The 126,587-nt window shown below is 43.8% G+C and overlaps 1 long non-coding RNA gene across 1 annotated transcript; it reads right to left on the reverse strand.

Annotated features, from left to right (window-relative positions):
- Positions 1-32,719: 32,719 nt before the first annotated feature.
- LOC137626443 (uncharacterized) lies at positions 32,720-121,581 on the reverse strand. The gene is made up of 5 exons (XR_011041037.1): positions 121,444-121,581; positions 107,249-107,466; positions 71,464-71,614; positions 59,714-59,955; positions 32,720-40,309 (listed from the first exon to the last, which is right to left on the reverse strand). It is a non-coding gene; the product is annotated as an uncharacterized lncRNA (long non-coding RNA).
- Positions 121,582-126,587: the final 5,006 nt, after the last annotated feature.

Here is a 126,587-nt window from a genome sequence, read left to right on the forward strand (position 1 = left end):
ATTCTCCAGCGCGCGAGCCTCAATATTCTCCCTCGCGCGCGCCTCAATATTCTCCCTCGCGCGCGCCTCAATATTCTCCCTCGCGCGCGCCTCAATATTCTCCCTCGTACGCGCCTCAATATTCTCCCTCGCGCGCGCCTCAATAATCTCCCTCGCGCGCGCCTCAATATTCTCCCTCGCGCGCGCCTCAATATTCTCCCGCGCGTGAGCTTACGCATCACATGGAACAACATCCGGCAAAGGTCGCCATTGCCTCGTTTCCCTCCCCGCAAAGCATAACACTGCGCATTGTGGGAAAAGGGAAACTCCCAAAGGGGGTTCAGGATCCCAAAGCTACCACAGGCAAACCCACCTATTCCAGTGACTCCTCCCAGGGATCCTTCAGTCCCTTCCCCTTCAAAGGTTATGTCTGACAGTGCGTCTGTCAGCCAACAGCCCTGGTTAGGTGCCCTGATCAGAGCCGTAACTCAGGCTTTCAAGCCTGTGCTCTCTGAATTGGGACATGGAACCATGGCTGCCCTTACCCCACTGAAGAGGAAAAGAGGAGTTCTAGACGCGGTCACTTCCCCGAGGACGAAGCTGACTCCACGCAGACCTTCGAGGCAAATTCCTCCTATTCCTCGGACTGCCTCTCCATCCCTTTCAGACGAAGATGTCCCATCTCCAAGAGAATCACGCGAAGAGAGACTTCCCCCATCGCACCAATGGAGGAAACCTCTCTTCGCGCCGAGAGTTCCACACAGTCAGGGATTGGAAGGAACATGCCACCCTCTACAATGTTGGAGTCTTACATCCTTCCCAGGAAGGAATCCAAAGACTCCAAAACATTGCCTAAGTCCTCCACTAGGGCTAGGATGGAGCAGCTAGCCACTCAGGGAATGTCCGCGATTCTCCCCAAGAAGAGCCTTCGGGGACAGAAGGAGACTTCGCTGCAAGTCCTACAACAGGAGGAGACCCGCAAGAGTCAGAACACGCGTTTTGGCAAGTTCTGACTCTAATGAGGGCTCTCAACGGGTTTTCCGACCCAGAGATCCCTCCTTGAGAGGGCAAAGATACGGTCTTAGACTGCGTCTTTGTTACTCAAAACCCCTCTAAGACCAGTGCAGCCCCGCCCTTTTCTCAAGGGGTAAAGATTACCAGGGACAAGATCTCCCAACAGCTCTCCGAGATGTCTTCCTCCAACCGTTTCGGTACCACCAACAAGCTCCTCCCACCTCCTCGCGTACAGCAGAGGAGGTACTTCGAGATCCTAGAGGAGCCTTGTCTAGCTCTTCCACTTCACCACTCGCTGGAAGAGCTAACCAGGGGAGTCCCTCTTGAGAGACTTTCCAACCGGCAGGTCTCGTTCTCAGCAGCAGAGATCCTCAATCAGGAGAAGGTCGTGAAGTGCGCTACGCAAGCTACTTTGTGGCTCGATATCTGGTTGGGGACCTTAGGTATCCTGATATGTTCTGAGGATTTCTCTAAGGAACGTACCAGGAAATCTATGGAAACCTTCCTTCTCTCAGGTACTCGCACGATCAAGTTTCTGGCCCTCCTAGTCTCAAACTTGTGGGCAAATACCATCCTGAAATGTCGGGATGCAGTAGCTGAGAGATTCCATCAGAAGATCCCTAGCGCCGAGATCAATAGGCTCAGACATTCCTCCATGGAGGGGTCTGATCTTTTCGAACCTAAGGATGTGGAACATGCCGCTGAGAGGTGGAGGAAGTCTCATCAAGACTCCCTCCTTCATAGGGCTTTAACATCCAAGCCCTATAAGCCTCCAGCACCACAGCAGTCCCGTCCAGCCAAGACCACTATGACGACAACAGCAGTGAAGACAATGGTGTCTAAGCCCTTTCCTGTCAAAGAAAGGAAAGGCAAAAAGTCCTCCAGGGGAGGCAAAAATCTTAGAGGGAGCAGCCGAGGCCGCAAACGCTAGGATAGGCAGTCTCCCTGCATTTCTACCAGTGGGGCGATGCCTACAAAGTTGCTCAAACAGGTGGAAACAACTCGGGGCCGATTCCTGGACAACCTCCGTGATAAGTCTAGGATATCGCGTCCCGTTCATAACATCTCTACCTCCCCTGACGACGAATCCAGTGTCATTGAACTCGCTTGCCATGGGATCGGCAAGGGGGCAAGCCCTTCGGGCAGAAGTCCAGACCCTATTGAAGAAGTCCTCGACGGATCCCCAGGCTTCTTCAGTCGACTTTCTTGTATAGAAGGCGTCTTGAGGCTGGAGACCAGTCATCGACCTCTCAGCTCTGAACAAGTTTGTCAAACAAACTCCGTTCAGCATGGAAACGGCAGACACGGTCAGACTAGAAGTAAGACTGCAAGACTTCATGTGCACACTGGACCTAAAGGATGTGTACTTCCAGATCCCAGTCCATCCGTCTTCAAGGAAGTACTTAAGATTCAGCCTGGACAACAGAAAATACCAGTTCAAGGTGCTGTGCTTCAGTCTTTCAGCAGCACCACAAGTCTTCACCAGTGTTCACCCTAGTATCGTCTTGGGCACACAGGATTAGCATCCGTCTCCTCCATTATCTGGACGACTGGTTAATCCTAGCAGACTTGGTGTCAACCCTTCTTCAACACCGAGACAAACTTCTGAGACTTTGCCAAGATCTGGGGATCATGGTAAATCTCGAGAAGGTTTCTCTGCTTCCCACTCAAAGACTGGTATACTTAGGCATGATTATAGACACTACTCTCCACAAAGCCTTCCCATGAGACGACAGGATAGCAAGGCTGAGTAAGGTCGCAAGACCTTTTCTCAGACGAGAAGAACTTTCAACCCAATCATGGTTACGTCTCCTCGGTCACCTTTCTTCGCTGGCCCGTCTAGTTCCCAATGGTCGCCTCAGGATGAGATCCCTTCAGTGGCGACTCAAGTGCCAGTGGAATCAAGCTTACGACTCCCCGGACATCCAGATCCCCATGGGACCTGCGGAACTGATGGACCTCCAGTGGTGGGTGGCAGACGAGAACCTACGAAAGTAGTGGATCTTCTCGTCCTCCCCCCTGATTTGATGCTGTTTTCAGACGCTTCAAAAAAGGGTGGGGGCCCATGTGCTGCACCACACGACCTCAGGCCTCTGGTCAGAGTCAGAAAAGTACCTCCACATAAGTCTAGAGATGAAGGCCGTCTTTCTAGCCCTTCAACAGATCCAACAGTACCTGGCAAGTCACTCTGGGGTGGTGATGAGCGACAACACCACAGTAGTGGCCTACATCAACAAACAAGGAGGTACTTTTTTGCAGCAACTATCCTATCTAGCAGTAGAGATACTGAGATGGGCCGAAATCTACTCGATACCACTATCGGCACTCTTCATTCCTGGCAAAAGGAATGTGCTCGCTGACAACCTGAGCAGAGCATCTCAGGTAGTGAGTACCGAGTGGTCTTGGGATCATCTAGTAGCCAACAAAGTCCTGACTGTGGGGTTCTCTGACTGGACCTCTTCGCAATGGCCCTGAACTTCAGGCTCCCGCTGTACTGTTCCCCAGTCCCAGACCCCAAGGCTCTCTGGCAAGATGCTTTCCAACAACGGTGGGACAACATTGACGTTTATGCCTTTCCCCCGTTCTGTCTCATGAGGAGGGTACTCAACAAGACCAGAACATCGGTCAATCTTTCAATGGCCCTCATAGCTCCACTGTGGCATCACGCAGAATGGTTCCCGGACCTTCAGCAACTCCTAACAGAGCCGCCAAGACAACACTCTCCATGACACAATCTACTCAAACAACCACACGCCAACATCTTCCACAAAGCCATAGCTTCACTACGACTTCACGCCTGGAGACTATCCAGCATCCCCTCTCTGAGAGAGGATTTTCACAACAAGTTGTGATCCCGATGTCTAGACACCTGCGGAAGTCATCAGCAGCAGTCTACCAGGCAAAGTGGAAAGTCTTCTGTGGTTGGTGTCATGGAAGGGATATCTCTCCACTCGATGCCACTATTCCAGCAATAGCGGAGTTGCTCGTGTATTTGCGTGAAGAAATGCACCTCTTAGTCTCGGCAGTAAAAGGCTATCGCTCAGCCTTAAGCCTTGCCTTCAGGCTGAAAGGAATGGACATTTCTTCATTGCTAGAACTTTCTCTACTCATACGGAGTTATGAACTTACCTGCCCTCAGTCGGAAGTGAGACCTCCCCCATGGAACGTGGTTCGAGTTCTCAGGTCTCTTAAGAGACCTCCCTGTGAACTATTACGCCAGGCATCAGATCGCCACGTAATTTGGAAAACGTTGTTCCTGCTAGCTTTGGCCTCGGCCAAGCGAGTCAGCAAAGTTCATGGTCTCTCATATGACATCGCCCATTCAAGGGGATGGGGGAAAGTAATGTTCAGCTTCGTCCCTGAGTTTATTGCTAAGACCCAGAACCCAGGAGTATAGGATCCTCGATTCGACTCCTTCCGGATTTCTAGTCTTCGTACTGTAACAGATGACCCAGACCATCTCTTACTATGCCCAGTAAGGAGCTTGAGGCTGTACCTCAAGAGAACAGCCGCAGCCTGTCCTTGTGTGCCAGCACTATTCGTCAGCACAGGAAGGAGTAAGAGGAGGGTCACCAAGAACACCATCTCTGCATGGATTCGCAGGGTCATTGACTTGGCACTGAATCCAGACCCTCCTCCGTCACGTCGCCCCAAAGCACATGATGTCAGGGGCATAGCTACGTCCCTGGCCTTTAAAAGAAATTTTTCAGTGACGCAGGTTCTTGAAGCTGGGGTGTGGAAACGGCAAACAACGTTCACATCCCACTACCTGCGAGACGAGACCCACAGGAGACTCAATACTTTCTCTATCGGTCCTATAGTGGCTGCACAACAGCTGGTTTAAAACCTCAAACTCCTTATTTGACAAGTAGCAGAAGGTTGAGGGCATTGTTTCCTGGTTTTAGTCTGTAAGAATGAAAAGGTTTGACTGGCCCTTATTCTTTTCTTCATCATCCCCTCCCTTGGGGAAAGCAGCATCCTGGGTTCTCTGCATAGCTGACCTCAAACCACTGCAGGTAAACCATGCTCCCTTGTGTTCCTAGTATTAATATTAATACTGTTACATCTCCATACCCTGACAAGGTGGTATTGGGAAATTCCTAGTCTACAAGTTTCCATCTAAAAAACTTCAGAACAACTTTCTAGGATGGGTCACACTTTTTCATACCGTCACATACAGCTTGGGTAGTTCGCAGACCTTGCGTAGCAAGGTTTTAGCAAGGTGCAGGGGTTCCTTATTTCTTGAGTGCTAACACACTCAGATAAGAAGCCCCCAGCCCCCGGGCAAAGCCAAAAAGCCAGATTGGCTGGGACGTCCACCCATCCTAATGGGTGAGTCACCCCTATTAAATAGCGTGGTTTGTATTCCAGTTACGGAACAAATGACAAATTCGTAGATGATTTTTATTTTTCCCAACTATACAAACCTTAGCTATTTAACCAAACTTGCCCGCTAGCACTATCCCCCTTGAAGTCCTACCTCCAAGCAAAGTGAGCTCAAGCACAGGTGTGTGAGAGGGGGGGGGGGCAGTAGCAAGCTACCCTCCCCTACCCCCGCTAACTAGCGGTGTGGGTAGTAAACCCTTGTTAAAAATTAATGGCTCGTCATTTCAGCTACACCGAAAGTAATACCCCTATTAAATATCTAAGGTTTGTATAGTTAGGAAGAATACAAATTATCTATGAATTTGTCATTTTACTTATATCTTATTCAATACTTCTCTGGTTCCTTTTCTCACAGGGCTTCTTTCCCTTTTGGTGCCCTTGGGCTTGTAGTAATCTGCTTTTTATAATAGGGTTGTAGCTGGACTAGTAATGATAATGATAATAATATAAGTGCTGTAATGATATTAAATACTGAAGCTACTGAACATTAATTAAAAGAATTGGAGCAATAGTTCTCCAATTTATAACATCTCAACTCCTTATTTAGAGGGACAGAGAGATACGTCCCGAGCACTTTACAGTTTTTGCTGTGGACCTTTTGAAAAGCGGGTTAATACTTATATCCTTAAGCCATTTTTATATAATTTTTGTCTAATTATTGTAATAAACATCAAAAGAGTTTTGTATTTATGTATGATTTTTTCCTTACAGGGAATTAATTGTTGTCACGTCAGCATTACATTGGCTTCTTCCTTGATGCTGCATGAGAAGGCTGTGATATCCTGTTGCTCTCAGACCTGGATTGCAGGACATCCTAGTCGATCCATCTCCACCTTATCCTATGCTGCATGGGAAGGCTGTGATATCCTGTGGCTCTCAGACCTGGATTGCAGGACATCCTAGTCGATCCATCTCCACCTTATCCTATGCTGCATGGGAAGGCTGTGATATCCTGTGGCTCTCAGACCTGGATTGCAGGACATCTTAGTCGATCCATCTCCACCTTATCCTATGCTGCATGGGAAGGCTGTGATATCCTGTGGCTCTCAGACCTGGATTGCAGGACATCCTAGTCGATCCATCTCCACCTTATCCTATGCTGCATGGGAAGGCTGTGATATCCTGTGGCTCTCAGACCTGGATTGCAGGACATCCTAGTCGATCCATCTCCACCTTATCCTATGCTGCATGGGAAGGCTGTGATATCCTGTGGCTCTCAGACCTGGATTGCAGGACATCCTAGTCGATCCATCTCCACCTTATCCTATGCTGCATGGGAAGGCTGTGATATCCTGTGACTCTCAGACCTGGATTGCAGGACATTCTAGTCGATCCATCTCCACCTTATCCAATCAGTTCTTAGTTTTCTTTAAGTCATTGTACATCTGGATATTTGAAAACCTATTTGACTAAAGTCTTAACTTTTGTCCATCAACAATGTCAGACCAGTCAAGATTATTGATATTCTCCAAATTTAGATTTTCTTTAAGGGTTATTTCATATAGGAAAATCTTATTTACATAGATAATGAAATTTTAATACATTTACTTAACTACTGACTTTGGATATAATAGTCTGTGAGGATCATTTTTCCATGAGTTACACAGCTGCTGAATTCCAGTGGGTCTTTAACCGAAGCTGTCATATTGGCTTCTCCTAGGAAGGCTTCAGTTCTTTGCAGGTGAAGCAAGAGTCATAATTTTCTGAAGAGAAGTCTGATGAAGAAAAAACTATAGTTTTGCGTTAATGATATGAAAGATGTGATATTCATTAACCCTATAATGAAGTTACCAGATCAAGTTTGGAGAGCTCTTAAAGAATTTATAAAGAATCTATTGGTAAATGCTAAGACCCGTACAAGTTGAGGCATTGATGTATCAAGTCAATTTCTCCCGATTGAATATACCTCTAAGCAGCACAAAATGGAATCTATTGAATGATAAAGTTTATTTTTTTTTGCGAACAATTCTTCAGTTTCCAAAGTAGAACTTTGATAGGTTAAATCTGTTAAGATGATTTCCCTTTTGATGTTTTAAGTAATTCTGAGAGTGACATAGGAGTCTCTTTAAAAAGTTCTGTCTTAAAAACTCTCTTGCCCAATTAAATCAGTTCAATCTCTTAAATGTATACAGTATTAATGTTAAAGTAGAGAATCTCAGCTTTTGTAAACATTGAGGGAATTGAAATTGAGATATCATTAGAGCTTATACTCTAGCGAATGTTTGTTAGTAATTGTTTGGTTGACATCACTAAGACCCATTATCTTATATAAATGGCTAACCTGAAGGAATAGTGAATCAGAAGTTATAGCAGAACAAACCCTGTGTGGAATTGAGTTGTTCTTATGTTCCGACCTAATATTTGAATTTGTAACGCTTGTTAAACCAATTAATTTTTTTTTGAATTAGCCTAAATGACCTGGTCCAATTGACAGAGATTGCTGGTCAGCACATAGAAACTCTTGCGAATGTCCCAATTCCAATCAGCTGTTGATATCAGTGTTTTGTAAGGATTTGTTGTAAGGAGTTTTGCCAGAATATTCATCATTATTACCGTTAATTCTTATGCATTTAAATTTTGATTGTTAGAATTATTTTGTAATTTCCTTTTGGTATAGAATCCCCTGGTGAAACCTTATGAAACTTGCGATCTGCTGTAATCTAAACGTCAAAGAATTTACCCTATTTGGGCTCCAATTTTATTATTATTATTATTATTATTATTATTATTATTATTATTATTATTATTATTATTATTTTTGTCATTACTAAGCTGTCGACTGGCTCCCCTATTTCTTGACTGGTCTGTCACTGTTGGAAGTCAGCTGTTAAGACCTTTTGTAAAAGCATCAAGGTTTTTTATCATTGTACATTTACTCTTGAGACAATATCTTTAAGTTAGGGACCTCCTCCTCTCACAAATCTCTTAGTTTGTGTTCCCTTAATTGGTCATGTCATTCTGTCCATAAAATAGAAGGATATTTAATCAATGCTGAGCCTTTTTGAGAGGAGACATGATCACCAAAGCTGTACTACTCAGGGCCACCCATACTAGGTTGGTTTGCTTTGAACAATCAGACAAAAGTCTCCCTGCATCACCAATCTGCAGTTGGCCTGCATGGTGATGAAAATTGGCAGAACCCCAGATATGAATAAGGACGGATCTGAGGCCTTTGTCATGCATTGGACTAGAAATAGCTGCATTTGTTGTTAAGCCTAGAGGAATATTGCTGTGTATTGCCTCAAGAGTAAATACATAAAATTTTATCAGTGGTATATTAGAGTTAGTCTAGTTTAGTGATGTAGCCTTTGATCTCATAAAACAACTTTGTTTTATATTTAAATGTACAGTAAAAGCAAACCACAGTTTTGAATATAGTGTGTGAGAGAGAGAGAGAGAGAGAGAGAGTGTGTGTGTGTGTGTGTCTGTCTATCTGTCTTCCTCCTTCAAATAAGGGATGCTTACAGTATGCCTTGAGCATTGCTTCATAGGTATTACCGAGAGTCTTCTTCTGTTTGCCTTATTTTCTGTTCTTGACTCTTCCTGCTTTCCTTGATCTCTCACTGCCTTGTCTGACTTTAGTCCCCTTTTCAGTTCTCATTGAAGAGAAAATCCACTTTGGGCGATAAATAGCATAACATCGAAGATGAATGAGAGAGGCTCTCGTTCGTCTCCCGGAATTAAAAACTGTGTGAGGCTTTGCCGGAGAACAAACCCACAAACCGAAACCATTGAGAATTGTTCTAAATCTTTCACTCTGTTGTTTTATAGACTCTTGTTCTGTCGCATTGCTATCCTGAAAGACTGCCAAGGTCTGACGACAGTGTGCCTCCTCCTTTGGTTGTCTGGCTTTTTAGTATTCCATCTGTTGGAGACCATTGGGGTCCAACTTGCCCAATCTGTCTCCCTTAATGATTTTAAACTTCCGTAAAAATACAGTGACAGGAATTTCTTGCGACCAAGTTGTGTCATACTCTAAATACATTCAAGTCCTCCACTTGAATTTAGTAATTAGCCTCCTTTCATAATTAATCAATTAGTTTTATTTTGTAATTGTTAGTTAATGACTACCTGCTTAGATTGGTTTAATCTTTAACCAATTCTGTCGAAAAGGTCTTGTTTAAAACTGTGGTTTCTTTTCTGTTAAATTCTGAGATAAGAAACTTTTATAACTTTTTAAAGAAACTTCGTATTATCTTCACTTCATTTGAACTGATTTAGGAATAGTAGAATGTGAAAGATTGAAGTACTTTTGGTATTATGTGTTAGGTAACGTAGTCCTTTTCCTATATTTATTAGTGAATATTTAAGATTCCCCTCTCCGTAATCTGTGTGAGATCCAAAGAGTGTGATTGAAAAACTAATATTTCTAGAGAATTCAAATATTTAGATAGTGGTAAAAGGCTAATGATATGCATTATAGAATGTTCCTTAATGAAAAACAAGAAGTAGAATAAGTTTCATGTTTTAGATCCAGATTTGACAACCAAAACTACAAGTAAAGAAAAGCAGTAGAGTCATATGTGAATGAGTGTCTAGGTTCTCACTCTTCTTCTTCAGTCTTCTGGGCAAGAAATTGGTTTCAACCATCTGTTTCTACATTCTTAAATACTGTTTCAGTTTGTTTAATGATAACTTGACTTCATACTCTAGATAGTCGTGTAAGCATGAGAGCAAGATTCGTATCGTCACTTTATGAAGAGTTTGTTATTAAGAAAAAGTCTGTCTTTTTCCTGAACAGCATTTGCTTATTGTAATGTTAGCATTGCTGTCTGTTTTCAATATATTATTTGGCAGGTTATTTCTCCTAAATGTTTTAAGGAAATAGTTATGTGTCAAGTCCTTCACTTTTATTTCAAACTAGATTGAAGTAGGTTTTTCAGTGGGGCTTGTGGCTTTTGCCATTGAATATTCTATATAAGTTGGGTCATTGCATTTGTTGGGTTATGTCAGGCTGTGTTTTCTTGTTTGGTTTAAGTAGAGAACAGGTAGAAGACAGTACTGTCCCTTATCATTTTCATGGCAAAGGAAATTGTTTAAGAATTTATCATACTTTAAACTGTATTAGTTTCCGTGTAGGTAAAGGTGTTGCCCAGACCCTATTCATAAAAAAATGCTGCTGTTGTGGTTACCCATGAAAGAATTAATAACATGCAGGTGTTCTCAGTTACAGTTTATGATTTCCAAAAAGATTTTTATGGTCAAAGAAATTACATTAATCATAAGTCCTTTTATTACTGCTACAGTCAGGGAGTACTAATTAATAGGATTAAGGATAAAACAGAGAATGCAATCTTGGAAGTACAAGGTGGTTTTAGAAGAGGTAGAGGTTGTATGAATCAGATTTTTACAGTTAGGCAGATATGCGAGAAATATTTAGCAAAAGGTAAGGAGGTGTATGTTGCGTTTATGGATCTGGAGAAAGCATATGATAGAGTTGATAGGGAAGCAATGTGGAATGTGATGAGGTTATATGGAGTTGGTGGAAGGTTGTTGCAAGCAGTGAAAAGTTTCTACAAAGGTAGTAAAGCATGTGTTAGAATAGGAAATGAAGTGAGCGATTGGTTTCCGGTGAGAGTGGGGCTGAGACAGGGATGTGTGATGTCACCGTGGTTGTTTAACTTGTATGTTGATGGAGTGGTGAGAGAGGTGAATGCTCGAGTGCTTGGACGAGGATTAAAACTGGTAGGCGAGAATGATCATGAATGGGAGGTAAATCAGTTGTTGTTTGCAGATGATACTGTACTGGTAGCAGACACAGAAGAGAAGCTTGACCGACTAGTGACAGAATTTGGAAGGGTGTGTGAGAGAAGGAAGTTGAGAGTTAATGTGGGTAAGAGTAAGGTTATGAGATTTACTAGAAGGGAAGGTGGTGCAAGGTTGAATGTCATGTTGAATGGAGAGTTACTTGAGGAGGTGGATCAGTTTAAGTACTTGGGGTCTGTTGTTGCAGCAAATGGTGGAGTGGAAGCAGATGTACGTCAGAGAGTCAATGAAGGTTGCAAAGTGTTGGGGGCAGTTAAGGGAGTAGTAAAAAATAGAGGGTTGGGCATGAATGTAAAAAGAGTTCTATAAGAAAAAGTGATTGTACCAACTGTGATGTATGGATCGGAGTTGTGGGGAATGAAAGTGATGGAGAGACAGAAATTGAATGTGTTTGAGATGAAGTGTCTGAGGAGTATGGCTGGTGTATCTCGAGTAGATAGGGTTAGGAACGAAGTGGTGAGGGTGAGAACGGGTGTAAGAAATGAGTTAGCGGCTAGAGTGGATATGAATGTGTTGAGGTGGTTTGGCCATGTTGAGAGAATGGAAAGTGGCTGTCTGCTAAAGAAGGTGATGAATGCAAGAGTTGATGGGAGAAGTACAAGAGGAAGGCCAAGGTTTGGGTGGATGGATGGAGTGAAGAAAGCTCTGGGTGATAGGAGGATAGATGTGAGAGAGGCAAGAGAGCGTGCTAGAAATAGGAATGAATAGCAAGCGATTGTGACGCAGTTCCGGTAGGCCCTGCTGCTTCCTCCGGTGCCTTAGATGACCGCGGAGGTAGCAGCAATAGGGGACTCAGCAGTATGAAGCTTCATCTGTGGTAGAAAATGTGGGAGGTTGGGCTGTGGCACCCTAGCAGTACCAGCTGAACTCGGCTGAGTCCCTGGTTAGGCTGGAGGAACGTAGAGAGTAGAGGTCCCCTTTTTTTTTTGTTTCTTGTTGATGTCGGCTACCCCCCAAAATTGGGGGAAGTGCCTTGGTATATGGATGGATGGACAGTCAGGGAGATAGAATCACTTAAAGACCAGTGTCAATCACAAATAGTTTTGAATACCAAAATTGATTATTGTAACATAATCTTAATGATAATATGATATATTTGCAATTACCTGAAGCCAGTTAATATTTAGTGTTGTTTTGATAGTCGTTGTTGAGATTCTAACTTCTTAAGTATCGGAACCTCTGGGTTGGTGAGTTGTAACTGAGCGAGTGATAGACGTGAGTGGTAATTAACTGTCCAAGGTTTATAACGCTCACCGTCTTTATTTCATCTGCAAGTGCATTTGTTTCATAATTCCAACTCATCAAATATTTCTTTGAATCATTTCTAATTTTATTGACTCATTGTTTTCTGTGCTTCTGCATTCTGCTAGAAGTTTAGGTACATTTTGATGTTGCTATCAGTGTATTCCTACACGGATACAAACTTCCGAGTCATTTATATGGGTTTACTTCTGGTTTCGTTTTCTATGGCCAGACAATAAAAAAAAATCAGTAGATTACGTCATGTTGCATTACTAGGCAACTGCTGCACACGACGTGTCCTGCTTATGTCAAGTGCTTACTCATAACACTACTGACTTTGAAGGTAGTCGGACGTGCTTGCTTTCAATCCTACGATCAGACAACCAAATCGCTTACTCTCGCCCTTATAGTGCCTGTGTCTTTGACATTCCTTGTCACTTACTTTAGTCATTATTTATGAGTTAAGAGTGTGTGCCTTTTGACCATGTCGAATTCGATGTATTCCTGCCCGGGCCGTAATGGCCGCCTTTGCGGTACCTTCGTGAGCCAGGTAGAAGTGAATCCTCACCCGGTATGTCTGTCGTGCCGAGGGAAAAGATGTTTGGTGGAATTCCCTTGTTAGTATTGTAGTGAGTAGTCATCCTCCCAGTAGGATAGATATCATTCTCTATGTAAGAAGCGAGCCAAGAGAGAGCGTTCTCCTCTTTCGCCTTCTGTGAGCAATGAGAAGAAGCGTAGGGTAGGTTAGGCGATGGACGTTATCTCCCCACTTAGTTCTTTGCGTCAGGAGACCTCTTGAGGTTTCTGTCACGGAAGACGATGGTTGTAATTTCATAACCTTTATCACCAAGTGTTAATAAAATGCATTATGAGATTCTCAAGTGGACACAGCCCCAGGCGATCTCTCTCTTGGCCAAATTTATCCCTGGGAACAGAAAAGTCGTTACAGACCATCTGAGCTATCAGGGGATGACAGACAATTGGTCAGAATGGTCTTTGATCCGTCTAGTGGCAAAGAGACTTGTGAATTTGTGGGGTTCCCCGTCTCTGGACATGTTCGCCACCCACCTGAATCACTGACTCGAGGTGTTTTGCTCTCCAGTCCCAGACCAGGCCGATGGAAGGCGCATTTCAACACCTTTGGGACGGTTTAGACTTCTGCGCCTTCCCACCGTTCTGTCTGATTCGTCAGACACTGAACTTAATCAGAATAACCAAGGGAGTCAGAGTAACACTAGTGGCCCCAAGGTGGACAGCAGTGGAATGGTATTCAGACCTACTGGAACATCTCATAGAAATACCAAGAGAACTTATAGAATGGCCAAACCTGTTACGCCAACTTCACATAAGAAAATTCCACAATACAATACATTGCCAATCCCTTCATGGCTGGAGACTATACAACATTTCCTCCGAAAGTAAAGTTTTTCAAAACCAACTGCGAAGCAGCTCTCCGGATACAGTAGGCCTACCTCCGAAAGTCTTATGGTGCAGTTTACTAGGAAAAGTGGAAAATCTTCTGTGATTGGTGTCGTTAGGGGAATATTGCCCTACTCAGAGCCCTGATTGTAGACTTTTTAGTGTGCCTAAGAAACAAGAAGGCCCTTTCAGTCACTGGGGTAAAAGACTACCGCTTGACAGCATTGAGCCAAGTATTCAAACTGAAAGGACTGAATCTCTCAAACTCTTGGGGACTCTCAGCCTTGATTAGAAGTTTTGAGCAGTCTTGCCCTCAAGGACTTGTGTGACTAAGGTCCTATGGGCCTTGAAAATAGCCCTGTGTGAATCCGTGCATGAAGCCTTAGACAGAGATCTTACCTAAAAGAAAAGACAGTCTTCCTCCTTGCCTTAGCTTCAGCCATGAGAGTGAGTGAACTGCATGGTATATCTCATCTTATGTCTCATTCCAGAGGCTGGAGAAGACTATCTTTGTCTTTTGTTCCTGACTTTGTGGCTAAAACCCAAAATCTGGTTGATAATGATCTTGATAGTGATCTTGTTTTTTCAAAGAGGTAACTGATGACCCGGATGACATGTTTACCATGTTCTATAAGAGCTGAACTTAGATATCTAAAGAGGACGCAGTATCTTAGTCCTAAAATCTCCAATCTGTTTGTGAGTACTGGCTTCTCCAAAAAGAAAGTTTTCAGAAACACCAATTCTTTAAGGCTGAGAGAAACTATCATGAGAGCCTATAAATCCTCAGGGGCTCTCCATGAGCACATGATATATTTGGGCTTGCTGTAGCCTTATTGTTCTGCAAAAACAACTCAGTAGCTCAAGTTCTAAAAGCAGGAGTCTAGAAGAGATGAACCACGTTACTCACAGGTCCTGAGACACCTTTTCCATAGGACCTATTGTTGCTGCACAACAAATAGTCTAACTTAAGCCCTCATGGGACAAGTAACAGCACCTATTCCAGGCATCAGTTATTCTCTGCATTACAAGGGTGTTTATGATCAGACTTGTAGCCCTGACTTAAAAATCTCCCTAATGCAAGTTTTCGTTTTTGTTTGTTTGATGATATATTGAATGGTATATTAATATTATAAGCTATGAGATCTTATCACTTCACCCTGGCAAAGCTCTCTAGAATGGAACAGAAAGCCTTGCCTTGAACGAGCTGGCTTCACTGTTCACAAATAATTCACTTCGATCTCTTGCTATTACTATAGTCATTGTATCTTGAGAGAGAAGGGCAGACCTCCCTACTTCATGGAGACTTCCTCCCACCTAAGGAAGATTGGAAGTTTGTATCCGCATAGGAATAAACTACAAATCTTATGTAATTTGTATTTTTCCTAGCCATACAAACCCGTGTCATTTACCAAAGGTCCCGCTTCAACCACCCGTCAAATCTTTGACCAGAAGAGTGGTGTGAGTAAGCTCTTGACACAAGCGGAGCCCATCATGCACAGCAGTTGCCGAACAACGCAATATGACATAATCTACCGATTTCCTTTTGATTTTCTGGCTGTAGAAAACAAAACCAGAATTAGCCCCATATAAAGGACTTGAGTTTGTATAGCTAGGAAAAATACTGTTAAAATTATATAAATTTTGTAGTATTTACTGGTCGTGCACATTTTCAATATTACTCTTGAATAGATTTGCTTTTATTAAGGAAAAGTATTTTTCATTTTATTCAATAGAAAAAATCTATATTTTTGAAACAAAGGCTCTATAACTATGACAGGATTTTGTTTTTTTTGTATATAGAAGAACTTAGAAATACTATACATTTCTTTTTTTTTGCTTTATGCTGAATTTTATAGATTTTTCAAGAATGAATTTTACTATTTATAGGTAGTATAGAATCCATTTGCAAAGCTTTGACCATGAAAATATTGTAATATAATTATTAATGAAAAAATTAGTTGAACATTTATTAAAGTTACAATGTTATTTTGATTTTTAGATATTAAACTTAGCCGCTGAATATATAAAAGCTGACGTCTCCGACAGCCTGACAGATGCAAAAACTCGCGAGCGATCGCCGTGAAGGTTGCGGGTGTGCCCACCAGCGCCGACTATCGGCCAGATACCGCATATACTTGTCAATCACTCCAGTACTTCTCTGTCGGTCTTGCCGACAAGTTGGTTCCGCTCGCTGTTGACCTCGAGTTTTTCTACCGAATTGGTGAAGTACTTTGTTTTGGTTGTTTTATTGGCGTTCGCTGTGTTGGTGTGTTTCTTCAATAAAACTCTTGAAATCCTTTTTTTTTGGCTTGTGTTTCTTGTTGATGAATTTGGCTTTGACTTGGACTTTCTTTGGTTGTTCAAAATGGCTGACCCTTCTGTTTATCGCAAGTGTGCGAGAGAATGTAACAAACGTCTTCCCAAGGCCTCTATCGACCCTCATACTGTTTGTTCTAATTGCCGGGGTAAATCCTGCCAATTAGGAGATCGGTGTGAGGAGTGCGTGGTCTTGTCGGAATTCGAATGGCTTGAGTATGAAAAATATACTCGTAAGCTCGAAAGAGATAGGGTGAGGAGAAGCTCCTCTAGATCTTTGGAATTTTCCTCCTCCCATGCCCCTGAACCTAATCCTTCCCCTGTAGTGGTTGTTCCTGAACCCCCTGCTAGCACTCATGAACCGTCTATGCGGGATATGTTTTTAGCGATTCAAGCTTTAGGCGAGAAAGTTGAGTCCTTAGCCTCGGACCGTAATTAGTTAATGTCCGATGTAAAGTTGTTGAAAAGTGGTAAAGCAGAAAATCTAAGTGATAAAGTGATAAGTGCGCAAAATGTGTTTAGTGTTGCGACCGAGGGTTCGTCTGTTCGTGCTTGTCGCTCCCCTAGTCCGAGACCTCTTTCAAGCTCCCATGCACCAGGGAGAAGTAATGTCGTAGGACTTAAGGGGGCGAGAGGTGTAAACCAGCGTACAGACGTTCCCTCTTTGGTATCAGACGTTTCTCGTCAAGAACGTCCTTACCATAAGATGGGTGAGACTAAGTTCTCCTCGTCCTCTGACGACTTATCGCATAAGAAACCTTGGCGCAAGGTATATAGGCCCTTAAAGCGAAAGTCAGTCCCTTCAGGACAGGTCCAGCGTCCTGGCTGTAGCCATTGGGACAGCTCTGACCACTTGCAGTCATCGGATGGCTGTTCGCCCGTTAAGCGAAAGCGTAACACAGAGTCCGAGGGTCTCGGTAGAGGCAATGTTTTGCCAGCGCAGACGTTACCGACGTCACGGCCCGTTCCGACTCCCGTTGACCCGAAGTGGGTTGTCCTGCGGGACATGCAGTCTAAGCTTTCTTCTCTTATGGAAGATTATGAGCATGGACAGGTTCACGATGATCCTTTGCTTGCGGTTCGCCAGTGCGATGAACGTGACTCTGGCCTTCAGCCGCCTAAACAAGTGTTTTCTCGTCCGTTTGATGTTAGTACTAAAGTTTCTAGTGCTTTGAAACGCGATGCTAGTCATGTTCCTCGTCTTTCACGTCAGTCACGTGACGTGGAACCCCCCTTGCTACAGTCTCGGACTGACGTTCAGCAGCTGCCACCGCAGCCCCGCACTGACGTTCGCCGACCGACTCCGTTGCCTCGCCGTGACGTTGAGCGTCTGTCACCGCAGTCGGAAGTTGTTTTGCCTGCTCAGACCCTGCAGTCAATGCAGTCTCGACGTGATGTCGGGCGACATTCAACTCGAGCTGTTGTTGCTTGTCAGTCTCAAGACTTTCAGTCTTTTCAGCCGCGGCGTGACGTTGTTTCCTCAGCTGTTGCTGCTGCTCCGTTTCTTGTTGACATTGCCTGTCAAGCGTTGCCTCCTAGATATGTCTCTCCGTTTCACGAGACTCGGCAGTTGTCGGACGAAGTTCCGTCGGATGAGGAAGTCGCTGATCCCCCTCCAACTGATATGCCTTTGGGGACTTTTTCAGATGGAGAGGAGCCTAAAGTTGCTCAGCCCTCTCTTGATTTTAAAAAGATCATGCTGATTTTTAAGGATCTTTTTCCTGACCATTTTGTGACTGCTGCTCCTCGTTCGCCTCTGTCAGAGTTCACGCTAGGCCTAGCTGCTTCGACGCCGTCATTTACTAAGCTAGTAATCTCTCGCTCTTCTAAGTGAGCTTTGCGTTTACTAGGCGACTGGTTGATGACCAGGAGGAGTTTGGGGAAGACAGCCTTTGCTTTTCCCCCTTTTAAACTGGCTTCTCGAGCGAGCGTCTGGTATGACACGGGAGAAGTTCTCGGCTTGGGAGTTCCTGCCTCTGCCCAGGGAGACTTCTCAAGCCTCGTAGACTCTCCCCGTCGTCTGGCCATGAGACGCTCAAAAGTTAGCTGGTCCTCTTCGGACCTTGATCATCTCCTCAAAGGGGTCTTTAGGGCCTTTGAAGTTTGTAACTTTTTGGATTGGTCGCTGGGAGCCTTGAGCAGGAAGATCTCTTCAGCCGTCCGTGATGTATCTGTACAAATTATGTCCTGCATGGACAAAGCTATCCGTGATGGCTCTAATGTACTCGCTGCTACGTTTACGGCAGGAGTCCTTAAGAAGAGGGAGATTCTTTGTTCGTTCCTGTCTGCAGGAGTAACTCCCTGTCAAAGGTCGGAGCTCCTCTTTGCGCCGTTATCATCTGCCTTATTCCCCCAGCAGTTGATTAAGGATATCGCGGCGTCGCTAGTTCAAAAGGATACCCATGACTTGATGGCTACGTCAGCGCGTAAGGCTGCTCCTTCTTCATCCTCTTATGTCGTTAGACCTAAGTTCGATACTCCAGCGACGAGGTTTATCCCGCCCTTTCGTGGCAGAGCTCCCAGTAAGGGAGGCGCTCGTGCCGATAGTAAGAGAGGTAAGAGGAGAGGATCTAAGTCCTCCCGTGGCAGAGTCTGACTGCCCACGTCCTCAGACAGCAGTAGGGGCCAGATTAACCAACTTCTGGCAGGCCTGGGAGAAGAGGGGTGCAGACCGGGAGTCTGTTTTGTTGCTAAAGGAGGGGTACAAAATTCCTTTTGTACGGAGACCTCCTCTGGTAAAAGTCCCTATAGACCTCTCTCCCAGGTATCGAGAGGAGTCAAAGAGACAGGCACTACAGCTGCAGGTGTCTCAGTTGCTAGAGAAGGGAGCGGTGGTGAAGGTCTCGGACCTTCAATCACCGGGGTTTTACAACCGTCTCTTCCTAGTTCCAAAGCATACAGGAGGTTGGAGGCCGGTGCTGGATGTCAGTGCTCTCAACGTTTTTGTTGTCAAAACAAAATTTACGAGACCACCAAGTTCGTCCTAGCAGCAGTCAGAGAGGGAGACTGGATGGTCTCTCTCAACCTGCAGGATGCGTACTTCCACATTCCTATACACCCGGATTCTCAACCGTATCTGAGGTTTGTATACAGGAATGTGGCGTACCAATTCCGAGCACTGTGCTTCGGCCTCAGCCCTGCTCCTCTTGTTTTTACGAGGCTCATGAGAAATGTAGCAAAATTTCTACATTTGTCGGGGATTCGAGCCTCCCTGTACCTGGACGACTGGCTGCTCAGAGCGTCGTCCCGTCATCGCTGTCTGCAGGACCTTCAATGGACGTTGGATCTTGCAAAGGAGTTGGGCCTGTTGGTGAACATAGAGAAGTCTCAACTGACTCCCTCCCAAACGATTCTCTATTTGGGGATGGAGATACAGAGTCTAGCTTTTCGGGCTTTTCCGTCTGCCACTAGGATAGAGCAAGCCTTGCTCAAAGTCCGTCTCATGCTAGAGAAAGACCATTGCTCTGTGAGAAGTTAGATGATCCTCCTAGGGACGCTATCATCCCTGGAACAGTTTATCTCTCTAGGGAGACTTCACCTTCGCCCTCTCCAGTTCCATTTAGACTCCCATTGGAACAAGAACAAAACTTTGGAGGCGGTCTCGATCCCGATCTCCGACCCAGTCAAGACTTGCCTGAGCTGGTGGGACAGCAATATACGTCTTCGAGAAGGTCTGTCCCTGGCAGTCAAGAACCCAAACCACGTGTTATTTTCAGACGTGTCGGATTTGGGTTGGGGAGCGACTCTGGACAGTCTGGAATGTTCAGGTCTTTGGACGACAGAGCAGAGGAGCCTTCACATCAACTGCAAGGAGCTGTTGGCTGTTCACTTGGCTCTGACAAGTTTCGAGAGTCTTCTTCGAAACAAGGTGGTGGAAGTGAATGCGGACAACACCACGTCCTTGGCATATATCTCCAAGCAAGGAGGCACTCACTCCCACGCTCTGTTCGTCATCGCAAGGGACCTCCTCATCTGGTCAAAAGATCGAGGCATCTCACTGTTGACGAGGTTCGTCCAAGGGAAATTGAACGTCTTGGCGGACTGTCTCAGTCGGAAGGGTCAGGTGATCACTACAGAATGGACCCTCCACAAGGATGTATGCAAGAGTCTTTGGATGACTTGGGGTCAGCCCACCATAGACCTCTTTGCAACCTCACTGACCAAAGTGCTCCCAACCTATTGCTCTCCAGTCCCAGATCCAGAGGCGGCCCACATAGATGCCTTTCTGTTGGACTGGTCTCACCTGGACGCTTACACATTTCCGCCGTTCAAGATCGTCAACAAGGTGTTGCAGAAGTTCGCCTCTCACGAAGGGACAAGGTTGACGTTGGTTGCTCCCCTCTGGCCCGCGAGAGAGTGGTTCACAGAGGTACTTCAATGGCTGGTAGACGTCCCAAGGAGTCTACCCTTACGGATGGATCTCTTACGGCAACCGCACGTAAGGAGACTTCATCAAAGCCTCCCCGCGCTTCGTCTGACTGCCTTCAGACTATCGAAAGACTCTCAAGAGCTCGAGGCTTTTCGAAGGAGGCAGCCAGAGCGATCGCGAGGGCTAGGAGATCATCTACTATTAAGGTCTACCAGTCGAAGTGGGAGGTATTTAGAGAGTGGTGCAAGTCCTCCTCTATTTCCTCTTCCAGTACCTCTGTAGCGCAGATTGCGGACTCTCTCCTGCATCTGAGAAATGTTCGCTCCCTCTCTGCTCCCACCATTAAAGGCTACAGGAGCATGTTGGCCTCTGTTTTCAGACATAGAGGCTTGGATCTGTCAAATAACAAAGATCTCCAAGACCTCCTTAAGTCTTTCGAGACCTCTAAGGAGCGTCGTATGTCAACTCCTGCTTGGAATTTGGACGTGGTCCTGCAGTTCCTGATGTCAGACAGATTTGAGCCATTACATTCAGCCTCCCTGAAGGATCTCACCCTGAAGACACTTTTTTTTAGTGAGCTTGGCTACAGCTAAAAGGGTCAGTGAGATCCATGCCTTTAGTAAGAACATCGGCTTCTCTACGAATAAAGCTATATGTTCTCTTCAGCTTGGTTTTTTGGCCAAGAACGAACTGCCTTCTCGTCCTTGGCCTAAATCCTTTGAAATACCTAGTCTGTCAGAAATCGTAGGTAATGAAGTTGAAAGAGTGCTGTGCCCCGTGAGAGCTCTTAAATTTTACTTAGCTCGAACTAAACCTATACGAGGTGGTTCTGAGGCCTTATGGTGCTCCGTTAAGAAGCCCTCATTGCCCATGTCTAAAAATGCATTATCGTACTTTTTTAGATTTTTAATCCGGGAAGCACATTCTCATTTAAATGAGAAAGATCGTTGTTTGCTTAAGGTCAAGTCTCACGAAGTGAGAGCAATAGCGACTTTGGTGGCTTTTAAGCAAAACAGATCTCTTCGAAGTATTATGGACGCGACCTTTTGGAGGAGCAAGTCAGTGTTCGCTTCATTTTACTTAAAAGACATCCAGACTCTTTATGAGGACTGCTACACCCTGGGTCCATTCGTTACAGCGAGTGCAGTAGTGGGTGAGGGTTCTACCACTACATTCCCTTAATCCCAATATCCTTTTAATCTTCTCTTGAAATGTTTTTTAATCTTGTCTTGGGTTGTTCGGAAGACTATGAAGTCTTTCGCATCCTTTTTGATTTGGCGAGTGGTCAAATGTTGTTTCTTGAGAGCGCCCAGATTAAGGGTATTGATGAGGTCCTGTTATAGGGGTGTTTGCCCTGGATATAACAGCTCCTGGAAGTCTTTAAGCATCCTGGAAGGATGGCTGGGCTTCGTGAGGAAAGCGGACTAATGAGGCAGAGTAATCATCAGAGTCAGCTTCCTTACCAGGTACCTATACTTAATTTGGTTTTTTATGAAATATTTGTCAAAATACTCTTGAGCATATACGCCTTTATTGTATTAATACTGGTCTGTACCCACCACCATGGGTGTGAATCAGCTATTATATATTCACCGGCTAAGTTTAATATTTAAAAATTATATTTTCCTTATAAAATAAATTTTTTAATATACTTACCCGGTGAATATATAAATTAAAGGCCCTCCCTTCCTCCCCGATAGAGACCCAGCGGACTGAGAAGAACTGGAGTGATTGACAAGTATATGCGGTATCTGGCCGATAGTCGGCGCTGGTGGGCACACCCGCAACCTTCACGGCGATCGCTCGCGAGTTTTTGGATCTGTCGGGCCGTCGGAGACGTCAGCTTTTATATATTCACCGGGTAAGTATATTCAAAAATTTATTTTATAAGGAAAATATCATATTGTTATCAAGTTTGAAGGAGTCAAAGTCCATCAAATTCTTTTGCTATTGCTAAGCTCCTTTATAAACATCTTTGAGAGCCTGCATATTTTAATCTTGGATCATGGCCACCCATTAGGAATGCTTTAGCTATTTTGTTATGCCCGAAGTACGTCATCTCTTGTGATAGATTTTGGAATCCTAACTGTAACCATTTTTTCCCAACAGAATTTGGAAAGATTTAACTTATTACTCTGCCTTCTGTCACCTCTTGGGTTGCATGGGGCAGGGAGTGCAGTGTGGCCACCCACCTGAAGAGGAGGAAAAAGGAAAGAAGATGAAGAAGAGTTGGTGGGGAGGAGGTATGGGATCCCAGACACTTCTTTTTCATTCCCCCCCCCCCCCCTACTCTCTCTCTCTCCCTCATTCTCCCTCCCCCTTTCCTTGGTGACTTTGTGAGTTACTCTGATTCTTTTCCTCAGTGTCTCTTTCTCTCTTTCTCTCACCCAAGTCTCTGTTTCAACCATTTTCATCCAGATGTTCAGTTCTGTAACTATGGTCTGAAATATGAAGACTTCTTAGTATTTGCCTTATCAGTCAAATTGACCTGAAGGAATATTTCATTTATGAGTGACCGTTAAATAGTTCTCGCCAGTAATTTTGTTCATTTGTAAAGGGACTTTTAATGTTCTTTATGAAAAATAAGTTGGTTCACTGAAGTTAGTATTGCATTTGTCAAAATCATTTGTCTGTTACTCATTGTATGCTGCTATTTTGATTCAATTATTTTAGTGCCCAACCTTGCTAATGAATACATAACTGTTTTTTCCCGGTGTGATATTTCTGTTTTTTTAAGCAAATTTAGAATTGATTATGTACATTATTTAATGTGTATTGTATGAGAAAATATGACTTAACATGTAGTGCTTAACTCAAGGTTATGTTTCAAATACTTCTTGTTTTCATTAAGGAATATGGAAACCAATTACTGTCTCATATAACTGGGTAGCAAGATTGTAATTACTACTTACATTCTGACATAAGATATCTTGTTGACAATATTTACAATTTTTGGAAAATTATTAAATTCAAAAGATTAAATGGTATCGTAAAATTCTTAATTTCTTTAGCTGTTATAAATGTCACTTATTTTCAGTTGAACTGAGATGCAGAATGAAATGTAAAGTATCATTTAAGTAAGAGTCACATGAAATGTAAAAGTCACTTTTATATAATGGTCTTAAAAGACTGTGTATAGCATTCTTATGATGCAGTAATTGAATTGAAGTTCTGTTAAATTGTCATTAGGATTACACGTCAACTGTATTCACCATTTGTGCAGACAGACGCATTGATATTGCGGGTGCGTTTAGATCTCTTGGTCCAAAGGGGATCGTACAGAGAGGGCCACAGTCAGAGTAGTGCCGTTTAGACCTTTTGCGACCCTGTAGGAAATTCTGGATAGGGGTGTCATGTTGTCGTCTTGTTCTTGTCTTTGCTATGTCACTGAAAAGGTGGGTTTCCAGATGTCTAGAAATCTAGGAAACATTGTTGGATGAATATGGACCTTGGGAGGAGTCATAGGGATCGCTGGTTTTGTTCTGTGTATCCCAAAAAAAAGGATTTTGTCCTTCTTTTCCTGTTTCTGTTCCAGGAACATTTAAAGTTCTGAATGTTTTACTCATTCTTGCTTGTTGCATTTGAAGAATGTTTGGTGCTTTGTTACTAGATTTTTAGGCGATAATTGATAATATTACTCACAGAGAAGCTAATCCTTCATCCTTCCACCCCATATGTCTTAAGACAAATAAAGACTCAAGGTTAGGAATAAACTAAGAATGGAAATGTTATATAAACATACATAAATTTATTTTTTATGTGGCTCAAGTTGTGAGGTAAACTTGGTCCATTGTAAAAGTTCCTTCAATTTACTTTTCCATGTTTTGAACAAGTCTGAAGAGAGATAATGGACCAAATGAAAAGCAGTTTTCACTGCTTTGAAAATTGTACCCCTTATTAACACTGACCCGCTGTTTGAGTTTGGCCTTAGAAACGTTTATTTATCTCCTGATATTGTGTAAAAGAGATTTCCACAAGAACCTCTTTTACTAAGGTAGTGATGGTGCTGGATGACTTTACTGGTCCTAGTGCTTGGCCTATATTATTATTATTACTTGCTCAGCTACAACCCTATTTAGAAAAGCAGGATGTTATAAGCCTGAAGGCTCCAACAGGGAAAATAGCCCAGTGAGGAAAGGAAATGAGGAAATTGATAAATATATACGTTATAAGAAGTAATGAATGACAAGATAAAATATCGTAAGATTAGTAATAACGTTAAAAGAGATCTGTCATGAAGAAAGAATAGTGTGCCTGAGTGCACCCTCAAGCAAGCGAACTCTAATCCAAGACAGTGAAAGCCCATGGTACAGAGGCTAAGTACTACCCAAGACTAGAGAACAATAGTTTGATTTTGAAGAGTCCTCTTAGAAGATCTGCCTACCATAGCTAAAGAGTCTCTTCTACCCTTACCAAGTTCAAAATAGCCATTTAACATTTAAAGGGCAGTAGTTAACCCCTTGAGCAAGGAAGAACTGTTTGGTAATCTCATGTTGTCAGGTTTATGAAGACAGGAGAATGTGGAAAGAATAGGCCAGACTATTTGGTGTATGTGTAGGCAAAAGAAAAAATAGCCGTAACCAGAGAGGGATTCAATGTAGTACAAGTACTGTCTGGCCATTCAAAGTACCCAATAACTCTCAAGTGGTAGTTGCCTAAACTTTGTTACAGTCAGAAGCCTATGATTTATGCTCCTTCCACGGTTGGTATTAATTTGAGATTGTTTAATACTGTGCAGTATTCTATTGTAGTTGAATGAAATACTCGATTGGATCCATCGAATTCAGTAGGCTTTGTCCTTAGAAATAAAATGTGAGCACTGGAACAATGCAGATTTGGAGAAGGTCCACAGCTATGTGGAAATGCAACCAGACAGGATGAAGAGAGTGGAAGATCATTCAAAACTGAGGGTTCAAATTTTTTCTTGAAAGAGCCTAATGTACGGAGGGCTGTGTAAAAAATAAAAACAAGCATCGTGTACTACTAACCCATTTGAGGGTCATCTCTCACTTTTCTAGAGGAGCAAATTTTGTTTGGCTTCAATTCTCAGTCAGCTGATCCCCTTCAAGGAATGACCCATTGGACTAAAGAAACATGTAGTTTTGAAATCTCACAATAAAGGGATAAACAAAAATCGATGAAGCAACTCTAATATTAACAAAAGACTTTTGGAAAGTTCATGGAAATATGGAAATGAAAATATTTTGAGATTGTGGTAAGACATTTTCAGGAAACATTTTGGTCAGTCCCCATTTCATGATGATGACTTGAAGATGTCTTTATTAAACTGAAATTTAAAGACTTGGTGTTTCAGGATAGAAAATAAGTGAGAGCCTCGAGTTTTATAATTCATCTTCCAAAATGTTTACATATACTTTGGAGCTTTCTTCTTTACCCTTCACATCCAGACTGTGTAATGTGTTTTGAGTTGTCTCAAAGAATATGCTCAGTGGGATGTCTTCTTTTTTAAAATGCATAAGTAGTAGTTCATTTTGAACTAAAGAAGATCATATTCTTATTTTGAATATGGGACAAGAATTCAGAATATCCACACAGTTCCACTGAATAAGGCCTTTCTTTGGGATGGAATCTTCGTCAATATAGTATGTCCTCGTTTAAAAAGGAGAAAGGAATATTTTCATACCCAGTTGATGAAATTAGGGAAAACTTCAAGCCAAATGGAACATCAATTTTAAATTACTGTACTGCACTGTGCAATATATTATAGCATCCTGCAAATCTTAAGAGGTTCAACTTTAGAAATTGTCACAAACTAATTAAAGGACAATGATATCCTTAGAAATTTATGTTCAGTATGACAATGGAGGCTTTGAAATTTATCTGAAAGATCTAGTTGCTCAGATGATCTCTCTCCTGTCTCCTGTGTCTGGTCATATTTCAAGACAAATACAAGTGTGGCATTTTCTCCTGTGTTTTTCATGATTTATTGCTATTACTAGTCAGGATGCTATAAACTCAAGTGTTCCAACAGTGATCAGTAACAATGTTAAAATAGATCTGTTCTATAATCTATGAAAAGAGATTTAAGTTAACCTGTTGAACAGAAAAACATTTGCAACAAGTTTGAGCTTCTGAAGTTCCATCAATTCAACTGTCTGATTAGGAAGATTATTCCATAGTCTGTCTCAGCTAGAATAAAAGTCCTAGAATACAGAGTAGCATTAAGCCTTATGATGAAGAAGGCAAAAATGCAAGAATTAATTGCATACATAGTGCAACGTTCGTTATGGTACAGTCTGGGAAGATCTGAATGGAAATGATGGTCAGAATTATGACAAATTTTATGCATAGCAGACTATAGAATGATGGTAACAGAGATTAAAGATTAGGAATTTAATAGACCAAGTTTTTGTCTGACAAATTAAGATGAGAGTCAGCAGCTGAAGACCAGACAGGAGAGCAATGCTCAAAATAATGAAGAATGAAAGAAAAAATTTCTCCATGATTGGCTGATCACTGAAAATCTTGAAAGACTTTCTCAATAAGAAAATTTTTTGTGTAATTGAAGAGGAAACAGACTGAATGTGTTTCTCAAAAGTAGATTTGCAATATAAAAATCACATGTAGAATTTTAAATGATTTCTATATTGTTAAAGAGACATCAATTCAAAGATCCGGAAGTTGAGGAGCCACTGTCCTCAACTAACTTACAATCATGCTTTGAGATTTTGGGGTTCAACTTCATGCCCCATAAATCGCATCATGCGCTAATTTTAGCGAGATCTCTATCAAGGGATTCAGTAACCTCAGATGTACATTCAGGAGATGGAATTGATTGAAGGAGAGGATAGCTCTCCTTCCTTCAAGAGGCACAGAGTTCTGTCTTTTCCATAATGGTTAAAGTTCCCTTGACCATTCATTCTTTCTTTTAATTTTTCTTGCTTTCTTTTGGATCCGAGCTCTGAAAGGTTACAATTTCCATCAACCTTTGAAATTGAGGGAAAAAGGGGTTTGCAATAAAGCGCCTGTTTTTTTCCTTCTTGCTTCTGAAGACCCAAGGTTAGGTAAAGGTCTTCAGTTGCCTCTTGCAGTACCATGAGTTAAATCTTGAAAAACAGTTGGCACAAGAATCTCGTTCAAATTCTCAAACTAAAAAGAAGCATCAATCCTCAAAGAGGAATCAAACAGCTGTTTGAGGAAACTTTATTAAAAAATTCGTCTCATGATTCTGAAATCTTTTCGAAGAAGCTCATCTGTTATCACTGAGAATGAGACTAATTTAAACACTCATCTTGGTATGACTGAATATAAAGAGAGCATCTCTCTCTCTCTCTCTCTCTCTCTCTCTCTCTCTCTCTCTCTCTCTCTCTCTCTCTCCAGAGGAAGAAGCCACAAGAGTGTACAGTATTCAAATTTCCAGCAGAACACTGTTATGTTTCGAGTGTTGATGCAGGCTTTGGTGTCCGAACAGGTCAGCATCTGAATGAAGTTAAGCCAGAATCAAATAATGAAATGCATGATTTGTTACCTGAACATTGTCCTCAAGATTCTTAGAATCAAAAGAAGTGGCCACATACCTATTTCTTGTCACAATTTGGACTTCTTTATGTACACTTGAAGGTGAAGAAAACTGTTGACCAAACTAAAAAGTCTCTTTGAGTTAATAAAAAAACCTTTCTGCCTGTGATAAGATTGCAGGAATAGCAAAAGGTTAATGAAAATCAGTGAACAATGATTAACTGAAATGAACTGCCGACTTTGAAAGGTGTCTACTGTATACAATAAACACAAAGGCAAATGATTGTAGCTCTCTAGAAAAAGATCATAAATGAATAATTTATTTTGTATATGATGGTACCTTTTTGTCACACCTCTAGTATGCAATCTGTAGTGCAAAAAGATTTTTTGAAGTACCTTTTCAAGTGTACAGTACTCGGTACTCATGTTCATGGACTGTCCATTACCTTGCTTTGACAATTGCATTGTATGCTGGCTTTTCAAACCTTCTAGGGTCTCCCTTAAAAGCTTTTGAGTATTGATTTATGAGACGAGGGTGCTCCACCTATGCCTCATGTACTCAAAAAATCCTCTAGGTGTCATACGTCATCCTTTTCTCGTCCCTAAGACAGATTTCGGGTTTCAGAAATGTTACACAGTCTTTTGAGACAGGCTTGTGCGAGTCAGTTTCACGAGAGCTTTATTGGTTGAAGCCGAGTCTTGGATGATAGAAAAGGATTTCCTTCCTCTGTTTGGGAGTTTCCTCTAAAAAAACTTTACTCATCTGATGAGTTCTATTACCATGACCAATTTGTTGAGCTTCAGAGAAAAACCATTGTTATTTTTATCCAGTAAATGAGGAAGGTCAAAATATGCCTTCCGTGATTTTTATTTTGAAATGGAATCAGACAATGGTTATGAGTCTTGTTTAGTGACTATTTTAATCTGAGGATTGGTGGCGATCTTCTTCCTTCTGCCGTTTGATTGAAGTTGATTAGAAATACCATCTATTTAGATATTATATTGGAGTTTTTCCTCCTGTCTATCATATGTCAGATTCCTTCTTTCTCCAAGCTGTAGTGGAGCAGCATGTGTTCCTTATTTAGAGATGAAATCTATATCAAGAAAAGACTGGTCATTGGATAGCCTTGTGTACAAAGGGCGTAAGGAAATGATGAAATTCTATTCATATCAGGATGTTAAGAACATTATCTTTGAAGTCTGTTCGTTTCAGTATTCTTTGATTTAATTGTCTTTCTTGTTGGCACTTTTCATAAATGGATTCTATTGACAGACAGCCTTTTGTGTTGAGCTTCTGACAATAACTTTAATCTCATCTGCATTTTTTCCTTGTGGTGTTCGAGTTCCGCTCAAGCTCCATAGTTTCTTATAGTGTCTGCGAGCTTACCATCCCTGTGAGCTAAGGATGGGAGTTTTTGGGGAGCCTATAGGCATACATGCTGAGTCATCATCAGCCATTGCTTGGCCCTCCCTTGTCTTAGCTTGATTGGCGAGGGCCTTGGGCACTGATCATATGTATACAGGTATAAAGTCAGTCTTTAGTGCATTGCCTTGCTAGCTAATGCATTTTAATTGCCATTCATGAGCGGCCTGTAAACCTTTAAGTTAGTTCTGTGTCTGGTTTCCTGCTGTCTTGAATTGTTCCCAAACAGTGATCCCTGGAAAGGAAGAAGTGTCTTTGCAGATCTTTATGATCAAGAAGATAATCTGTAATGAATTGTTTTTCATGTTGAAAAGGACGCTGAGAAACCAGGTGTTGTTGGTTGACATCTGTGTTCAAATCCCCAATAATGATGACGTGATTCTTATCCTCTGGAAATTGTTTTATGGTCATCTGTTCCTTTGTTTTTGCATCTTGAATCTTAAGGATACCAAATGCTCCATAGTTAAAGTTTTGGATTATGAAAATACAGAGAGAGGAGACAATAGACATTTACACTTTTATTTTGGTGGAGTCATTTTAGTTTGTGGATAGTTGAAGATACCAGAAGACCTTCAGGTCATTTCAGGTGTCGTAGGAACTTGTTAAATTTATCCGAGTTCAGTGATGGGAGGTTGGTAGTCTTCTAGTTTAGCTCACTGTTGGCAATGTACATTAGTTTGTAATTTGTTTTGTGGTGTTTGAGAAGTCTTTTTTGTTTTTCCTAATAGAGGTTTGGGAGGAGAATATTAATAGAGAAGAACATAGTGATAGATTGACTCTGAGAAAGTGTTGTTCCTATATATCCAGGTACAAGTTTTGTCTTCAGTCATCCTCATATTCTTGTGGGATTACCTCACAAACCTCTGGTATTATATCTACATTTTTCTTTCCTTTAATTTGGATATAACATTCTCTCTTCTTTATGATCTAACTCCAGCTTTTGCTGAAATGAAACGTCAACCATTTTTTCGATCTTTGTCTCAAGTGCGACTAAGTTGACTTTCCCTCTTTGTGAAGATTATTTCTAATCTGGAAGGAAGATCACATCTTAGACAAGTTTGACATGAAGCCCTTTCTCTGCTGGGCAGATACTCTTAAGATAACACTTGTTTTAATAGATGTTATCTGTATGTCATTTATAAGGACTTTTGGTGATTCTATGACTGTGTTTTGTAGTCAAGTCTCTTTGGTACAGTTTCACTACTAGATTTTGGACTTGTCCACCATAGAGTAATAAATTTTTTGCTCAATTTACGGTAGAGGCAACTGAATGCCATTGAAATATGGTACTTGATAATGAAATTACTTCTAGTGAATTGTTTGAAGCAGATCCTCTGTTTTGCAATCAAATATTTGAGATGTTACAGGAGCTGTCTTGGACAAAGATGAAATTACTGTACATTCCCAGTAATGTAAAGTACTGTATTTTTCTTCTTTTGAACATACATTTTGTTGTTAACATTCCCAAAAGCATTGTATTTCAATGATGATCCAAAGTCAAATTTGATTGATTTATCATGAATTCATTTGGTGCATTGATACTTAGAAGTGTGTTTCTGAGGTTAGTTCAGAAACACGTCACTGGTTGAAGAGAGGCGACTCAAATACTCTGGACATTAGCATTCCAGTTTAAAAGACGAAGACATTTAAGATGCCGATTAACTGTACCAAACCTACGCAAGTGTTCCATATTCAGCCGATAATGTTTTCCTCATATAGCCCTGACAAGCGCTTGGGGATACCATGGTTCCTCTATTCAGGATTTGTTACAAGTCTAGTGTAAGAGGTTCGCATAGGATTCGGTCGACTACAGGCTGTGGTTTTCTTTGGAAAGTTGTCTTTGGCTCAAGAGATGGAAGCGTGTGACCCATGAAGTATTCTGTGTCTTTTTATGCACAATTTGGTGTTTATGGTTCCCGTGCAATTTTTTAATGGAATTTGAACAGAAATATTTCCGCAATTATTGCCGATGCGAGACTTGCCTTGTCTTTTGATACCATTTTATCGAAGTGACTTTTACTTGCATTTGACCGGAGATGATATTTTAAATAAAGATTTGTGTATCTCATCTCGTCTGAACGTATTGCGGCGTTTTAGCTAGCAAAGAAATTTTTAGACTTTAAATAAATTTGAGAAATATTTGTTGTGTTAAAGAGTTTCTCATAAGATTGTTCAACAAGGGAAATTGAAGGTCAGAATGTAAGCAGTAAATTAAGCAGTTTAATCTTATACATTGTGAAACCGTATATGACAATAAATTGCAAAAAAAAAAAATAAATAAATAAAAAATAAAAAAAAGATGATAAGAGAAAATGAAAACATTCAAGGACTTAGTAACACCTTTCCTTAAAGAATAGAAACTGCTTTAATCATTTGTTACTAGGTGGGACTTGGGGAGGGCCTTGGTTGGGTTTTCATTTTCTCTCTTTATTTAAAAGAAAATCTTACAAAGTTTTTGAGACAGTGATTTCCTGTTCCTTTGGGAAAGGAGAAGCATTTTAAATAATTCCTTATCCATGTAAAGTCTTGAGTTATTTTCTCATATAAATATACATCAAATCATGTACTTGTGTTTCAGTCACTCACCATTTCTAGATTTGCATTCAAACTTCTGCGCCAAAAATAAGTGATATTTTCTCATACAATACACATCAAATAATGTGCATAATCATTTCTAAATTTGCTTAAAAAACAGAAATATCCAAGAAAAACTAAAATGTATTCATTAGAAAAGTTAGGTACTAAAATAATTGGATCAAAATAGCACCAAACACAATGAGTAACAGACAAATTATTTTGGTAAATGCAATACTAACTTCAGTGAACCACTTATTTTTCATCAAGAACATTAAAAGTCCCTTTACAAATGAACAAACTTACTGGCAAGAACTATTTTAAGGGTCACTCATAAATGAAATATTCCTTCAGGTCAATTTGACTGATGAGGAGAAATACTAAGAAGTCGTCATATTTCAGACCAAAGTTACAGAACTGAACATCTGGAGGAAAATGGTTGAAACAGACTTGGGTGAGAGAGAAAGGGAGAGTGAGACACTGAGGAAAAGACTCAGAGAAACTCACAAAGTCAACAAGGAAAGGGGGAGGGGGAGTGAGGGAGAGAAGGGGGAATGAAAAAGAAGTGTCTGGGATCCCATACCTCCTCCCCACCAACTCTTCTTTCCTTTTTTCCTCCTCTTCAGGTGGGTGGCCACACTGCACTCCCTGCAACCCAAGAGGTGCTTTTAGGCATTTTGACTGATGTAAAGGTATTTAGGGTTAATAAAATTACTATGTCTCTTTATATGAATTTTTATTGTATCCTCCTCTATACATTTTCAATATTTTCTTCTTGCTCATAATTCATTTATTACTCTACCCTTTTGAAAAATTAATACATCATTTTGTTGCAAAGTTTGCCTCAATCTATAATTTTTCCTACACTCTTGCAAATAAACTTTGAAAAGCCTTAATTATTAATTTATTTTGCAATAAACTGCTTACACTAAATGCTTTATCATAGCTGGCTGCAATAATCATCAGAGGGTATTCAGTAAACCATACCATTATTACTGGTAAAGTCTTGACCTCTTTGAAAGTGGCCAACATCTGTGGCTTTTATACTTTCAACTCTACACATCCAGAGTATATTGGATGACAGAACATTACCTCATTGTATCTGGGCAGTTAGTCTGAGAGGTGAGGAAGCACTACTTACAATTATATAGCTTTGTTCATTTGTTTAAGAATTCCTCGCCTTTTGCAAGATATAGGCTCCTGCGTTGCCAGCCCGTAAAAAAATAGCTCCAAGATTATTGGGGAAAAATTAACTGTTACGTGAATGGACAAAGATGTACGAAGAGAGAATCACCATGACAAAAATCTCTCCAACATTGCTCATTTGATCAATGGGGTAGTGTTAGGACATTCGCCATAGTAACAACAAAGGAAGCAACACTATAGTTGCACTACAGAGTAAAGGTCAAGAGGTTGGACACTCCAATGGAAGAAAAGTGGCAAAAACATAAGTGTAGCAACAGGCTACATATTCCAGCGATCGTTTTTAACATCTCTGAAATAATTTACAGATAGTGAGCCACAGGAGAAAAATCAGGCAATTAAAAGTGATACTTGGAAAAGCAGATTGCTAGAAGACCGAGGGCCGCAGAAAAATAGTTTGAGTTATAAAGAATAAACTTAGAAAGATTTAGAAATCAATACAATTTCAAACTATCTCTTATACCAATTCATCAACCAAATTGTGGCCATCAGAATTAATTTTTTCCTTGACAAGGGCCAATATTGTATTGGGACAAAGAGAAAAACAAATTGCAATGGAAATAATGCAAAAGATCAAGTTGTGCAAATCAGGTCCGAAGGATAAAGGACAATATTTCTTGGTTATCAAATGCAATGCAGAAAACACAACAATGCAGACATCTAGGACCAATATTGTCGGGTTGTAACAAAACAGAAAAACAGATCACAATGGAATTAATGTAAAGGAATATGTTGTGCTGATCAGGTCAAAAGGGTAAAGAACAACATTTCTTGCTTATCAAATGTAATACAGACAGCAAGATACCAAGTCTCATCCAACTGGATACAGCAAAGGTTTTCAAGTCCAGAAACTGGAACTAATTTCCAGCTGAAAAAGAAAGTATTTTCCCCAAAAGTGTTTGTTTCCCAACTTTAACTCGTGGAACATCATGTTGGTATCCTACCAGCTGCTTTATACTGCTTCTTTGAAATGAGTAGGAATTTCTGTGGAAAAACCAGGACAGAAATTTCCCAACTAAGAGTTAAAAGAACAGCATCTTATGAATACAAATATTGATGTCATCGGCCTTCCTCAAAAGAGATGGATTGGCATAACGACAATTAAATTCTGTTGGAACCAACAAATGGCAACAAGAAACATCAACAGGTAAAGTATGTGACCAGATGTTTCCTATGTTTGTGGAACGGCCATTTTACATCAGGAGAATCTCATGGAAAAGTCCAGAATATCATGAAACAACAAAGCAGTTGCACTTAAAAGAGAAGCAATGAATACAATCTCTCCCAAAAAACAGGAAGTAGAGAGAAATGTTAGTGAACAGGGAAAAGTTATTATATTAAATTTTAAATGGAATCTAAACTTTATATACAAATTATAACCCAGGCCTTGAAGATAATCTTGAAAAGACCACCTAGAACTACAGTACTTTAAATATTCAATAGATTACACAGGAATTCCCCCTGGGGACAGTTGACATTTTAAGTCCCGTAAAAAATAATTGAAATTATGGGGAAATCCAAAAGAAAGGAAACTTTTGGAAAGCATTCCAAGTATTGTACAGGATCCTCTTCAGAACAACAGGACATAAACATGTTGAATAAGTTTGAACAAAGAACCCAAACCTTTGACTGTAATAATGTCAGTTGTTGACAAAAGAAAGTTTCAACATTCAAAAATTTGGCTCAATATAAAAGACTGTCACTACTGAGAAAAAAAAGCAAGACAAACACAGGCAGGATCAAACCAGTTCAAGTGTACACATTAGACATCCAGGTCACTCGCAGGGTTTGGAGAATGATCTTAAAAGGATGGATGACATCATGAAATTATCAGTTGACTGAAAATGGCCAAGAAAAACAAGACCAGGAAAACCATTGTAAAAAATCTGAAGGAAAAGATTACATAATTTTTACAAGGCTAAACAATACTGCGTAAACATTATCAAACTGGTTTTGAGAATCAAATGAACTGGACAACAATTAATATCAACTTGAACCAGCGACCAATATAAAGGACATGGATGCAAGTAACATTTAGTCCCTCAAATCTGGGATAGTTTGGGGGACACAGATAAACAGTAGTGCTTTCAATACAACCCAGAGGAACAGTCAATAACAGTTGGGTTAGATCAAGTCTCTATCACCTTACAAAATCAATATTCTGGCTGTACACAAAAGTCAACCAAACAATTATTTCTTGGTATAATTTGGTATCACCTCATGACTAACTGCTTCCAGATACAATCATCCATTAAATCTTTCCTTCCCAAATGACACAAAAATAATATTCATCTTGAAATCTTTCTTCTGCCATTTGATTTGACCAACCATGAAACTCTTCCATGAGACAAATAACGAAAGTAATACTTGGAGCCATAAGTATAAAGAAATAACTGACACTATGAGCATAAGTAAACATCTGAACAGTATAATAAACTAATTTACACTAAGGAAATGCTAATTGCTTTAAAACTATCAATGGATTTATCTATGCTGTTAATATTACACAACTTATCACGTCGATTAAAAATTTGACCTCCCTAACTACAAATACTACCGCATTTTGACCAATGTTCTGTCGAGCTAAAAATAAACCAAGTCAGCAACGAAAAAAAGATTTTACAACATCCAGTTCAGTAAGCGATGAAAAAATGACTTTACATTTCAAAAATTACTAAGAATTTGATATAAAACCTGTAGATGATGAATGGAGAAGTATTGAATTAAAAGCTCAAGATAGAGACGACTGGCAAATTCTAATCGAGTCCCATTGCGTATGAAGAGATGATGAAGAGATATGGAAATAACAGGATGAGGACCTGTAAAAAGGACCAAGAAATCATGGAAAAGAGAACCTGCAAGGAATTCCAGTATAAATTACAAGAGAGAATGAAGGCAGTGGACAGTTATTATATCAAGTCTAACCCCATATGAAGTTATAGAAACATTTAGCACTACGGACAAGCAAAATTTGAAAGTGTGACTTTTAAGTTTTCTTATAGAATGTGACTTGAAGACCAGGTTACAGAAATTACCAATGAATATGTTGACCAAAGACTAAAACAAATTCATAAACAAAGATGATTTAAAAATGTGATAAGCACAGGAGGAACAAAAAGTCCCACATTGATTAGTAGGAAAAAGTCCTGTACAATCACAGGAAAGTAAAAGAATGTAACGAAGGCCAATAGTGATCCAAAGAGTTTTAAAATACACTGGATGGAGACGAAGCTCTTAAAGTGAAAAAAAAAAAAATAGGTGAGATCTTGTCCGTCTATGAGAAAGTCGATGATGATAATGGTATAATTTTGTAGTAGTATTCAGGTGAAAGAATTTTAGGAAAACAAAGAAGAGAAGAGAGTTCTGTGACTTAGCGGAGAGTTAGACAGTTATGAAAAACGAAGTATTTCCTTTTTAGCTTGACAGAACATTAGATAAAAGTCCCCTCCAAGTTGTCAACACTAATTCTAAAGATTTTAACTTTGTTACACCTGTTTATCGTAATAGAGAAGTTTTACAATTTAGTCTTTTTAACAATGCTCATACATTTTAACAAAATGAAAATCTAAAATTGGATTTAAACAAATACTCTATACAAAATCCTAAAACAATTTATTCCACTAGAAGCAATCCCATTAAACTATGTTACTACCACACAGAGGCAATTCTATGAACAGTCTATACAATTTCATCTGATATTCCTGAACATACCTAAAATGGCTTTTGCATCAAATCACTAACTCAATAAAGATTCTTCCCAAAAACTCAATATTTAAAATACCAATGTCTCCATATCTAACCTCATCGTGAAAATTAAAACCTCTTCAGTTCAAACCAAACCTAAACCACAGAACATCTCATTTCGATATAAACCACAATTCTCTCTCTCAATCAAACATAAGAGTTTCACGATTTTGTCATGGCAGAGTAAAAATAAATTTCTTCACGGTAAAGGCTAATAAACATTAAAGCAATCTTTTATTTACATCACAACTTCAAAATCAATACTCTTATTTTTCATTCCAATACACCGTTTGCAAAACGGGATTCAGCCGAGCAGAAGTTTCAGAAAAATAATGTACAAAAACTTTGACATAATTTTAAGAAGCTGTTGAAAGTCTTACAAACAAATCTCTGATGTTGCCATTGAAAACATTTGGTTGTTAAGACTATTGAGAAACCTTAAATATATGACTGACATCTATATTTCAAAGTTCATCTGAAGTGAATGTTGGACAATAGAGCAAGCAAAGTTCAAACGTGGTTATCAGCAAACAAACACAATTAAAAGACCATAAGAAAGATTTAAAAGTCTTAAAGAAAATGGCCTTATGCATACAATCAAATTAAAAGAAAGGGTGATACAGGAATAGTTTGTGAAGTGTTCAAACTGCAGGATAATAAGGGTCTTATGTAGTCGAGTTCAATTACTGTACTTGGACAAGGGAAATTTCCGTTGGAGTTTGCAGTGCGTGCTTGTGTTGGTCGTCAGGAGTATGCTATCTCACACAATCCTTTCTTTGGATAATGTGTAGGTCATGAATAAAATTATGTAAATAATATACTGCAAGTGGAATCTTGTAGAATCTGTTGAAAGTTTATTTATGCTTTAAACTTTACAAGTTAATAGTTTGCAATCTAACCTTCAAGAGGTTTTGTATAGTATACTTAAGTGCATCAGTCTGAAGGTTTAGGTTCCATGGATAAGTAATTTACAGACACCAACAGGGATAAAGACGGCCAGTGAGAAGACCAAGACGTAAATTTGTGGATGGAACGTCAGAAGGACCAAGGGCTACCAGTAAGGGCGTAATACCAAGCAAAAGAGAAGATCTCTATTGATAAAATCTGTCATTCAATTACTATCAAGTAAAACTTTTGTAGTATCGAAAGGAAGCTTAAAATTTCTGTACCAATATACAATACTTCAAACTACTCTAATAAAGAAGATTTTATCAAAATTAGAAACTATTAAATTCTCCTAGTGTAAAGAGATTAATGAAATATAAGTAAAATAACGCAAAGCCCTAATATTATCCAGAGGAACATTAGTCTGAACATGAATGTGGAGAGAGAGATCGGTTTTGAACAATTAAAAGTGAACAAGATATTTTAATAAATCATTAACATAATGTAAAGGTAATTTGGTAGCCTCCTTGCAGTTAGGGAAAACGGTCTAGCATTTCAAATGCCCTATTTAAGAAATGTTCTTGAGAAAGAGAAAGATATTAATTCCCAAAACTGGAGTTTTCTGTTCATGACTTTTGAAAGAGCGAGTGTCAGTATGTATGTTATTGTGCTGTAGCCAGTCTGAGAATATCTTAATATATTCATTAGCAAGTAACAAATAATTACAGAAAATTTTAAGAATTGATTTAAGAGGAACGAAGTGACATGACAGAATGTAAGTCAATGAAATGGAAAATACCAAAGAGGGAAGTTTAATAAATTATAAAAGTTGTGTAAAATAATGTCTATCCTTCATTATACACAATGAATGAAATGTTTACTGATTCACTGCTTTTGTAAATAATAAGACAATATGTGACACAATGTTGATATTATGGGAGACAAAAAGTCTGTTCTTATGGCAAACTGGTTTGAAGTTTGGAGCCGACAAAATCTGTCAAAATGGTTTATGTATCTTATCCTTTGTGCTTTTTTAAGTACACAATTTACACACAAGTGACCTGTCTATACTATATACATCATAAACCTCCCCACAAAGTACTAACTACAGTTGGCCTTGCAAAGGGAACTGTATGCAACTTAAAAGATTCTATCTAGTATCTAGTAACCCTTTGATGACTTGCCTTCTCTTATCTACATCCTTCAGTCAATGCTCAGTTAGCTGTCCAACTCCTTTGACATAGACTTCGTTTCACATTATAATCAATGATCAACGTTAGCTAAGTAACCAGCCTCAACACTGAGAGCCAACTGGCTGAGCGATTCACCTTTGTTGGGAAATGGAACAACGGTCAAGACGACTCTGTTCAACTAAAAGTTTACAATACGTAGTAACCTACAAGAAAATTTCAATGAAATATTTAGTGTTTATGATGATGTTTACCATCTATAATATACTGTATCAAGTATTATCAATACTTTGAATCTACAAAATCCAAATCACACTAGAATGATTGCTTGAGTAGTGATATGAGTAAAAAGGCAGACCAATAACTCAAGAATTATAGCTTATGTCTTGATCAACATTATGCTTATAAAAGTACTGTAGAGTTATTGCGGAGTAATCCAAGGAAATAAATCTGCTTAATGAACTCTTATATAAAATATATTACTCTGCTTAAATAGTCTTTTTTTCTAAGGAATCTAAGATCTTTATCAACACAGTTTGTATTAGCACAGGGAATTTGAAGGTACAAAGTAGGCTTACCCAATTACACCCTTTTTGGAGAGGAGTTCCTCCAATGTCCTCTACTAGCCAATACCTTCAAGGGTTTCATCTTAAGCAGACAGAGGGCTAACTATAGGTAAATTTCAGTCATTTTCTAAGAGAGCCTGACTATACTATCAACTCTCATCTCTGTGATATCCTATGTCTGAGCTGAAGGATCTGTTCTCAAATGTGGGAAGACAACTTGAACAAGACAGAGTAAGAGAAGTCGGAAAGTTGAGGAAAGTGTTGCAACTGTTAGGGGTAAACGAACTGATGCTATGACCAATGTTTAGTTGAAGATTCACGATTTTCTTAGAAAAATATTTGAAAACTTTTCAATGAGGCAAAGTACGAGGTAAACTAGTGGAGGGTCTAAATCTGAAGACCAGTTGCATACAACAGTGCTAAACCAAATACTGTACAGTAAAGTATCTAACAGTGATTAAACAAAGATAGGCTTTATAAATGAGATTTGGAGTAACCAGCTGAAAATTACCTTACAACTAAACAAAACATCTAATTCTTAGACTTCCTCAGCAATTCTAGGGTATTTGAAGAATGTATTTTCCATCCTTGACTGATATATCTTTCTTCCAAGAAGTGTAGATTTAGTCTAAAAGGGATGAAGGCTGGCTGGCTCCAACGCATATTTTCTTCCTGCATAGTTCTTAAGAATACTCCACTTGTGACTGGAAAATGATATAGCTCCTTCCATCGAGTAAAAGAGCAGCAAGCATACCTGAAAGATAAGTGAAAATAATTATACCAATGGCATCAAAAAGTTGATGAACACATTGATGACGATAGAACATTTATGATGTTAAAGACATTGAGATATTGAAGAGTTTACTCAATATGAACTCTTAAAGATTTTACTAGATATTGTTTTAGACAGACTGAACAATTATACTTTTATGCTATTAATATTTTCCTGGAATGGAAGGTGGTCATCAAGGCAACACCAAATTAAAGAAACCAAACGGCTTGGCAAGAACACAGCAAATGATAAGGCTCAAAGGAACGGGAGAGGACTGTACCGCCAACTGCATTCATTAGGCTCAACAAATCACTAGAATATCAATATTAAGAATTGCCCCTTTCTAGTGTATACATTTCTACAATTCTGACATCAATAAAAATACTTCATAAATATAACAGATGCTGAAAATTCCTTTAATATAGGTTAATAAAATACACAGGTTAGATTTAGGTAAATCTTTGATTAATCTTTTTCAGCAAGAAAAATGTTATTTTCATTAGTAAAATAAATTTTTGAATATACTTACCCGATGATCATATAGCTGTCAGCTCTGCTGCCCGACAGAAAAACCTACGGGCGGAATACGCCAGCGATCGCTATACAGGTGGGGGTGTACATCAACAGCGCCATCTGTCAAGTAGGTACTCAAGTACTCGATGTCAACATAGAACCAATTTTCTCCTCTGTCCACCGGGTCTCTATTGGGGAGGAAGGGTGGGTCCTTTAATTTATGATCATCGGGTAAGTATATTCAAAAATTTATTTTACTAATGAAAATAAAATTTTTCAATATTAAACTTACCCGATGATCATATAGCTGATTCACACCCAGGGGGGTGGGTAGAGACCAGCATTACATGTTGACATTATTATGAGCTAAGTATTCCGTATTTCATTTTAGCTGGTAAGGAAGTCGACTTGAACAATTACTCAGCCTTTTTAAGTACGTCTTCCTTACTGAGCCTCGCGATCCTCATAGGATGCTGAGCGACTCCTAGGAGCTGAAGTATGAAGGGTTGCAACCCATACTAAAGGTCCTCATCAAAACCTCTAATCTAGGCGCTTCTCAAGAAATGACTTTGACCACCCGCCAAATCAAGTAGGATGCGAAAGGCTTCTTAGCCTTCCGGACAACCCAAAAATATTAATAAAACATTTCAAGAGAAAGATTAAAAAGGTTATGGAATTAGGGAATTGTAGTGGTGGAGCCCTCACCACTACTGCACTCGTTGCTACGAATGGTCCCAGAGTGTAGCAGTTCTCGTAAAGAGACTGGACATTCTTAAGATAAAAGACGCGAACACTGATTTGCTTTTCCAATAGGTTGCGTCGAATATACTTTGCAGAGATCTATTTTGTTTAAAGGTCACGGAAGTTGCGACAGCTCTAACTTCGTGTGTCCTTACCTTCAGCCAAGCTTGGTCTTCCTCATTCAGATGGGAATGAGCTTCTCGTATTAACAGTCTGATAAAATAGGATAAAGAATTCTCTGACATAGGCAAAGATGGATTCTTATCTGAACACCATAAAGCTTCAGACGGGCCTCGTAAAGGTTTTTTAAAATGGAACTTAAGAGCTCTTACAGGACATAATACTCTTTCTAGTTCATTTCCAACCATACGATAAGTTTGGAATATCGAACGATATTGGTCAAGGCCGAGAAGGCAGCTCATGTTTGGCTAGAAAACCAAGTTGTAGAACATGTAGCCGTTTCGGATGAGAATCCGATGTTCTTGCTGAAGGCATGAATCTCACTGACTCTTTTAGCTGTGGTTAAGCATATCAGGAAAAGAGTCTTAAAGGTGAGATCTTTCAGGGAGGCTGATTGAAGCGGTTCGAACCTGTCTGACATAAGGAATCTTAGAACCACGTCTAAATTCCAACCAGGTGTAACCAAACGACGCTCCTTCATGGTCTCAAAAGACTTAAGGAGGTCTTGTAGATCTTTATTGTTGGAAAGATCTAAGCCTCTGTGACGGAAGACTGATGCCAACATGCTTCTGTAACCCTTGATAGTGGGAGCTGAAAGAGATCGTTCTTTCCTCAGATATAAGAGAAAGTCAGCTATTGAGTTACAGAGGTACTGGTCGAGGAAACGGATACTGACTTGCACCAGTTTCGGAAGATTTCCCACTTCGATTGGTAGATTCTAAGGGTGGATGTTCTCCTTGCTCTAGCAAACGCTCTGGTTGCCTCCTTCGAAAAACCTCTAGCTCTCTCGAGTCTTTCGATAGTCTGAAGGCAGTCAGACGAAGAGCGTGGAGGCCTTGGAGTACCTTCTTTACGCGTGGCTGACGTAGCAGGTCCACCCTTAGGGGAAGTGTTCTGGGAACGTCTACTAGCCATCGAAGTACCTCGGTGAGTTATTCTCTCGCGGGCCAGAGGGAAGCAACTAGCGTCAACTTTGTCCCTTCGTGAGAGGCGAACTTCTGCAGTACCTTGTTGACAATCTAGAACGGAGGGAATGCATATAGATCTAGATGTGACCAATCTAGTAGAAAGGCATCTATATGAACTACTGCTGGGTCCGGGATAGGTGAGCAAAGTATTGGGAGCCTCTTGGTCATCGAGGTTGCGAAGAGATCTATGGTTGGCTGGCCCCAGGTGGCCCAAAGTCTCTTGCATACATCCTTGTGGAGGGTCCAATCTGTTGGAATTATTTGTCCCTTCCTACTGACACAATCTGCTATGACATTCAAGTTGCCTTGGATGAACCTCGTTACAAGTGAAAAGTCTAGACCTGTTGACCAGGTGAGGAGGTCTCTTGCGAACTCGTACCATGTCAGAGAGTAGGTCCCTCCTTGCTTGGAGATGTACGTCAAAGCAGGGTGTTGTCCGTGTTCACCTCCACCACTTTGCCTTGAAGGAGAGACCTGAAGCTTGTCCTTTGACTCGAGTTCCATAATCCCGAGCATTCCCTACCGCCTAATGTCGCACCCCAGCCTACGTCCGATGCGTCCGAGAAGAGAACGTGGTTGGGAGTCTGAACAGTCAGGGGAAGACCCTTTCAAAGGTTGATAAAGTCCTTTCACCAAGTCAGACCAGACTTTATCTTTCTGGAAACCGGGATCGAGACCGCTTCTAGCGTCTTGTCCTTTTCCAATGAAAAGCTAGATGATACAGAAGAGGACGGAGGTGTAGTCTTCCAAGTGACACAAAATGAACCACGGATGACAGTGTCCTAACCAGACTCATCCACAGCCTGACAGGGCAGCGTTCCTTCTTCAGCATCTTCTGGATGGATAGCAGGGCTGGGGGTTGATCGTCTTGTTCAGCAATGTCCTCATCAGAGGGTTCCTCATCCGAAACTGATGAGGAAACGGCAACGGAGTGGGCAACGTCTGACTCGCTGAATCCGGTCGCACTGGTGGATGCGTGACGGAGCCGGACACAATATCATGGTACTGCTGCACAGTCTGTGAACTGTCAACCATGGGGACGCGAGGAAGTACAGCGTCAACCCGAAACTGTCTAGACTGTCTGGGTTGTGCAGTCAACCCCCTACCGGGTTGCTGAGGTTGCCGCACTGCGTCACAACAAGTCACCTCTGCTGGTTGTTGAACGTCTTCCTAGTGACACACAGAACGTCCACAACCACCTCCGAGAGTCGCTTAACGTCAACGTGCGACTGGCAACCCACACTGGGTCGCATCGGTGGAGGAACCACCTCAACTGGCGGACGCGAGTAGGATACCTCAGCATCAACAGGGCGCACAACCAATCGGTAGGAAGGTTGTTGGCCAGAAGGTTCTTCTCCGTAAAAAATCCTCTATCAAGGACACAAGCTTGGACTGCATGTCTTGCAGCAAAGCCCATTAGGGTCTACGGGAGCAGGTGTGGCAACAGACGGGGTTAGCGACTGAAGCGGAACCATTTGCCATCCCTGGAAGCCTTGTTATGCTTTAATTAAAGTCCATAGGAGGCTAAGCAGCTTAAGGCTCCTCTCCAAATGACAGAGTCCTCAAAGGAATATCAGTAGGAGGGAGAACAGCACTTTCTCATCTACAGGAACCATGTCCGAGAAAAGCTAGGTTATCTCAGTGAGGGTCTCACTGGTGCATAAGCAGCAGACCAGAAGGCAACGTTATGTAACTGCTTGACAGTCTGTGAACTGTCAAAAACTGAACTGTCAACCACAACAGGTGCGTGAGGACATACAGCACTGGTGCATTAGCAGCAGACCAGAAGGCAACGTTATGTAACTGCCTGACAGTCTGTGAACTGTCAAAAAACTGAACTGTCAACCACAACAGGTGCGTGAGGACATACAGCACTGGTGCATTAGTAGCAGACCAGAAGGCAACGTCATGTAACTACTAGACAGTCTGTGAGCTGGCAACAACCAAAGCTGTGTGGGGAAGCCTCAACTCCTGACTGACTAGTCTGCTGCGGGCGAGTGGCGGTAACCACAGTGGGTTGCGGAGGCTGACACACCGTGTCAAAACACGGCAGCTTGTGGTAGCTCACGCACGGCAACGGAGTGCTCCGTGTGTCTGTGGGAGTCAGCATGCGTCTGGCAGGGTCGACTGCGCATGGGTGGAGGAGCTCTCACAACAAGAGTGTGGGAGCAGGCAGCCGCAGCGTCTGCTGGGCGCACAACCGTGGCAGGTTGTAGGCAAACGGGTGCATCGTCAACCTTCTCCGCAGTCGGAGTGTGGGAGCAGGCAACAACCAAAGCGGAGTGGTGGTGCGTGGTGGGGACTGCCGTGGGTTGCGGAAACTAACGCATCGCGTCAAAACACGGCAGCTTGACTCCACCTTCCCACTGCTGATGCGGTAGCTCACGCATGTCAACGGAGGGTGCCGCACGTCGGCTAACGTCAACATGCGTCTGGCAGGGTCGACTGCGCATCGGTGGTGGAGCTCTCCGCAGCCGGAGTGTGGGAGCAGGCAGCCTCAGCGTGAGCTGGGCGCACAACCGTGGCAGGTTGTAGGCTAACGGGAGCAGTGTCAACCTTCTCCGTACGAAACTCCTGCATAACCGCAGCTAACTGAGTCTGCATAGGCTGCAGTAAAGACCACTTAGGGTCTACAAAAGCGGCAACAGACGGAGCTACTGTCCGTTGTGACAGGGTCTAAAACAGCTGGTGCGGCAACAGACGGAGTTACTGCCTGTTTCGGTACCACCTTGCCTCTCTTGGGAGGTGTGCAGTCGTCGGATGACTGCAGCGAGTCCGAACTGACCCAGTGGCTACACCTGGGCCGTTGGACTTGCGCGGAAGGGACCGACTTGCACTTAAAAAGCTGCGAGATGTGGTCCATGGTTTCTTACGAGAAACCTCTTCCGCAGACGAGGAATAAATGGGCTCTCTCGTCTTTGTGTGGGTGGGGCGATCTTGGGTAGATACGCCCGAAACCACGGAGGGAAAAAAACGTCTGTTCGTTGATCAAGGCCTGTGGAACCCATAAGTCATTCGACATTACTTCTCCCCTGGGCTTGGGAGCTTGTAAGAGGTCCCGGACTAGGTGAACGACTGGCACGAACAGACGAACCCTCGGACGCAACACTGTAACACTTTGCGCATATCACTTTATCACTTTGATTTTCTGTTTTGCACTTATTTCACTGAAATCGAAACTTTAACTGATTTCTACCTGAAACACGCAATCCTATCCTTCATTAAAAGGTAGTAATTGCGAAAACAGTCGTACAATGCAACAGAAAACATAAATAAAGATAAAGAATTCAGTGGCTGTGAAAGAGACTAAACACTAGATCAAATAAACTACGTTTACAATCTCTCACCGCACATAGCCTGGGAACAAGAATAAAACCCTAGAAACGTTTTACCTTCTTCCCCTACAGCGACTAGGGAGGAGAGTAAAAAACGAGAACAACGTTACCAGCTTGAACGAAACGTTTATTCTCCTCTCTCTCCCTCCGTCTCTATCTCTCTCTCTCTTTCTCTCTTGATTTCGCACCTGAGAGAAGAGCCCAATTATATATCGTTAAAACATGTTATTTGCTACAGGAAAAAACTGAAAGGTTTTCCAAATAAAAAGTTCCTTTAATTTAGAATTTAAACCATTTAAGCTAAGAAAGAATGAACGAAACGCCAGAATCGGTTTACTCTTACTGCAAAGTGAAACCGTGATACACTCTCTCTCTATCGTAACGATAGAGCGCATGTTGAACGTCCTGAACGTCAACAACAGCGTAGACTAAAAACTAAACGTTAGTTCATCTTTGAAAACAGTACGAGACTATCAAAGAAATTCTTTCATAAAACATTAAAATTTAAAAAGTATTAAATTCTTTAAAGGTTAAATACGATATAACGGGCTCAATGTTAATTAACTTCGGTTCCAAGTTAGGACCGCCTACTATCAGGAAAGGTCGCATATTAACAAACATAAAAATATATAGTTATATGTTTATAATAAATGGAAAGTTAATCGAAGAGGCCTATAAAGGCGGAGAGATATAAAATATATAGATCTATAACGTGTTAAGCAAAATTACCAAAAACCTAAACACACTTCCGTCTAAGGGAAGGGTCGGCCATTTAAAAGTGAAAGAGAGTCCATACTCTCTTCGTCACCATAATTAAATCTATCCAAAACGAGTTCAAGTTTTGAAATGAAGATAAAACCCCTGCATAGCGAAAGCTCAAAACTGGAATAGTGTACTTCACCAAATCGTTGCGAAAACAAATCCAGTTAGTAACAGCGTATTTAGTAGGTCTTGCCAGTGGCACGACAGAGAGAAAATTGGTTCTATGTTGACATCGAGTACTTGAGTACCTACTTGACAGATGGCGCTGTTGATGTACACCCCCACCTGTATAGCGATCGCTGGCGTATTCCGCCCGTAGGTTTTTCTGTCGGGCAGCAGAGCTGACAGCTATATGATCATCGGGTAAGTTTAATATTGAAAAAACTAACTTGTCAGGCACTAAATGCTAGATAGCCATTTTTAAATCAAAAGAATTTACATACTGAGAGAGAGAGAGAGAGAGAGAGAGAGAGAGAGAGAGAGAGAGAGAGAGAGAGAGAGAGAGAGAGAGAGAGAGAGATTTTATGCTAAAGTAACCTTGTACTTTACAGAACTCTTATAATAAATACTAAATGAAAAGCAGTTAAGAATGCATATACAAAGGTTGCTACCATAACAGTCCCATTGATCATACATTGAGTATAAACAGACAATACAACAGACAAGGGCAATAAGTTGAGATCTTAAGAGTTAACAAAATCACCCTATACAGTAACTGCTTTTCTATTTGCAAATCTTATTATTCTGAGGAAGGGCCAAGTATTCCACTAAGCAATATTAATGGTTATCTATTCAATCATATAACAGCAAATATAGAAGACAACCAATCACAATATTACTAAAGTGGTTGATAATAACCTAATATAAAAGAAAAAATCTCAACTTGCTCTATTTGAGTTTGCAGAAGTGCCACACCCTACGTCATTAATTGGTTCCTATAAAGTGACTCGGATGGTTCCTTATATAGGTCCTCAACTTACAAACTTGATTGGTTCCACGAAGCTTTTTGTAAGTAATTTTGATTTATTTTGGCTTAGGGTAGACCGAGCTTGAATCCCATACCTATGATTTTCAGCTGCAAAAGTTAGCAAATAGGTCGGGTTTCATCTGAAACAGATATCAGGTTATGACAAATGTCGTCAGGCTTACTGTATTAAATGATACAGTATTATTTCATTACGGTATTTCTTTTTCTTATCTTTGTGTTTGTATCTCTGAATGTTTCTAAGTCGAAGGTTTGTAAGTTAAGGACCGTCTGTACATGTTCTGAACACGAACAAGTACTTAGAACCTGCTGTCATTTTATAAAAACAAGACATCAAAATTATCAAGCTTCCATCTGAACTACACTACTTAACTATCTTGACTTGGAGATTGATGTAACATGAGACAAAACAAAGTAAGTTGGATGTCAGAAATGACATACAGTATTTTAAACAGACATAAGAGGGACATTACACTATGTAACTCTGTGCTACTACGTCTTTCCAGTCAAGGTACTTTCACCTTTGTATAATTGTAAATGGACAATAAGTGAAATGAGTACTATCAAGTTATACAATAGCATAAACTGTTCAGTAAATTCAGTTATATACCTGTGGAAAATGAAATGACACTTAATTTCTTATACAAGTAAATTTTCAAGTCCTCTTACAATACTATAACAGCATTTAATAATTTCTATTTGGTTTTATGTAACCATAAATAATATTAACATTTTCTCTCAAACTGAAACATCACAAAAGTCTTAAGTAATTTGTTTTTTTTCCTAACTATAGAAACCTTTGTCCTTTACATAAAGTATGATTCAGCAACGCGAGGGTTATTCTTTAATATCTAACGAGGTAGTTAGAACTACTGACAGGTGGCAAGGGAAGACCTCTCAGTCGGTCAGCTAGACACACACTTTGGACCTTAGACCTGGAACTTGTAGTCTTTGAGAGAGGACACAGACCCACACCAAGACACACACTTTGGACCTTAGACCTGGAACTTGTAGTCTTTGAGAGAGGACACAGACCCACACCAAGAGTAAACCGGCAAGACAGAGAGACTAACTCTGATGAGCCCTGAAGAGATGGAGGAGGAGTTGGACTTAGTATCGTGGGCAGCTGGGTCTTGGCCACAAACCCAGGAACCAGCGAAGGCAAACTCCTTTCATCTTTCGGAATGACTGGGACTATGCAAGATGTCAAAAGTTCACCAATTCACTTTGACAAAGCTACGGTGGCTGAAAGACAATGTATAGAGTCAGATCTTTTGTCTGACACTTATCTCAAAGGTTCATAAGAAACTTGAGAGTATTAATCACATTCCACATTCCAGGGGTGGCCACAACTAGGCTACTTGAAGCTCTTCATGAACATAGACAACTTCCAAGAGGAGAATAGATCTAGCTTCTCAGTTGGAGGACTTTGCTTAAAGCTGAGATATAGCCTTCCCCAGAACGACTGAGAGGCGCTTCTCTTAGCAAAAACAGGGACAAGGATGACCATAGCATGCGCTAGAGCAATGACGATTGGAGGAGTGTCCCTTCCACGATAACAATAGCAGAAAAAGGTTCTCTTCTTTAGATAACTGAAGAGGCCCATAATAGATCTCAACACATCTCCTGCGCAAAGTCTTTTGCTCGGAGGAGATACTGTACAGTCTCTAACCATAAACGACTTCACATATTAACGGAGGAGATACTGTACAGTCTCTAACCATAAACGACTTCACATATTAACGGAGGAGATACTGTACAGTCTCTAACCATAAACGACTTCACATATTAACGGAGGAAATACTGTACAGTCTCTAACCATAAACGACTTCACATATTAGAGGAAGTATTCACAGTTTTCTGGGGATACTTGCCTCAATGTGCTAACAGATCAGAATCACGCTCATCTCGTGGTAATATGGGAGCCACCATGGTACTCCTGACACCTGGGCATAATCAGAACTCTGTTGATCCACCAGGATATCAGGTTGAAAAGAGGGAAAAGTGTAGAGTGCAAGTGATCCCATTGGTGTAGGACACCTTGCTGATAGATCTAAAGGATTGACCACTCCCCAGATGTGAAACAGACTGGTCAACTCACAAGACTGTGCGAGACAGTTGCTCCTCATAACATATGTTATTACCGTAGCATTGACGCTCATCAACACTACTGAGTACCCTATTAAATTGTGTTGGAAAATTTATTGTGTTAGGAATGCTGCATTCATTTACACACTTTAATTTTGAGGTGCTTTTCTTCTGAGACCCATTTCCCTGAAGCACTCTTGGTGGAGTTTGTATTGTCCAGCTACCAGTTAAGATTAACAAACACATCTTACTCCACTGGACATTGCTGGACAACAACCAGTGATACCTCAGACACTAATGAAGAGATTGCTTGTGGCGCCACCTATGTTGAACAAGCTTTTCAAAAGAGGTAGATGTCCCAGATGACATTATCGTCAAGCTGGGATTCTCGCTAGAATGGGAATGGGAGCACCACCTCTGATTATGCTAATGAGATATTCTGGGTGAAAGACCATCGTATCTATCTGCATGCCAAGGCACTTGATCCTCGTTGAAGCGGGAGAGACTACTTATTCAAATTCGATCACGAACCCCAGATTGCAACAAAAGAGGGTAGTCGGTCTCTATCCTCAAGCAACTGCCTTTTGGAAGAGGCCAGGATCAGAGTTGACAAAACTTCTCAAAAGCCATATCCCGTCCAAGCGCCACAAAATGAGACCAGAGTGACAACTTACGTAAGCAGTGCACAGTCCGAAGCACAGAGCTTTGAACTGGTCTACTAATCTCCTGAGGATGAAGCAGAGGTACTTTCCGTAAGACTGACAAACGGGTCTTTGAGAATAAGCGTCCTTTAGGTCCACCAAACGCACAGTCTTTCTATCTTCTTTCTTTCTGCTTTGCTGCAGGTTGCCCGATGTGAAGACGAGCATCCGCACTCTCTGCAGTTGGAAAATTGGACTGTCGACGCGTCCTCTTACCTTACTTCTTACCTCTACCAGCCCTCCTGAACTGCCAGATCAGGCACGGAAGCAGCAGCCGGAGGTCCTGATCCTATTTTGGAGGCAGACAGAGCTTCTTCAAAGACGATACTGAAGGTGTGGCAGATACCAAAAGTCTCGAAGCCGTCTTCGAAGGGCCTGGGCCCATGACGATAACTGCACAGTGGATGAGAGCCATAGGGAGCCTTCCACCACTATTGCCTATACAGTACATCCCTCCAAAGAAAAGGGACTTCTTCTTGGCCTCCCCGTAGAGATTTCATTAATAATTCTATGAGTAATTCTTACACCATAGCCACTACCTGAATTCATCGCTTTGTCAGCCTCATCTGCTTTCAGGTCTAAATATTCTCTCCAGTTACTCCTGGCTTTTCTTTTGACATCCCTATCAATACTGGAATACTTAGCATGCTCTCCCTTGTAATTTTAATTACTTCCTCAAAAACATTCAACATCAATTTCTGTCTTTGTCTCCTTTTCATAGTATCCCAAGTATCATTTGATATCCATGGCTTTCTCCTTGTAACTGCAACTCCCAAGACTTCACTACCAACTGACTGATATATGTTCTTAACATCACACCATTCTTCATTACTTGTCAGCTATTCGTCTTTTAAAGGCTCTAAGACTGCAAATCGATTCCTACATTAAACTGTAAATGTTTCTGTGTGGTCCTCTTCTAAAACCTCAGTTGTATCAAATCTAGATATTCTATCTACCTTCCTGTTGGGTGCTTTCAGTTTTAATTTACAAGTGGCAATGACGAGTTGGTGATCACTACAAATATCTGCTCCTCTATAGCTTCCTACATTTCTCAAGAGTCCTCCTTTTCTTTTTATTAATGGCTATGTGATCTATTTGATTTTTGTAATTGACATATGGCTGGTGAAGTCCATGTATATTTGTGGATGTCCTTGTGCTGGTTAAGAATACCTCCAATGACAAGATCTACATGCTATTATTATTATTACTAGCTATGCTACAACCTTAGTTGGAAAAGCAGGATGCTGTAAGTCCAAGGGCTCCAACAGGAAAAATAGCCCAGTGAGGAAAAGAAATAAGGAAATAAATAAAACTAAAAGAAAAGTAACAAACAATTAAAAATGTTATTTTCCTTAGTAAAATAAATTTTTGAATATACTTACCCGATGATCATGTAGCTGTCAACTCTGTTGCCCGACAGAAATCTAAGGTCGGGATACGCCAGCGATCGCTATACAGGTGGGGGCGTACACAACAGCGCCATCTGTCGAGTAGGTACTCAGGTACTTCTTGTCAACAAGAACTCAATTTTCTCCTCGGTCCACTGGTTCTCTATGGGGAGGAAGGGAGGGTCCTTAAATTCATGATCATCGGGTAAGTATATTCAAAAATTTATTTTACTAAGGAAAATAACATTTTTCAATATTAATCTTACCCGATGATCATGTAGCTGATTCACACCCAGGGGGGTGGGTGGAGACCAGCATACATGTTAACATTAGAAGCTAAGTATCCCGTATTTCATTTTAGCAGTTATTCAAAATAACAAACATAAAATAAATAAGTACCTGGTAAGGAAGTCGACTTGAACCATTACTCTGCCTTTTAAAGTACGTCTTCCTTACTGAGCCTAGCGATCCTCTTAGGATGCTGAGCGACTCCTAGGTGCTGAAGTATGAAGGGCTGCAACCCATACTAAAGGACCTCATCACAACCTCTAATCTAGGCGCTTCTCAAGAAAGAATTTGACCACCCGCCAAATCAACCAGGATGCGGAAGGCTTCTTAGCCTTCCGTACAACCCAAAAAACAACAATAAAAAGCATTTTAAGAGAAAGATTAAAAAAGGTTATGGGATTATGGGAATGTAGTGGTTGAGCCCTCACCTACTACTGCACTCGCTGCTACGAATGGTCCCAGGGTGTAGCAGTTCTCGTAAAGAGACTGGACATCTTTGAGGTAAAATGATGCGAACACTGACTTGCTTCTCCAATAGGTTGCATCCATAACACTCTGCAGAGAACGGTTCTGTTTGAAGGCCACTGAAGTAGCGACAGCCCTAACTTCATGTGTCCTTACCTTCAGCAAAGCAAGGTCTTCTTCCTTCAGATGAGAATGGGCCTCTCTAATCAAAAGCCTGATGTAATAAGAAACTGCGTTCTTAGACATCGGTAAAGCAGGTTTCTTGATAGAACACCATAAAGCTTCTGATTGTCCTCGTAATGGCTTTGTACGTCTTAAATAGTACTTAAGAGCTCTTACTGGGCAAAGTACTCTCTCTGGTTCGTTCCCCACCAAGTTGGACAGGCTTGGGATCTCGAACGACTTGGGCCAAGGACGAGAAGGAAGCTCGTTTTTAGCTAAAAAACCAAGCTGCAAGGAACATGTAGCCGTTTCAGATGTAAAACCTATGTTCCTGCTGAAGGCGTGAATCTCACTGACTCTTTTAGCTGTTGCTAAGCAAACGAGGAAAAGAGTCTTTAATGTGAGATCCTTAAAAGAGGCTGATTGAAGCGGTTCGAACCTTGCTGACATCAGGAACCTTAAAACCACGTCTAGGTTCCAGCCCGGTGTGGTCAACCGACGCTCCTTTGAGGTCTCAAAAGACTTAAGGAGGTCCTGTAGATCTTTGTTGGTGGAAAGATCTAAGCCTCTGTGGCGGAAGACCGCTGCCAACATGCTTCTGTAACCTTTGATCGTAGGAGCTGATAGGGATCTTACATTCCTTAGATGTAAAAGGAAGTCAGCTATCTGCGTTACAGAGGTACTGGTTGAGGAAACTGCATTCGCCTTGCACCCGCTTCGGAAGACTTCCCATTTTGACTGATAGACTTTGAGAGTGGATGTCCTCCTTGCTCTGGCAATCGCTCTGGCTGCCTCCTTCGAAAAGCCTCTAGCTCTTGAGAGTCTTTCGATAGTCTGAAGGCAGTCAGACGAAGAGCGTGGAGGCTTGGGTGTACCTTCTTTACGTGCGGCTGACGCAGAAGGTCCACTCTTAGAGGAAGAGTCCTGGGAACGTCCACTAGCCATTGCAGTACCTCGGTGAACCATTCTCTCGCGGGCCAGAGGGGAGCAACCAACGTCAACCGTGTCCCTTCGTGAGAGGCGAACTTCTGGAGTACCCTGTTGACAATCTTGAACGGAGGGAACGCATACAGGTCTAGATGGGACCAATCCAGAAGAAAGGCATCCACGTGAACTGCTGCTGGGTCTGGAATCGGAGAACAATACATCGGGAGCCCCTTGGTCATCGAGGTAGCGAATAGATCTATGGTGGGCTGACCCCACAGGGCCCATAGTCTGCTGCAAACATTCTTGTGAAGGGTCCACTCTGTGGGGATGACCTGACCCTTCCGGCTGAGGCGATCTGCCATGACATTCATGTCGCCCTGAATGAACCTCGTTACCAGCGAAATCTTTCGATCTTTTGACCAAATGAGGAGGTCCCTTGCGATCTCGAACAACTTCCTCGAATGAGTCCCTCCTTGCTTGGAGATGTACGCCAAGGCTGTGGTGTTGTCGGAGTTCACCTCCACCACCTTGCTTAGATGGAGGGACTTGAAGTTTATCAAGGCCAGATGAACTGCCAAAAGCTCCTTGCAGTTGATGTGAAGTGTTCTTTGCTCCTGATTCCACGTGCCCGAGCATTCCTGTCCGTCCAGTATCGCACCCCAGCCCGTGTCCGATGCGTCCGAGAAGAGACGGTGGTCGGGGGTCTGAACAGCCAATGGTAGACCTTCCTTGAGAAGAATGCTGTTCTTCCACCACGTCAGTGTAGACCTCATCTCTTCGGAAATAGGCACTGAGACCGCCTCTAGCGTCATGTCCTTTCTCCAGTGAGCAGCTAGATGATACTGAAGGGGGCGGAGGTGGAGTCTCCCTAACTCGATGAACTGGGCCAGCGATGAAAGTGTCCCTGTTAGACTCATCCACTGCCTGACTGAACATCGGTTCCTTCTCAGCATGCTCTGGATGCATTCTAGGGCTTGACTGATCCTTGGGGCCGACGGAAAAGCCTGAAAAGCTCGACTCTGAATCTCCATACCTAGATAGACAATGGTTTGGGATGGGACGAGTTGGGACTTCTCTATATTGACCAGGAGGCTCAATTCCTTGGTCAGATCCATAGTCCATCTGAGATTCTCCAGACAGCGACGACTTGACGGAGCTCTTAAAAGCCAGTCGTCCAAATAGAGGTAGGCTCTGATGTCTGCCAAGTGAAGGAATTTGGCAATATTCCTCATCAGTTTGGTAAACACAAGAGGTGCCATGCTTAGGCCAAAGCACAGGGCTTGGAACTGGTACACTACCTTTCCAAAGACGAACCTTAGGAAAGGTTGGGAATCTGGATGGACGGGGACATGAAAGTACGCGTCTTTCAGGTCTAACGAGACCATCCAGTCTTCCTTCCTGACCGCTGCTAGGACCGACTTCGTCGTCTCCATTGTGAACGTCTGCTTGGTGACAAAAGCATTGAGAGCACTGACGTCCAGCACCGGTCTCCAACCTCCTGTCTTCTTCGCTACCAGGAAGAGACGGTTGTAGAAGCCCGGGGATTGATGGTCCCGGACTATGACTACCGCTCCCTTTTGTAGCAAGAGCGACACCTCTTGTTGCAATGCAAGCCTCTTGTCCTTCTCCTTGTAGTTGGGAGAGAGATTGATGGGAGAAGTTGCTAGAGGGGGACTGCGGCAGAACGGAATCCTGTACCCCTCCCTTAGCAACCTTACAGACTGAGCGTCTGCACCTCTGTTCTCCCAAGCTTGCCAGAAGTTCTTGAGCCTGGCTCCCACTGCTGTCTGGAGAGGAAGGCAGTCAGATTCTGCCTTTTGAGGACTTGGAACCCTTCTTCGATTTGCCACGGTGACTGTCGGCACGGGTACCTCCTCTGCTGGAGGTTCTGCCACGAAAGGGCGGGATGAACCTAGACGCTGGTGTCCATCCTAGGTCTAGGCACGGAAGGTAAAGCTTTAGCCTTACGTGCGGAGGACGCCACCAGGTCATGTGTATCCTTCTGGATCAACGAGGCAGCCATCCCCTTGATCAGCTCTTCCGGAAAGAGACACTTGGAGAGCGGAGCAAACAACAACTCCGACTTCTGGCAAGGAGTGATCCCAGCCGACAAGAAGGAGCAAAGATGTTCTCTCTTCTTAAGCACTCCCGACACGTACGAAGCCGCAAGCTCACCAGACCCATCCCGAATGGCTTTGTCCATGCTAGACATGATAAGCATGGCAGAGTCCTTATCCGAAGGGGAAGTCTTTCTGCTTAACGCTCCCAAACACCAATCGAGGAAGTTGAAGATCTCAAAAGCACGAAAGACTTCCTTCAACAGATGATCCATGTCAGAAAAGGACCAGCAAATCTTAGATCGTCTCATAGCCAGCCTGCGGGGAGAGTCAACCAGACTTGAGAAGTCGCCCTGGGCAGAGGCAGGAACTCCCAAGCCGGGTTCCTCTCCCGTGGCATACCAGACGCTAGATTTGGAAGCAAGCTTGGTAGGCGGAAAGATGAAAGCAGTCTTTCCCAGCTGCTTCTTGGACTGCAACCACTCTCCCATAACCCTCAAAGCTCTCTTGGATGAGCGTGCGAGTACAAGTTTGGTGAAGGCAGGAGCTGCTGACTGCATGCCCAGAGCAAACTCGGAGGGAGGAGAGCGAGGGGTTGCAGACACAAACTGTTCCGGATACAAGTCCCTGAACAAGGCAAGGACTTTCCGAAAGTCTAAGGAGGGAGGCGTAGACTTGGGTTCTTCAAAGTCGGAGTGCGGATCGTCCAAATGCGCAGCTTTGTCATCAGAAACTCAATCATCCGAAAGCTGAGGAGGAAGTGGCAAAGGTGGAGCAGAAAGCTGAACGGCTGAATCCGGCAGCACGGGTGCATGCGTAGCTGCTGCGGATCCAACATCATGCCGCTGCTGGTCAGTGTGCGAGCTGGCAACAACAAAAGCAGAGTGCTGGTGCGTGGGAGGGACTGCCGTGGGTTGCGGAGCATGCCGCATGGGATGCGGAGCATGCCGCATGGGTTGCGGAGCATGCCGCATTGCGTCAAAACACGGCAGCTCGACAGCACCTTCCCACTGCTGATGCGGTAGCTCACGCATGTCAACGGAGGGTGCAGCATGAACATGCGTCTGGCAGGGTGGACTGCGCATCGGTGGTGGAGCTCTCACAGGTGGAGTGTGGGAGCAGGCAGCCGCAGTATCTGCTGAGCGCACAACCGTGGCAGGTTGTAGGTTAACTGGTGCAGTGTCAACCTTCTCAGCACGATACTCCTGCATAAAGGAAGCAAGCTGAGACTGCATAGTCTGCAGCATGGACCACTTAGGGTCTACCGTGGTTGGTGCGGCAACAGACGGAGTAGTTGCCTGCTGCGGAACCACTCTACCTCTCTTGGGAGGTGTGCAGTCTTCGGAAGACTGCGGCGAGTCCGAACTGACCCAGTGGCTACACCTGGGCCGTTGGACTCGCTCGGAAGGGACCTTACGCTTGAGAGGTCGTGAGACCTTGGTCCAACATTTCTTCCTCGAAACTTCTTCCACAGACGAGGAATGATAGGGCTCATTCGTCTGTTTGTGGATGGGACAATCTCTGACAGATACGTCCGCAACCACTGAGGGTACATCCGTACGCTGATCAAGGCCTGCCGAACCCTTTGGTCCTTCGACATTGCTTCTCCCCTGGGCTTGGGAGCTTGCAAGAGGTCCCGGACTGGGAGGACGACTGGCACGAACAGATGTACCCTCATGCGCAACACTGACACTGACACTTTTCACTTCACTTGCACTCACTACACTTCCCACTGCACTTTGCGCTTTCAACTCTTTGACATCTGCCAAAAGTTGATTCCGGTCATTAGCTAATGACTCCACTCTGTCACCAAGAGCCTGAATGCCACGCATCATGTCCGCCATGGAGGGTTGAGCACTAGTAGCAGGGTCGGGAGTCACCACTACAGGGGAAGGAATAGGTTGAGGGGCATGGGGAGAGGAAAAATCAAAAGAGCGAGAAGAACTCTTCCTGATCCTATCCTTCTCTAGCCTACGTGCATTTTTTAGGAATTCGTTAAAATCGAATTCCGAAAGCCCAGCGCATTCCTCACATCGATCTTCCAATTGACAGGATTTACCCCTACAATTGGAACAAACGGTGTGAGGATCTATGGAGGCCTTCGGAAGACGCCTAGAACAAGCCCTAACGCTACACTGCCTGTACTTAGGGACTTGAGACTGGTCAGACATCTTGAATTGTAGAAGTAGTCAAGGGGGAATTCCAAAATCTAGCAAAGTTCATTAACAATTAATCCAAAATTAATCAAAAAGCTTGATAAGCTAATGATAAGGGTTCCTGAATAGCGAAGGCTAAAATCTAGAGCGAATACATCACCAAAATCGTGAAAAACAACTCCAGAAACAACAGCGTATCCAAGTAGGTCTTGCCGGTGGCACGACAGAGGAAAAATTGAGTTCTTGTTGACAAGAAGTACCTGAGTACCTACTCGACAGATGGCGCTGTTGTGTACACCCCCACCTGTATAGCGATCGCTGGCGTATCCCGACCTTAGATTTCTGTCGGGCAACAGAGTTGACAGCTACATGATCATCGGGTAAGATTAATATTGAAAATAAAATCTTTTAAGAGGAGTAACGAGACGAAGTGCTGATAACAGGTGAAAACAACTTTATATCCTGTACTGCTTAGAGCTGGCTATGTTCTTGGTACGTACCATCCTTGCGTACTTTGAGAGAGATCACCATTGACTAACTGCTACTTTGATCAGATGTCTTATTCTTTGGGGGAAGTTGCAGTGTTCGGTTGAGGTACAGTACTTCATTAGGTATTTGACTGAATGCAACAGAGGCACACATGGCTTCCTTCTCTCTCCCAGGAAGCGAGAAATGAGATCGTCCAGGAAGAGGAGAGAAAGCTTTCTGTACCAAACTGTCTCTTCCATGGGGATGGAAACATCAGGAGTCACAAGCACGCAACTCCTATAGACCAGTCATCCTGGATGTTCTCATAGAAGTCTTCCTTGGTACGATCTAGAGGAAGAATATCCTATATGACTGGTGATCTGGTACACATGTAGGGTTCTTTCGCTTGGGCACCGGCACGTGGGATCTAGCTAGTGGTACATCGTGAAACGTACCTTACTCTAGGGATGCTACGCAATGAGATCAATAGCACTCTGGAGTCTCTGTCCTTACTAGAAGGCGAAGGTGCGCTTGTGGATGCATGCATAGGAGTCCCCTGCAATGAGTTGCCATCTTTGTCTTCAGCAAAGGGAGTCGAGGGAACTCCTATGGCTCCACAGCCTCTCCCACAGGGAGAGAAACAGTATGAGTCGTCTTGTGTACGTACACATCAACGTCTAAGGATTGCTAACCTTCCAAGGAACACATTGTCGTCACTGTTATCGGCCACACAAAGGGGGGGATAAAAAGCAAAGAGGAATGCTGTCTAACAGAAACAAGAATGTGGATATTGGCAGATTTGAATAGACAACTGTCACACAGTTATCAGGAAACCACTACAAATCCATTGTTCCTTCCAAACATTCATCTCGCATGATGATCTGCCAACGAAATTATCTAAGGGAAAGAGAAACAGAAGCTCACCTGTACTCTAACAGCAGCTGAAAAAAAAGCATGGGCTCAGTGGCCCATCAGACGGGAAAGTGTTCCCCACCGCCCAGCAGTAACTACCTCCACCTCATTGAAGTTCAAACAGTCGTACCCAACTTCCCTGAAAGTATACTTCTTTTGAAGTATGAGGTTTGTATTTGTGTAGGAACAAACAAACAAACACAACCTTCATGATTAACATGAGATGGAAACATGAGCTCTAGAAAGTGTAAGGTTTGAATACAGTCATAAGGAGACCTGGTGATACTCACACACTGACACTGGCCAGAGTAAGGACAGGACATGGCATGACTTGAGAAGCATCTTTTAAGTACTCAGACTTGTTAAGGTTCACAATGGCAAGATGTCTGGACTTGGGGTCGTCCTCCACGTGACATGTCGAGGTTCAGGTAAGGCAGACTGGGCTGCTATGTTATCCGAAGTCATTGGCAGCTGCCTCCTTGGTCTGTCATGGCTGGATTCATCTGTGATCTCCATGAACATTTCCACGTCTCTGTGGTGAATTCAAAATACCAATAATTAAAATTTAACAATAAAAAGGGAATACTGGTTCAATGGGATTTATAAATTTGGACCAGATGGCCCAACACAGGGCCCAGGGAGGCTATTGAGCACCTGCAGCATGAAGGGAACGTTATGAGGATGGACAGCAAGAAAGAAGGAAGGAGGAGGGAACACGGAAGTAGAGTAGAAGGAAGAAAAATGACCTTCAAGTAATGCATACAGCAGACATATTGTTAAATACAGTATACTATAGTGTGCTGAAAAACATTTTTTATTAAGGAGAAAATACCAAAGAAAATACGGCACCATAATATAGAAATAATGAAAAGCAAAACATAGGCTTTATTATATAGAAAACACAACAGAAAATATCACAAATTCTAAAAGAAATTTGTATTTTTCCTGACTACACAAACCTCAATCCTTTGGGTAAGAGTCTGCTTTCAGCTCAGCTAGAACTTGGGCTGTTAATTAACCCTTCTACCCCCAAGGGTATTTGGAACCTTCCAACCTTAAACCCCCCCCACGCTTTTCTTTTTCAAGCACCTTTTGCAATATCTTTTTTTTTAGATTACGCTGACAGCCTTAATTTTCGCCATAGAGAGGTCAGGTTGGTCTTATTATTTTGGAAAATGCCTGAAGTTTCTCAAAGTTATCATAAAGATGCAAAACAAACGCAAATAGCAGTTTTTGGTAAGGACGTACCGGTATGTCCATGGGGGTTAAGGGATGAGTTTTGTGAAACGTACCAGTACGTCCATTGGGGGTAGAAGGGTTAACATTCATAACGAGGTGGTTACTGAAGGGTAAGCGAGGAAGCTACCCCCACTCCAAGTAATATTATTATTACTTGCTAAGCTACAACCCTAGTTGGGAAAGCAGGATGCTATAAGCCCGAGGGCTCCAACAGAATAAAATAGCCTGCTTTTCAATCTTAGATAGTAACAATAATGATAATAATTCAATTAACTATATTGTATCCTGGGTTTGAACACAGGGCAAAGAATAAACATTGTCTTGATGACAAATAATCAATCAAGATGTTAAGTAATTTTTATGGTAATTAAGATTTAATTAAAAGTAGATTTGGACCAAAGGAAATAAACTAGGACCGTTTCCATTCTATCAATTCCATCATTCAAAATGAGCAAAAATTCACAGGAAACAAGTCTGTACAGCAAGCCTTGTGAGACTCAAATACCCAGATGATATACATACATACATATACCAAGGCACTTCCCCCGATTTTGGGGGGTCGCCGACATCAAACAAATGAAACAAAAGGGGACCTCTCCTCTCTACGTTCCTCCCATCCTGACAAGGGACTCAACCGATAAACAAAGAAATAAGAAATAAAGTAAATATACCAAACTAATCAACTTCTGCTATAATGTACATTCAGGGGATGTGTAGGATAAAGAATGGGCTATTTTTAAGTAGTATCAAGGCTTTTCTTCATCAAGATGTGGGCATCGAGATAGAGTACTGTAATGCCACTGAGATCATTATACAACTTCAAGGGGAATCACGAATTTTCGTTATCCATACACCCAAAAGTTTTAAGGCATCAAGGAGATATTCCCTACGTAATTAGATCCTACCACGGAAAAATGGCAGGCCTAGTAAAGATTAGAGGTGATAAGAGTGTAACAACTGAGATGGTATCGACATGTGGTGAGGATGGATGGTGGGGAGGGAGTGAGGAGGGCTTGGGAGGAGCCTGTTAAGGGAAGATAATCGAGAGGGAGGCAGAGAATTAGATGATGATATAAGGTGAAGGATGATATGGAGAGAAGAGGTTTGGTGGGAGAAGATGCCTTTAAAAGCAGGTATTGGAGAGGGTGCATCAGGCAACCAACCGACCCCTTGTTCTTATCATTATTATTGTGTTAGGATAGGAAATGAAGTGAGTGATTGGTTTCTGGTGAGAGTGAGGCTGAGACAGGGATGTGTGATGTCACCGTGGTTGTTTAACTTTTATGTTGATGGAGTGGTGAGAGAGGTGAATGCTCGAGTGCTTGGACGAGGATTGAAACTGGTAGACGAGAATGACCATGAATGGGAGGTAAATCAGCTGTTGCTTGCGGATGATACTGTACTGGTTGCAGACGCGGAAGAGAAGCTTGGCCGACTAGTGACAGAATTTGGAAGGGTGAGTGAGAGAAGGAAGTTGAGAGTTAATGTGGGTAAGAGTAAGGTTATGAGATGTACTAGAAGGGAAGGTGGTGCAAGGTTGAATGTCATGTTGAATAGAGAGTTACTTGAGGAGGTGGATCAGTTTAAGTACTTGGGGTCTGTTGTTGCAGCAAATGGTGGAGTGGAAGCAGATGTACGTCAGAGAGTGAATGAAGGAAGCAAAGTGTTGGGGGCAGTTAAGGGAGTAGTAAAAAATAGAGGGTTGGGCATGAATATAAAGAGAGTTCTGTATGAGAAAGTGATTGTACCAACTGTGATGTATGGATCGGAGTTGTGGGGAATGAAAGTGACAGAGAGACAGAAATTGAAAGTGTTTGAGATGAAATGTCTAAGGAGTATGGCTGGTGTATCTCGAGTAGATAGGGTTAGGAATGAAGTAGTGAGGGTGAGAATGGGTGTAAGAAATGAGTTAGCAGCTAGAGAGGATATGAACGTGTTGAGGTGGTTTGGCCATGTTGAGAGAATGGAAAATGGCTGTCTGCTAAAGAAGGTGATAGATGTAAGAGTTGAAGGGAGAAGTACAAGAGGAAGGCCAAGGTTTGGGTGGATGGATGGAGTGAAGGAAGCTCTGGGTGATAGGAGGATAGATGTGAGAGAGGCAAGAGAGCATGCTAGAAATAGGAATGAATGACAAGCGATTGTGACGCAGTTCCGGTAGGCCCTGCTGCTTCCTCCTGTGCCTTGGATGACCACAGAGGTAGCAGCAGTAGGGGATTCAGCAGTATGAAGCTTCATCTGTGGTGGATAATGTGGGAGGGTGGGCTGTGCCACCCTAGCAGTACCAGCCGAACTCGGTTGAGTCCCCTATTTTGATTCATTTGTTTGATGTCGGCTACCCCCCAAAATTGGGGGAAGCGCCTTGGTATATGTATGTTTGTATTATTATTATTAATTGCTAAGCTACAACCCTAGTTGGAAAAGCAGGATGCTATAAGCCCAGGGGCCCCAACAGGAAAATAGCCCAGTGAGGAAAGGAAAAAAGGAAAAATAAAATATCTTAAGGACAGTAACATTAAAATAAATATTTCCTATGTAAACAATAAATACTTTAACAAAACAAGAGGAAGAGAAATTAGATAGAATAGTGTTCTAGAGTGTACCCTCAAGCTAGAGAACTCTAACCCAAGACAGTGGAAGACCATGGTACAGAGGCTATGGCACTATCCAAGACTAGAGAACAATGTAGGGATAACAGTGAGAAAGAAAGAGACAGCTATTCCCAGATCATAACTACCATTATTGCTTGCTTGGTTTACATAGGGTTAGTACATGGCCTTGCCTGCAGTTGGGTGTTGAAGAAGAAGAAAGTGATCTCAACAGATGTCTGGACTCTTCCAAGCAAACAGACACTATTTCACAACAAGAAAATCATAACCTCAAGCAAGTTTGCCTTAAAAGAAAAAGATTCAACGTAGCTTCTGACAGGCAGACAGACGGTCAATGTTCCAATAAAGGTGGAATAAAACATTTGAAGCAACATCTTCTGACTGCTTAAGCATAATGAACCTGGATAGGGCCTATCAATTGTCCTGGTTCAGCTCAAGTTCAGTTTTCTACATGAAATGACAAATTCGGAGATAATTTGTATTTTTCCTAACCATACAAACCGTAGCTATTTAAATAGGGTATTACTTTCGGCGTAGCTGAAATGGCAAGCCATTAGAATTTTAACGAGGGTTTACTACCCCCTCGCTAGTTAGCATGGGGTAGGGGAGGGGTAGCTAGTTAGCAAGGGGTAGGGGAGGGGTAGCTAGTTAGCATGGGGTAGGGGAGGGGTAGCTCACACACCGGTGAACTAGTTCACTTTGCTTAGAGGTAGGACTTCCCAGGGGACAGGGCTGGCGGGCAAGTTTGATTAAATAGCTAAGGTTTGTATGGTTAGAAAAAATACAAATTATCTACGATTTTATCATTTGTTCCGTAACCGAAATACAAACCATGCTATTTAAATAGGGTGACTTAACCCTTAGGAAGAGTGCTAAGTCCCAGCCGTTACTGGCTTTTTGGCTTTTGCCCGGGGACTCAGTATCTGAGTGTGTAGAACGCGAGATAAGGAGTCCCTGCACCTTGCAAGTACCTTGCTCTGCAAGGACCACGGCCTACGTAAGCGTGTGTGTGAAGGAATGAAGTGTGACTCGTCCTTGGAAGTTGACCTGGAGTCCATTAGATGGAATTCTAGGTTAAGACGTTCCCAATACCACCTCGTAAGGGCATGGGGGACGCGACAGTATTACCTTAATACTAGGAACACAAGGAAGTATGGTTTACCTGCAGTGGTTTGAGGTCAGCTGTGCAGAGAACCCAGGATGCTGCTTTCCCCAAGAGAGGGGAGGATGAAGAAAAGAATAAGGGCCAGGCATATCTTTTCATTCATACAGACTAACACCGGGTAACAATGCCCTCAACCTTCTGCTGCTTGTCCATTAAGGAGCCTGAGGTTTAAACCAGCTGTTGTGCATCCACCACAGGGCCGATAGAGAATGTATCGAGCCTCCTGTGGGTCACGTCCTGCAGGTAGTGGGCTGTGAAGGTCGTTTGACCCTTCCAAACCCCTGCTTGTAGAACCTGCGTCACTGAGTAGTTTCTCTTGAATGCCAGGGATGTAGCGATGCCTCTGACATCATGAGCTCTAGGGCGACGTGACGGAGGAGGGTCTGGATTCGGGGAATGGTGGATGACCCTGCGAATCCATGCTGAGATAGTGTTCTTAGTGACCCTCCTCTTCGTTCTTCCAGTGCTCACAGACAATGCTGCACTCGAGGACGAATTGCAGCTGTTCTCTCAAGATAGAGCCTCAGACTCCTTACTGGGCACAGTAGGAGATGGTCTGGGTCATCTGTTACAGAACGGAGATTCGAAATCCGGCAAGAGTCGAACCGGGGGTCCGGCACTCCTGGATTTCGAGTCTTAGCCACAAACTCAGGGACGAACCTGAACGTTACCTTTACCCATCCCCTTGAATGAGCGATGTCATACAGGAGACCATGAAGTTCGCCGACTCGCTTGGCCGAGGCCAAAGCAAGTAGGAACACCGTCTTCCAAGTCAGGTGGCAATCAGAAGTCTGGCGTAATGGTTCGACGGAGGTCTGTTAAGAGACCTGAGGACTCGAACCACGCGCCCTGGAGGAGGTCTCACATCCGACTGAGGGCAGATAAGTTCATAACTTCGTATGAGTGGTTCCAGCGAGGGGGAAATGTCCATTCCTTTTAACCTGAAGGCAAGACTTTAGGCTGAGTGATAGCCTTTCACTGCCGAGACTGAAAGGCGCATCTCTTCCCGCAAATACACCAGAAACTCCGCTATTGCTGGAATAATGGCGTCGAGTGGAGAGATACCCCTTCCATTACACCAACCACAGAAGACTTTTCACTTCCCCAGGGTAGACTCCTGCGGATGACTTTCGCAGGTGTCGAGACATCCTTTCCGCAACTTGTTGCGAAAAGCCTCTCTCTGTGAGGAGATGTTGGATAGTCTCCAGGCGTGAAGCCGCAGCAATGCTACGGCTTTGTGGGAGATGTTGGAGTGTGGTTGTTTGAGTAGCTCGTGTCGAGGAGGGAGTTCACTCGGGAGTTCCGTCAGGAGCTGCAGAAGGTCCGGGAACCACTCTGCGTGATGCCATAGCGGAGCTAAAGGTCATTGACAGGTCGACCGATATTCTGGTCTTGTTGAGCACCCTTCTCATCAGACAGAAAGGGGGAAAATCGTAAACGCCGATGATGACCCACCGTTGTTGGAAGGCATCGTGCCAGAGTGCCTTGGGGTCCGGGACTGGGGAGCAGTACAGCGGAAGCTTGAAATTCAAGGCTGTCGCGAATGGATCCACCGTCGGGAAGCCCCACAAAGTCAGGACTTTGTTGACTACTAGAGGATCCAAAGACCACTCGGTACTCACTATCTGGGATGCCCTGCTCAGATTGTCGGCAAGCACATTCCTTTTGCCTGAAATGAAGCGAGCCGATAGTGGAAACGAGTGGACTTCGGTCCATCTCAGTATCTCTACTGCCAGATGGGATAGCTACTCTGAAAAGGTACCTCCCTGCTTGTTGATGTAAGCCACTACCGTGGTGTTGTCGCTCATCACCACCACGGAGTGACCCGCCAGGTACTGTTGGAACTGTTGAAGTGCCAGGAATACTGCCTTCATTTCTAGCAGATTTATGTCGAGGCACTTTCTGATTCTGACCAGAGGCCTGAGGTCGTGTGGTTCAGAACATGGGCCCCCCCTCCTTTCTTTGAGGCGTCCGAGAACAGCATCAAATCCGGGAGGACGAGAAGAGCCACTCCCTTTCGTAGGTTCTCGTCTGTCACCCACCACTGAAGGTCCGTCCGTTCCGCAGGACCCATAGGGACCAAGACGTCCGGGGAATCGTGTCCCTGATTCCACCGGGACTTAAGTCACCATTGCAGGGATCTCATCCTGAGGCGACCGTTTGGAACTAGACGGGCCAGGGAAGAAAGGTGACAGAGGAGACGTAACCACGATTGGGATGGGAGTTCTTCTTGTCTGAGGAAAGGATCTCCAATCCTCCTCAGCCTTGCTATCCTGACGTCTGATGGGAAGGCTTTGTGGAGATTGGTGTCCAATATCATGCCTAGATATACCAGTCGCTGAGTTGGTAGCAGAGAAGACTTCTCGAGATTTACCATGATCCCTAGATCTTGGCAAAGTCCCAGAAGCTTGTCTCGGTGTCGAAGAAGGGTTCACTCCAAGTCTGCCAGGATCAGCCAGTCGTCCAGATAACAGAGGAGACGGATGCCGATCCTATGTGTCCACGAAGAAATCAGGGTGAACACTTTGGTAAATACCTAAGGTGCTGTGGAGAGACCGAAACACAGCACCTTGAACTGGTAGATCTTGTTGTCTAGGCTGAATCTTAAGTACTTCCTTGAAGACGGATGGACTGGGATCTGGAAGTACGCGTCCTTCAGGTCCAGTGTACACATCAAGTCTTGTGGTCTCACTGCAAGTCTGACCATGTCTGCCGTCTCCATGCTGAACGGGGTTTGTTTGACAAACCTGTTCAGAGCTGAGAGGTCGATGACTGGTCTCCAGCCTCCAGACGCCTTCCTTACAAGAAAGTCGACTGAAGAAGCCTGGGGAACCATCGACGACCTCCTGGAGAGCGCCCTTCTTTAACATGGTCTCGACTTCTGCCCGTAGGGCTTGCCCCTTGCCAATCCCATGGCAAAGGAGCTCAACGACACTGGATCCGCTGTCAGGGGAGATAGAGATGTTGTGAACGGGACGCGATATCCCTGAATGATTCGTCCAGGAATTGGCAACGAGTTGCTGCCACCTGATTGCGCAACTTTGTAGGCATCCCCAACTGGTGGACATGCAGGGGGATTGCCAATCCTAGCGTTTGAGGCCTCGGCCACTCCCTCTAGGATTTTTCCCTCCCCAGGAGGACTTTTTGCCTTTCTTGTCTTTGACAGGAAAGGGATTCGACACCGTTGCCTTTGCTGCCACTGCCGGTTTCGTCGTCTTGGACGGGCGAGGTTGTTGAGGTGCTGGAGGTTTATAAGGCTTTGATGAAAGAGCCCTATGTAGGAGAGAGTCCTGGTTGGACTTCCTCCACCTCTCAGCTGCCTGTTCCACGTCTTTAGACTCAAACAGATTCTTTCCAAATGGAAGAATGCCTGAGCCTGCTGACCTCAATGGCTGGGACCTTTGTGTGGAACCTCTCTGCCATCGCATCACGTCGTTTCAGAATGGAATTGGCCCACAAGTTCAAGACTTGGTAAGCCAGAAACTCAATGGTGCGGGTGCCCGAAAGGAGGAAGGTCTCCAGGGCCTTCCTGGTGCTCTCCTTAGACAGGTCCTTGGATCGCAACAGGATGCCAAGAGACCCCAGCCAGACATCCAGCCACGAAGTAGCCTACATGGCACACTTCGCAACCTTCTCCTGACTTAGGATCTCTGTCGCCGAGAAAGACACTTTACGGCTAGAGAGCCTCTCTAGAGGGACTCCCTTGGTGAGCTCTTCCACAGAATGGTGCAAGGGGAGAGCTAGGCAAGACTCCTCCATGATCTCAAAGTACCTCCTCTGGTGGATACGAGGAGGAGGGAGGAGCTTGTTGCCAGCAGTGGAACGGCTGGAGGAGGCAAGCTTGGAGAGCTAGCCCTCAACCTTATCCCTGGCACTCTTCACCCCTTGGGACCAGGGTAAAGCCACACTGGCCTTAGCGGGCTTCTGAGTGCTAAAGACTCGGTCCAGGACAGTGTCCTTGCCCTTTCGAGGAGGAATCTCAGGATCCAGGAACCTGTTGAGATGCCTCATCAGGGTCAGAACCTGCCAGAAGGCATGCTCTGACTCCTGGGGCTCCCCTCCTGGAGAACTGGCAGCAAAGTCTCCCGTCCCCAAAGGCTCTTCTTGGGGAGACACGTGAACGTTCTCTACGGGTCTTGTTGGCTCTGGTCGAATCCTTGGGGATGACTTGAGGATGGTCTTAAGAGACCTTAAGCTCCCTCCTAGGAGGAATACAGGACTCCAATAACGACGTCTGTGGGCTCTTCTCCGCCTCAACCCGGGACGATTCTCCTGCACAAGGTGGGGTTCCTCCCATTGGTGCGATGGGAGAACGTCTCACCTTGGTAGACTCCCGAGGATGGAAAATCCTCGTCCACAGGAGAGGGAGAGAAAGTCTGGGGGGGGGGGAAAGAGCCTTCTTCAAGGATTTCCGGGGAGCCAGCTTGGCCCTGGGAGAAGTTACCACAACTTCTACTCCTCTCTTCCTCTTCAGTGGGGTCGGAGCTGCCATTGATTTGAGGCCCATCTCAGAGAAGGCAGGTTTGAAAGCCTGCATGACGGCTCTGACAAGGGACCCGAACCATGGCTGCATAGAGACTCCCTCCGGAGGGAAGGGGATCGGGCGATCCTTCGGAGTAGAAACTACAACTGGACCTGCCTGAAAAGAAAGGGAAGAAGAAGGTTGGTTCCTGGACCTATCCGGAGTTCTCCCCTCCTCCTGCGGGAGCGCTGATCTGCACTTGCAGGGGGGGGGACGTGAAGACAACGACCTGGAGGCTCTCATTACTGTAGCTTAGCGCGGGGATTCGCGCTAGGATTTTCCCTGGTTCACGTGCGGGCGAACGTTCGCGCGCGCGGAGATGATGGTGAGGGTGCGCGGGCGAGCGCTGGCGTGCAGGAGAGCGATGGCGCACTGCCGAGAAATGGCGCGCGGGTGAGCGACTGCGCACAGGCGAGGGGGCGGGTGGGTGCGCTGGCGATCTATGACGCATGGGCGAGTTGGCGCGCAGGTGATGGAGCCCGCGGGCCCGCGATCTGGCAGAAGCAGGAGGAGCGCTGAAGGGTGTGCAAGCGCTTGCTCTCGCAGGACCTCGATGAGCTCTAGATGGCGTGCGCGCAGGCGCAGGGGAAATACCCCTAGTGCGTGGGCGCGCAGGAGCTGAAACAGGTGCGCGCGAAGGATACTGCGCAGGCGAGTTCCCAAGGTGTGTAGGAGATCGCTGATGGGAAAGAGAAGAAAGATTCTTCCCTCCTGCGCCCAGATCTGGAGATCGTGGGCGCGCAAGCGAACGCTGGCGAGCAGGAGATCGTGGGCGCGCGTGGCGCGCAGTTGTGCGCAGGCGAGGAGGAGATCGCTGGCGCGCAGGTTAGCGCTGGCGCGCAGGTGAGCACTGGCGAGCAGGAGAGCACTGGCGCGTAGTCTCAGCAACAGGAGGTCTCTGAAGTGATGTCTCAGGAACAGCAGGCGAGCGCTTGCGCGCAATTGCGCACAGGCACGCAGGGGAAACCTGGCGCTTAAGGGCCTTACTCACAATGTGAGAAAACCCCTTTTGCCCCGAAGGGACCGATGCCCGTTGGATAACGGGGTGCGTGGGCACCCACAGCGTGTCAGCTGCCAGGAACGGAGACGGGAGGTCAGCAGGTCTGGCAGGCGAAGGAGATCGTGAACGATCTGCAGAGAGGTCCAGGGATGCAGCTGCAACGGTCGGTGCACGGCGAGGAGGATCCTCTGCGGGGGATTGCGAAGGCGAAGAACCGAAGAGGCGCATCCTAACTCCCTTGTGGGGAGAAGGAAGGCCTCTACAGCAAAGAGAAGGGCGAGCTTTCTGTCTGATACGTCCTCTGGGGGCAGGAGGCAGACCATCGTCAGTCCTCCGAAGAGGAGTCTCTGTTAGTGAACTCCCCCAAGGGGGAGAATCACCTGCAGGAGAGACCGTTAGACTTAGCTCCTCCCTCAAAGGATGTTCGGAGGGGGGAACTAAGCCTTCAGCTACATCAGGAACCATAGCAAGGGTTTGACCTAACTCGTCGGAAGCCCCTGCCACAACAAAGTCGACAATAGACAGAGGATCAACCTCTGCTACCGTCGGCGACTGTTTGACAGCAGCCCCCAAGCCTCATGATGTCAAACAGGGCTTCCTTGGAGTGCGAACCCTGAAGCCCAAAGGAAGCCCAAAGCTGTAACAAATCATTGTTAGACACATTGTTATCAGAAATATCCTCCCCCGGGGGAGGAGCAGGAGCTGCCTCGTTATGGGAGGCAACTCCCTCTCCCGAACCCCGAGGTTGGTGAACGTTAAGTACGGCCTACGCTACCACTCGACGGCCTCTCGGGAGAGACCGATCGAGTGGGAGCTTCGGAGGAGGTTCAGGCTATGGAAGAAGAGTCCTTGGGATTTTCTCTCTTCAAGGAAACCCCTGCAGGAGAAATATCCCGTTTGGACTTCTTCCGGCGCCGGGAAAACCTCTCCCACTGGGAGGTAGACCACTCCCTACACTCACCGCATACTCTATTCCTATCACACCGTTGACCCCTACAAAAAGGACATAAGGTGTGAGGGTCCGTGTCGACCGCCGACATATAAGTACCACAAGGGCGGTCAGGTAAGCCGGGACACTTCCGCATGGTAGAGGCCAACTTCCAAACACACTGCATAAAAGAAATAGCAAAAACAAAATCAAAGGCTGTCAAAGTAAGCGAGGGTGGGAGCAGACACGTCTGATCGTCACCCGAGCCAAAAGCAAAGTGAGCTAATCACAGCCACTCCTCCCTACCCCCTCTCTAACTAGCGAGGGGGTAGTAAACCCTCGTTTAAATTCTAATGGCTCGTCATTTCAGCTACACCAAAAGTAATATCCATATTAAATAGCGTGGTTTGTATTTCAGTTATGGAACAAACTAATGATGTTTTATAGAGCTTCAACAACATACCTGTTTGAAAAGAATACAGTTTACAAATAGAAACAGGACTGCTATATCAAATTGCAAACTGAACCTGTACCGGCTAATAAAATGAGCAAGATTAAGAAAAAAATTAATAATACTTACAATCAAATCATCACACCAACTGTTATCTTGGGAGAGGTACCCACAGCAGGTGTCAATGTGGAAGCCAAACTCTGAAATGCATTGCTGGCACTCCTCGATTTGGACGACACATTCTGCCTATTTTCCTTCTTCAATTTTGTATAGATGGAGCCTGCAGAAAGGATGGCTATTACCCAACAGAAATAGGATTCAAGAATGCCACATTAGGTAAAAATAGATGAAAAATCTGTAAATATTGTATATAGAAAATATTTACATTCCAAACATATAAACATATTTCAATCACGTAATACTGCAGTACTTTTTCAAGAATGCATTCCTCGATGTACGATAGAAGTACTGAGCTATCCTATCAGGTATCTTTCACTAGAGGGAGCCACTAACTCTCCACATTGCACATCGCATTGTTGCCTTATTGTACCAGAACACCTAGAAAAAAAGTCGCAAACTGTAGGTCTTAAGAGAAGTGTCCTTCCTGTTAAATATGAGGCTTGTCTTATAAAGGTTAATTTCTAAATTCTATGCACTTCCCTTCAGCATACATGACTCCTACTTTACTTGTAATAAGTAAATACTTTAAATACTTATAAAGACACAATTCTTATTTTACTTATACAGTACCAAGTAAACACTTATGAAAATGCAATTCTTACTTTACTTTTATTAAAAACAAATACTTTCATAGATGTGATTCTTAATTCACTTTAACCAAGTAAATATTCAAGTAGATGTAATTCTTACTTAATTTATAATGAGTCAATACTTAACTGGTGGTTACATGGTGGTCACCAGCACTTTTAGTTCAACTAGAGGCTAGTGAACTTGATAAGAATAACAAACAATAATATTCATTAAAAATATGAATAAAAATAAGCCTTTTGTCATTTTACTACTCCAAAAACGTCGCAACAATAACCGAACAAAATTTGGTTAGAGTTGAGTGGCATTTTCTACATAAAAAAGATAATGTCACAATACTATTGGCACTGACGTGAAGTCCCCAGTGCTAGAGATGTTTCTAAACATGATAAAAATCCTCCAACGAGGTGCTATTATCTCAAGAGTCCTCCGACAGTACCCCTCAAGGTGTGAAAAGTATCCGATCGTCCAAGGCACGGACTTGATTTACTCCCCAGGCTTTTCCTTACAAACCTCATTGAAATCCCGAGGGGAAATTTTCCCTTCCATTTTGAAGACAGATTGGGATAAAAGAATGGATAAAAGAAAGAGGCCGTGTGGTTGGGAGGCACAGGATGTCACCAGGATATCACTTAAACAACTTATACAATCCAATCAAATGTTTCAAATGGTTTTGCAGGTCAAATGACTTACTGATATCACACTTCAATCTTAATGATTCTCAAATACCGTAGAGTAAAATCAACTACGCTTGGACCATCTTCAGCAATTGTTTGTTATGCGACTTGTTTACACCAAAGCGATATTCTTAGCAAGACTAAGAAAATGTATTTTAAATGCATTTCTAAAAACAACTTCAGCAGAAGTTAAAAGAATCATACAGCTAAAGGAGATAATAAATAATTATGTGCAAAGTCATTGACACGACTTGTGAGAGTACAACCCTTTTACAATGATGATACAGAGTCTAAGCATTGCACAGGAACTTTGTCTGGTTTACTTAATTCAGAATCTTAAAGTGAATTCCAAAGTTATGTTGTTGTTTTCTTCGACAAAATGATTGCTTTAAAGTTTTTGAAGTATTGAGAATGATTTCAATATAAGAAATCTTTGCATGTCATGAAAAAGCGCGAACATCCAGAAGTCCCATTCATATGAACTAGCTGTGTTCCCCAAGAAGTCACCTGCTTGAAATAGTGAATGTACTCCTCGATATCGAAAACAATAGTTTACTAATGTCGTATTGATGCTTCTATTACAAATAGCATATGAAGACTATTGAATTGCCTTTTCAGACTTAAATCTTAAAAGTGAGTATTAAGTAAAAATAAATCTATCAAAACCAACATAAAAAAGTCATAGCTCTTATTATAACAGGTGAATTACAGTACTGTATAGAAACAAAAGTGCAATGGTTATTTAGACGAGGGATCATCAGCAGCATGAGTAATTCTGATAGCTATGTCAACAGTTCTTTTACTGGAAAGAAAATAAGTTGTTTTTATATATATGCTCTTTGATCAGAGCTTTTACCACAAGGAACCAATACCGGTTTCACAGTTATTTACACTATTTCAAGTGCCCTCCTTGAAGAAGTGGCACTTGTTATTATCCAGGGCATTACGATGTTTCACCAAACATGTGAAGTAGTTCTAAATGTAATAACTTTTTTTATCTTCACTCAAGAACTCACCAATTTTCATCGCCTACAATTTAATTTGACTCTTACTTTACATAAACTCTCAGATTTTAACATTTTTTAATAGTCAACAATAACAAAGTGTTCTCAATCTTAGGAATTATGTACTGGACTGCAACCACAACTTGTTTCATTGCCTTTTATATGCTTATCAAGGCTACGCAACCTCTGTCATGTTTCAGCATGGATTTTAAATGACTCGCTATTGCAAACGCATGATAAGTAATAGTTTGTTGCAGTAAAGTTTTCACTTGCAACGCCATGCAAAGATACCTCGTCAAAGGTCATCAATCGATGTTTAGAAAACATCTTTGATGTTTGTAAATTACTTAATCTTTGTTCAGTGGATCTAACTTCACTGACTGACAGAAGATGTAGTCTAGATGTTTTATAAAAGTTAATAATACTACTTCTTCCTGGCAGAGCCTCTTGCAAGATGACCCTGTACTATACAAAGGGAGAAGCTTAGGGTGAATTATATCGCAAGATCCTTTGCAGGACATAAATGAAATCTATAGAGATGGAAACACCAGAAGGAGGAAGAAAATATTACGAATTGCTAAGGCAAGAGATGCTGCATCCAAAGACCTGACACATTATAAGGCAAATAAAAGATAGCAATGGCATAGTTCTAGCAGAAGAGAGTGAAATTAAAAGAAGGTGGGGAACTTATTTTGAAGGACTATTGAATGAGGAGAACCCAAGAACAGTATTTGAAGATGGACTCCCAAACGAGACAGTTACCATAGGAGTGACTAGAAGAGAAGTAGAACAAGCAGTAAAGAAGATGAAAAATAATAAAACTACAGGACCAGATATTATACTAGTAGAGGTATTTAAGAGTCTTGGAGAGGAAGGCATAGACATCTTGTGGGACCTGACATAGATCTTCAATCAGGAAAAGATGCAAGAGGAATGGAGAAGAAGCCTAATCATTCCCATCTATAAGGGGGAGATATTCAGGAATGTGGCAACTACAGAGGCATAAAGCTGATAAGACATGCTATGAAAATATGAGAGAAGATCATTGAGAAGAGATTCGGAGATGAAACAACAATTGGTGAGGAACAATTTGGAAGCAATATTTGCTTTGAGACAGATGATAGAAAAACATCGGGAGAAACAAAAGGGATTACATATGGTCTTTCTGGGCTCCACCTGGGCCGCTCCGTGAAATGCTCCTTTTGCATCATTTCTAAGGTATATAACTGCTATGAATTTACCAGAGAAAAAAAGTTGCATAGGAATGCCAGGTTGAACCCAGCTCGCTCACCTATTTAAGGTGTCAGTATAATACTGGGGCGTGATAAATCTCAACCAGAGGTCTAGCACCATATAGATATCTCCTCTTCAATATCCCCGTTACAGCGGGGTGCCGTTCAACACCCACCACCGAACGCTACTACCACCAACTCAACCCACGCCAATGACGTCACTCCTTTCATAGCATCATAGCTGTTCGCTGTTGTGTTTTTTGTCGCTGTGTTTTCGGTGTTTTTTCTCCGCTTTTGTGCTTTTGGAGGTAGCATTGCCATTATTTTTACTTTTATTAAAGTTTTTGTTTTTTCTTCATTCGTTGGCCCCGCTTCGCGGCAGCCATGCGGGCTTGCTACCTCCTTTGCTCGTTCTTAACGTCTTACAATTAGTCTTCTATACTGATTGTTTTTCGTTTCGAACCTTTTACACTGGAGTTTCTCACCGATTAACACCTTGTTATTATGATATTACACTACATATCATAGATTTTGAACTTTAGATTGGCTTCCTTGCTTGCCTTCGGGCGCGTTCCTAGATGGTTTTTTGTTACAGCGTTATGGTGTTTTTTATCTAGTGTTTATTGCTTTTACCACCTAGTTATGTTTATCGCTTTAGTTCGAGTGGGAATCTCGCTGGGCAGTTTTTATTTTAGTTTTGTTATCCTACCGATCGGCATCTACCTGATGTAGAAGTTATGTTGGGCCCCCTGTCCAGCTCGGTACCTACCCGCGCTGGAGGACTCGGCTTGTTATTCTCTCCCTGCCATTCCCTTGCGTCCCTCTCTTACTATTTTATTTTTAAGCTTACGCATGCCTAGAACCTAGTTCGATGTCATATTTTGTTACATTATTTCACATTATTTTACATTTTATTATTTGTTTATGATCATTCTGTTTTGTTATTTCGTGGTTCCTTCGGTCAGGTTGGTACTCCTGGCCTCCCCCGGTCCCACCATTGGCTAGTTCTCGCAAGCTCCTCCCCTTATCGGTGTATGGCAACCCATACCCTCATCCCCCTCCAGGGATACCTCACGTCTCTCAGAGACTTTGGAGTCGGCTGTTTTGCCTTACGGGTCGAGTCCTCTTGTTCCCCAGCCTCCCCCCCCCCTCCATCCCTCTCCCGGGATACCTTCTGACTCCTTCCCCTAATTGGAGCCGAGAACACTGTCGAGGTTTTAGTCTAGTACGCTCATTTTCATGCCCTTTCGGTTGAGTATTGGGTTATTCAGCGTGATTCCCTCGGTTACGTTCCGTACCCTACGGGGTCTCGTCGTTTGTAGTCCTTTTATTGAGCTTATCGGAGAATCACGCTAGAGATTTATTTTATTGAGCTTTATTACATTTATTGTCTACTATGGTATACTCTCTGTTCGTTAAGGTCCTTGGGGCTGGCGGGGTGTCATTGGCTCCCCTCCTCCCTCCCTTTTTGACTCGCCTACCCCGGTAGGCCGGTTGTGACCCCCGGGTCCACCTCAGTTGTCTCCCCAGAGCCAACGGTATAAATGTCATTATTATTAAAATAATTTATTCTATACTTCCCCGGTATCGACGGGATAGTACATATCCCCACTTTATTGACAATACTCTTATTGAATGATCATAACTACATACGGATTTGTGTTATTTTTTCATTATGCTTATGCTAAGTTTTTTCCACCGATTATTATACCGGTTCGGAATGTTATTCTTAAGTCTTTATCCCTGTTTTATACAGGTTTAATTTTAGTACCCGGACCACCCGGATTCCCTTTGGGATACTAACCTACTATGGGATACTCATGGATCGTTATTATTACAGGTGGTCCGCTGTCAGATGACAGCCTGCGCGGCCGTGCTCCAGCAAGCGTGCGGCCACGAGGTTTGCAGGTCGCATGCTCACTGCGCTGTCCAGGTGGACGACCTAATCGTCTGGCATCCTGACAACTGCGTAGTCTACTACGGGCTGGTCTCCACGCTCACCTCGGACTCGGTAGGTGTTCCTGTCGTTGCTATCTAGATTTACTTCGGATTTAATCTCCGGATTTTCCTGTTATTTCCATTGTAATCTCTGATCGAATTAACCTTGTATCACGGCCTCCATGTTTTTTACACTTCCTTCGTCGAAGTCACTTTGCCATTAGTAACGGTCTATTTTCTTTCAGAGCTCTCAGTGTTCTAAGACCTCGGCCCTGGCGACCCTTAAGGTCTGGGTCGGCGGGTTCGCCCGCAACGTCAAGGTAAAGAAACCATACGTCTTGTCCGAGGAGATGTGTACCTTGATTTACCCCAATGCCAAGACCTCGGCTGCGGTCCCCATCATAACCAAGATTAATGAAGCTTTGCTCCTATCTGAGGACCAGGAAGTGATGGGTGAAGCAATCGTGGAGGACGTCGCGGCCATCAACCTCGACATCGAGCCTATGGCTCTCGACGAGCCGGAGCTAGGTAAGGAGGTAGGTGAGGCAGGTGGGTCCCGGGCTAAGATTCCTCTCCTTAGTCCGTCTTTTTCTACATCTTCAGCTAATTCTTCTTTTCAGGGGTTCTCGGAGAAACACGTGACGGATATCAGGCCACGTCCGATTACCCCTAAGGTTAAGTCTCAACGTAGACCTTTACTGAAGGCTAGCATGTCTTCCAAATCCCTGAAGTCAGTCAAGGCTTCCTCTTCTAGAGTCCCCAAAGACTCAGCCGTCGCCTCTTCTTCCTCTCATGAATCGAGAACGAAGACAGCCCCCAAAACTACCCCGGTGGCTTCCTTTGATCCGGACGCCTTTTCCAGCAAATTACTGGATCAGATCGGTTCTATGATGAAGTCCCTCACTGAGAGAATGCAGAACCAAGAGTCTCGTGGAGAGCCTCATGCGTTCGGGGTTGCCGCAACAACAGCAGTACGCCATCCCGGACGTCTCTAAGCTCCCGGAGTTCACCAAGAACAGCCCGTGGAGAATGACTGCACTCCCCCTTTCAAAGATGGCATGCTGACCATCGAGGGATGTGGCATCCGGCCTATCGAGGACTTCGAATTCTACCCGCCGGGTCTCCAATTCCCCTTCCCCGGTTTTGCTCGTCTGACCAAGGAGGCTCTTGTTAGACTGGATAAAGTTCCCAAGGAAACGGTGATCTATCCCAAGGACTGATTGATTGATTTAAAGTTTTCAGGCATCCTGACATCTAAGGTCATTGACACCGGTAACATTTAATTTATGTATACAAAAATAAAAAATAAAATAAAATAAAAAAATAAAAGAGTATTCAATTAAAATCATAAAAGTTGAATAGTTTTCAGAAGACCTGCTTCTGAAATAAATCTAAAAATGCCACTTGCATAGTAGGACACATCATTTCCAAGAATCTTGGCAAGGATGAACCTGCCGCCTTCACCTCGAGCCTCAAACAAATATCTATTCCTTAAGTTGTTATAATTGGGGCATTCGGTCAACAAATGCCTCACTGTTAAAGGTACTAAACAGTCCTCACAATACGGTTGGTGTTGGCCCTTCAGCAGAAACTCGTGTGTCAACCGAGTGTGACCAATACGGAGACGACAAAGAGACTTCTCCCATTTTCGGGGCTTCATATTATACCTCCATGGAGATATGACATTTGTTACCTCTCGCATTTTATTTCCATCTAGGCTATCCCATTGCTGTTGTCATTTATTGCAAACCAATTTCTTGATGTCAGGTAAGAAATCATTACAAGGAATAGGATACCTTCTTAGCAGCAACTCGGATGCAGCCTTCTTAGCTAGTGAATCTGCCTTCTCATTCCCAGACACACCTACATGTGCTGGAACCCAACAAAATTGAACTGTTATACCTCTCTGTCCAATAATAAAAAGCAATTCTAAATTCTTTAAAACTAGAGGGTTATTAGAATTAAAAAATTCTATAGCTTGAAGGACACTCCTTGCATCACTAAAAATTGTAAAATTACCCTCATCTCCAACGCTATTTTCTCAATAGCGATTAATATGCCATACAGTTCGGCAGTAAATATGGAAGCGGTCAGAGGAAGTGCACCTCTACAATTAAAACCATTACTATGTACTCCAAATCCAACACCAGCATCAGATTTGGAGCCATCAGTATAGATAAAAGTTGATCCTCTATGTTCTTTAACATGTTCATTAAAAAGAGACCTGGCTTCTATGTCTGACATATTCTTCTTATCGCCAATAAAATATTTACAAAAAGATATCTCCGGTAACTTCCATGGAGGTGTTGATGATACCTTGAATGGAAGTACCTTACTTCTAATTATATCCAGTCTGTTAAATAATCGTTTCACCCGAAAGCCATAAGGTTGAGGAGATTTTGGGTGCAACTCAAAGTATGATGCGTGTCTTACAAGGCTTGAAGTCTCAAAGGCTAAAGAGTTGGGGAGTCTTTGCAATCTAAACCAATACCGAACAATGGAAGACATTCGGTAAAGGTCTAGAGGTAACTCTCCAGCATCAACAAGGAGACTTGGGATAGGCGAGGTTCTAAATGCTCCCGTGGACAATCTAATACCTGCATGATGTATTGAATCTAATATTTTTAACCGGCTTGGGGTGGCTGAAGAGTATATTCCACATCCATAACTAATTTTGGAAAAAATCAAAGCCTTGTATAATTTTAGAATAGTATTGCGGTCTGCCCCCATGATGTATGGGACAATACTCTTAAAATATTCAGAGCTTCAACACATTTACCTTTTAGCGCTTTTAGGTGAGAAACCCATGTAAGTCTACAATCAAATATCAAACCTAAAAATTTGGTTTCCGATACACATGGGATCCATTGACCTTTAATGTATATATCCGGGTCTGGATGTGCTCCCCGGATACGACAGAAATGTACATTAGTAGTTTTACTTGTCGAGAACTTAAATCCATTCATATCAGCCCACTGGATAATTTTGTCAATTGAGAGCTGTAGTTTTCTCTCAACCATTGCCATTCTGGCTCCAGCAAATGAAATGGAGAGATCATCCACAAATAATGTTGAGAGAACATCCTGGGGAATTGCTGAGGATATCTCATTAATCGCTAGTGCAAAATGGGTTACACTCAGCACACTACCCTGAGGAACTCCTTCTTCCTGGCACTTACTCTCTGATAGAGCTTCCCCCACTCTCACTTGAAAAACTCTATGTGAAAGAAATGCCTGAATAAATAGTGGCAGCTCTCCTCTCAATCCGATTTCATGAATGGTTTTAAGTATACCATATCTCCATGTGGTATCATATGCCTTTTCAAGGTCAAAAAATACTGTAACATGGTGCTGTTTGGAAGCAAAGGCTTCACAAATAGAAGACTCAAGTCGTATCAACACATCAGTAGTTGGGTGCATTTTTCTGAATCCACATTGAATCGGTGATAAAATACCTTTCTTTTCAAGGTACCATATCAAACTTGCATTGACCATCTTCTCCATGATTTTACATAAACAAGATGTCAATGCAATAGGACGATAGTTTGCTGCTAAAAACTTGTCTTTACCGGGTTTTAAAAAGGCTAAAATAATGGCTACTTCCCAAACACTTGGGTAACTATGATGCCATATTCTATCAATAATGCTTAAAATAAATAGCTTTGTATTAAAATGTACATGTTTAATCATTGCATATGGAATTCCATCAGGTCCAGGGGCTGTATCATTGCAATGAGCAAGTGCGGAATCAAATTCTCTTTCAGTGAAAGGAGAATTATAAGACTCTTCCCTTCTTGTTGCAAAATTTAAAATTTTCTTTTCTTCAACACTCCTATACTGGTGACCAGGGGCTCCTACACACTTGCTGGATACATTTGAAACATGATTAGCCAGGGCATTGCTAACATCATTTGCTTCAGTAACATACTGACCATTCATCTTCAACACTGGTGGTGGGTTGGGGGTGAATTTGCCAGCTATCTTTTTTACTTTCCTCCACACAGCAGATGGTGGTGTTCTACTGTTAATGGAGGAAACAAAAGACATCCATGACTGGCGCCTTGCTTCTTTTATGGAACGACGGAACTGTGCTCTACATTTCTTGTACATAATTAAATTCTCATCAGTTCGGAGTCTACGCAATCGTGTTAGAGATCTTCTTGTGGCTCTGTGGAGGGCAGTTAGTTCTGAAGACCACCACGGGACTGGTCGTCATTTGAATAACCCTGTTGTTTTGGGAATTGAATTGACTCCTGCTGTATGGAGAGTTCCATTCAGCAAGTCTATGGCATCATCGATATTTTCAACCTGCTCAGCATCCCCCTCAATTTCGCTTAGCTCACGAAATTTTTTCCAGTCTGCCTTGTCAAGATTCCATCGTGGCGATCTCTGTAAAGGTGGGCCATTGTTGGTGTTTATAATGATTGCTGCATGATCACTAGTATGCCAATCATCTAATGTCCTCCAATCGAAGTCGAGAAGGTAATTAGAGCTTACGATTGATAGGTCAATACATGACAAGGTACCTGTCTGGACATGAAAGTGTGTGGGCTCTCCTGTATTAAGGAGTCCCACATCTTCATTTTCCACAATAGATGATATGATATTTCCCCTCGTGTTTGCTGAAACATCACCCCACATAGGATGTCTACCATTCAAATCTCCAAGTAAAAGAAAAGGTTGAGGGAGTTGTTGAATCACCTCCATTAAGTTATCATACAAAATGTTATCATTTTGAGGCAAGTACACAGAACAAATTGTATATTTTCTCCCTATGTCAATCTGTACAACCACTGCCTGCAGAGGTGTACGAATAGACAGAGAAACTTGGGGAACATCTCGACGAACGTATATGAGACTTCCACCATGGCTCCCCACTTGGTGATCATAAGGTGTCCTATAACTAATATATTTGCGAGGACAAGGGGTATTAGCATCAAGCTTGCTCTCCTGTAGACTTACAATTATGGGGGAATGCTCGTAAAATAAGAGCTTAAGTTCTTCATATTTGGCCCTTAAACCCTGACAATTCCATTGCAAAATGGAGGAAAAACTATGGCAATTTTTTATCTAATGCTATTTCCCGGTGGTTTTATTAGAGAGGGTCTTGATAAATATGGTTTTTTGTTTGTGCTTTTCTTGTTGTCCTTCTGATCCAATTGTTGAGGGGGATGGTGGACCTCAACTTGAATTTCTGATTTATTTAAATTGTCTTCTGGGTGATCAGAAACATCAACCGACAAAACATCATATTTATTTGATGTCATAACTCTAATATTTCTTATGGAAGGGGGTGAGAGAGATGGAGGTCTCTCTCTTTTCCTATTTATAGAGGGTGAGGATCTACCAGGTTTTTGAACCTTCCCTACCACAGGTGCACCTGGTAACTTTGTTTCGGGTGGAACCTCCGTCAAATCAGGCAAGGACATGGCCTGAGAGAGGTTAGTACTATTGCTGGTAATGGGGGATGAAGTTTGTATAGAAGTGGGCAGTGTCGCAGTTTTAATACACAGTGGCAAAGCCTTGGAAGGCAATATGCTTACCTTGTCATGTAAAACTTTACTATCATTAGATGATGTATTTCTTTTTTTGGAATTACTGGCAGCACTATGTGGATTCGATGTCTCCGGTGATATATTTTCTCTTGATTTCAGTGCCTTTGCATAGCTGTTTGGTTTTTTCAGTAGTCTTTTGGCATGTCCTACACTTATGTGTTCTACACTGGATTTGATGAGGGCTGCTTCTTCAAACTTATAAATCTCGGAGCTCCTGTCAGTGGATTTATGGTTTGAATTGCAATTCAAGCAGCTGGGCTCAAGTGTACACTCTCCATGATAAGGACTGGCACAGATGCTACACATTTTTTCATTTTCACAAACTTTAGAAGGATGCCCAAATTTGAAACATTTGAAGCATTGTAGGGGCTTTTGTTTAAAAGGTCGAACTTTTATTCTTTCATTTTCAATATCGATGTGGAAAGGCACATCAGCATCCTGGAAAGTAAGGATAATCATTGACGTCCCAGGAATCTTATGCACTTTCCACACTGTTAATGGGCACATGGCTAGTATTACCTCTTCTGTAAATTCATACAGATCTTTATTGAAGACAACTCCCCTTCCGTAACTAAAGTTTAGGTGGGGTTTGACATCTAACATATCCTCATCACTGCTTGTCGTAAGGTTAGACAGTATTACTGATTGCGTGTATGATTTTGCATGGATTAGAAAGCTATTTTTCCCAAAGCAAGATATATCACCTGGTGCAATGGTTCCTACCTTTTTCTGAATTAGTTTGCTAATCTTAAAATAATTCCCATTACTCCCTTTAGGCTTGCCAACAAGCCACATTGGTGGTTTTGGCTTTCTTTGGGGGAGCATAGTTAAATCGATATCTTTCTCAAACCAGTCAGCAGGTCTATATTCATCCAAACTGTTTGGTATCTTATCACATAGGGCACCCATGACATTTAAGTTATTAATTTTGATATCATTGATGTTACATATTGCATTGAATGCTTCTTCATGATTATTATAAGTTATCCATGAATGCCATTTTTCATTTTCAAGTTTCATTCTAATTTCTTTTATCACTCCATAGCATCTAAATGCTTTATATATCATCACATAATCAGTATTTATTGGAATTTGGGTAACATGAAGGATTCTTAGTTTCCATTTGTTACCCGATTTAATTGGTTTTAAAACATTAGTAGAGGGGTCCTTTTTTGTTCCTAGATCGTCAACAGAATTTTCCTTAATTGAATTAGCAGAGGTCGTCAACAGTGCCGGGGGAGAGTCAGCGTATCCAGGGGATGGGGGTTCGTTACTTAAAGAATCCATTAGACGAGAGAAAAGGGTTAGTTTGATGTACCTGCTCAAGAATGTTAGGCCATCACACGTCAGAAAGGAAATTTGCACTCTCCACTATCGGCACAATGAGAGTATACTTCCAAGATGGTTCACTCCATACCCTACCCGATGGATAGCCTCAAAACAGATATAGAGGCACAGGTGTAAGCTGAACCCACCTGTTAGGACTGAGACCAAGAAATTATGGAATCATCCTCCCCATATCTGTAATGACGGGCTTCCGGCCTAAAGCCGAGAGTCCTACCCCAAGGATTGGATCCCCCTGGATTCCGAAGACCCAAAACTTGAGAATAGTTCCGCTAAAAAGGTCCAAACCATCTTCGGGATGGCTGAAATCATCCAATACTCTCACATACAGCTTTGAATGCAAACACCTCCCAACCGTGATACCTCCTCCCACTCATCAAAGCAGGCAGCAATAAAGGATGTATGAACATCCCCGCCGGGGGCTACAATGGATGTAGAAACATCCAAGCCATAGGAAAAATAAAATAATAAATATATATGTACATAATATATACACATATATGAGGGAAATTTTTCTCAGAGTTTGAAAAGCAAGACGAAAGAAAGTTTATAAAATTAGGATAAGGTTGAAGTAATATTGAGAAAAAGAAAAAGGTGAAAGAGAGAAATGGAGTTTTTATGATGAAACAAAGTTTTATGAATACTTACCTGGCAGTTATATATATATATATATAGCTGATATCTCTAAATCGGCAGAATTTTTCAAAACGAGGCAACCGCCTTGCAGTGGTTGGGAAGTAGGTGGTAACACCCTTTCACAGGGTGGTCCAAGGAATCATTCCCGTGTCCAAGACTTCAGTTCATCTATGCCCGACCTGTCTCCTGAGGGGAGGTGGGTGGGCTTTCGAATATATATATAACTGCCAGGTAAGTATTCATAAAACTTTGTTTTATCATAAAAACTCCATTTTTATGAATAGTACTTACCTGGCAATTATATATATATAGCTGATTCACACATTTGGAGGAGGGAAACAGACAGTAAACATCGTTGGGGAAACAACAAAAGAGTTGTAGGAGATAAAAACACCTAGATTCCTTGCTAAGGTAGCTGATTCAAAGGTACAGCCTTTAGAGTGGCTTTCCCTTAGGAGAGTTTATCCAGGAGTAAGCCTGCAAAGCTGCAAAAAACTCAATCGAGTCTGTCAAAGGGATAAGACCAACAACTTAACTAGACTTCAGAAACTACCTTCGCCCCATATAATAAAACCTGCAACCTTACTAAAACTAACCACCTAACCCTGCAACATAGACATAAAAACTATCTATCTAGACTGAGGGAACCGCACCACAAGACGAAGTCCTCAGGCCATCATAAAAACACAAACCCTCCTACATGCATATAAACCAAGGTTGAGTGGGGTTACAAACTCCTTTGCCTAATACAGAAACCGCAGCTATGTATGGGCCCAAGGTATAGCACTTGCCAAAGTCTACTCTCACCTCTCTAAGTTAATGAGAAGCGAAGACATGAATAGCCTAACTAACATATATTCCTGATATGCTAGAGAGGTAGCAATGGCTCTCACTTCGTGAGCCCGTAATTTCAACAGGGCGAAGTGTTTCTCCTCACATAAGAGGTGGGCTTCCCTAATTTTCTCCCTCAGGAAAAAGGACAAAGCATACTTAGACAGGAGTTTTGGCGGATCTTTCACTGAACACCATAACAAGTTGGATGCACAGCTCACGTTCATAGTGTGAGCCAAAAAAACTTTGAGGGACCTAACTGGGCAGAGGAGTCATTCCTTCTCTCGACCCACTAGGTTCGTGAGGTTAATGACATCAAACGTCGTAGGACAGGGTTACGAAGGGTTCTCGCTCTTACGAGAAAGATGAACCTTAAGGCACAAACTGCCCTATCCTAATTGAAGCTCACCCTCTTCCCAATCGCCAGGACTTCGCTGACCTCTTGGCATTCGCTAGAGTCATAAGGGAGAGGGTTTTCTTTGCTACAACCCGAAGAGAGGCTAGCGAGATAGGTTCAAATTTCTTGGAGCACAGAAACTTAAACACCACATCCAGGTTTAAGAGTACCTATTACGTCGTCTGAAAAGACCCAATGAGGTCCTGCAAACCTTGATTTTGGGACAACTCTAGGCCTTTATGCCTAAAGACGGTGGAGAGCATACTGCTGTATCCATTGATGGTAGATACAGCCAGCTTAGCATCCTGTCTGAGGTACAAGAAGAAGTCTGCAATCTGGCTCAGAGAGGCAGTGGTTGAGGAAACTTGTGCCGCCTGCACCAAGCTCTAAAGGTCTCCCACCTAGATTGGTAGACTCTTTGTGAAGAGATCCTCCTTGCTCTGGCGATAGATTTCGTCGCTTGTGCCGAAAAGCCTCGAGATCTGACAAGCTTCTAGTCAGTCTGAAGGAAGTCAGTTGAGAGCAAGGGGGGTAAGATGATACCTCTCGAAGAGGGGGTGTTTGAGAAGATCTGGACTTGCCGAAGTCTTCTTGGGAAGTCCATCAACATGCCCATCACTTCCGAAAACCATTCCCTAGCAGGCCAGAATTGAGCCGCTAGGATCATTCGCCCCAAATCGAGGAGTGCGAATTTCCTGAAGACCAGATATATGATCTCAAACATGTCCACCCCCGTCCATTCCATCAGGAAGGAGTCCACTGCTACAGCTTCCTCGTCCGGGACTAGGGAGCAGCAGCAGGGGATCCTCTTCTTCCAGTTGGAGGCAAAAAGGTCTGTTACAGGTCTGCCCCACAACATCCAGAGACTGACAGACTTGCGGGTTGAGAGACCATTCTGAGGGAAAAACAAGTCTCTTCCTGCTGAGCATGTTTGGCCCGATGTTTCTTGCCCTAGAACAAACCTCCTTTTTAGATCTAAGAAATCAGGACGAAGGCGTCCTTGATCTCGACACACGATTCGACTAGTGTCATCACGAAGTCCTAGATTCTCATGTTCAAAGTCATGCCTCATGCTAGAAACTTCGACGTCGAGCGTCCTGAAAGACAAGGCGCCGATCGTCCTGTAAGACGTGGCGCCGATCGTCCTGTAAGACGTGGCGCCGATAGTCCTGTAAGACGCGGTGCCAAAAGTCCTGTAAGACGTGGAGCCTGTAAGACGAGGCGCCGATCGTCCTGTAAGATGTGGCGCCGATCGTCCTGTAAGATGTGGCGCCGATCGTCCTGTAAGACGTGGCGCCGAGAGTCCTGTAAGACGCGGTGCCAAAAGTCCAGTAAGACGTGGAGCCGATAGTCCTGTAAGACGCGGTGCCAAAATTCCTGTAAGACGTGGAGTCGAGAGGTTAACAGAGCGAGACGCTGAACGTTCTAAAAGACAAGGTGCTGAGCGTCCTGGTGTCAGAAGAGACTCATCTTGTTGACAGGAAGACCTAATTATTTGATAGGCTCAACGTTATCTAAAAATCCAGATACAGGGACGCTCTGATTTCTCCAGAGAGCAGTATTCCGCTACATAAAGCAAAAGTTACGTGAACATGAGAGGGGCGGAGCTGAGACCAAAACACACGCCTGAAACTGACCCATTCTACACCTGTTCTTCCTTGTAAACAAACCTCAGATAAAGTTTGATTGCATAGCCTGCCACTTAGACTCCTCTCTAGAACTGGGAGACAGAATCGTTGTAGCTAAAAACTAAACTAGGTTTCCCTATAAAAGGAAAAAGTAATCCTCCTTCAGAAGAAGTACTGACCATAGGTCTGCTCCCATCTTCTCCAAAGATTTTGATGTCTCCATGGAGAACTTTGACTTCTGAACGAAGGCGTAAAGAGCATTTACGTCCAGGACCGGACAAAAGACTCCCTCTCCCAAAAGAGACACATTGAAGTTGCAAAGTCGGTTAGGCAGAAAAGTCTTATCGGAGTAACTAACAAAGGAGGATTCACTGGGAAAAAGATTTCGCATCTATCCTAGTAAAAACACGGACCAAAGGTCTGCTCCTCTCCTCTCCCAGGCTCACCAGAAGTAGCAAAGTCTGGCTCCTACTGTTGTTAGTCATCAAAGGTTTCTGTTTTAAGAAAAAAAAATTAATATATTCTTAAAGCTCCATTAATGACCAAGTGAAAACTCAGGAGGTGGGGAACATGGAGCAACAGAACTTAGGATCCTCTCCTTCTGTTAACCTCAAACAATTCAACAGGAGAAAAGTGATCACTAAAGTCATCCTTGACAAAGATCTTATAAGACGTGGCGTCGCCCTGAAAGGACAAGGCGGCGATCGTCCTATCATCCTGAAAGACGAGGCTGCCCTCGTCCTGAAAGACGAGGCTGCCCTCGTCCCGAAAGAAGAGGCTGCCCTCGTCCCGAAAGACGAGGCTGCCCACGTCCCGAAAGAAGAGGCTGCCCTCGTCCCGAAAGACGAGACTGCCCTCGTCCCGAAAGACGAGGCTGCCCTCGTCCCGAAAGACGAGGCTGCCCTCGTCCCGAAACACGAGGCTGCACTCGCCCCGGAAGACGAGGCTGAACTCGCCCCGAAAGACAAGGCTGCCCTGAAAGACGAGGCTGCACTCGCCCTGAAAGACGAGGTTGCATTCGTCCTGAAAGACGAGGCTGCATTCGTCCTGAAAGACGAGGCTGCCCACGTCCCGAAAGAAGAGGCTGCCCTCGTCCCGAAAGACGAGACTGCCCTCGTCCCGAAAGACGAGACTGCCCTCGTCCCGAAAGACGAGACTGCCCTCGTCCCGAAAGACGAGGCTGAACTCGCCCCGAAAGACGAGGCTGCCCTGAAAGACGAGGCTGCACTCGCCCTGAAAGACGAGGCTGCATTCATCCTGAAAGACGAGGCTGCATTCGTCCTGAAAGACGAGGCTGCACTCGTCCTGAAAGAAGAGACTGCACTCGCCCTGAAAGACGAGGCTGCACTCGCCCTGAAAGACGAGGCTGCATTCGTCCTGAAAGACGAGGCAGCACTCGCCCTGAAAGACGAGGCTGCATTCGCCCTGAAAGACGAGGCAGCATTAGCCCTGAAAGACGAGGCAGCATTAGCCCTGAAAGACGAGGCAGCATTCGCCCAGAAAGACGAAGCAGCATTAGCCCTGAAAGACGAGGCTCCATTCGCCCTGAAAGACGAGGCAGCATTCGCCCTGAAAGACGAGGCTGCATTCGTCCTGAAAGACGAGGCTGCATTCGCCCTGAAAGACGAGGCTGCATTCGCCCTGAAAGACGAGGCTGCATTCGCCCTGAAAGACGAGGCAGCATTCGCCCTGAAAGACGAGGCTGCATTCGCCCTGAAAGACGAGGCTGCATTCGCCCTGAAAGACGAGGCCGCATTTGCCCTGAAAGACGAGGCTGCATTCGTCCTGACAGACGAGGCAGCATTCGTCCTGACAGACGAGGCAGCATTCGCTCTGAAAGACGAGGCTGCATTCGTCCTGAAAGACGAGGCTGCATTCGTCCTGAAAGACGAGGCAGCATTCGCCCTGAAAGATGAGGCAGCATTCGCCCTGAAAGACGAGGCTCCATTCGCCCTGAAAGATGAGGCTCCATTCGCCCTGAAAGACGAGGCTCCATTCGCCCTGACAGACGAGGCAGCATTCGCCCTGAAAGACGAGGCTGCATTCGCTCTGAAAGATGAGGCTGCATTAGTCCTCAAAGACGAGGCTGCATTAGTCCTCAAAGACGAGGCAGCATTCGTCCTGAAAGATGAGGCAGCATTCGCCCAGAAAGATGAGGCAGCATTCGCCCAGAAAGACGAGGCAGCATTAGCCCTGAAAGACGAGGCTGCATTCGCCCTGAAAGACGAGGCTGCATTCGCCCTGAAAGACGAGGCAGCATTCGCCCTGAAAGACGAGGCAGCATTCGCCCTGAAAGACGAGGCTGCATTCGTCCTGAAAGACGAGGCAGCATTAGCCCTGAAAGACGAGGCTGCATTCACCCTGAAAGACGAGGCTGCATTAGTCCTGAAAGACGAAGCAGCATTCGTCCTGAAAGACGAGGCTGCATTTGCCCTGAAAGACGAGGCTGCATTTGCTCTGAAAGACGAGACTGCATTCGTCCTGTCTTGAAAGACTTAGCGCCGAGCGTTAAGGCAAAATGATATTCATTATGCCGCTTGGCGCGTTCGGTTCCGACCAGAGGGTTCATAAGGAAATCAAAAGTGATGCAATGCAAACCTCTAAAAGCAGTGTAAGAATCTTAACGTTCAACGCTCTTTGCTTTCCCATGGCAAGGGCGAGCATTCTTGGGAACGTTAACAGGAACGCTCGCGAGGGCGTTTGCTCGTGAGCTAACGCCTCTCGTTTCCTTTCGCCGATCGACGTTCCTTCTCCCATGGGCCGTGGAGCTTGGAAGAGGTCTAAGGCTAGGAATAACAACGTCCCTGTGCTGAAAGAATCCAATGCCTAATTTAGCACTCAAACCTTGCACTATTAAACTCTTACACAAAAAACCATAATTAGTCCTGCCCGTTGTGAGAGAACTTATTCTTCAGCCACGGGCTTGAATGAGAAAGCAAAATCGTCTCTAGTACTTGCAATATAAACGGTAACAAAATATTTTTATAGAATATTAAACTGACATTTCCATAATAAATAAACTTTCAAAACATACTTACCCGGCGGTCACAAAAAGAAAAAACCACCGGGCAAGAGTTGAGATTAAAAATAGATGTTGAAGACACTCACCCGGTAGTTATATATAACCACCGGTAAAATTAAATGTCATAAATACCTACCCGGTAGTTACATACAAACGCCGGGAAAGTTATACGTTAAAGATTAAAATGAACAGAAAAAAGGGAAAACAAATGTAATCCACAATTAATTCAAAGGGTTTTCAAAAACTAGCGAGTTGTAATGATAAAAAAAAACAGATATAGCAATAACGTATCTATATATATAAATGTAAACAATAGGAACATATAAATGAAAATGCTACTAAAATGACAAATTCGAAGATAATTTGTATTTTTCCTAACCATACAAACCTTAGCTATTTACAAAGGGTTATTACTTTTAGCGTAGCTGAAATGGCGAGCCATTAGAATTTAACGAGGGTGTATTACCCCCGCGCTAGTTAGCGGGGGGGGGGGGGGGGGGTAGGGGAGTGGTAGCTAGCTACCCCTCCTCCCCCTCACACACACGTGAATACTCACTTTCACTTAGAGGTAGGACTTGTCTTGGGGGACAGGGCTGGCTGGCAAATGTGTGTAAATAGCTAAGGTTTGTATGGTTAGGAAAAATACAAATTATCTTCGAATTTGTCATTTGTTCCGTAACCGAAATACAAACCACGCTATTTACAAAGGGTGACTTATCCCTTAGGAAGGGTGGAAAGTCCCCAGCCATACTGGCTTTGGCTTTACCCGGGGACTCAGAATCCGAGTGAGTCGCACTCGAGAAAAGGAGTCCCTGCACCTCACAAGTTCCTTGCTCCGCAAGGAACCATGTGGCCTAAGTAAGCTTGTGTGTGAAGGAAGAAGTGTGACTCGTCTTAGGCAGTTGACCTGGAGTTCCAGAGGGAACTCTGGGTTAGGACTTTCCCAATACCACCTCGTCAGGGTATGGGGGACGCGACAGTATTGACTCAATACTCGGAACACAAGGAAGCATGGTTTACCTGCAGAGGTTCGAGGTCAGCTATGCAGAGACCAGGATGCTGCTTCCCCGTAGAGGGGATGATGAAGAAAGAAGTAAGGGCCAGACATACTTCTTTCGTTCATGCAGACTAAAACCTGATAACAATGCCCTCAACCTTCTGCTACCTGTCCAAAAAGGAGCCTGAGGTTAGACCAGCTGTTGTGTAGCCACCACAGAGCGATAGAAAACGTATCGAGACTCCTGTGGGTCATGCCCTGCAGGAAGCGGGCTGCGAAGGTCATCAGACGCTTCCAGACTCCAGCTTGTAGCACCTGCGTCACAGAATAGTATTACTCGAAGGCGAGGGACGTTGCGATGTATCCAACATCGTGCTGTAGGGCGACGTGACGGGGGAGGGTCTGAAGACAGGTCGAGATGAATGTCCTCGAGTCCGGGCTGAAGAGGTATACTGGTGACTCTCCCCCCATGTCCTCCTTGTGTTCCCAAATCGGCTGCAACTGAGGCCAAACTGCAGCTGTTCACAGCGCTAACCTCTCGATTCCTTACTGGCAAGAAAGAGAAGGTCTTGGGACATCAGACACAGAATGGAGACTCGAAATCTTGAATGAATCGGACCGAAGGGTCGGGACCCTCAGATTCTGAGTCTAGCCAACAACTCAGAAGCGAGCCTGAATGTTGCCCTCCCCTCTTCCTTAGAAAGGGGGGAGTAGTAAGAGACCAAGAAGATTGCTTACACTCTGGCCGTGGCCAGAGTGAGCAGAAGACCCAAGGCGGAATACAATCCGAGGCCTGTCGTAAAAGGGTCTTGAGAAGATCTCTTAAAGGACTAAAAGTCCGAGCCATGCTCCAAGTTGGAGGTCTTCCTCCGACTAGGGCAGGGACGATCGTAGCTTCGCATGAGCGAGGATAGATCCAGCGGGCAGGAAAAAGTTATTCCTTTAAGCCTGAAGGTCAGGGAAAGGCTGAGCGACAGGCTTCATTGCCGAGAGCGGAAAGGAGTTTCCTCCCGCCGAAAGGCAATAAGACCGTTATTGCTGGAGAAGAGGCCTCACGGGAAGAGGTATATCTCCCACGGCACCCACCACCTTAGACTCTTCACTTTGTCTGGGAGACCCCTGTGGATGACTATCGCAGATGACGCGACCTCCGTACCGCGACTGTAGCGGGTTGTCTCTTCTAGAGGAGGAAGCGTAGTGTCTCCAGGCATGAAGCCGAAGCGACGCCCCGGTTCGGGAGAGATGTCGCAGTGTGGTTGCTTGAGTAGTCTGCGCCGTGGGAGAAGCTCTCCTGGGAGTTCCGTCAGGGGAAGCAGAGGGTCCAGAAACCGTTCTGTGCATAGTCCCAGTGGAGCTCTCCCATTGAAAGGTTGACAGACAACTTGGTTTTGTTGAGACCCATTGTCCGCAGACAAAAAGGAGGGAAGACGCAGGCGTCGAAGTTGTCCCACCATCACCGGAGTGCATCTTGCCAGAGTCTCGGGGTCTGAGACTGGGGGGAAGACTAGTGGAAGCTTGAGGTTCCAAGCTGTCGCGATCAGGTCCCCCAGACCAGCACTTGCTGGTTACCCAAGGTCAAAGACCCCTAGGTACACTCTCTCTATGAGGCTCTGCTCAGATAGTCTGAGAGAAACATTCCCCTGCCTGGAATGAGAGAGCCGATGGTGGAATTGAGAGAATCTCAATCATCCCGGTATCTCTACTGCAAGATGTGAAGGTGTGAAAATGCGTCCCCTGCTGGTTAGAATGAAGTCGACGCGCAACGGGGCGACTTGGCAGGAGCTGTAGGATCTGAAGAGGGGCCAGACTAAGGCCCTTAAGCCTGCCTGAATGATGGAGAGGTATCCTTCAGGTCTTGACCATAGGCCTGGACCGGAACATGCCCCCCCCCCCCCCCCCTTTCCTTTGACGAGTCCGAGAACCGCATCAAGAATGTGGGGAAAGGACGAGAATATCCACTACCATCAAGAGGCTCTATAGGTCAACACCCATTGCAGGTTTAATAGTTACGCTGGTCCCATAGGGCCAGGGAGTCCGGTTAAACATTGCCTGAAGCCACCGAAACTTGGATCGCCCCACATGGAACTTATCCTGAGGCGACCGTTCGGACTATAGACGGGTCAATGAGGAAAGAAGAACTAGGAAACGTTTCAAGGTAGGGCTGAAAGCTCTGCTTGACTGAGAACAGGTACTGCGACTCTCCTCAGTCTTGCCACAGTCAATCGAAAGGAAGGCTCGGAGGATGCGGTAACAGAATCTGGCGTCCCCAGGTGGTCACCCATCCAAGTACCGACGTTGCTTAACCTCGCTGGACGGACGAGAAGCGGGGTTTCCAATGTGGTAAGGCGGTTGACTCAATATCATGGCCAGATACTCCAGATGTTGAGGCAGAGGAAGAGAAGGCTCCAAGCAAAATACCATGAGCCCACACTCATGGTCAGCATCCGGAAGCTTGTCCCGGCGCTGAAGAAGGTCGAAACCCGAGCCTACCGGAGTTGACCAGCCCTCCAATCAGCAGAGGAGGCGGAAGCCTGCACCTGAGCGGCCAAGAGGAAGGCAGGGAGAGTTTTCTGGGGAAACAAACCTGCTATGCCACGGCGGGATAGCCACACTGCATCATAAGCAGGAATACTTGCAGTCTAGGCTAAATTCGACGAGCACCCTGGAATATGGATGGAATGGAAACTGAAAGTACCCGTCCTTCCGATCCAGGGTTAAAGGAGTCCTGTCGCCTCGTTACCAGTCTGATCGATTCTGCTGGTCTACGCTGGCCGAAGTTTGTTCGACAAACTTGATCAGGGCTGAGAGGTCGACTATGGACATCCCCTCTCAGATCCTTCCTTACAAGAAAGGATCAACTGAGGGGGCCGGGGGTGAAGCCGTCGATGATCCTAAGGAAGACCTTCGCCTAAGGTATGGATCATTCTGCCCAACCGGGCAACTCTGCTGACGCTATGGCATAGAGGTTCAGAGACACTGAATTCGCTGACAGAGACGGCAGGCGCGATATCCTTGGCTACTCACAGAGATTGTGCGGGAATGGGCATCGGGAAGCTGTCATTCGGATGAGTAACCTTAAGCATCCTCCCAGCGAAAAAACCTGCAATCCTAGAGTTCGTGAACTCCTTTTAGGACTATGCCCCCCCGGGGGAGTCTCCCGTGCCATCTGTTCCTGACAAGAATGAATGAATGATTTAAAGTTTTCAGGCATCCTGACATCTAAGGTCATTGACGCCGGTAACATTTAATTTATATATACAAAAGTAAAAAATGAAATGAAATAAAAAATTAAAGAGTATTCAATTAAAATCATAAAAATTGAATGTCATAAAAGTTAAATATTTTTCAGAAGACCTGCTTCTGAAAGAAATCTAAAAATGCCACTTGCATGGTAGGACACATCATTTCCAAGAATCTTGGCAAGGATGAACCTACCACCCTCACCTCGAGCCTCAAACAAATATCTATTCCGCAAGATGTTATAATTGGGGCATTCGGTCAACAAATGCCTTACTGTTAGAGGTACTAAACAGTTGTCACAATACGGTTGCTGTTGGCCCTTCAGCAGAAACTCATGTGTCAACCGAGTGTGACCAATACGGAGACGACAAAGAGACGTCTCCCATTTTCGGGGCATCATATTATACCTCCAAGGAGATATGTCATTTGTTACTTCCCTCATTTTATTGCCATCTTGACTATCCCATTGCTGTTGCCATTTATTGCAAACCAATTTCTTGATGTCAGGTAAGAAATCATTACAGGGAATGGGATATCTTCTTGGCAGCAACCCGGATGCAGCCTCCTTAGCCAGTGAATCTGCCTTCTCATTCCCACACACACCTACATGTGCTGGAACCCAACAAAATTGAACTGTTATACCTCTCCGTCCAATAAGGAAAAGCCATTCTAAAATCTTTAAAACTAGAGGGTTATTAGAATTAAAAACTTCCATAGCTTGAAGGACACTCCTTGCATCACTAAAAATTGTAAAATTACCCTCCTTCTCCAACGCTATTTTCTCAATAGCAGCTAATATGCCATACAGTTCGGCAGTAAATATGGAAGCGGTCAGAGGAACTGCACCTCTACAATTAAAACCATTACTATGTACTCCAAATCCAACGCCAGCATCAGATTTGGAGCCATCAGTATAGATAAAAGTTGATCCTCTATGTTCTTTAACATGTTCATTAAAAAGAGACCTGGCTTCTATGTCTGACATATTCTTCTTATCTCCAATAAAATATTTACAAAAAGATATCTCTGGTAACTTCCATGGAGGCGTTGATGATACCTTGAATGGAAGTACCTTATTTCTAATTATATCCAGACTATTTAATAATCGTTTCACCCGAAAGCCATAAGGTTGAGGAGATTTTGGGTGCAACTCAAAGTATGATGCGTGTCTTACAAGGCTTGCAGTCTGAAAGGCTAGAGAGTTAGGGAGTCTTTGCAATCTAAACCAATACCGAAGAATGGAAGCCATTCGGTAAAGGTCTAGAGGTAACTCTCCAGCATCAACAAGGAGACTTGGGATAGGCGAGGTTTTAAAAGCTCCAGTAGACAATCTAATACCTGCATGATGTATCGAATCTAATATTTTTAACCGGCTTGGGGTGGCTGAAGAATATACCTCACAACCATAACTAATTTTGGAAAAAATCAAGGCCTTGTATAATTTTAAAATAGTATTGCGGTCTGCCCCCATGATGTATGGGACAATACTTTTAAGATATTCAGAGCTTCAACACATTTAGCTTTTAGCGCTTTTAGGTGAGAAACCCAGGTAAGTCTACAGTCAAATATCAAACCTAAAAATTTGGTTTCCGATACACATGGTATCCGTTGACCTTTAATGTATATATCCGGGTCTGGATGTACTCCCCGGATACGACAAAAATGGACAATGGTAGTTTTACTTGTCGAGAACTTGAATCCATTCATGTCAGCCCACTGGATAATTTTATCAATAGAGAGTTGGATTTTTCTCTCAACCATTGCCATTCTAGTGCCAGCAAATGATATTGAGAGATCATCCACAAATAATGTTGAGAGAACATCCCGGGGAATGGCTGAGGATATCCCATTAATTGCTAGTGCAAAAAGGGTTACACTCAGCACACTACCCTGAGGAACTCCTTCTTCCTGGCACTTACTCTCTGATAGAGTTTCCCCCACTCTCACTTGAAAAACTCTACGTGAAAGAAATGCCTGAATAAATAGTGGAAGCTCTCCTCTCAATCCCAATTCATGAATGGTTTTAAGAATACCATATCTCCATGTGGTATCATATGCCTTTTCAAGGTCAAAAAATACTGTAACATGGTGCTGTTTGGAAGCAAAGGCTTCACAAATAGAAGACTCAAGTCGTATCAACACATCAGTCGTTGAGTGCATTTTTCGGAATCCACATTGAATCGGTGATAAAATACCTTTCTTTTCAAGGTACCATATCAGCCTTGCATTGACCATCTTCTCCATGATTTTACATAAACAAGATGTCAATGCAATAGGACGATAGTTTGCTGCTAAAAACTTGTCTTTACCGGGTTTTAAAAAGGCTAAAATAATGGCTAGTTCCCAAACACTTGGGTAACTATGATCATGCCATATTCTATTAATAATGCTTAAAATAAATAGCTTTGTATTAAAATGTACATGTTTAATCATTGCATATGGAATTCCATCGGGTCCAGGGGCTGTATCGTTGCAATGAGCAAGTGCGGAATCAAATTCTCTTTCAGTGAAAGGAGAATTATACGACTCTTCCCTTCTTGTTGCAAAATTTAAAATTTTATTTTCTTCAGTGCTCCTATACTGGTGACCAGGGGCTCTTTCATACTTGCTGGATACATTTGAAAAATGATTAGCCAAGGCATTGCTAACTTCATTTGCTTCAGTTACATACTGGCCATCCACCTTCAACACTGGTGGTGGGTTGGGGGTGAATTTGCCAGCTATCTTTTTTACTTTCCTCCACACAGAAGATGGTGGTGTTCTACTGTTAATGGAGGAAACAAAAGACATCCATGACTGGCGCCTTGCTTCTTTCATGGAACGACGGAACTGTGCTCTACATTTCTTGTACATAATTAAATTCTCATCAGTTCGGAGTCTACGCAATCGTGTTAGAGATCTTCTTGTGGCTCTGTGGAGTACAGTTAGTTCTGAAGACCACCACGGGACTGGTCGTCGTTTGAATAACCCTGTTGTTTTGGGAATTGAATTGACTCCTGCTGTATGAAGAGTTCCATTCAGCAGGTCTATAGTATCATCGATACTTTCAAACTGTTCTGCTCTCCCTTCGATTTCACTTAGCTCAGAAAATTTAACCCAGTCTGCCTTGTCTAGATTCCAACGTGGCGATCTTTGCAAAGGTGGACCCTTGTTGGTGTTTATAATGATTGGTGCATGATCACTAGTATGCCAATCATCTAATGTCCTCCAATCAAAATCAAGAAGGCAGTTAGAGCTTGCAATTGAAAGGTCAATGCATGACAAAGTACCTGTCTGAACATGGAAGTGCGTGGGCTCTCCTGTATTAAGGAGCCCCACATCCTCATTCTCCACAATTGATGAGATAATATTGGTATAGCCCCTTGTGTTGGCCAAAACATCACCCCATAAAGGATGTCTACCATTCATATCTCCCAGTAAGAGAAAAGGTTGAGGGAGTTGTTGAATAACTTCTGCTAAATCATCATATAAAATATCATCATTTGGAGGTAAGTACAGAAAGCATATTGTATATTTTCTCCCTATATCAATTTGTACTACAACTGCCTGCAGGGTTGTACGTATAGACATGGGTATTTGGGGAACATCTCGACGAATGTATATGAGACTTCCGCCATGGCTCCCTGCTTGTTGATTATATGGTGTTCTATAGCTAACATACTCTCGAGGACTAGGAGTGTTAGAATCAAGCATACTTTCCTGTAGACATACTATTATGGGGGAATGCTCATGAATTAGGAGCTTAAGTTCTTCATATTTTGCCCTCAAACCCTGACAGTTCCATTGCAAAATGGAGGAGAAAACTATGGATTATTTCTCGAAGACGTCTTGGGTGAGGTCTTCCCATTAGCAGTTTTTAATCTAACATTATTACTTGTAGGTTTCTTCAGAGATGGTCTTGTTATGTTGGGTTTTACGTTGGAGTTTTTCTTTGTATCTTTTTTATATATTTGTTGAGGGGGATGGTGGACCTCAACTTGAATTTCTGATTTATTTAAATTGTCTTCTGGTTGATCGCCAACATCAACAGACAAAACATCATATTTATTTGATGTCATAATTCTAGTATTTCTTATGGAAGGGGGTGAGAGAGATGGAGGTCTCTCTCTTTTACGATTAATAGGTTGCAAGTTACCAGGTTTTTGTACCTTCCCCACTACAGGTGCACCTGATAACTTGGTGTCAGGTGGAATCTCCATTAAATCAGGCAAGGATATGGCCTGGGAGAGGTTAGTACTATCCTTTGTAATGGGGGACAAAGGTTTGATAGTGGTGGGCAATGTCTTTTTGTTGATACTCAATGATAAATCTTTAGGAGGAGATGTTCTTGTCTTATGCAGCACTTTATCAATAGATTGTGAATTCCTTTTTCGAGAACTACCTACAGTAGTAGGTGGGTGAGATGATTCCCGAGGAACTTTTTCTCCTGTTTTTAATGTTTTTGCATAAGTATTAGATTTATTTAATAATCTCTTGGCATGCCCCACGCTTACATGTTCAATAATTGATTTATTGAGGGCAGCCTCTTCTAACTTATAAAACTGGCAGCTCCTATCATTAGATTTATGATTAGAGTTGCAGTTTAAGCACCTTGCCTCAAGTGTACAATCCCCATGGTAAATTTTGGAGCAAGTATTACAAATTTTTTCATTATTGCAAACTTTGGAAGGATGTCCAAATTTAAAGCAATTATAACATTGCAGTGGCTTCTGCTTAAAAGGTTGAACTCTGATCCTTTCGTTTTCTATGTCTATGTGGAAAGGTACATCAGCCTCCGGGAAAGTAAGAACAATCATTGATGTTCCAGGTACTTTATGTACTTTCCACACTGATAGGGGACACATGGCCAATATCTCCTCTTCAGTAAATTCATACAGATCCCTATTAAAAACCACTCCCCTTCCATAGCTAAAGTTTAGATGGGGTTTGATGTCCAATTTTATATCATCATTTACTGTCTTCAAATTAGACAGTATAACAGACTGTGTGTATGACTTGGCCTTTATCAAGAAACTTTTCTTCCCGAATCGAGATATATCTCCAGGTGCGATCGTACCTACCTTCCTCTGAAGAAATTTGCATATCTTGAAATAATTTTCCGTACCTCCTACAGATTGAGCAAGAAGCCACATTGGTGGTTTTGGCTTTCTTTGGGATGGTATATCTGCCTCTATATCTTTATCAGCCCAGTCTGCTGGTCTGTAGACATCCAGATCTTTAGGTGCCCCATCACACAGAGCACCCTTAACACTCATATTACCTACTTTAATATCAACAATGTTACAGCTTGCATTAAATGCTTCCTCGTGACAATTAAATGATAACCAAGATTCCCAATTATCATCTTGAAGTTTCATTCTAATTTCTTTTATTGATCCGTAACACTCAAATATTGTATGTAGCACATCATAATTAGCTTCTAAAGGGATTTGGGTAACGTGCAGGACTTTCAGTTTTCCTGTGTTGCCCAAATTACCCTTTTTCGGAATGTTTAAAGAACAGTCCTTTTTAGTTCCTACGTCGTCAACAGAGTTTTCTTTAAATGAATTGCCAGAGGTCGTCAACAATGCCGGGGGCGAGTCAGCATATCCAGGGGAGGTGGGGTCATTCTCACAAGAATCCATCGGAATAAAGAAAAGAGAAGAGTGATTTTTTGAATAGTTTGATTTACCTGCTTGAGAACATTAAGGCATCACATGTTGGGAAGGAAATTTGCACTCTCCACTACCGGCACAGTGAGAGTATACTTCCCAGATGGTCCACTCCATACCCTACCCGAAGGATAGCATCAAAACAGATATAGAGGCACAGGTGTAAGCTGAACCCGCCTGTTAGGACTGAGACCAAGAAACTATGGAATCATCCTCCCCATATCTGTAATGACGGGCTTCCGGCCAGAAGCCGAGAGTCCTACCCCAAGCATTGGATCCCCTTGGATTCCGAAGACCCAACACTTGAAATAGTTCCGCCAAAAAGGTCCAAACCATCTTCGGGATGGCTGAGATCATCCTATACACTCACATATAGCTTTGAGCACAAACGCCTCCCAACCGCGACACCTTTCACATTCATCAAAGCAGGCAGCAATACCGGATGCAGAAACATCCGCCCAAGTGGCAATCACAGATGTAGAAACATCCATGCCATAAAGAGAAAAAAAAAAGATAATAAACATACATATATATGTAAAAATATACACATATACATATGGAAAATTTTACTCATAGGGTTGGGACAGCATCATGAAAGAAAGTTTATAATATTAGGAGAAGGTTGAAGCAATATAAAGAGGAAGAAAAAGATAAGAGAGAGAAATTTAGATTCGAACTGGGGGAGCAATTTCCCCAAGTTCGAGAGCCCTCTTGCCCGTCACGAAGTTTCAGCACGGGAATAAAATGCCGTGCTGAAGCTCAGTGACTTCATCAAGGCATTCTCTCATTAAGAGGGTCCTGACAGGAGGAAACTGCAATTGGACACCTTGTCCCAGTTGTCGTAGCCGATAACTTAGGCCGACGTGGTTGAAAGAAAAGGGCGCTGGAGCCCTGCAGAGTCTGGAAGAAAGCGCCTTGGAGGAGTGAAACCGGAAGTCGATTTACTCCGCACAGCAGCTGTCTAAGTCTCTGTCCTTGGGCACAGACGAAACTCTTCTCAAGGATGGAAGGGTGTCTGAGGTCGTCGACCTCCACAGATGAGACACCCGAAGGAAGCCTTCAGTCAGCGCGTCCAGATGGTACAACATCGAGCTTGTCCGCAAGTAGATACTTAACGACGAAAGGCCAAGGTGTCTGAGCTCGAGAGGAGGAAAGTACCCTTGATCTTCCTGTAGCTTCCTTGAACCAAACCTCGGGCCGTAACCGAGGAGGGAAAGAACCTGGTAAGCTCCCAGAGGAAGAGGTAAGCAGTCACCACTTGTCCGATGGAGAAATCTTGAACGGAAAGCCCCCCCGCCAAAAATCCTTCCAGGGCGGGAGAAGGAGAGAGTACTCGTGCAGGAGAGGGGACCCTCGAGACCGACCTCTTGGGAACCAACTTCGCCCTGGGGGAAGTCACCACGGAGTCCACTCCTCTCTTTCTCTTCAGCGTAGGAGAGACAGCCGCTGGTTTGTTACCCTGGCCGGCGAGTGCTGGTTTCATAACCCTCATTAACGCCCGTGCCAGCGGACCAAACCATGTCTGCTGCTCCAAGGACACAGAGTCCGAAATCCTCGCTAAGGTGAAAGGGAACGGGCGATCCTTTGGAGTGGACCCGACGGTACCTGCCTGAAAAGAAGGTGGGGAAGAATGCTGTACTGACCTGTCTTCGTCCTGCACTACCAACCTGTGCTTGGATGGAGGTGATCCCGAGTGCCGTCTAGGAGCACGCGTCCCTGCTGCTACCACCGGCTGTGGAATTCGCCGCGAACTATGGTCGCGCGAGGGCGAACGGTCGCGCGGGCGCGCGGGCGAGCGGTCGCGCGGGCGAGCGATCGCGTGGGCGCGCAGGCGAGTGGGCGTGAGGGTGGGCAGGTAAATGAACACGTGTCCGAGGCGACGAACGCAAGCGATGGCGTGACGGCGAGGGATCGTGCTGCCGCGTAGGTGAAGAAGATCGCTGGCGATAATGACCGCGTGACGATCAGCATCCGCAGTTGAGGGTCGCGCGATGGCGTGACGGCGAGGGATCGTGCTGCCGCGTAGGTGAAGAAGATCGCTGGCGATAATGACCGCGTGACGATCAGCATCCGCAGTTGAGGGTCGCGTGATGGCGATCAGCATCCGCAGTTGAGGGTCGCGCGATGGCGATCAGCATCCGCAGTTGAGGGTCGCGCGATGGCGATCAGCATCCGCAGTTGAGGGTCGCGCGATGGCGATCAGCATCCGCAGTTGAGGGTCGCGCGATTGCGATCAGCATCCTCAGGTGAGCTAGTAGCTGGCGAACCATGTTCCTTCAGAAGTGTTGGAGAACGTTGGCGTGCCAGCTGTAACACACGTGGGCGATCCGGAGATCGCTGGCGAGCTGATGATCGCTGACGAGCTGATGATCGCTGGCGAGCTGATGATCGCTGACGAGCTGATGATCGCTGACGAGCAGAAGGCTACGCGTGGAAGCCTGCGCAAAGAAGAAGAGTCCTTGACCCCGACCTGAACCGAAGTTCTAGATCGCGAGGGCGAACGTGGGCACACAGGGCACGTAACAGGAACCGCAGGGAAGATCATCTTGAAAGCGCTGACGAACAGGAGAGCGCTGATGAGCAGAAGGGCGCGCAGGGAAACCCTGACACGCAAGGGAAGAACCCCCGTGGGGGCAACCCTTTGCCCCGAAGGGAACGTTGTCCGCCGGGAGACTGATGTCCGTCGGAAGACCGCTGTCCGTCGGGCAGACCGTTGTCCGTCGGGAAGACCGTTGCCCGTCGGAAGACGAGATCACACTGCTGTCCATCTGCACCAAGGCGGAAGATCGAGAAAAAAGGAGTTGTAGGCTGCAAACAATGATCCAAAAGGGCGCCTCAAGCACCCTTATAGGGAGATAAGAGGCCCTTACGACGAGGCGGACGGAGGGCCTTACGGCGAGGGAGGCCAACAGCAACAGAAGAAACCTCCGAAGAGGAGTCTCTATGAGCGTACTCTCTCGCGAACGAAAGAGAAACACTTCGTGGAAGAGACTGGTCAGCCAGTGACCTATAAGAGGAGCTCCTGCAGTTGCCCAGCCCCTTGAGCGAAACTGCAGGTGCGACCGCTCAGCACCAAGAGCATAGTCGCACGAAAAAAAGGCAAGAACCCCCCAAAAGGGGAAAAACTCAAGCCTGGACAGGAAAAACTTCCCTCGGAAGAAAAGTTATCCGCCCAAGGAGGCAAGCCTCCTGACTGTTCTAAAATGAACTGGAGAGCTGTCCGTCGACACGGGAGTACTACCAGTAGAAGGAGACACGCCCCTGACGAAAATACAAGGGGGGAGGCAGCAACAGCCGAATCCCCAGGACTCAACCAGACAGCTCACACCGTTGCTATATTACAGAAACGAACTAGATCGGTAACTGTAAAAAATAAAACAAATAATATTAGTACACATTCATTTGCCCGGGAAGGCTCCGAAGAGGAATCCCGAGGGAAAGGAACAAGAATTACACAACAGGCACGTGCCCTCACAACCACTTACACTCGCGGAAGGAGAGCTGTAACCAAAACAGAATTATAACAATTATAATTATGTAACTATGTAATTATGTAATTTAAAAATGAATGAACACTAAAGAAAGAACGAAAACCCCGAAAGGAATCGTTCTACAAGCTGAAAAAAACAAAAAAACAACTACAATCAGATTCATAACTAATTGATACAAACGTACGACGTAGCAACCCCCCACACGGAAAGGAAGCTAGGCTACAAGGGCGTAGTAACACGTAGTAAAAGGGTGAACGACCTCAAGAGAGAGAGAGAGAGAAAGACATAAGTCAAACTCGATCGCCACCCATAAAATACGCCGTGGTGGCCTAACTGCCGAGGCCTCTACGTAGATATCGTACACTACACACACACATCTGAAAAGGAAACTTACTTATTTCTATACTCAAATATATATACAAACATGAAAACATGTTTACATATATATTGAGTAAAAGAAAAGTAAGCGATTAAGTAAAGACAAAACAGACAATGGCTGCCAAGCGAGGACCAAGACAGAGACGTCTGTCACAGTCCGAGCCAAAAGTTAAAGTGAGTATTCACGTGTGTGTGAGGGGGAGGAGGGGTAGCTAGCTACCACTCCCCTAACCCCCCGCTAACTAGCGCGGGGGTAATACACCCTCGTTAAATTCTAATGGCTCGCCATTTCAGCTACGCTAAAAGTAATAACCCTTTGTAAATAGCGTGGTTTGTATTTCGGTTACGGAACAAACTAGAATTACCATATAAATTAGTTGTTGTTGGAGAATAACAGCCAACTGGGACTGCACCGATAGTAACGAGTAACAGCGTAAATTAACCATACGCTAGTTCTATTTAATTATGAAATTAGATCGATGATTTAAAGAACGAATACCAAATGGACAAATATTTCTTTAAAATTTTACATTAAAAGTTAAAAAACTTATATAAGTGGAATTCCTCCCATTCTTTGCATAAAACAAATAAAGAGAATTTGCAAGACACACATGAAGATTACGTCACACGACTGTGACGTCATAGAGTTGCCGGAACGTATTTCCGTCATCAGGATTAAAAACTTTGCACCTAAAATATAGTGCACAAACAAAACCTCTGCATACAAACTGTGAGGATCAACCAACTCGCACAAACACGAAAATTAAGTTATCACTCATGATAAACAAAGTAAATAATAATAATAATAAAACACGATTGCCAAAACCCTAAATCAGTGTACTTCACCAAACGAAGTCCAAAAAAAGCGAAGAAGGGAAAATGATTCGAAAAACTCTCAATGGTGGACCGACGATGTTTTCGATCCAGCCGGCAGAGATGAACTGAAGTCTTGGACACGGGAATGATTCCTTGGACCACCCTGTGACGGGTGTTACCACCTACCTCCTAACCACCACAAGGCGGTTGCCTCGTTTTGAAAAATTCTGCCGATTTAGAGATATCAGCTATATATATATAACTGCCAGGTAAGTACTATTCATAAAAATTTAGATTCGAACTGGGGGAGCAATTTCCCCAAGTTCGAGAGCCCTCTTGCCCGTCACCAAGTTTCAGCACAGGAATGAAATGCCGTGCTGAAGCTCAATGACTTCATCAAGGCATTCTCTCATTATGAGGGAGATCTGGTGAGCGTGCGCGGGAGTGTGTTGGAGCAGGGGTGAGTGCTAGCGCATAGGAGAGAACTGTAGCGCGCGCAGGCGAGTGATGTCGCGTAGGAGAGTGCTAGCGCGCAGGAGATCGTTAGCGTGTAGGAAGAGTACTGGCGCGCAGGAGATCGCTGGCGTACAGGCTGTAGCTGTCGTATAGGAGAGCGTTGGCAAGCAGAAGACCAAAGTTGCATGTGTGAGCACTCAAGTTTCGGTAAGCTCTGTTGCGCCAGTGATCATTAGCGCACTGGAAGACGCTGAGGGCGAGCAGGTGTGGGTGCGCGCCGAAGCGTTGTAGAGCGCTGACGGGTTGGAGAGCATGGGCACTCTGTAAGGTGAGCGCTGGTGCACTGCAGGGAGCTGAAGAGCGTTGGTGCGCAGCTGCACACTTAGGTTGGGCCTCAGGAGGCTGTACCGGGAACAGGAACGGTGATGGTAGGTCGGCAGGTCTGCTAGTAGGTAGCACAGGAACAGGGATGAGCCCTTGGAAGGGCGAATATCCATAGACGAAGATCGCGAACGATCTACAGAAGGGTCCAGGACCAAAGTCGAGGACTAGCAGCAGCGTTGTCGGGAGAAGGTTCAGGAACAGGCAAAGGTCAAGGGCCAAGAGACGACTGAAGCGGAGACTACTCTGCGGGAGACGGCTGCGATGACGAGGCTGAAGTGCCGAAGAGGCGCCTTTTCACCGATGGTGAAGGACGACCTCTAAGGCAAAGCGGCGTGCGAGCTCTGCAACAGAGACGCCCTCTAAGGGCCGTTGGATCAGCAAGCTGACCATGAGCAGCAGCAGTCCTCTGAAGAAGAGTCTCTATGAGTGAACTCCCCAGAGGGGGAGAAACACTCGCAGGAGATAGACGTAGGACTAAGTTTCCCCCTCGAAGGATGATCAGGACCGGGGGAAACTAAGTCGGCAGTAACAGCTGGACAGTCTGGAGGGGGAGGGGTGTCAGCAGACACTACAGAAGACACCTCTGACACCAAGAAGTCAACGAGCGCAAGAGGGTCTACCTCCAAAGTCGACGACGAAGGCTGCACACTTGCACCCCGGAGGATGAGCTGCAGCAAGGAGTCACTGGAGGGCGAACCCGGAAGCCCCAAGGACGACTATACCTGTAACACAGAAGACATAGAAAAGGCCTCACCTGGGGAGAGAGGTGGGGCAGCTTCACTAGGGGAAGCAACACCATCTCTCGAGGACCGGGGTTGGCCGAAATTAAAAGTGTCTACACTACTATTCGACGGTCTCTCGGAAGAGACCGAACGAGTAGGAGCTTCGGAGGAAGGTTGGGAGACGGAAGAAGAGGCTTTGGGTTTTCCCCCTTCGAATATTACGCTTAGACGACGACTTCTGCCGTTGCCCAAACCTCTCCCACTGGAAGGCAGACCCCTCCCAACACTCGCTACACTGGTTGTTACTATTACACTGTTGACCTCTGCAGACGGACAAAGGGTGTGGTGATCGGTCTCCACCGCCGACATATAGGTTCCGCAGGGCCGTCCATTGAGTCCAGGGCAGGTGCGCATGTTCGCAGAAGTCAATACATACACACACTAACACAAAGAAAAAGCAAAAGAATTAATGGCAGTCCAAATAACGGCGAAGGATGAGGAACGGTAACGACCGTACACCATCCGAGCCAAAAGCAAAGTGAGCTAAATCACCAGTGTGTGAGTGGGAGCGGTAGCAAGCTTACCCCCACTAACTTGCGGTATGGGTAGTTAACCCTCGCTAAATTTTAATGGCTCGTCATATCATATATGCAGAAAGTAATACCCCTAAATAAATAGCGTAAGTTTGTATTCCCGTTACGGAACAAATAACGAAAACATTCAAGTTTCAAACGCAGGAAATACTCACTCGGCTAACTTTTTTCCGAGCATTCCCCTCCGTCAATTCAAAATGCGCATGTCAAAGTATTCCATGCATAGCACAGCTCCACCGGTGGGATTGTCTACGACTGTGTGTGGAGTCCTGAACTTCACTATCCCATCACATTTATCGCCTTCAGACTTTCAAACTCGCCAACGAACATCGCCTGACGAGAATCACTTAAACAATCCAAGTTACTGTGATATCTGAAAAAAGGATAAATAAAATTAAAAACTGCTGGTAATAGAAACATCACTTTGTTAATCATACCTATAAACTGAAAGTGTGAAAATCCAGTATCCAATCCCCAGGATAATGTCAAATGACCAGAATCTATACCACAAGCCATACAGTACATGCAATGCCTATAAATAATGAGATCAGTTTTCCCAAAGATCCACTAATATAATCTAGCCATACATGTAATAAGATAAATTGCCATAAATAACATCTAGAAAAGTTTAAATTATTGGATGTATAACAGTTTCATTTTTAAATCTTCAGTTATCCAAGGTCATGATATAAATGGGTACAGTTCCATTTCCAAGGTTTTAATCTTTTCTTGAATTATTCTTTTATCCAACTACCATTATCACTAGCTAAGCTACAGTTGGAAAAGCAGGATGCAATAAGCACTATGAGGGCTGCAACAGGGAAAATGGCCCAGTGAGGAAAGGAAATAAGTTTACAGATAGAATAGTGTCTGAGTGTACCCTCAAACAAGAACACTCTACCCAAAGACATTTTTTAACCATGGTACAGAGGCTATGGCACTGTCCAAAACTAGAGAACAATGGTTTCATTCTGGAGTGTCCTCCTAGAAGAGCTGCTTACCATACATAAAGAGTTTCTTTTACCCTTACCAAGAGGAAAGTAGTCACTGAACAAAGACAGTGCAGTAGTTAACCCCTTGAACAAAGAAGAATTGTTTAGTAATGTCAGTGTTGCCCGGTGTATGAGGACAGAGGAGAATGTGTAAGGAACATGCCAGACTATTCGGTATACTGTAAGGGCTGTTTTAAGAGCTTCAAATGACTGTCTAGAAAATGGGATGAATATGACAAATTCGAAGATAATTTGTATTTTTCCTAACCATACAAACCTTAGCTATTTACAAAGGGTATTACTTTTAGCGTAGCTGAAATGGCGAGCCATTAGAATTTAACGAGGGTGTATTACCCCCGCGCTAGTTAGCGGGGGGGGGGGGGTAGGGGAGTGGTAGCTAGCTACCCCTCCTCCCCCTCACACACAGGTGAATACTCACTTTCACTTAGAGGTAGGACTTGTCTTGGGGGACAGGGCTGGCGGGCAAATATGTGTAAATAGCTAAGGTTTGTATAGTTAGGAAAAATACAAATTATCTTCGAATTTGTCATTTGTTCCGTAACCGAAATACAAACCACGCTATTTACAAAGGGTGACTTATCCCTTAGGAAGGGTGGAAAGTCCCCAGCCATACTGGCTTTGGCTTTATCCGGGGACTCAGAATCCGAGTGAGTCGCACTCGAGAAAAGGAGTCCCTGCACCTCACAAGTTCCTTGCTCCGCAAGGAACCATGTGGCCTACGTAAGCTTGTGTGTGAAGGAAGAAGTGTGACTCGTCCTAGGCAGTTGACCTGGAGTTCCAGAAGGAACTCTGGGTTAGGACGTTCCCAATACCACCTCGTCAGGGTATGGGGGACGCGACAGTATTGACTCAATACTCGGAACACAAGGAAGCATGGTTTACCTGCAGAGGTTCGAGGTGAACTATGCAGAGACCAGGATGCTGCTTCCCCGTAGAGGGGATGATGAAGAAAGAAGTAAGGGCCAGACATACTTCTTTCGTTCATGCAGACTAAAACCTGATAACAATGCCCTCAACCTTCTGCTACCTGTCCAAAAGGGAGCCTGAGGTTAGACCAGCTGTTGTGTAGCCACCACAGAGCGATAGAAAACGTATCGAGACTCCTGTGGGTCACGCCCTGCAGGAAGCGGGCTGCGAAGGTCATCAGACGCTTCCAGACTCCAGCTTGTAGCACCTGCGTCACAGAGTAGTATTACTCGAAGGCGAGGGACGTTGCGATGTATCCAACATCGTGCTGTAGGGCGACGTGACGGGGGAGGGTCTGAAGACAGGACGAGATGAATGTCCTTGAGTCCGGGCTGAAGAGGTATACTGGTGACTCTCCCCCCATGTCCTCCTTGTGTTCCCAAATCGGCTGCAACTGAGGACAAACTGCAGCTGTTCCCAGCGCTAACCTCTCGATTCCTTACTGGCAAGAAAGAGAAGGTCTTGGGACATCAGACACAGAATGGAGACTCGAAATCTTGAATGAATCGGACCGAAGGGCCGGGACCCTCAGATTCTGAGTCTAGCCAACAACTCAGGAGCGAGCCTGAATGTTGCCTTCCCCTCTTCCTTAGAAAGGGGGGAGTAGTAAGAGACCAAGAAGATTGCTTACACACTGGCCGTGGCCAGAGTGAGCAGAAGACCCAAGGCGGAATACAATCCGAGGCCTGTCGTAAAAGGGTCTTGAGAAGATCTCTTAAAGGACTAAAAGTCCGAGCCATGCTCCAAGTTGGAGGTCTTCCTCCGACTAGGGCAGGGACGATCGTAGCTTCGCATGAGCGAGGATAGATCCAGCGGGCAGGAAAAAGTTATTCCTTTAAGCCTGAAGGTCAGGGAAAGGCTGAGCGACAGGCTTCATTGCCGAGAGCGGGAAAGAGTGTCCTCCCGCCGAAAGGCAATAACACTGTTATTGCTGGAGAAGAGGCCTCAAGGGAAGAGGTATATCTCCCACGGCACCAACCACCTTAGACTCTTCACTTTGCCTGGGAGACCCCTGTGGATGACTATCGCAGATGACGCGACCTACGTACCGCGACTGTAGCGGTATGTTTCTTCTAGAGGAGGAGGCGTAGTGTCTCCAGGCATGAAGCCGAAGCGACGTCCCGGTTCGGGAGAGATGTCGCAGTGTGGTTGCTTGAGTAGTCTGCGCCGTGGGAGAAGCTCTCCCGGGAGATCCGTCAGGGGAAGCAGAGGGTCCAGAAACCGTTCTGCGCATAGTCCCAGTGGAGCTCTCCCATTGAAAGGTTGACAGACAACCTGGTCTTGTTGAGGCCCATTGTCCGCAGACAAAAAGGAGGGAAGACGCACGCGTCGAAGTTGTCCCACCATCACCGGAATGCATCTTGCCAGTGTCTCGGGGTCTGAGACTGGGGGGAAGACTAGCGGGAGCTTGAGGTTCCAAGCTGTCGCGATCAGGTCCCCCAGACCAGCACTTGCTGGTTACCCAAGGTCAAAGACCCCTAGGTACACTCTCTCTATGAGGCTCTGCTCAGATAGTCTGAGAGAAACATTCCCCTGCCTGGAATGAGAGCCGATGGTGGTATTGAGAGAATCTCAATCATCCCGGTATCTCTACTGCAAGATGTGAAGGTGTGAAAACGCGTCCCCTGCTGGTTAGAATGAAGTCGACGCGCAACGGGGAGACTCGGCAGTAGCTGTAGGATCTGAAGAGGGGCCAGACTAAGGCCCCTAAGCCTGCCTGAATGATGGAGAGGTATCCTTCAGGTCTTGACCATAGGCCTAGACCGGAACATGCCCCCCCCCCCCCCTTTCCTTTGACGAGTCCGAGAACCGCATCAAGAATGTGGGGAAAGGACGAGAATATCCACTACCATCAAGAGGCTCCCTAGGTCAACACCCATTGCAGGTCTAATAGTTCCGCTGGTCCCATAGGGCCAGGGAGTCCGGTTAAACATTGCCTGAAGCCACCGGAACTTGGGTCGCCCCACATGGAACTTATCCTGAGGCGACCGTTCGGACTATAGACGGGTCAATGAGGAAAGAAGAACTAGGAAACGTTTCAAGGTAGGGCTGAAAGCTCTGCTTGACTGAGAACAGGTACTGCGACTCTCCTCAGTCTTGCCACAGTCAACCGAAAGGAAGGCTCGGAGGATGTGGTAACAGAATCTGGCGTCCCCAGGTGGTCACCCATCCAAGTACCGACGTTGCTTAACCTCGCTGGATGGACGAGAAGCGGGGTTTCCAATGTGGTAAGGCGGTTGGCTCAATATCATGGCCAGATACTCCAGATGTTGAGGCAGAGGAAGAGAAGGCTCCAAGCAAAATACCATGAGCCCACACTCATGGTAAGTATCCGGAAGCTTATCCCGGCGCTGAAGAAGGTCGAAACCCGAGCCTACCGGAGTTGACCAGCCCTCCAAACAGCAGAGGAGGCGGAAGCCTGCCCCTGAGCGGCCAAGAGGAAGGCAGGGAGAGTTCTCTGGGGAAACAAACCTGCTATGCCACGGCGGGATAGCCACACTGCATCATAAGCAGGAATACTTGCAGTCTAGGCTGAATTCGACGAGCACCCTGGAAGATGGATGGAATGGAAACTGAAAGTACCCGTCCTTCCGATCCAGGGTTTTTAAGGAGTCCTGTCGCCTCGTTATCAGTCTGATCGATTCTGCTGGCCGAAGTTTGTTCGACAAACTTGATCGGGGCTGAGAGGTCGACTATGGACATCCCCTCTCAGATACTTCCTTACAAGAAAGGATCGACTGAGGGGGCCGGGGGTGAAGCCGTCGATGATCATAAGGAAGACCTTCGCCTAAGGTATGGATCATTCTGCCCAACCGGGCAACTCTGCTGACGCTATGGCATAGAGGTTTAGAGACACTGAATTCGCTGACAGAGACGGCAGGCGCGATATCCTTGGCTATTCACAGAGAATATGCGGGAATGGGCATCGGGAAGCTGTCATTCGGATGAGTAACCTTAAGCATCCTCCCAGCGAGAAACCTGCAATCCTAGAGTTCGTGAACTCCTTTTAGGACTATGCCCCCCCCCGGGGGAGTCTCCCGTGCCATCTGTTCCTGACAGGAGAAACTGCAATTGGACACCTTGTCCCAGTTGTCGTAGCCGATAACTTAGGCCGACGTGGTTGAAAGAAAAGGCGCTGGAGCCCTGCAGAGTCTGGAAGAAAGCGCCTGTGAGGAGTGAAACCAGAAGTCGATTTACTCCGCACAGCAGCTGTCTAAGTCTCTGTCCTTGGGCACAAACAAACTCTTCTCAAGGATGGAAGGGTGTCTGAGGTCGTCGACCTCCACAGATGAGACACCCGAAGGAAGCCCTCAGTCAGCGCGTCCAGATGGTACAACATCGAGCTTGTCCGCAAGTTAGATACTTAACGACGAAAGGCCAAGGTGCCTGAGCTCGAGAGGAGGAAAGTACACTTGATCTTCCTGTAGCTTCCTTGAACCAAACCTCGGGCCGTAACCGAGGAGGGAAAGAACCTGGTAAGCTCCCAGAAAAAGAGGTAAGCAGTTACCCCTTGTCCGATGGAGAAATCTCGAACAGAAAGCCCCCCCCCTGCCAAAAATCCTTCCAGGGAATGACGGGGAAGGGCTAACCCAGGTTCAGGAATAAAGGAGTGTTGCTCAGATCTCCCTTAAGTTTCTCCTATTCTGCAAATGCCATGCTCTGTGTTTCCGGGGTGAGACAGTGTTCTGGAAATACGCTCCAGAAGAACTTGCCGGGCTGGTCTTGCTGCGAAAACCCCATTGGGAATCGTGGTCGCAATTGCCCTGGAGCTCGCGCGACGGGAATTCCTTGTGGTCAGCGGGCGATAACCCATAGACGAGCAATGGATACTGCAAGAAATAAGCCGATATTTGTGTGAAGAAACACTGTAGGTTCGCGCGACGGAACACCATCCGTCTGCGCGATGAAAAAAAACGTTGGTTCGCGCGTGGGCGAACATTGGAGAGCATGAGTGGTCGCGCGGTTGCACGGGCGAGCGGTCGCACGGGCGAGCGGTCGCGCGGTCGCACGGGCGAGCGGTCGCGCGGGCGCGCAGGCGAGCGGTCGCGCGGGCGCGCAGGCGAGCGGTCGCGCGGGCGAGCAGGCGAGCGGTCGTGAGGGCGCGCAGGCGAGCGGTCGTGAGGGCGCGCAGGCGAGCGGTCGTGAGGGTGGGCAGGTGGACGAGAGCGAGTCCGAGGCGGCGAACGCAAGCGTTAGCGCGATGGCGAGGAAACGCGCTGCCGCGTGGGCGAGGAGGACTGCTGGCGATATGGATCAACAAGCGATCGGTGGTGAGCTGGTGAGCGCTAACGCGCAGGTTGGCGATGGCGCGTTGTGATATGCCGACGGGATGGTCGAGCAGTATGTGCATTTGAGCAATCGTGCGATGGCGAGCAGTATGCGAAGGTGAGTGATCGCGAGCAGTGATCAGCATGCGCAGGGTCGCGCGATGGTGATCAGTATGCGCAGGGTCGCGTGATGGTGATCAGCATGCCAGGGTCGCGCGATGGCGAACAGCATCAGCAGGTGGGCGATCGCGTGATGGCGAACAGCATACGCAGTTGAGGGTCGCGCGATGGTGATCAGTATGCGCAGGGTTGAGCGATGGTGATCAGCATCCGCAGGTGTGCGGTCGCACGATGGCGATCAGCATCCGCCGTTGAGGGTCGTGCGATGGCGATCAGCATCCGCCGTTGAGGGTCGCGCGATGGCGATCAGCATCCGCCGTTGAGGGTAGCGCGATGGCGATCAGCATCCGCAGTTGAGGGTCGCGCGATGGCGATCAGCATCCGCAATTGAGGGTCGCGCGATGGCGATCAGCATCCGCAGTTGAGGGTCGCGCGATGGCGATCATGATCCGCAGTTGAGGGTCGCGCGATGGCGATCAGCATCCGCAGTTGAGGATCGCGCGATGGCGATCAGCATCCACAGTTGAGGGTCGCGCGATGGCGATCAGCATCCGCAGTTGAGGGTCGCGCGATGGCGATCAGCATGCGCAGGTGAGCTAGTAGCTGGCGAACCATGTTCCTTCAGAAGTGTTGGAGAACGTTGGCGTGCCGGCTGTAACACACGTGGGCGATCCGGAGATCGCTGGCGGGCTGATTATCGCTGACGAGCTGATGATCGCTGGCGAGCTGATGATCGCTGACGAGCTGATGATCGCTGACGAGCAGAAGGCTACACGTGGAAGCCTGCGCAAAGAAGAAGAGTCCTTGACCCCGACCTGAACCGAAGTTCTAGATCGCGAGGGCGAACGTGGGCACACAGGGCGCGTAACAGGAACCAACAGGAACCGCAGGGAAGATCATCTTGAAAGCGCTGACGAACAGGAGAGCGCTGATGAGCAGAAGGGCGCGCAGGGAAACCCTGACACGCAAGGGAAGAACCCCCGTGGGGGCAACCCTTTGCCCCGAAGGGATCGTTGTCCGCCGGGAAACTGATGTCCGTCGGAAGACCGCTGTCCGTCGGGCAGACCGTTGTCCGTCGGGAAGACCGTTGCCCGTCGGAAGACGAGATCAGACTGCTGTCCATCTGCACCAAGGCGGAAAATCGAGAAAAAGGAGTTGTAGGCTGCAAACGGAGATCCAAAAGGCGCCTCAAGCACCCTTATAGGGAGATGAGAGGCCCTTATGACGAGGCGGACAGTGGGCCTTACGGCGAGGGAGGCCAACAGCAACAGAAGAAACCTCCGAAGAGGAGTCTCTATGAGTGTACTCTCTCACGAACGAAAGAGAAACACTTCGTGGAAGAGACTGGTCAGCCAGTGACCTAAAAGGAGCAATCCTCCGAAGAGGAGCTCCTGCAGTTGCCCAGCCCCTTGAGCGAAACTGCAGGTGCGACCGCTCAGCACCAAGAGCATAGTCGCACGAAAAAAGGGCAAGAGAAGAACCCCCCAAAAGGGGAAAAACTCAAGCCTGGACAGGAAAAACTTCCCTCGGAAGGAAAGTTATCCGCCCATGGAGGCAAGCCTCCTGACTGTTCTAAAATGAACTGGAGAGCTGTCCGTCGACACGGGAGTACTACCAGTAGAAGGAGACACGCCCCTGACGAAAATACAAGGGGGGAGGCAGCAACAGCCAAATCCCCAGGACTCCACCAGACAGCTCACACCGTTGCTATATTACAGAAACGAACTAGATCGGTAACTGTAAAAAAAAAAAAAAATAAAACAAATAATATTAGTACACATTCATTCCCCCGGGAAGGCTCCGAAGAGGAATCCCGAGGGAAAGGAACAAGAATTACACAACAGGCACGTGCCCTCACAACCACTTACACTCGCGGAAGGAGAGCTGTAACCAAAACAGAATTATAACAATTATAATTATGTAACTATGTAATTATGTAATTTAAAAATGAATGAACACTAAAGAAAGAACGAAAACCCCGAAAGGAATGGTTCTACAAGCTGAAAAACAAGAAACAACTACAATTAGATTCATAACTAATTGATACAAACGTACGGCGTAGCAACCCCCCACACGGAAAGGAAGCTAGGCTACAAGGGCGTAGTAACACGTAGTAAAAGGGTGAACGACCTCAAGAGAGAGAGAGAGAGAGAAAGACATAAATCAAACTCGATCGCCACCCATAAAATACGCCGTGGTGGCCTAACTGCCGAGGCCTCCACGTAGATATCGTACACTACACACATATCTGAAAAGGAAACTTACTTATTTCTATACTCAAATATATATACAAACATGAAAACATGTTTACATATATATTGAGTAAATGAAAAGTAAGCGATTAAGTAAAGACAAAACAGACAAAGGCTGCCAAGCGAGGACCAAGACAGAGACGTCTGTCACAGTCCGAGCCAAAAGTTAAAGTGAGTATTCACCTGTGTGAGGGGGAGGAGGGGTAGCTAGCTACCACTCCCCTACCCCCCCGCTAACTAGCGCGGGGGTAATACACCCTCGTTAAATTCTAATGGCTCGCCATTTCAGCTACGCTAAAAGTAATACCCTTTGAAAATAGCGTGGTTTGTATTTCGGTTACGGAACAAATCCACGTTTTCTGTGCATTTGGAATGTATTGTCGACAAAGGCCCCATTGTCTTGAATGTCTTTCATGGCAATAATTTGCGGAAACTAACAAGTTTAAACAAATAAGTATCAATAACATAAAACATACACAGAAGGACTATGGACTCTTCTGGGAAGGGAGACCTTGTGTCTCCCGATACAGTCTTCTTTTAGGACTCGTCAGTGTTGGAAAATCAGAAAAGTCTGACTCAAGGGCAGAATATTACCTGGACACTCGAGTTCACACCCAATGATCATCTCAATCTTTTAAACTTATTAAAAAAAAACACCTGTCACCATAATCAAAACCAGAGTATAAGTAATGAAACGCAGGAGTTTTTGTTGGCCCAGACTCCTGGACGCATAGAAAATGTGACTTTCCATCCCATTTTCATTGGAGTTGTTCGCGAGCCTTCATCGTACTACAAATACCTCCTTACTTGAGCAAGCTAATGATTTATTAGTTTTTGTGGTTTTATTATAGATACGGATGGAAAAAGCTTTTCTATCTAAAAACCGATGTTTCCTATAGAAAAACATCCGTTTTCTTAGGAAAGGATACTTATTTTCATTGCAAATAAATACTTCATTATCTAAGAAATAATAATCAATTGGTCTAGAGTGCGCAGTTCAGCATGTACCGCTTGCCAGTACACAAGGGCTTCATGTTATACTTTTTCCGCGAGCGAAGCAATCGCACGACGAAGCAAAAAACATTAAATTTCTAAAAAAAATATCCTTCTTCGACAGTCTAACAAGATTTTGGTTTATTTGTTGTTAAAATTAATATCATATTCATTGAAATCACATTATTCACTACAGGAAAATCTATTTTTCATTCAAAATGTCCCGTCCACAACTATAATTCTACCGTTTTTTACTCTGCCGCAAGCTCGCTTTGATAGTGGTTAAACATGACTTAATTGCTCGACTGTTCTGGCAAGCGGAACGTATCGCTATCCGTATCAGCCCCGTGGGGTAGTATTTCGGCGTTTTCAATGATAGAAACTTAGATTTGATTACCTCGATTATTATAACCAAGCGATTCATGGTTATCCGTTTAAATGATTTATTGAAATAGTTTAGGGGGAAACTTGTGTTAATGTAAAATAAACCTAATGAATTAAACTTTTTTTTATTATTATTAATTTCTGTATCTACATTAACAGAAGCCGCCGACAGTAGGCCATGGGATTCAAAATGCTGTATTTAGAGAAATCTATTATATTATGAAAGGGTTAATGTCTAGGAGAGGGCCGCATGAAGATATCACTGATATTCAATTTACTTTTACTAGAATATGTAGGAATGTATGTATATAATGGTATACCAGTGAGATAATTTAGTGAAAATCAATAATAGTCGAAATAGCGACGATCAAACTCACGCTACGGTAAATTTTTAGTTTCAGCCAAATTTGGAAAAATGCAATAAAAATATATTTGTTGCATCAGAAATAGTGTGGTTTCAATGAATTTAACGTTTATTTTGACTGCAAACCAACCGATTTAGAGATTTACTATGTATACCCTAGTTCATCCCACCAATTATGGGGGACACCCTTTGGGAACCGGGGTTTTGGGTGGGGGAAGGGGGGGGAGGGTGTTGGGGCATTGAATGATATTTGCAATAAATGAATAATTAATGTTCCAGCACCCCTCCCCCATACCCCTAACTAGGCCTACCGGGGGGAGGGGGGTAGGGCCCCCCAGAGAACCCCCTTAAAGCCACAGTAATTTTCAGGGCACCACAGAACCTAACAAACCCACCTAACCTAACCTACGGGCCCTGTACCCCTACCGGGGGGGGGCTTCGCCCCCCCTGCGACCCCCCCTTATGGCCACAGTAATTTTCAAGGCACCACAGAACCTAACAAACCCACCTAACCTAACCTAGGGGCCCTGTACCCCTACCGGGGGGGGCTTCGCCCCCCCTGCGACCCCCCCTTAAGGCCACAGTAATTTTCAGGGCACCACAGAACCTAACAAACCCACCTAACCTAACCTAGGGGCCCTGTACCCCTACCGGGGGGGGGCTTCGCCCCCCCTGCGACCCCCCCTTTAACCAGGGGTAAATTTGAATATATATATTTTGTTAAATCACTTCTTACCTTAAACGGAAGATGACGATGAAGATGTGGAAGGTTGTGGTTGACCCTTATAAAATTAATTTCCACGGGGGAAGGTGGGACCCGTGCAGAAAAGTTCCCTTAAAATCACTGACAGTGTAATTACACAAACGTCTTTTTCGCGTTTTAGGTATTTTTACAGATTTGGTACAATACCACACATGTCTATCCTCACGGAAATGTAAAGGCGAATCACATTTACCACACTGGACACTTAAAGGTAATACGGAATGCTCCCTTAGAAAACGATTCACTACTTCAGGAGTTCCATTATAATTCCCATGAAATCGGCCAATCACATCAAAATAGGAATAACGACATATTTCACACAACCATACCGGAGGATCCATGACAGTTAAGTGACGTGTGAAGAAAATAATAGAAACCGGAACTTTTGAAAACCGAAAACAAACGACAATCACGGGTTTCTCCCATAATGAAATAGGGAAAAAAACAAAATACTATCGTTTACAATGTTATATTGCACGAAAAACAGATCCTTGAAACAAGACTGAGAGACCAATGAATCGTCCAATAATAACCCTTGAAAAGAACCCAGTAGTATTTAGATTGGAGGAGCGACATTAGTGGGAGGAGCAAATGCGCATTCAAGAAAATATTGCCACATTACACAATGGGGCGGAGCCAAGTAAGATGAAAACAGACATACAAACGAACAAGAGCTAGGTCCCGTGGCAGCGTAAAGGTATACAAAACACTTAGAAATAAAATGCATACCTACAATTACTGAAATAATTATCTCTGTAAGTAGACATCAGCGTCAATAATGTATTGAGAGAAAGTTTTTTGTTATCACGTGCTTTACTAGGAAAATATATTAATATAATACATTTCCCAATTTGGTTGAATCTAAAACTTTACCCACGCTACTATTGTCTTCCTCCCAGATTTTTCTAAGTCTGTTGTTATTGTTGACTGTGTCTTATTTTTGCTCAAATGAGCCCTGTAACCACTATAATCCGCAGACAAACTAGTCCACTATGACGTCTTCACGTTTGGCCAATCACAGTGCGACAATACATTTTCTTACCCATCACAGTGCAACAATACATTTTCTTACCCATCACAGTGCGACAATACATTTTCTTACCCATCACAGTGCGACAATACATTTTCTTACCCATCACAGTGCGACAATACATTTTCTTACCCATCACAGTGCGACAATACATTTTCTTACCCATCACAGTGCGACAATACATTTTCTTACCCATCACAGTGCGACAATACATTTTCTTACCCATCACAGTGCGACAATACATTTTCTTACACAGCCATTTTATTTCGTTCCTAGACATTGAGGCCGTAGCAAGCACGTCATCTGATATTGCACAAGAAGTTGAAATTCCATCTTCTTGTCCTGACTGTTTCCTAAATTACAATGAAATTGTTCTTACTTATTCGGGGTTATATTGAAAAACTAGTGGATTTGTGCCAGACACAATTTAATTTTACAAAATAAAAATTGTCCTGCATGTCAGGGAACCTTCGCAACGGCTTCACGTTTTCCTCAAAGCAGCAGCACATCTTTATCAACCAACAGGTTAAGGTAAGCTTCATTAATTTATGGAGTATATTATAATGGTGATAGTATAACGATGTATGCAGCAGTACCATCCCTTTGGATTTGGTTTGATGGATGTGTTAGGTAGTGTCCTTAAGGGGGGGTCGCAAGGGGGGCAAAGCCCCCCCCCCGGTAGGGGTACAGGGCTATTAGGCTAGGTTAGGTGGGTGTATTAGGTTCGGTGGTGCCCTGAAAATCACTGTGGCCTTAAGGGGGGGGTCGCAGGGGGGGGGCGCTTCGCCCCCCCCGGTAGGCCTAGGTAGGGGTACAGGCCCCCCAGGGTAGGTTAGTTGGTTGTATTAGGTTCGGTAGTGCCCCGAAAAATCACTTTTCTCCTCGTCCCCCCACCCAAAAACCCCGCTTCCCACTGGGGTCCCCCATAATTGTAGTAGTAGGTTTATGCTTACATTTTGTGTGTAAGAGTTAAGTCTTAGTTTCTTTTTTATTCATTTCCTCATGTTTCTATGCGATGTGCAACAATAATCTGGTTGTTTTTTGCCGTTTTTCGTCGTTAATACTTGAAAAACGGGTGCGGCCTTCTCCTAGACATTTACCTTATGAAAGTTCCCATGTCCTAATTGATATTGTGCTAAACTACTGGGCTGACACAAACAACATGCAATTTAATGAGGATAAATTTGAAATAATGAGACTGGGGCCCAATACTGAACTCATCCACTCCACCGAGTTACTTACAAAAACACAGCACCCAATCCCACCAAGCAATGCAGTCAAGTGCCTTGGCGTCCTCATGGACAATGATGCCACCTTCCAGCAGCACATCAAGGACACCGCCACTAGGGCCAGGCGCATGGTTGGCTGGGTTCTGCGTACCTTCCATTCAAGGGAGCTAGAGGTCATGCTGACACTGTGGAAGACCCTCATACAGCCAATCCTTGACTACTGCAGCCAGCTGTGGTCTCCCCATAAACATGGGGACATACAGGAGCTAGAGTCAGTCCAGAGGAGTTTCACAAGATCAATTAAAGGAATGAGGGAGCTCAACTATTGGCAGCGCCTGCAAAAGCTGGGACTCTACTCTCAACAGAGAAGAAGAGAGAGATATAGAATAATATACACCTGGAAAATCTTGGAGAGGCAGGTGCCTAACCCTACCCCTGACTTACTGAGGGCACGTGAAAGTGAGCGTTCTGGGCGCTCATGTGTAAGACAAAGCCTCTCCTCCAGGACACCAGGAAGGATAAAAACCCTCCTTGCCTCCAGCCTCACCCACAACGGCCCCAGACTGTTTAATACACTGCCGAGAAATGTCAGAGACACCACAGGCTGCTCGGTCGTCAAATTCAAGAAAGCACTTGACACCTTCCTGCAGACGCTGCCAGATGAGCCTCCTGTGCCAGGTTACACAGCGTGCTGCAGGGCAGCCTCAAACTCTGTGCCAGACCAGATCACCCTCATGAAGAAGGACTCATGGACTGGCGTCAGCGGTGGACCACCACAGCTGTGAGGAAGACCCTCTAAATTCGACCAAGTATACCAAGTAAGTATAAGTAAGTATACATACACAATACGCATTAGATATACCAATTGTGAAAAATTAATTCTGGAGTATATTGTGAATTCACAACCTCCATTCGGTTAGTCATGTCTTTAAATTGTACGAAATAATCAGGCACAAGTCATAACTAACCATAGGTGATGGTGTGGACCTGTGGATGCCATACACCAAATCGGTAATTTTGTATATTATTCCATGGTGTGATTTCGCACCGGAAATATAAGTCACTTTAAAAGGCACAAAAATTAAATAAAACTTATGAACAGGGACGGGCATTAAAGAGCTGGATGTATCAAACCTGGTGTCTGCCATATTGGTATGAAGATAAATATACCTAAACAAACGAAACTTCCCCTAAAATAGGGGCTAAGTTTCTCCCTAGCATTCATCAACACAATCTAAATTCAGTATTATGTATATTTCTCTGCTTTATAGTTACATTATATAATGTAATTAATTTCAGGAATTACATTTTTGTAATCATAAATAATGAAATTTTGCATAAAGCATCAAACTGATTTTGAAAACTTGTCCCCCAGATCCCTAAGTTTTTCTGATTTTTGAATAATTCCCCTAAATGTCGACGCCATGATCTAAGTGTCATAAAGCTTAAATACAAAATATATAATAAAATTATATATAAAGTGAATTTAAAACAATTAAGCCATATAAATATTAAAATAAAATATGATTATGATATATTTAAAATAATTAATAATGTTTTATACACATTTTACGCTCGGCACCTAAAAAATTTTCATGGACACGGCGATGGTATCGCCCCCTATTGAGTGTAAAAACAACTAATTTAGCAACTGTTAACTTTTCTATGATTTAACTAAAGTATAATATCAAAATTTATGCTTAATAAATAATATTTTTATTAAATATTATATTGATAAACTATAGAAATTTATTTAAAATAACATTTTATACCAATAGTTCTCTATTTATCAAATAAATGTTATATATTAAAGGCACATTGCAAATCTAAGTTGGTAATGGAAAAATCAGCTGATTTTTAGCAAGAACACGTGGTCAAAATGAAAAAGATTAAATGAATGAAAAATAGTGAAATTTTCAATGACATTCCCTTAGATTTTATAAAAGTATAATTTTGATCAAGAAAATTTGTTGAAAAGTCTGTATATTTTTCATAATTTGGAATAATTCGGATATTTTGTTAGTGTTTGAATTTAGCGCCAATTTCTCAAGTGAAAATAACGACTTTGACGTAATCTATTGGTAGTTAAAATAACCGTAGACAATAATAGATATTTAAAAGGTAATTGTCAACCTCTTATGTAAATAATGGTGATATTACCTTCAATATCTTGCAAATATTTAGCAAAAATAGCACAGTTTAAAATAATGACTATATATTTGTTTGTTTGTATTTCTAATGTATCAATATACTGCTAAAATTATATATGAAATAAATATATATTAATAGACTAGTTAAAAACTCACCCTAGAAGGCTTTCTTAGTATATAACTATCATTTTAAATTTAGATCATTAATATGAAAAATATATTTTAGTTAAAATTCACTTATAAATTTTATAGATTATTAAATAAATATGTTGTTATGGCTATAATTTTTTTATTTATTTGTTAGAAATATTAAATTTTAAGGTTTTTTTTGCTAAAGTTATCTGGTAAAACATGAAACAAATACTTTTCTTCTTTTGTCAAATCTTTTAAGGAAATAAATTTTACAATTTTTACTTTTACATTTGAATCAATCAAATTTTATCATATTAATTCTATCAGGAATTTTTATCTTTATTATGAATGTTAAAGATTTAAATCTCTTGTTGCTTAAATAAGTTTTAAGATGAAAATCTTCCAAGAAATTTTAATTTAATTTGTCTGGGACACCAATACTAGGTTGGTTTCCTGTGAGTCATAAAGAGAAAAGTCTCCCACCATCACCAATCCACAGTTGTCCAGCTTGGTGATAAAAACTGGCCAAACGGCAGACATGAATAATACCATGTCTGGGGCCTTTGTCCTGTATTATAACCCCAAATGATAAGGATATGTTTATATACAGTTGAGTAAACTCAGTGGAATATTATGGACCTAGAATACCTAAGGCCAGTAAGTCCAGTGCTACACCACTCCGTCAATTATTATTATTATTATTATTATTATTATTATTATTATTATTATTATCTAAGCTACAACCCTAATTGGAAATACAGGATGCTATAAGCCCAAGGACTCCAACAGGAAAAATAGCCCAATGAGGCAAGGAAATAAAGAAATGAATAAAATACGAGAGAGAGAGAGAGAGAGAGAGAGAGAGAGAGAGAGAGAGAGAGAGAGAGAGAGAGAGAGAGAGAGAGACAGAAATTATATTCCCTATAAGAGAGAGAGAGAGAGAGAGAGAGAGAGAGAGAGAGAGAGAGAGAGAGAGAATTAGATTCCCTATAAGAGAGAGAGAGAGAGAGAGAGAGAGAGAGAGAGAGAGAGAGAGAGAATTATATTCCCTATAAGAGAGAGAGAGAGAGAGAGAGAGAGAGAGAGGAGAGAGAGAGAGAGAGAGAGAGAGAGAGAGAGAGAGAGAGAGAGAGAGTTAACTGAAATTTGTACCAGGTTTCTGTTGCTATAAATTGAAGCCACATATTTATTCTAAAGCAGAGTAATAATCATAACAACAACGACGATAATAATAATAATAATAATAATAATAATAATAATAATAATAATAATAATAATTCCATGGCGTCTGTCTGTCATCTGCTTCCTCCTGGCCTGGGCTGTTCACGGACACCACTAGGAGAAGGAGGTTGATTGTATCACGCCCTTCTGTCTTAAAGTCTCCTAAAGATTTGGCTAATTATTGCTAGACATCTTCTTCTATGGATTTACTGTACCTTCGCGAGCATTTGCTCCCATCTCCGAAGGAGACGAAAATAAATAGAAATTTTTTATCCCAGTGGGAAATGCCGAGTAAATAGTACTTTGTTTCTCACAATATTTCGCTCAAAACCATAAATATTCAGTCATGGATCCCAGCAAAGCACTCAACAGCTGCTACGGCCTCTAACTCATTCCGAAGGGCGAAGCTATATGAAACTATCGCTCAGTTCCGAGGAAAACTATGTGATCCTTTGGGCGAAATAATATGAGAATATCGCTCAACTCAGATGAAAAACATAGAGAGGCGACCTTTTCATTTATAATAATAATAATAATAATAATAATAATAATAATAATAATAATAATAATAATAATGAAATTCCATTACATAATAGGAACTCAATTGTAGGAACTCGGGACTTGGGCAACCAGACGTTGCTACCAGATGTACGATGTTTTGCAAGACGCCAAAATAGCATAATTTTAAACGCTAGTTATATATATTATATATATATATATATATATATATATATATATATATATATATATATATATATATATATATATATGTATATATATATATATATATATATATATATATATATATACTATATATATATATATATATATATATATATATATATATATATTACGTAAGTGAATTAGGCTGGAGGAATGTAGAGAGTAGAGGTCCCCTTTTTGTTTTGTTTCTTGTTGTTGTCGGCTACCCCCCAAAATTGGGGGAAGTGCCTTTGGTATATGTATGTATGTATATTACGTAAACTGAATAACTATGACCAAAACTTAGAAGTTATCTGATTTAGCGAGTTATTCGCCAACATAAAACCTCACCAAATTTCCCTCCGACATGGAAGTAACTCAACCGATTTGGCTATTATTTTTATATGTTCATGATTCCCTTTTCATAATAATTGAATATTTTTCAGAATAGATCGTAGGACGATTGAGAACATATTTCTTATATATAGGAATAGAAGAAGAAGAAGAAGAAGACTTTTAATACTGTCCGGGAATAAACGGAAATGAAATAAGACAAGAATGCTCTCTCTCTCTCTCTCTCTCTCTCTCTCCTCTCTCTCTCTCTCTCTCTCTCTCTCACATCGGCCATTAGACCAAATAGTCCTATTTTTCTCCGGAGACACTGAAGATTTCTTTCGAGCAGACACACATTTGGAATTTCTCTCTCTCTCTCTCTCTCTCTCTCTCTCTCTCTCTCTCCTCTCTCTCTCTCTCTCTCCTCTCTCTCTCTCTCTTGCTTACACCGGCCATTAGAATATGATAGAATTTTCCATAATTGGAGTGAAAACGAACGAAGAATTAAGGAATGAAAACCTTGGAAAAGAACAGAAAATTCGTCTTCTGTGTAAAATTTCTCCTGTTTTCTTCCGGAGACACTGAAGATTCCTACGAGAGAGAGAGAGAGAGAGAGAGAGGAGAAGAGAGGAGAGAGAGAGAGAGAGAGAGAGAGAGAGAGAGAGAGAGACGGTTGGAATTCTTTAATCTTTCGGTCATTTTCCATAATTGTTTACACGAATACAAATGAAATTGATAGAGAAGGTGAACATTACATTCTGGGAATGAATGAAGATGAAATAAGAACGCTTCCAGAATGTCTTCAGAGAGTCAGATTTGCCTCAGAAACGTTTTAGCTGATAATAATGTTACGATTCGCACAGAAAGAAAACTATGAATAAATCTTTCATTTTCTTATGTTTTTTTTTATTCCTTTCTGTATTTCTTTATCTTGTGGATTCTTTGTAGATTTTTCTCTCTCTCTCCTTCATACCTGAAGACATTTGGACTCCAGATGAAGCCAAAAGAAGAATTTGTTGGAATTCTCTCTCTCTCTCTCTCTCTCTCTCTCTCTCTCTCTCTCTCTCTCTCTCTCTCTCTCTCTCTCTCTCTCTCTCTCTCTCCTACTTGCTTTTTTTTCAAAAATAATGCTGTATTCAGGAAAGGTTTCGGTAATCATAGATATTGTTGGAAGGAAAATCAGTTGTAGCAAAAGAGTGGGGGAATAGAGTAGGTGGATGTAAAAGGGAGCTAGTGAGGGTTGAAGAGCTAATAAAACCGGGGGTAAAAAGTAAATATCAAGAAAGGTTGAAAATGGCATATGACGAAGTGAGAGTAAGAGAAACTGGCAATTTAGAGGAGTGGAAGTTAGTAAAGAAAATTTTGTTGGGATTGCAAGTGATTTGTGTGGCAAGAAGGTTGTTGGAGGCAGCATGAGGAAGGGCAGTGAATGGTGGAATGAAGGAGTGAAGGTAAAAGTGAAGAGAAAAAGAGGGCTTTTGAAGAATGGCTGCAGAGTAATAGTATAGAGAAGTATGAAAAATACAGAGAAAAATGTGGAAGTAAAGCGAAAGGTACGTGAGGAAAAGAGGGCA

Source organism: Palaemon carinicauda, chromosome 34 (genome assembly GCF_036898095.1).
Source record: "Palaemon carinicauda isolate YSFRI2023 chromosome 34, ASM3689809v2, whole genome shotgun sequence".
Classification (NCBI taxonomy): domain Eukaryota; kingdom Metazoa; phylum Arthropoda; class Malacostraca; order Decapoda; family Palaemonidae; genus Palaemon; species Palaemon carinicauda.